General features: G+C 38.7%; 1 protein-coding gene across 2 annotated transcripts; it reads left to right on the forward strand.

Moving 5' to 3' along the window:
- The first annotated feature begins 534 nt into the window (after positions 1–534).
- Positions 535–46,125, forward strand: COLEC11 (collectin subfamily member 11). Of its 2 annotated transcripts, none has more exons than XM_059842833.1 (7): positions 535–1,680; positions 18,644–18,799; positions 31,044–31,115; positions 41,110–41,181; positions 41,890–41,943; positions 43,630–43,725; positions 43,882–46,125. In XM_059842833.1, exons 2-7 carry the CDS (start codon positions 18,670–18,672, stop codon positions 44,289–44,291), a joined length of 834 nt encoding a protein of 277 aa, XP_059698816.1. In that variant the 5' UTR covers positions 535–1,680; positions 18,644–18,669; the 3' UTR covers positions 44,292–46,125. The 2 variants fall into 2 exon arrangements, with proteins under 2 accessions (XP_059698816.1, XP_059698817.1); XM_059842834.1 differs by having other exon boundaries at positions 542–1,680; positions 43,900–46,125.
- The last annotated feature ends 98,054 nt before the right edge of the window (positions 46,126–144,179 follow it).

Below are 144,179 nucleotides of genomic sequence, written 5' to 3' on the forward strand. Positions count from 1 at the left end.
TGACCATTTGGTATGTGTGAAAATACAGGAGTTCATAGCAGTGGAGGAAGGTAGCTCAGTTCCAGTCCAACATGGAAACCTGTATGTAGGTAATCCACAGGGAGTCCTGAGTTTGAGGCATCACTACCTCTTTTTGTACCTGTTTTTGTCTTTGCCATTAAAGCTGGTCAGTGTGTGCTGTGGGCTAACAAAACAGGAGCTGGCCTGGGCAAGAAGGCTGCCCGCTCCAGGCTTAGGGAGAGGTTTGCTGGAGAGAGGATATGTAATGTCAAGAGCAAAGCAGGAAGAGAGTACATCAGTACCGTGTCATCAGCTTGTACTGCGAGCCCCACCACAGCACAAAATTCTCAGTGGAGTGGACCTACACCTCAAAAGAGATCTGAAAAGTGATAAAGAAGTGAACACAGAGGTGATTCTATTGCAGCTTTCTCTAGCCCCTCAGTCTAAAACCTTTTCTGTGTTCTGATACTTTCCTGATCTTGGGACTGTGGGAAATGAAAAGGAACTTCCTGCTACTGTCCTTAGCTCCTGTCCTGGTTTTCAAATAAGAGGTCACATATTGGGGGTTACCCAGGCTCCCAGCCCACTGGGTGCTTGCTTAGAGCATGACCCCTCAAATGTTACCTGGAAGAACTGGGAGGAGGGAACAGTGGCACAAGATGGATGGAGACAGATGATTCACAGGATTTTTTTTGTAGCTATCAGAACTACACTCTTACAAATACAGCAGCTTTTCATCAGAGGGTATTAATTGATATAGTCACAAGCAGTACTCTCCATTTGCCCTGGAAATGGAGAGTGAAGCCATTTGTATCTGTTGATGTATAAATGCTGTAGCTGAGGGGGTGTTCTCAAAATCCCACATTCCAGAATCAGCTGGCCCCAGTTTTTTGCTGCTTGAATGTATATGGAGTACTGTGATTTATCCAGGCTTCAAACTAGTCTAGCTGTTTAAGGTAAAAACCAGAGTTGTACAACTATTTAGAAGCTATAGTGAAATAGCACTAAAGTTGTATCAAAAGGTGTTTAAAAAACCCCACAAAATATTGTGAAGATGCCTGCCATGTGGATAATTTAGCATTTACATTGTTGTGGGGTGTTCAGACATGGCTCTGAAACAGTTGCCTGTTTTACTTAAGTCAAGAATGGTGCAGCCAATTGCAAGCATAGAGAGAATTTCAGCAAGGGGAGAGTGTGTTAATTATCCACACAAGATGATCACATTCAGTGCTGCATTTCATGTGTTTTCATATCCACTGAAGCAAAGCAAAGGAAGTGTTGTGCTGGGGCAATGTGCATGCATGGCTTAGAGCTGAATAGATGTAAATGGTTAAAAAGGGGTTCTCTGCTAGAGAGGAGGAGGGGAAAGTAAATGTGCATTCCCAAAAAAGTACATTCCCAAAATAAAAAGCTTACATCATGGACCTCTTCAGTTTTCCCACACTTCTTCCCTAATTATTGTCCTGCAGGACAGCTGATCTATTTCAAACAGGAAGCTGTTTACAGATAACACTTGCAACTGTTTTGTCTGATTTGTTGAACTGTCGAAAAGAAAAAGACAACCTCTTTTCAAATTAAAAACTGTCAGACTTCTGTAAACAGCAGCAATGAGGTTCATCTGTGCAGTGTCCCTGCAGGCACAGAGCGTTGTGCAGTTCCCATTCTCTCAGCAGCCATAAGGTAAGAGACTTTTATGTTTTCACTCTCTAAAAATATGTAGAAGAAAAAGTTTGGATATTTGTTACGCAGCTGCTTTGAATATGGCAAAATATGATTGACAATCCCCAAATAGAAGGGGTAGGTAAAGGAAAAAAGAGCTTGCTTGAGTCTATTGGATAACATTGGACTTTTCTATTGGGAAGCACCCATGTGGGTTAGATCACTGAATGCCAGTTTAGTTTAGGGGGGGATTGTGTTTAAAATGTACAAATGTCATTGGAAGAGCTCGCTTTCCTTTTAGCAGGAAAGGACAAAACAGTACATGAATTTTAACTTCTCCTACAATTGAAACTTGTTTTACTCCATTCTTGAGTTGTGATTCTTAGTAACAGAGACAGGCAGTTGCCTGTTTTCCACTTTGAAAAGTGATCTTTTAATACAACTGCAAAGCAGAGAATGAAGACTGGCATTGCAGAAGTGAAGGTCCAGTAAGGGCTGGAATTACATCGCTGGATAATTAAGAGCAATCTCAGTGAAAACCAAATCATGTAGGGAGTACCATGCAGAAATGCTTAGTGAGATATAAGGGTGTATAGTGACACAAAATCTTGGTCCTAGTGAGCAGGAATGAGTGAGAGTAAGTCATACTTGACTAAGCAGCCAGGCACGTGCCTGTTTTTCAGTCATGAGCTATGAAAACTAGGATTCATAATGGACTTGCAAGTTTCCATTCTGACCTCTGTGCATACATACATGTAAATTTTGGAGGAGAATTGTTTTCTAGCAAAATCAAATCACTGTGGAGAGTACCTAACTTTACTTGTCATACAGTGAAATGGAACAGCTGGACTGGAAATATTATGACTTTGTGGATTGGTGTAAAACACTTTGATTCTTGGGTATTGAAATATTTTTAAAATGTTACAAATGTAAAAACTGCTGCCTTAAGTTTTCCTATCTGTAGCTGAGATCTTTGTATTTAATATGTATGTGATTGTTTACATGGTCGTGAACATTTAAGGCATTATAGTAATCAGAAAATATAAAACAAACACTGATTTAAAGTTGATACAATGATACTATCCCTAAAATTTTAGTATGATACTGATGCAGCATAAATAAGGTGTGCCAGTGTTGTAGACAAGAAGTAAGACTTCCAAGTTGAGTACTCCTTTTAAAAATGTTTGGACTGTCTTTCATAAAATTCTTAGATGTATCTGTTAAAATGAAATTATTGTTTTAGTTATTACATGAAAGATAATATGTAAGTTAAATTCATAGTCAAAACAGCATTTTAAACATGACAGTCCTATAGTCAACAGAGAAGTGCTCTGTGGAAGCAGCAGAAATCCGTGCAATTTCTAATTGTATGCTATGTTCAAGGCTGTTTTTTTCTGATTATTTTGTGTGCTTTTACATGTTTCTAAAGCTCTTTTTAGTCTTCTCTAGGGCTGTCCAAAAATTCTTGAACCAGAATCCTTTTGAAGTAGGAAGACTTTTGGCAGAGTAGCTTTTTAAAGAAAAGTGTCAGTTTTCTGGGATAGTTCAGTTCTTTTGTCAAATTATTTTGGCTGAAAACCAGGAGAGTTTAGCCAAAAATATTCTCATGGTGTCTCTTGGGAAGTGTAGTTTGTGCTTTGCACTGCGTTTCACTACTGGCTGAACCTCACAGCTGAACCACACTTCCCGTAAGGCTGTGTGCTCAGGGTCTTGCTATTTTAATTTCCCTTGATGAAAGGATTGTTAGGGTGTATTTTGGAAAAGTTAGTCTCGTGAAAGAGGCACAGACTGGGCTCATAAGGCATCAGCTGGTTGATAACTAATTGGCAGCTTCTTAAAATTTGATTGTTTTTTCATTCTGCTTTGCATGAGCCACGGGCCATCCTGGTTTTCAGCCATGAGAGTAGGACCCTTCAAGACAGTGTCAGCAGAAGGTTTAAAGCCTTTTGTTGTTTTTGGCCATGCAAACACCTGTACAAGAGAGAAAATATTTAATAACATTTCTAGGGCTTTGTTAATGCTTCTGCCAACTTTTGTACTGAAAGTGTTCCATTTTATATGTTTGGAACTGAAAAATGCAAGGGAGTATGGCTGGATGTTCAGATTTTTTTAAGAACTCTGAAGAGGAAAACAACCTACTAGAAGCCTGAAGCTTTAGAAAGAGGTGGTTTTGAAAAGCCAGCAAGGGGTCATCTCACCCATGTAAGTGGCTCTTCAGAAAAATCTAGTCCTGGGTCATTTGCCTATAGTTGTATAAGATGTTTGTAGTCAAGAAAAGAACTGAAATTGATCTGCTTGGGCACTTTATCAGTGCACCAGTCTCCTAATTTTTCCATAGGATCCAAGGATCCTCTAGCTTCTAGGAATATTTGGATGCTGCCCCCTCAAAACTTTATCAGAAGATTGGTTAGGAGGTCCATAGGGTGTCCTGGAGGCCAGGACAGAGCAGTATGACAAATGGTGAGGGGTTATAGGGTTTACCTTGGTTTTCTTCTGCACTGAATCATAGAATGGTTTGGGTTGGAAGGGACTCTGGAAGATCTAGTCCAACAGCACGTGAAACATAGGCATGAATAAATAGTTTCACAGTGCTGCAGGCTGGATACCAGAGTCCAAACCAAGAACTGGCTGTGCCATATGGAGTGAGTGGAGGAGAGCTAAGGGCTGAAGAAAGTGACTCACCAGAGTCAGACAGGTGTGTGATGGCCACAGCAACCATCTGAAAATTGCTTCTGAGAGATGTTCCACAGTTCTCTCTGCTGGACGTGGATCAATTCACCATCTTTAGTGCCAAATGCTGCAGGAACTAGAGTTCTGGAAGGTGGAAGCTTACCTTGAATTTGTGTGCTGAGTTGTTCTTCAACATGGAGATTTTGAAAAATGGCTCTGAGAAAAGTGTTTTCTACAGTTCTCTTTGAGAGCTAGACTGCTGCCACCCAGCTGTCTCGTAATAACCTGCTGTGTGGGACCACTTACCCAGGAAGTAGGAGGTCTAAATGCAGCTCATTGCACTGCTCCAAACCTCCACCTCCCAAGGAAAGGTGCCCTTGTAACTAACCAGCATAGTAATTTGGTGTGCTTGGAGGAGACTGAATGATTTTGAATGTGTTTCCTTGATGGAAATGTGCTAGGTGGGAGAAGAGTGTCTTGTTATTCTTCTCAGGCAAGATGTTGACCATCTCTGGTCTGTGCAGTAAGAAAAGCTTCGATACACAAGTTTTCCAGTAAAGCCACATGAACCTCCTACCTCTCAAGGTGGTTGGATTGTTAGGAGATGGTTTTGGATGCTTTGTTTGAACCTGGGATGAGGCCACAGAGAGAGATTCAGAGGTAGTGTTGCCAGTGTTGAACTTGAGCAGCTCTCACTTGGAGGTTTAGGGGTGAAAAATGGGGGGAAAGGATGGAGAGTGGAAAGAGAAACTGCTTCAGCTTTGGCTGTTTTTTGAATAGGGACTTTAAAGAATGAAGCTGTATCCATAGATGTGCTTAAGTTCCTGGTGCCTGTCCTTGGTCTTAGGTATGGCTCTCTCTGTGATTATTTTCTTTTTGTCCTGTTTGCTAGTTGCAGAATAAGCATAAATAGTAACAACAACAACCTTCAGACAGTACTCTGAGATTTTCTGTTTGAGTGATTTTCAGGCTTAGTTGTGGACTACCCCAAAATCTCCTATGATGGTGCTGATGATTTTAGTAAATATTGAAACTTGCTGGCAGTAGGTATGCATTTATTCATCTTTAGTGGACTCTTTAAAATGGTCTATGGGCCTCCAAGAGACCACAGATGAGATGTTGAATGCCAGGATCAGTCTTCTCTTTGGAAGGACAAAATTATAAAACTGATTGTATAAGTTTTTATTTTACTTATATATATAGAACTTTTTATTATCATCAGAGAAAGTTTTGTAAGAGACCTAATTTTTGGGAAATAAAGAGCTTTAAAAAATTTTATATGAAAGAACCAGCATTGTTAGGTGGCACAGTAATATTAGCCAATGAATTAAAAACACCAGACAAGAATCTAATGAAGGCCTAGCACAGGAAACAGAAAAAAAAAGCCTTATTAAATAGGAAAAGAAAAATGTGTATCAATGAGCTTTGTCAGAATGGTGTTAATAAGAAAACAGGTCTCTAATGGGTCACTAGAATAGAGCTATGTTCAAGAAATGTTAAGGAAACAGATACTGAGAACATGTGAAAGAGCAAGAGAAGGACTGATGGTGCATGCTGAGGAGACTTCAGAGTGCTGGATCTGCCAGCAGCCCCTTCAGATGCACTTGCAGTGTTTCTCTGTAGCTGTGCAATGAACTTGCAGTTTAAAGCTAATGTAGAGATTAAATGAGATGATGTAGTGAGAGCCATGCTATGCTGAAAAAACTCTGTGCTGAAAAACCTCTTTATTGGAGGTTATCTTTCTTTGCAGTTTAGTATCTTCATGAACTGAGTTTGTTCAGCCAGAAGAGAAGGTTTTGGGGTGTCCTAATTGCAGCCTTCCAATACCTGAAGGGAACTTACAGGAAAGATGGGGAGGGACTTTTTTTAAAAAGACTTGAAGTGACAGGATGGGGGGAAAAGGGCTTCAAACTTTAATTAAATAGTAGAAAAATACTCTTTACTGTGAGGCACTGGTACTGGCTGCCCAGAGAAGTTGTGGATGCCCCATCCCTGGAACTGTTCAAGGCCAGGTTGGAGCTCAGAGCAATCTGGTCTAGTGGAGGGTCCCTGCCCATGGCAGGGAGTTTGGAACCAGATGACCTTTAAGCTCCCTTCCAACCCAGGCCATGATATGATATGTCAGAATTGCCTTTTATGTAATTGTGGAGTGTCAAAAACTCTCTATTGTCCTTCTCTACTTTTATGACTGTTATACAAAACCTAGAGAGGGGCTTGATGGGCAACTGACCTCCAGCCATGGCCAACCCACCACGTCTGACAGACTGTCTCCTAAGCAACTCCATATTTAAACATGCATTTGCCTAATTAAACTTAGTGTACAAGTGATTGCATTCACACTGTTCCTTGATTTTAGGGAAGATGACATTAAACGTTGCAGCTACAGGGACTGAGTACATGGACTTTCTGTTATGTATAGAACTGATGCCTCTGTATCTTTTTGGCAGCACTGAGTAACTGTGGCAAGTCTTGGTTTTGTTTTCATTTTTCTTTTCCTTGAGTCAACTGGTGGATGTTGGGATTTCAGGTCAGTTAACTCTTTAACACCACTGAAGCCTTTTATTATACTGGTAACTGCACAATCAGAACAGTAGCATTAGTTTTTGCTCCTGTAAGTGCCCTATAAATTCTGAGCAGACAAACGTGGAGGTTTAAGTGATCACTGCTTAGCTGTTCTGCAGCTTCTTAATTGGTGCACAGCTGCCCTCTGGTCATGTTCTAGCTGTGTGAAAGGTACGTCTGCTGCTATTGTTAGAGAATTTGCTGAGTACCAAAGCGGTGGAAATGCCAGTAGTTATCACTTACTTAACACAGCTTGTTATATAATTCCCTAGAAAAGTACCTTATTAAAATGCAGAAATCTCTCAGGGCAGTTGGTTAGATGGAAGGACTTAAATGAAAGAATTTCTAAGGGGGTTGTCCTCCTCAAGAATATTTTGGTAGCAGAAGCATCACGATATACATTTAAGGGAAGTAACACCTTCTTTATATGAATTCAGATATACACCCTTGCTTGCAAATTGTGTTCTTCACATTCTATCTGTTTACTTCTGAATTAATATTTCAGGTTTACAAAATGAGATTGTCAAAATCATCTCAAACTGCATGCAATCCCTTGTACTCCTTCTCAAATTTTAAAAATATTTGTCAACCAGTGCATTGTACATGATAAAGTATTTTGAGTGCATGTGTTGTGGCATGTCTAAGAGCTGCTCTGGGAGGTTTTGCCACTGAAAGATATTTCCACTGGGTTCCTTTTGGCAATAGCTTTTACATTGGATCATGGCTATTGCCAATGATATAGACTGATTAGTGAAAGTCTGCTGTGGCATACTAGTGTAAGAATACTTTGACTTCTGAGAACTTTGTTAATGTCTAGAATTGAGTGCCTTTTTGTGTGCTTCAACTAAGTCTCATCAGACACGTAGAAACCTGTTTATTTTTGCACTGCATTTTGCTTCTACAACCATTTCTGTCTACCAATCATATATTTTCCATTAATGTAGGCAGCTGTTTTGATAAGTTCCCCTTTCTTTTGCCTTCTTTCCCTAATCTGTATTTGGAAAGGTGTGCCAGAGCTCTAAGAATAAAAGGACACTGGGTAGTACTATTGCTATCAAGATCCCCTGTCATTTAGTGAAGATATAGAATCATAGAATGGCCTGGATTGGAAGGGACCTTTACAGTCATCTGGTTCCAACCCACCTGCCATGGACAGGGACATCTTCCACTAGATCAGGTTGCTCAAAGCCTCATCCAGTCTGGCCTCGAACACTTCCAGGGATGGGGCATCCACAACTTCCCTGGGCAGCGTTGTGAGTGCATCACCACTCTCACAGTAAAGAATATCTTCCCAGTATCTAATCTAAAGCTACTTTCAATTTGAACCCATTCACTGTAGTCCTGTCGCTATGTGCTCTTGTAAAAAGTCTTTCCACATCTTTCTTTTAGATTCCCTTTAGGTACTGGAAGGCTGCAATTGTTGACTTCAGGAATCACAAATATCTCAGCCTTTCCTTGTAGGAGAGGCGCTCCATCCCTCTGATCATCTTTGCAGCCTCCTCTGGACTCACTCCAACAGGTCCATGTCCTTCCTGTGCTGGTACCCCAGGGCTGGCTGCAGCCCTGCAGGTGGGGTCTCAGCAGAGCAGAGCAGAGGGGCAGAATCCCCTCCCCACGCTGCCTCTGATGCAGCCCAGGGCACTTTTGGCTCTCCAGGCTGCGAGGGCACATGGCTGGGTCATGTCCAGCCTCTCACCCCCTCACACCCCCAAATCCTTCTCAGCAGGGCTGCTCTGGATCTGCTCATCCCCAGCCTGTGTTGATACCGGGACTTGCCCCAACCCAGGTGCAGCACCTTGCCCTTGGTCTTGTTAAACCTCAAGAGATTCCCATGGGCCACTTCTCCAGCTTGTCCAGATCCCTCTGGATAGCATCCTGTCCTTCAGGAGTGTCACTGCACCACAGCTTGGTGTCATCTGCAAATCTGCTGAGGGTGCACTCAATCCCTTCAACCATGTTACTAATGATGATATTAATTATGTTGGTTCCCATACAGACCCCTGAGGGACACGACTTATCACTGATGTCCATCACGACACTGAGCTGTTGACCACCACCCTCAAGATGTGATTATCCAACCACTTTCTTGTCCATCTAACACTCCACCCATCAAATCCCTATCTCTCCAATTTAGAGAGAAGATGTTGTGGGGCACCATATCAGAAGCTTTACGGAAGACAAGATATATGACATGTGTAGCCCTTCCCTTGTCCCCTGATGTAGTCGTGTGTAGAATAACATAGGACCACATGTAAAGTGTTAGTTGGTCTCTCAGCCTGAAAGTAAAAATAACCTTTTGTTGAAATAGCATTGACACTGCCCCAGTTCAAATGCAAGATTTTGATCATCTTGCCACAGTGTTTTGTTATATTGAGGACATCACTACAAGAAATACACCCTTGTCATTTGAGGATAACGCTCTTGGATCCTTTCCATAACTCTTGGTGGCTTGCATGCTATTACAAAATGCCTGATGTTCTTGTGTTTCCTGTGTTCTGTATCTTTTACTGGTTATTATTTTCAGCCTAGTATTTTGCTAATCTTTCCTTCTTTTAAAATGTTCCCACTCTCATTATGTGCTGGGTTGGTTTTTGGTGTTTTTTTTTTGGTGGGTTTTCTTGTAGGTTTTTTGTTTGTTTTGTTATTGTTTGTCTGTGTGCGCGTGTATGTGTTTGTTTTTGTTTGTTGTTTTGATTTTGTGGTTTTGATGTTTGTTTATTTGTTTGTTTTTCTAGTAATTTAGTCCCTTGAATTCTTTCACTTATGTATCTTCCTGGTTTCTCTGTGCTGCTGGCATGCAATGGCACAGTTTTGTAACACACTGAAGGCCATCTCAGCTGCTGCCAAGGGCATTCCTTTCCTTGGCTGGCATAATTTTTCACAGGAATTATAGCCATTTTATCCTTGCCAGGAACCAAGGAATTAAATCAACTGAAAAACAACATTACAAGCAAAGGAATATCTTACTGCTGGAATAGCAGCCTGTGCTAACTGGGGTCAGCTGGCTGTTGGTGACAGTACAGAGGAGGTGAGGCTAATGTGTGACTCCAGCAGGAAGCCAGGCTGCTGTTAACCCTCCTGTAGACTGACTTAGCTAATTAGCAGTGATGGGACACCTCTCACCTAACTTTGCATACCTGCAAGGCTGAACTAGTGATACTCAGCAATGAACAGGTACCTCCAGGGTCAATTTTCTGTATTGGGATGAAATGAATCCCTGTGCCAAGGTGCCTTTCTCTGACTTGGCTACACAGTGTTCAGGATGATTTTCTCAGACTGACCACCTAAGCCAGAACACTTAAATCCCCTCTAAGGGTCTGTTTCAAACTTACCTCTGCTAGCTGGGGGTCTGGACCTAAGCAGAGTTGTTCTGATAAATAGGCATCTGCTAATGACAGCTGTGCTCTGTCTTGTGGTTCACTTTTTGAGGTGTCATACTTGAAGCATTGGGAAGAACTGGGAGGCAGTTCAAGTGGTGTCCCTTTATTCTTAGAACCTCCTTTAATTGTAGTTGTCACTTATCTAATGTGTGAGAAAAGGGGGTCAAGATCTGTTTCTGCTCTTTCTTGTTTTTTCTCCTCAGTGAGGAGTAGGTTATTGTGACAACCAAAAGAAAACCTTTTTCCTGTCCCCTTCCCCTCTGGGATGGTGCCATTGCTCCTCTGTCCTTTCTCTGCTGCTCTCCCCTGGTCAGACATCTAATTTTTCCCTGTTGCTGTATGTCTGCTAGTAGTGTATATCCTATGACTTATCTCTTGTTTTTATTCTTCCTTTAATATCATAAGCTGCTTTTCTTAGATTTTGTTTTCTCTCTGGATATTCCTGACCTGTCCCTGTGATTTATACATTATTCAATTGTGGGACATAAAACCAGAAATCAGAAAACTCATTTTACCCAGTTATAGTCTAATGTCCTACCAGTAGGCTGAGCTTGCTTCGTCATCAGGCTTCTTCTCTGCTTCCTTTCATCCTTTAATGTAGCATGCCTCGGTGTGGTCTGATTTCACTTGTTGTGTCCATCCAATGTGAGCGATTACTCTCTTGGGGAACTGGAGCTTTGTGTTTCAATCCTTCTAATTAAGGATCTTCCATAGTTGTTACTTCACACCTTTTGGATCAATACTTGAATGGCATTTCTGTTGTGCACAAGGCAGGTGCCACTGCTGGCATGGCTGGGATGATTGGATGGGGCCTTGGTAGACTTTTCTGTCTCTTCTCTACACCTCCCAGAATGGAACTGCAGGACTGGGACAACCCCCTCCCAGGGGGAGTTTGCCTTTTGTCCAGTGCCCTCAAGAAAACAATGGTCAGGCCCACCCAGGAAAACTTCCAAACACCTCCAGAGTGAGAACGTGTTGCAAAGTGTAAGTTAAGTGGAAATAATATTGCACAGATATCCCAACTTCTGCAGCTAGTCCTAAGCCTCTGTGGATGGGAAGGACTGAAAAGCAATGCCTTAAAGCTCCATAAATAAAATTACAAATGCATATGTTCATATTATGTATTTATTCATGTACAGAAATATTCCCTGCAGCATTCCCCCCATCATTCACTGATTCTTGGTGAATCCTTGATTTTTTATTTCTTACAGATAGCTGTGTGGGGATAGTATGAAGTTCTCATGCAACTGCTTTATAGGAGTGGGAATGACACGTATAGGAGTGACACATTTTAGACCTGTATTTTAGAAGAACTGATAGTTAAATTAGAACCCTGTACACTAGTTTGTTTGCTTGTTTGTTTGTGGTTGAGAAGACAAAAAAATTTGATCTGATATATAACAATGATGGCACTCAAAATCACAAACTATTTTTGTAAAATATAGCTGAAGGCAGAAGAGATCTTGTAATCTAGTAGAGACTTTGATTGAAACATTGCATGAGAAATTCTGTTTAGTATTTCTCCTTGTCTCTGACCACCAATTTACATAAAACCAAAAATGTACTTGAGTGTTATTGTCTACCAAAAAAAATCCATAGATTGTCTAAAAATCCATAGAGAACTCTTGTGAAAAATTTGGCACTCAGGTTCCATCTCCCTCTAGTTAAAAGTTTTGAAAACTTGCTCCTCTCTGGCACTAGTTCATCTCACTCTTGCTGAAGCTTTGTTTTTAGACTTTCAGTACAGATGACAGTAAGTTAATTTTAACAGGAACTCATTGACTTCAGCAGAACAATATCAGGACGAGATTTGTCCCAGTTTTAAAAAACATTCTTCTTGGTGAAAAATGAGACTATCTACATCTGATAAAGGCATCTATGTTGACAAACTAATGATACCTTACACCACACCAACACATTGTCTGAGGAAATGGTTCTATTGTGCCAGTATTAAGTGTACTTTGGGGAGTAACCAATCAGTTTGCTTTTTAAGTAATGCTGGCTTCCCATCAGCTTACACTCACTCTTTTGTCCTCTACAGCAAACCTCGCTGCTCTTCAGCGTCATCAGGAGCTGAAATGGGTTATGTCTCTGCTTTATGCTCCTCCATGCTCCATAGGTTTCACAGAGGCTTGGTAACCACGGCAGTTATCGTCCTCATTTTTGCAATTCTACAGTATTAATATTTAGGGATTTTTTTCAGTCTTTCAAGTCCATTGCTTTAACCTTTAAATCAACACGTAGGATTGAACTTGAGAGCATTGCAATGTTAGGATAATGATCACCCACTGTTTAAGCAGCTTTGTAATTGATTCTGATTTTTATAGTCCAGCTAAATGGCAAATGTTTGATTACCCAAGATAATGTGCAAGGGAACTGAGAGGACAAATGAGAAAACGCTTAGATAAAGTAAAAGCATAGCTACACAAAACATCTGTAGGTTAAGAAGATTAATAAGGCTGTAATGGAGAAAGATGAGGTCACTGACACAGGTTTCATCTCCAATGTGAAAGGCTTCTTCCTCAGGGAATGATCCACATCCCTTGGGCCAAGGGGTGAAACACAGCTTGTGTCAACAGTGCTGGAGGCTTGTCCCCTCTGCTCCTCCCTGCTTCCCCCAGAAACCTGTCCCTGGTCTGAGGTGAGCACTGGTGGTGGCCCTGGGACTTAATTTTTTTTTTGGTCTTTTATGGGTTCAAGATGTTTGAAATAGCATGGGGACTGTGTTACAGCCTGCTGTTTTGTGGGTATGTGTAGCATTTCATGGAATTCAGCTTAGGGTCTGCAGGTGGCTTGAAGATACATGAGCTGCCAGAGAATTCTGCCAGGGAGGTGTTGAGATGTGGATGACAAGGACTCAAAAAGTCAGGGAGTGAAAACTGTTGAAAGTTATTGCTGTGTCTGTAGTGCTGACTCAAACCAGCTTGGGAAAGTCACTCACCAAATGTGGCTGTGGTTCTGCAGATTTGTGTGTCTGTGCCAGAAGCATACTCAATTCAGAATATAGATAATTCAGTTCAGATACTTGAGAATGAAGTATAATTTTAAAAATAACCACCAAAAACAAAAAAATCAAATCATAGTGTGAAAACTACTCAGTGAAATAAAACCAGCTCAAAGATGAGTCCTATAGGATTATACAGAGGATTAGAGTTACTCTGTAGCTATTGGCTGGCTGAGCATTAATGCCAGCAAGCATCACTTGTCTCCTGCATTTTTCATCCATTAAGTTTCATCTTGGCAGATCATCTGCATTGTTTCTTCCAAGTCCAAAAATAATGGCACAGAATTAGCCACTGGCACTTTTGGAGCCACTGGTAGATACAGGGACTTCATGCATGAGGCATTAGCTGGCTCAAGTGCTCTCCAAGCTTTCCATCCCCCCAGAGTTGGAGGGAAGTGTGGGAACTCAGTGAGTGCCAGCTGGCCTGGCTGGTCCTGCAGTGGTTTCGAGTGAGCCTGTGGGGCCTTTGGGAATCTCCAATGACCTCTCAAGGACTTGTCATTTCAAGTTTGGCTTGAGAAACCTCTTCTCTTGTGGTGACTGAGGCAGATTTCCTAAAGCTGAGAGGTCTCAAAAGTTGTTTTGAAATGATTGTGCTGGTTGCATTGATATGTTTTCATTTCTGATGGAAAATGAGACACTTAATTAATTTTCATTTTTTTAAGTAAGTGCTGCCTTTTTCTTGTCCTAATTTTTTCCAATACTTTCAGCTTTCACTGATTTAATGGCCACTGCTAATAACCATAAATTTGATTTTTGACCCCTGCATAGGCAGTGAGAAAATATTCAAGCTTTTACAAGTGCTGAACATGTCTAGGTTTCTCTCTGGCATTGATTTTACCAATGCTGAAGATACTCCAAATTCCAGGGCCAAAACAGTGTTTGAAAAAACAGGCTGGTCCTCCTTTATCTGAGGACCAGTTTCAGTGAGATTTAGTTTTCTTAAATGACTTTATGCATCTAGGTCTGAAGGGCTTGAAAATAGGTCAGAAAGGCAAGAAATTTTCTAGGATTTGAAAGTGAAAGTGTCTGCTGTAGCACATACCTGGAGATCAAACTCACAGAAAGAAATTTTAGCTGCAGAAGGTTTCTTTTGAAAGAAGGGAGAGATGGAGAAAGTGATATACAAGGTGCTTTTGGCTTGATTTCTACTATTAATGTGTCTCTTGACTGCAACCACAGATTCTAGAGAGCTTTTAATATGCAACCTCCTCAGAGATTCCCTCTGATAGTGGCTCTTCTCAGACCAAGGTAATTTCCCCGAGTATTCTTATGAATCTGGGTGTTGCTACCTGAATGATACTAAAGAAGCTTCTTTTTCTAGAAAAGTCCATTTCCTCTGTGAGTTGAGTTAATATGTGGTAGGGTGGGGTTGTATCCCCTCTGTCTCTGAGACACATAAGCCCAGCAGCAGACAGCAGGCAATGTGCTGAAGCTTTGTTGGAGATTTTGTTTTCCCCAGAAAACCCTTCATATGTGGCTGCTGAGCAGAGCTAAGAAGCAGCCTTGACAGTTCTCTGCTGCTCTGTGTCTGTCTCATCTCTGAGCTGTGTAGGAGTTTGCAAAGGCAGATTAATATTTGACATACCTGGAGCCTTTGATCTTTCAGCTGGAGTCTGGGTACATCTAAATCCTCATAAAATGCAGACAGGGGGGATGATGTTGCCTTTTATTCACTAATGCAGAGACAGGAGCACCACTGTAATTTCAATTTCTTCCTCCATCTCAGGCCATTTCATTCCACTCTCCAATTTGTCCATCAAGAATCCTTATCACCAGTCTGCCAGGTGCTCATGCTGAAACTGCCTAATTTCCTGGCTTTCAGCTGGGTATCTGAACCACTTGGCTTGAAAGCCTCTTTGTCTGATCTTCTGAATCCTGGAGTGCTCCCACTACATAAAAAAGGTGGGATATCCTGCCTAGGATGTCCTGCAGGCTGGTGACCAGGTGCTCTCCTGGAAAAGGATTGTTTTGTCTAACTACCTTGTGAAGTGAACTGGCTAACACTTAATATGAAGTTCAGAGTTGCATACTTAGGCAACACAGAATCTGAAAAATATGAAAGCTAAAACTTAAGGCATCATGTAGGCTGAGCAGCCCCAACTCTCTCAGCCTTTTTTTGTAGGAGAGGTGGTCCAGCCCTCTGATCATCTTTGTGTCCCTCCTGTGGACACATTCTAACAGATCCATGCATGGCTTTATGGTGCACCTTCTCCTTAGCTCCTGTTCCTCATCCTTGAGTGGCAAAAGTCAATTTTGCCCAGTACTCTTGAGAAGCTGCAAGTGATTGCTGCAATTGTGACAAAACTTACCACGGCCTAAATATTTGAGCAGCAGTTGCACACTCTCTCCTAGGTATTCTTTCTGGTTGGCAAAGCTTGTCTGTGAAGTAGCATATGCCTGACCCATTATAGGACTGCATGGCAGGTTGTGGAAAACCCCAGGTAGTCCTTGTTCCTCCCTTGCTCCATGGGAAAATAACCAACATTACCCAGGATTACCTTTTCCCTAGGCCTACTGTAGCCCATCAGACTATGAGTGTATTGAGATCTCTTGACCCAACAGCTCTTCCCAGCTCTAAGCACAGATAACTGTCTTTTAAGGTGTGGTCCTCCAGGTGCAGGTCTCTCTCCTTTGGAAAGAAACCTGGGGAAAAGATTTGGGTTAACACGGGCACACAGCATATACAAGTCTTTGCACCAGACCTGGATGATCAGGAAGAGCTCAGGGGTGTATTGTGGCAACCCCCTGTCCCTCAATGTGGATGTAGCAACAGATGGTGCAGCAAGGGGGTTGTGAGGCACAGAAACCTGGCCTGTAACTCATGCATTCCCCTCCACTCATGAAGATGGAGACAAAGTCTGCTCCCATCAGATTCCCTTGCTATGGTCTCCTAGGGGATAATAGAAGCACAAACTGGACAGTAATTTGTGGGAGCTCAGCACATCACTCCTGATGTCCAGAGCTACCGAGAGAACCCTTGGGGGGCTCAGGAGTCCTGGAATGTTGCCAAAAGCACTTGGTGGCTTGATTTTGATCCATCTAGAGATGTGCCACCGATGTATGAGGAAATGGAACCTGCGAGAATCACTCGAGTGTAAATGGTGAAGGGAAGATATCATTATAGGGTGAATCACAAATTTTGGGGTTTTGGTACAGGGGGGTTGTAGAGACAAGATGGAGGAATCAGGGTGTGCCACCAGGCTCTTCCTTCTTCCTGTCTTCCATCTTCTGGAATGGTGTTGGCATTTGGGGATTGGTCTGGGAATGAGGGTGTAGTTAGTGACGAAGATGATAGGTATTGGGGACAAAAAGTAAATATGACATACGTAGTTTTTGTTATAAAAGATGCGGCCGCCTTGGGGGTGGGCAGAGTGCCTTTGGCTGCCGTGCTGGTCAGATCCTTTGGGCAGAGAAAGGACTTTATAGATAAGAAACAGTAAACAATTCTGAAGACTGAAAAAACCTGGTGTCCAGACTCATCTTTTGAAGCCCAGTGTGCAAGAGCCATCCTGAGCATGTGTGGGGGCAGAGACAGACAGCCGACCCCATAGTAATTCAGAGGGACAATTTATTCCCCCAACTCCAAAATCATCTGCTTGGCCTTGCTGCTAAGACATCTGTTATGCCAGTTAATTTCTTCAGGCCATCCCAAAAATAACAGTTCTGCTCTCCTAGCTCCCCAACATGTTGAGGCATACAGACCCACATACTGGTCCCACACCTGTGCCTGATCCTACCTGGCTTATTTTTGAAGGAATTTGGGGAGTGGAAATTAATATAGCCCAATCTTCTTGCTCCAGATGTAAAATGCATATGCCCTTATGGTGGCTATAAAAGATGATAAAAAACCTGTTACGACTTTCAGCTTATTTGTGTGTTACTGAGCTCTGGTTAATGACAGACTGGAAAAATATATCAGAAATACATAAATAACACTTTTATTTAAAAATCCTTGTCAAAGTATTTTTACAGGCCTCCTAAATACTGCTTTTTTTACTATCCTTTCACACAAACTCCATTTCTGTTTGGTTGTTTTCTGGGACATCTCTTCACAGCCTAATTTCAGGCAAGCCATTTCACTTGTCAGCTTTGACTAGGATGTGTTTCAAAGGTGATTCTCTTCAGGAGTTATTGAAGACTCTGATTCAACTTTATTGAGTGATACAGTGAAATATTACCTGCCTTCCACCCTCAATGACTGATATGAGGGCTATTGTATCAGACAATTTGCCTGGGCACAATTCCAGTGCTCAGGTAGATGGGAAGTGAATTTTCAGGCCTTTGAGTTGGTGCCATCTGTTACTGAATTGCCTCTCTAGAGCAGTATCCACTCTAAGTGGGAACTCAGTACTGACAACTTTCAGGGCAAGGCCAGGTGGCCAAGAAGGCCAGTGATGTCCTGCCCTTTATCAGAAATGGTGCGGACAGCAGGACTGGGGCAGTGATTTTCCCCTGTGCTTGGCACTGGTGAGTTTGCACCTCAAATCCTGTGCTCAGTTCTGGGCCCCTCACTGCAAGAAGGATGTGGAGGTGCTGGAGTATGCCCAGAGATGAGCAACAGAGCTGGTGAAGGGTCTGGAGCACAATTCCTTTGAGGCGTGGGGTTTAGCCTGGAGAAAAGGAGGTGCAGGGGGGACCTTATTGCTCTTTACAATTGCTTGAGAGGAGGTTGTAGCCAGGGTGGAGATGGTCTTTTTTCCCAGGTTACAAGAAATATGGACAAGAGGAAATGGCCTCAAGTTGTGCAAGAGGGCGTTTAGATTGTATATTAGGAAAAAATTACTTCATGGAAAGGGTTGTCAAGCACTGGGACAGGCTGCCCAGGGAAGTGGTTGAGTCACCATCCCTGGACATATTTCAAAGACATGTAGATGTGGCACTTGGGGACAGGGCTTAGTGGCAGACTTGGAATCCTGGGTTAATGGTTGGCTGATGATCTTAGAGGTCTTTCCCATCCTAAGCAATTCTGTGATTCTAAGCCTACATGCTGTATTATTTCTCCTTGCACCTTTCCAGATAGCTGCCTTCAATCATGCACAGAAATCCTCCAATCACCTCCAGAAATCATGGGCACAGAATTGCCTACTATTGGCATTGTTTAATCTCCTTCTTGTTTAATTAAATTTCTCCTGAGCTTTATCCCATCCAGTCTAACACCAAAAACCTTGCTAAATGTGCTGCTGCCTGTTTCATGTGTGTCTGAATAACATATAACCTGCTTGGAGGAGCTGCACAAGTGCCTCTCATGCTGTGTGGGTTATGGCACACAAATATATATTGTGTCTGTAGTGGGATGCTGCATGTGTTTAGAAACTGTTGAAAGCCTTTGGAATTCTTATAACTGTTTATTCATTCTTTTGTTTAGGAGTCAGTGACCTGTAAGTGCTCATTATGAAGAGAGATCTGGTTTTCTTGGTGACTCTAATTAGCCTTGCCTTCCTGTCACTGCTAAGATCTGGATATCCTCAACACATTGCAGAGGAGTCCTGCTCTGTTCAGATTCTTGTTCCAGGCCTCAAAGGTAATGTGAAAGCCTAATCATTATTCAAATATTAATATTTTTGTTCTAACAGGCTCAGTTGCATAACTGATAGTTTTAACAGAGACAAAGAAGGTTCCTCTCAATTGTCCTCTTATTTGTCCCTGTTTGTAGCCTCCTTAAAAATGGAGTTTGAAGGTCCATAAGGTGAAATTAAATGGTTCAGAGAATGCATGCCATATTCCCAGATTTGCTCATGATCACTAGTGCTCATTACTCATATTCATTGCCTGGTTGCTCTGTGTTTGTCCTGAGCAGTGGTACACATACCCAAAAACTGTAGCATCAGGTCCTACTTTATACCTGGAGAGGTTTTCATTTCCATTTTGCAATGTAATAGGAATTATTTTGTGTTTTCTTGTCTTATGTTTATCTTCTTTTGATTTTTTAAAAGCTCAAATACCTCTTAGAAGAAAGCAAACATTAGTTAGGCTTTTGGCATTTCTATAGGTTTTTTTTAAAAAGGCAATATTTTTACAGAATATGCCCCCAAACTCTTGCCCAAAGAAGGTGGCTTAATAAATTATTGATCTTTTCATAGGAAAAAATAAATCTTGCATGGGAAATCAGCCACTGGGAAGAATTAGCATTTTAAAGCAACAACATCCATTATGGTTGTTGAAATCCCAGCCCTGTTTAGTCAATACCAATAATTCCCCTTGTGAAAGCTATGACATTTCTGTTGAAATATAACACTTTTGAACACGGGGAAATACTTTTTAACTAATGTTCTGGATTGCAAGGCAGGATGTATTCTATTACTATCTGTATGGCAGTTGTCTAGGTGTTAAGTGGGCAATTTCTTCTTATCTCTCTCCCTGCGAGATCACAATCACTCCTCCCTCAGCAGGGGGCATCCCGTGATAAGAGGCTATTGAATGTCACTGCATGGCTGATAAGAACTGTAACATCCCATTGTGAGATGCTCCGCCCAGAGGGAGGAGCCGAGCATTGCTATCCAGATATAATCAGGAGATTCTGACACACCAGCACAGCTTCTCCACTGGATTCACCAGAGGAACAGCAGCTGCTTCTTCTTCCACGGATCTGCGGAGGAAGAATCACCCTTTTTCTACAGGACCCCCTGCTCCAACAGAACCACACCTGACACCTCAGGAGGACTGCAGCCACTTTTCCAACTGGACTGCTGCCAGCACCCTGACCAACAAGGTGTCAGGTTGAGTTCTGACTCTGTCATTTTAGTGTACTGCATTGTTTTTATTTTATCATTTTATGGTTTTTCCCCCCTTCCCTATTAAAGAACTGTTATTTCCTGCTCCCGTAATTTTTTTTGCCTGAGAGCCCCTTAATTTAAAATTCATAGCAATTTAGAGGGGTGGGGAGGGTTTGCATTCTCCATTTCAGGAGAAGCTCCTGCCTTCTTTAGCAGGCACCTGTCTTATCCAAACCAAGACAGATTTTTGGCGCCCAACGTGGGGCTCGAGGGCAAATAAACAAAAAGGGAATAACAGTTCTTGAGTAATCTAATTTTTGTGTGGCTATACAAACCTCATCAAGTGACACCATGTGGTCCAGTTTACCCTGGTTTGGGTGGCACGTGATCATGGCTGTATTTCTCCCATTTGTAGGCCCTTATCTTAACATGGGTCCTATAACCAAGGCTACTGTGGCTATTATCCGGTTTGTTTTATGGGTGAATAAGGTGAGGAATTCATGGATTTTTAACTTCCTCTGGAAGGCAGGCACATGGATTCACAGCTATCACACCTTAACTATGTGTTTTTGGGGTTACTTTAATAATGGCACCTGCTGTAAGGAAATTACACCAGGGGAAATTTTCTCCCAACCCTTTAATCACCTCTTTGGGTCCACCCCACCAGTTTTTGAAGGGTTCAGATCCAATCTAAACATTAATGATATCATACAGTGGCTGGTGTTGCTGATAGGCCTGTTCTATTTAGCATTTAGAGAGAGAGAGAGACTAACCTGGATAACTACCCTGACACCTGCATCAGAACCTAACACGCCACCAGAGTCCAGGGATGCTGTTGCCCCAGAGCCTACTCCTACCCCACAGCCCGTGCCAGATGTGAACTACCCAGATTGGGTGGGGGGTCTGGTGAAGGAGATGCGTGAGATAGGCCAGATCCTGAAGGAGTACACTTCCCCAGCTGGTGCAGAGCCCTCCCCCTGCTTTGAAGAGAGAGAATCTAATAGTGCAGCAGCAGAACCCACAGATGTTACAACTGTCCAGGTTCCAGCTGAACTGCAGAGGCAGTCACAGCCAGCAGCAGTTGCCCCTGTAGAAACAAGGAGATCTAAAACAAAAGCAGAGCACCCAGATAGGGGAGGGCCCTCACAACCCACAGGGGAGCCAGAGGTTGCAATCATCACCGAGTCCCTGACTTACGAAAGTCTCCGTAATCTACACAAAGACATTGTACGACGGGGACGTGAGGCTTATACAACCTGGCTACTTCGGGTCTGGGACCTTATGGGTACAGGTGTGCAACTGGATGGTGGTGAGGCAAGGAATCTGGGACCCTTAACTCAGGACTCCGGTATCAATCAGATTTTTGTAAGGGAGCCAGGGTCCCTTTCCCTCTGGGAGCGGCTTTTAACAAGTGTCAGAGAGAGATTTGTCCACAGAGAAAGAATGCAGGAGCAGCACCACAGAATGCGCTGGAAGACTCTTGAGGAAGGGATCCAACAGCTGAGGGAAGTGGCAGTATTGGAGGTACTCTTTGGGAGAGATGGACAGCATGATAATGACCCCGACCAAGTCAGGTGCACAGGGCAGATGCTGTGGAGTCTGGCAAATCTGGGGCCATCTCAATACACCACTTTCATTGCAACGATCAATGCTGATACCAACCGAGAGACAGTGGGTTCTGTGGCAAACAAACTTAGAAATTATGAAAGTATGATCAATGGCCCCATGCAAGCTCATGTCTCTGCCGTGGTCCAAGAACTCAGAGAGGAGATGAGGGAGATGAGAGAGGCGGTGAGAAGGAACAATTCCCATATTGCACCAGTGCGAGTCACAGGCCCCAGAGTTAGAGCCCAACATTTTTCACCTAGAGAGAGAGGGTACACCCCACGGGCTGACTTGTGGTTCTTTCTGAGGGACCATGGGGAAGACATGGGAAAGTGGGATGGAAAACCCACTTCAGTCCTGGCAGCAAGGGTGCGTCAACTCAAGGAGAGAAACACTAACCGAGAGAACTCCAGTAAAGTGAAAGTAGCCTCAACCTCCCATGACCGAGCTGCTGAGTATGATCCGTCAGATCCCCTTGAGGGTACCTCTACCATGTATGCCCAGGGAAGAAATAATAACCAGAGTTAGGGGGGCCCTGCCTCTAGCCAGGGAGAGGCACGGGAAAATCGGATTTTCTAGACGGTGTGGATCCGATGGCCTGGCACATCAGAACCACAAAGGTACGATGCTTTAGTGGATACTGGTGCACAGTGTACCCTGATACCATCGGGACATGTGGGGGCCGAACCTGTTTCCATTGCCGGGGTGACGGGGGGATCACAGCAATTGACCCTTTTGGAAGCTGAGATGAGCCTGACTGGGAAAGACTGAAAGAAACATCCTATTGTGACTGGCCCAGAGGCCCCATGTATTCTAAGCATAGACTTCCTCCGGAATAGCTATTACAAAGACCCAAAAGGACTCAGATGGGCTTTTGGCATAGCTGCTGTAGAGGCAGAGAACATTAAGCAGTTGAACACCTTGCCTGGACTGTCAGAAAACCCATCCGCAGTAGGACTCTTGAATGTGGAAGAACAACGAGTGCCAATCGCCACCTCGACGGTGCACCGCCGGCAGTATCAGACGAATCGAGACGCCATGATCCCCATCCACAAAATGATCCGTGAGCTAGAGAGCCAAGGGGTGGTCAGCAAGACTCACTCACCCTTTAACAGTCCCATCTGGCCTGTGCGCAAGTCTGACAAAGAATAGAGATTGACTGTGGACTATCGTGGCTTGAATGAAGTGACTCCACCACTGAGCGCTGCTGTGCCAGACATGCTGGAACTCCAGTACGAGCTAGAGTCCAAGGCAGCAAAGTGGTATGCCACCATTGACATTGCTAACGCGTTTTTCTCCATTCCTCTGGCAGCAGAGTGCAAGCCTCAGTTTGCTTTCACCTGGAGGGGCGTGCAGTACACCTGGAACCGACTGCCCCAGGGGTGGAAGCACAGCCCCACCATCTGCCATGGACTGATCCAGACTGCACTGGAAAAAAGTGAGGCCCCAGAACATCTGCAATACATCGATGACATCATTGTGTGGGGGAACACGGCAGTAGAAGTATTTGAGAAAAGAAAGAAAATCATCCAGATTCTGCTAGAAGCCGGTTGCGCCATCAAGAAGAACAAAGTCAAGAGACCTGCTCGAGAGATCCAGTTCCTGGGAGTAAAGTGGCAAGATGGACGGCGTCAGATTCCCATTGAGGTCATCAACAAGATCACAGCAATGTCTCCACCAACTAGCAAGAAAGAAACACAAGCTTTCCTGGGTGCCATAAGCTTTTAGAGGATGCACATTCCCGAGTACAGTCAGATCGTGAGCCCTCTTTACCTGGTCACCCGCAAGAAGAACGAGTTCCACTGGGGCCCTGAGCAGCAACAAACTTTTGCCCAGATTAAGCAAGAAATTGCTCATGCTGTTGCCCTTGGCCCAGTCAAGATGGGACCAGAGGTAAAGAACGTACTCTACTCTGCAGCCGGGAACCATGGTTTGTCCTAGAGCCTTTGGCAGAAGGTGCCTGGGGAGACTCGAGGCCGACCACTGAGATTCTAGAGTCGAAGCTTCAGAGGGTCCGAAGCCAATTACACTCCCACAGAAAAAGAAATCTTGGCTGCCTACGAAGGAGTTCAAGCTGCCTCAGAGGTGATTGGCACGAAAGCACAACTCCTCCTGGCACCCCGACTACCGGTGCTGGGGTAGATGTTCAAAGGAAAGGCTCCCACCACCCACCATGCCACTGATGCTACATGGAGTAAATGGATTGCCCTCATCACACAGCGCACCCGTATTAGAAACCTGAATCGCCCTGAGATTTTAGAGATAATTACAAACTGGCCGGAAAGTGAAGATTTTGGTCTTTCTGATGAAGAGGAACAAGAGCAAGTAACACGTGCCGAAGAAGCTCCACCATACAACCAACTCCCAGCAGAGGAAACACGCTACGCTCTTTTCACTGACGGTTCCTGTCGCATCGTAGGGTTGAACCGGAAGTGGAAAGCAGCCGTATGGAGTCCCACACGACAGGTTGCTCAAGCTATCGAAAGAGAAGGTGGATCAAGTCAACTTGCTGAACTCAAAGCTGTTCAGCTAGCCCTGGACATTGCTGAGAGAGAGAAATGGCCAAGGCTCTATCTTTATACTGATTCGTGGATGGTAGCCAATGCTCTGTGGGGCTGGCTGGAAAGGTGGAAAAAGGCCAACTGGCAGCGTAAGAGAAAACCAATCTGGGCTGCTGAGGAATGGAAAGAAATTGCCGCTCGGTTGGAGAACCTACCTGTGAAAGTCCGCCACGTAGATGCCCACATCCCCAAGAGCCGGGCTAATGAGGAACATCGAAACAACGAACAAGTAGATCAGGCAGCAAAAATAGAAGTATCGAAGATAGACTTAGATTAGCAACATAAGGGGGAGTTGTTCCTAGCTCGATGGGCCCACGATGCCTCAAGTCATCAAGGTAGAGATGCCACCTATAGGTGGGCACGAGACCGAGGAGTAGATTTAACCAAAGACAGTATTTCTCAGGTTATCCATGACTGTGAAACGTGTGCTGCCATCAAGCACGCCAAGAGAGTGAAGCCCCTGTGGTATGGTGGGCGGTGGTCCAAGTACAAGTATGGGGAGGCCTGGCAGATTGACTACATCACACTGCCCCAGACACGCCAAGGCAAGCGCTACGTGCTGACCATGGTGGAAGCCACCACGGGATGGTTGGAGACCCACCCTGTGCCTCACGCCACTGCCCAGAACACCATCCTGGGCCTGGAAAAGCAAGTACTGTGGAGACATGGAACCCCTGAGAGAATTGAGTCGGACAATGGGACCCATTTCAAGAACGGCCTTATCAACACCTGGGCCAGGGAACATGGTATTGAATGGATATACCATATCCCCTACCATGCACCAGCTGCCGGGAAAGTTGAACGGTGCAATGGACTACTCAAGACTACCCTGAAGGCACTTGGTGGGGGGACTTTTAGAAATTGGGAGATGAACTTAGCAAAGGCCACCTAGATAGTCAACACCAGAGGGTCTATCAATCGAGCTGGTCCTGCCCAGTCTGAACCCCTGCACACTGTAGATAGAAATAAAGTCCCTGTTGTACACATGAAAGGTATTTTAAGAAAGACTGTTTGGATTACTCCCACCTCAGGCAAAGACAAACCCATCCGTGGAATTGTTTTTGCTCAAGGACCTGGTTACACTTGGTGGGTAATGCAGAAAGATGGAGAAAGCCGTTGTGTACCACAAGGAAACCTAGTCTTAAGTGAGAACTGTGTGTAAAGATTCATTGTGATGCAGATAGAAATAGAATAAGGGGTGGATTATGTTCTGGATTGCAAGGCAGGATGTATTCTATTACCATCTGTATGGCAGTTGTCTAGGTGTTAAGTGGGCAATTTCCCCTTATCTCTCTCCCTGCGAGATCACAATCACTCCTCCCTCAGCAGGGGGCATCCCGTGATAAGAGGCTATTGAATGTCACTGCATGGCTGATAAGAACTGTAACATCCCATTGTGAGATGCTCCGCCCAGAGGGAGGAGCCGAGCATTGCTATCCAGATATAATCAGGAGATTCTGACACACCAGCACAGCTTCTCCACTGGATTCACCAGAGGAACAGCAGCTGCTTCTTCTTCCACGGATCTGCGGAGGAAGAATCACCCTTTTTCTACAGGACCCCCTGCTCCAACAGAACCACACCTGACACCTCAGGAGGACTGCAGCCACTTTTCCAACTGGACTGCTGCCAGCACCCTGACCAACAAGGTGTCAGGTTGAGTTCTGACTCTGTCATTTTAGTGTACTGCATTGTTTTTATTTTATCATTTTATGGTTTTTCCCCCCTTCCCTATTAAAGAACTGTTATTTCCTGCTCCCGTAATTTTTTTTGCCTGAGAGCCCCTTAATTTAAAATTCATAGCAATTTAGAGGGGTGGGGAGGGTTTGCATTCTCCATTTCAGGAGAAGCTCCTGCCTTCTTTAGCAGGCACCTGTCTTATCCAAACCAAGACAACTAAGGACAAAAACACCCCCATGAAAACCACCAGCTTATCATCAACAATAAAAAAAATGCATTGTGTACAAACCGCACAACAAAACTTTCAGTTTTTCTTGTAATTATGCCTTGTAGTGTCCAAAAACCCACCCAACCAGAATTGTGCCATGAATCTTATCTGTACCAGTCTGGGCTTTCCTGAGTTGCCTGAGGGCCACAGGATGGACTGCAGGCATTGCCTGTTCTGATTAACTGATTGGGAAGGGTGAGGCTCAGTTCTGTTCTGCAGCTAAATTGTGAGCCCAGCTTGGCCAGGGGTTTGGCTGGGGGGTAAACTGCCCTCTCCAGGAATTGCCCAGTTTGTGTGTGGCTGCCCTCTGCTTGGGGCAAGAGAGCTGGGCTACAGGGATGCTGGCTCTGCTTAGCCAATTTCCTTTAAGAATATGTTTATGTCTTAATATTTATTATTGTTTTGTCTATTATTATTATTATTATTATTATTATTATTATTAACAACAACAACAACAACAACAACAAATAATGCAGCTTTGGATGCCTGAACTCAGCCAAAACCTGTTCTTTACTATTTACTTCAATAAGTGGCTTTTGATCTTAATAATACATAGAACTTCTGCAGATGTTCTTGTTAGAGAGTAGAGCACTATATCCAGGCCTTCTGAGGTTTAACTAAGGCTTGAGAAAGGTGTTTAATTTATTTGAAATATTTACTGTGTAAAAGTGACTTACAGAGGAGAACACTACCAACAGCATGTATTTGGACAACATATATTTAAGTTAAATATATGTTGTCCAAATTTGCATGAAAGATCAGTCAAAGGGTCAGATTTCATAGCCCTAAGCTTTGAAAATATTTTTTGTATCAAAGAACTTGACAGGATGAGTTTTGTGACTTCTTTGCATCCATTTTCTTATTTTTGTAATCAGTCAAAATTAGCATCTATGATTACCATTGTAATGAAAGAATTATTATTATTAATAATATTTATTAATATTATCAATATTAATAAATATTATTAATAATAATATTAATATATTAATAATAATAATAATAATAATAATAATAATAATAATAATAATAATAATAATAATAATAATAATAATAATAATAATATGTGCAGCAGAGGTTTTTAAAGTGTGTAAACTGTGCAGGACCCTTTGGCAGATGACAATTCTGAGCCTGGAAACCAGAGAGAGGCCTGAAAACCAGAGTGTGTTAATGATTTCACTCCGTTCCATAAGATATAAGCCTTGCAAAATTGAGAGAGATTGAGGTACAAATTCAGTGAAGCACAAAATGACCTGATACAGACCTAGATAATGTGAGATCCCTAAAAAGCTTTCAATGCTCCACCTATGCTGTCAGGGGGACTGGCTCAGAGGGGTGGTGATGAGATGCTGCTGTCCCCCACTGGCACAGCTCCAACCCATTTCACTGGCCAAGGCTTCCTTTAAACTGAGCACACGTGTGGCCACGTGCCCAAATTTCAGCTGCCATGCAGCAGGATTTGCTCACTGCAACTTTTGGATCTGCACCATCTCCTCCTCCTTCCCTGGCAGCAACATCTCCAGTGGTGGAGAAATAGAATTCCACACTGCTGCTGGGCATGGCTCTGTCAGAATCTGGGAAAAACAGGTACAGGGAAAAATGCAAGAATTTAGGGAGACCATGGGATATGTGAATAGCAGAGGATAGCCACTTAAGAGGTGGTGCAAAAAGTGGAGCCCAAATGGGGTGATGAAGGAGAAAGTCATCAGGGAAAAGTACACAGAAGCAGGGGAGCATAAAGGAGGAATTTTAGAAGAACAGAAAGAGATAATAGGGGAAAAACAAAGGAAGAAGAGCTCAAGAATCAGACTGAGTGGAGAGACTGGAAACTAAATAAATGTAAAATGACACAAAATCAATTAAGATCCCATAGAGTAAAAGAGAAAATCAAAAGGGGCATGTGATGAGAATGGAGGTGGAAATGGATGAGAAAGAAACTTACTAAAGACACCAAGAATAGTAAAAGCACAAATGAGATTAAAGTCAGCAGTTTAGGTCTTAGGGACAGGTTTTGGTGGTTTGTGGTTGGGTGGTTTTTTTGTTTGGTTGGGTTTTTTGTTTGTGGGTTTGGTTTGGTTTTGGGATTTTGTATGTCTGGGGTATTTTTGTTTTGGTTTGATATTTTGGTGGATTTTTTTGCTTTGTTTTTTGTAGTCATTTTGGTGGGGTTTTTTTAGGGGACAGGTTTTGCTAGGTTGGTTATTTTTTTAACTTGAGTATAAAGGAGTAAGATGAAAAGTATAAGTGAAAAAACCATGGCTGTGAGAATGCAGACAGCAGACTGAACCATGTTTTAGAAAGCCAGCAATATTAATAATAAGAAAAGTGTGCTGTGTGTGAAAAAGCAATGGATGATGAAGCCTCATTACACAGCTCACTCATATTCTTCCTAAAGTCCAGTTTCTTTTGATAGGCTCATGAAATTGGAGTTACTACTATTGTGGAGAAAAAATAACAACACAGAACAGTCCTTCAAAGCTTAAATTCTCAGCTTGCCATCTTGTTTTGTTTCCTTTCTAGAGTCCAAATCAGGAGTTGTCTTAATAGTCTCAATGACACTCAATACATAAAAAAGTTAATGCTATGTTAAAAAACCCAATTTTTTAACACTCACCCTTGATGCACCGACTCACATGGAGAATATAAGTAATGGAAAGAAATTATCACCAGACAGGAATGCTTAATAGCTCACATAGTTTGGCAGGGCTAAGTTTCTTTTAGGAAGATGGGGCATCTCAGCACTGTGGAGCACTACTAACATCTCTCCCTGCCTCAGCTGCACAGACAATGCTGCATTGTGCTGACAGGGAAAGTACTCTTTCCTGCAGTGGGGCTGGAGCAAATATGCAGGAAGGGATGGAGAGGAGACTGAGCAAGGAGTGCAAGTGCTAAGGGACTGTGGCTGGTGGGAGAGGCCACAATGGACCAGTCAGTAGGGACCATAATGCACAGAACCCAGCCTCCTGCTCTGAAGGGACCTCCTTGTAGATCGGGGAACTGGAGACCAGAAAGGAGGCACAGGGGTGTCTTTCTTTATTTCACAAATCAAGAAGTTAAACATTATTGTTTATTGGTGAAAAATTAAATTGATTGTCTTGACAGAAAACTCTTTTGTTGCCCGTGACACCTGCACAGGCTTTACTTCCTCAGTTTGTACAACGCTCAGGGTGCAAACAGCAAGAATAGGGACTTACACAAGGCAGAGCTGTGCTGTGCCACTGATCAGTCCCTCTTGGCCAAGGTCCTGCTCCTTAAAACAGCTGGTAAGAAAAAAATGTCGACTGGTCCGTAGCTGGGCCTGTAATGGAGCAATCTCCTCCTGGAGAAAGTTTTTAAAACCCCACACTAAGGAATGCAGTGTCATCGAATTATAGGAATAAATGCAGGCAGGTGTAATGGCCTGAAGCAAGAGTGATCTATTTTATTGATCCCTAATGCACAGCTTTCACTCTGAAGAACGTGTAGAGCAATAGGCTGTAATAGCCTGCTCTCAGCCTCCAGAGAGCAAGGGAAAGTCATTGTCAGGATTTATCTTTGGGAAGCAAAGAACTCATAACCAGCCCTGAGGGGTGAAAGGCAATCATACAAAGCCTATTGGTTACTTGATAATAAAAATGTGACGTTCCCAAATGTGCCAAATTATAGCCTGTTTCATACTAACAATATTATTCACTGGGGGTTATGTGAAGTTTGTCCTCATTAAGGTCAGAGAATGGCCTATTTTTGCATGTCTGAAGGCAGGGAAGATGGTCTGGAGCAGCCTGAAGAATGAAAATATAACAGATGGAGGGCTGAGTTCAGCTCACAGCCACCTAGGTCTACAGTAAAGAGAGGGATTTGGAAAGAGAGCTGGAGGCTGCATATTTGAAATGTGCCATGGTGTGACATGATTTTACATGTCATCTCTGTGACTCCTCTCTGAACCACAGCTGCCAGCTATGCCAGAGAGCCTGGCTTGTGGGCTGCATGATACCACTGACAATCCTGCTGTGGTGCTCCCATCAGCTTCCTGGAGAGCAGCTAATGCTCACTCTCCTCTACAGAAAAACAGTGCTGGGATATCATATGTGCTGTGCTAACTCTGGGTCTTACATACTAGCACTTTATCTTCTGTGGAAGCCAAAGAACTTTCTTCTCCTTCCTCATATAAATCTTGTTTTGTCAAGGTGGCTGTATAAATCATTCTTTAACCTTCTGTTTGTCAGAGATTTTAATTTTATGTCAATGGCATACCACAGTCATAGCATGGCTGTAGTGGGCAAAATAAGCTAAGCATCCCTAAATCCTTAATAAAAGGCACCAGGAGGCAAACACTTTTTACAGAAAGTGATGTTTAAGTATGCTGAATATAATGATGCATCACAAGCTATGTGCATGTAAATACACTACATAGTGGTTCATACCTCAGAGATTAAAAAGCACAGTATATAACTGAGGGTAGGGAGTTAATGCTTTCATGCTTAAAAATGGTCCTCTAATGATGGATGTAGCAGTGCTTTCTTATAGGTCTCAAAAATGGCATTTTTTTATTTTAATGAGGTCACAGTTGAGCTGTTTTCACTTGAGACTTAAGGGTGTCCTTAGCAGAGGCTTGGAAAGAGTTTGGTGGACACAGAAGTTTATGTGCTAAGCTGGGGACTGATTCTGAAGCTTCTGCTTAAGTGAATTGTGCTGTTCGTTTTTTGAAGGTCAGTGATATAAGTAACATCCACAAAATTAGACCTGTTGTATGAGACTTCAGCAATGTATTGACAGGGTTTTCCAGTGTCTGCATCAATTGAAGAAAAATCTCTTTTCTGTCCATCAAGTAAAGCTGTTAAATCAGATCACATCCGCTTCTATTTTTTTCACTGGAGAGAATGGCATTCTTGTCGCAGCTGCTAACAGAAAATAATCCTGGTTTAATATGATTCTTCTTTTTGTTTACTTTTGTATCAACAGGGGAGGCTGGAGAAAAGGGGGAGAAAGGTGCTCCAGGTCGTCCAGGCAGAGTTGGACCTCCAGGAGAAAAAGGTAACTTTGATAAGGAAGATATTTTGGAAGTCATACCTGAGAAAATGCTGCTTTTTCTTGTGAGATGGTGAGGAGGGGGGTCCTTGCTCCTTTAACTGGGTGACCAATTCACCCTTGGCCATTTCTGTTTAGTGCTGTTGTGGTTTAACCCCAGCCAACAGCTCAGCCCCACATAACCACTCAGGCACATCCCCTGGTTTGGATGGGGGAGAGAATCAGAAGGGTAAAAGTGAGAAAACCCTTGGGTTGAGATAAAGACACTTGAATAGGGAAAGCAAAGGCCACATGCACACAAGCAAAGCATAACAAGGAATGAATCCAGTGCCTCCCCAGGGCAGGCAGGTGTTCAGCCATCCCCAGGGGAGCAAGGCCCCATCACACATAATGTGACTGGGGAAGACAAACACCATCACTCCAAATGTCCCCCTGTTTCTTCTTCTTCCCCCAGCTTTACATACTGAACACAATTCCATACATTAGGGAACTTTCTTTGGGTCAGCTGGGGTCTGCTGTCCTGGCTGTGTCACCTCTTAGCCTTGTCACTGCTGGGGTGGGGTCTCAAGCAGAAAATGCCTTAATCCTGTGCAAGCACTGTTCAGCAATAATGAATGTTTCTGTGTTATCAACATTACTTTGGTCTCATATCCCAAATATAGCACCCACAGAGTTACAATGATAAAAATTAATTTAATTTAGCCAAAACCAGTACAACTATATGCACTCATTTGTAGACTAAGTATTATCTTCTGGTTAAAAAGATATATTTTGGGAATAAAAAAAAAAATCTCAATTTTTTAAAAAGGTCTCTGTGAAGAAAGGCATCATAATGTCTCCTTCATAATTTGCCTTCTGCAAATGAAAACTTCATATTAGATCAGAAGGGAAAACTCCACAAGGCTCAATTTTTTTGTTTCTTTTTCTTTTTTTTTTTGTGAATTTGAACACTCACAACATCTTAATTAAAACCATTGAGGGAAGGCAGTAAGCCATAATAGGCAAAGATGAACACAACTGTTCCCACATTTTTTGGATATGGGAAATGATGATAAATTTGTTTGCATTGTCATTCAAAAATATTTTGAGCTCTTGAGAAGAATGGTGCTCAACAGTATTCAGTTATGGAGCTGAGAGAAACACAGCACTCTGTCTTGCAAAAAATTCTGGTTTTTCACATTTGTTTTCCTCCTGATGTAAGGAGGAAATTTGACTTTCATAAGTTTTCCAGGAGGTTTGTGTTCTGAAAGGTTCAAATTAGCAGGAGTCAAATCCTTTGATTTCAATATTGAAATTAAAAATTGACATTCCTGTCATTAGAAGGTTGGAGTTAGCTTTTACTGAACTGAGTTTACAATCTTTCTTTCAAAGCAACTGTAGAGGTAATTTATACTTCCTTGTGATGATGCATGATCTATTATGTTGTTCTTTTAGGCAGTTGCAGAAGTCTGATACTGATTACCCTGGGACCAAAATCTGTAGCTAGAGCTCTGCCTCCTACAATACACTGAAAAAATTATAACTTCCATGAGAGGTGTGTGTGTTCAGTCAGTCTATTTCCCTTATGTAGATGTACTTTCAAGGATGACTCCTAGAAAAAAAAATATTAGAAACTAAAATTTCAGCTCTTGTAAGGCAATGCAGCCTGAAGTGCAGATGACAAAATATTTTAGGTTAAATGGTTGTAAAGAGCTCATCTAGTCCAATCTCCTGCTTTAAACAGGGCAAACTTCAAAATCAGAGCAGATTTCTCAGGGCCTTGTCCAGTAGACTTTTGAAAATCTCCAAGGATGGAGATTCCACATAAATTTTAATCAGACTGTTTCACTGGTGTCATTGTGAAAGACCTGTTGTAGCTTGTAATCAAGGGCATCTTTCCCTTTCTCTGTGTCTCTCTGAGAAAAAAAGCCTACATCTTCTCTAGAAACTGCTTGTAAGTAGTGGAAGACTGCAATTAATTCCCCCCTTACCTTTCTGTATTCCAAGCTAAATAAAACCATCTTCCTCAGCTGGACTTTACTTCGCTTCTCATGAATGAAGGCCCAAAAGTCTCTGGGTCCTCTAAGGCAAAGGAGTTTTTTACCCAGCCATGGCCAGAGTTCATCAAAGTGCAGATGAGGAACTTAGGGTCTGGCTGAAGCCATGATATTCCTGTCACCACATTTCTACAGCTTGTCCAGCTCCTCCTGACTGGCAGGGCTGCCCTCCAATGCACCCACCATTCCTGCCAGCATGGAGCATCTTCTACTTCTTCCTCCCTTTCAGCAGTGAAGGACTCCTTAGCAGCTGCTGGCTAGACTTTGGAGCCTTGCAGCAGCACCAGCTAGCCCTCTCAGCACCCTTGAAAGCCATGGGCTCGTGTTGATTCAGGTGAAGTAGTCCCTCACTCAGTTGTCAGCTTGTCCTCTGCAGATCTTTGCTACCAGACATGCAGAACTGGGAGGGCAGAGAGCAGCCCTTGGCAGCAGAGACAAAGGCAAAGAAAGCCCTAAGTGCCTCAGCCTTCTCTGTCCTCTGGCATGAGGTTGTCTTGACAACTTCTTCAGAACCCCTCTCAGCACGCTGTCCTGCATGTTCCTATATCTTGGCATATTGTCATGTCACTTCAAAATGCTTTGTCCCTCTGAGATGTGGAAGTACTCTTTTTCAGTCAGAGCAATGCGTGATGTGGCATTTCATTTATTTATTTTCTACTATAAAATTGCTTTTGTTTGAAAAATAGCTTTCATAAGGTATGCTTGATTAATGCTAATAACAGTGGTAATTTTCTAGTTTTTCATACCTGCAAAAGTCCAAAATTCTGATGAGACTGAAAAAAGAAACACTGAAGTGGAAACACACTATGAGAAAACATCAATTTTCTTTAATCTCTTTTCTGTTTCATTTAATACTAATGCATGCTGTATGGGTATTTTTCCAGGTAGTACTTTCAACTAAACACAAGCAAAATTTCTTGCTACTTCTGTAGCAATATATTTTTCTGCTTTCCTTTTTACATACAAAAAAATTCTACAAACAAGCTCTTGTTTAAAATTAACTAGTCTTTTCATTAACGCTGTACTTTTTATAGATATTTGTCTTGATCAACTCCTTCCCACAAATGCTTTGTCAAAGAAAATAACACAGATACCTTAAAAACAGTTTGGATTATATGGCATCACTTTTCATCATGATAGTATATCCAGTACCCTTTGAATGACACAGTGTTGACTGGATAAGCAAACAGACTTCACAGATGTAACTTCTGGTCTATGGAAAGGACACAGAATAATATCCAGCTTTGACCTGGAAAAACCTTTCAGTCTCCTGACCTTTCAATCTCTGGTTAACCTCCACGGGTTGTGTATAATGTGCAGACCTGTAGCTGAGTTCATGCATAAATACTTTTCTAGACTCTCAAGCTGCATGAGACTGAGTACATTCTCTTCCAACAGACCAAGTATTTTCCTATTTCTAATCCAGAAGATGGAACATTCAGACAAAAATAAAATATAACAATATGTTTGGCAAAAATAATTGCTCCTTCATTTTGCATTTGCCCCTAAAACCACCCACAGACAGCAGCCCTGCTTCTATGCAGTAGTCTGTTGAATTTTAGTCAGTGTGTAAGCGTGTGTTCATCCCCTTGTATTTATCTTGAAGCCTGATAATTTTGTCTTGGTCTAATATTTGGCTCCTTCTGTTGATGCAAGCTGCTAAATTCCATTTTATTTTTCTCCTCTTTGAGTAAGTGATGGTTTACATGAAGGAGAAACTCTAATCCTTCTGCCACATTCGTAGAGTTTTCTACTTTTGGTCTTAATTTACATCATCAAAATCACACTAATCTTTTTTCTTTTATTTTTTTTCTTTCCCCTTTCTTTGTTTCATTTTTCTGGCAAGTTCATCTAAGAAAATGTTTTTAGTTTCTTTGAACTTCACAGATGCATAATAACCATACAATAGCTTACAAAAGAAACTATCTTCTTATGGAATATTTGACCTGAACAGCTCAAGATCAGAAAGTGCTGCAGATGTTTTTATTGTATCTTTCCTCACGATATTTTCAGATTTTGGTAACTCAGAAAAATTAAAAATTTGAACTTTCTGGTGCTTACCTAAAATGAATCCTGTTCTGACTGTCTTGATACTTCAGGGTGACATCAGAGATTCTGATGTCTTTGGGTGCTGATTAAGGTTAAATTCCACTTACTTTCCTCATTGCTTTTAATTAATTGTATAGGTCAATTATGATGCATAGCATGTCAGCAGAATAAAAAACTGTGTTGGCATTATGTAAAGCATGGAGCATGGGTTGAGTACAATGGCTGTTTCAGATTAAAGCAGTGTGTACTGCAGTGCAAGTTTTGGGCTGTGAAGTTCACAGAATTAACTTTCCCACCTGCACCGATGGCTGTACTGTGCTCTCCCATGTTGGGAGTAAACTCAGTAATTTAACTGAGTCCTGGTGCAGTCTGTGAGGCCATAACTTCTAGGTTTTCAAATTCCACACAGACTGTTCAGTAACAGTACCATCCTGTGAATATTCCCAGAGTGCTTTACAGCAATCAAAATAAGAAGGGCAAAATGGATTTACACTTGGAATGTAACATCAAAGGAACAGAACATTAAAATTATGTTCTTCAAGATACTTCAATTTTCTTAGAGCCATAACCATTTAAAATGTATATTTTAGTATTTTAATTTCAGCCTTTATACATTGTACTTAATTTATAGACAACTATAATGGTATGTGATACACATATGATGGTATGTTCTTGGAACTCAACTGTCTCTACCTTTGCAGTGTTAACACAGTGATTTTGGCTTTTTCCAGCTAACACTTTCCCAGACAATTCTTGGGTATATTTTGGGAGCTAACACAATGAGCAGCTTGCAAGATTATCTTGGCTTGAAGAGTAAGACAATTTAGTATCATGGAGTGTCCCATTCTTGACTACCTGGTTCCCACTGCCAGGGAATAGTCCCAGGCATTTAGTTTACTAATACAGGCACAGCCTCTTAAGTAGAAGAGAAGACTCATTAATTTAACTGGATTGGAGCCAGAGTGCTCAGTCATTTGTATAATCAAATTCTAAAAAGAGGTAATAATATCTTAATTTATATTTTATTATTACTGATTGCTCATTAATATGTAATCAATCAATCCTTTGCATTTCTGAGTCAATTTCTACATGAATTTATTGCTCGCTAAGGAGTGCTGCAGGCAGTATTCCATATAAAAGTCCTGACATTGACAGCTGTGAATTCACAAAGTGGCTATCTGTTTCAAAACTGTCTTTCAGTTCCACCTGAACTCAATAGGATTTTGAGAAAATACTGCTAAACTGAGTGGGCAAAAGGTGGCAGATGGGCTTCAATGTAAATAAATATATTGCCTAGGGAAATTAAGGATGCATGATTTAATCCATGCTTAAATGATGCCAAAACCCCAAACTGTCACTTAAAACTCAAGGACTGCTCTGAAGTCATTAGCAAGAGTCCCAAGGCCAACAGAACACTGCCCATCATCACAGAGGGATGACAAAAGGACAAAACAGGAAGCTTCTTTTTGCAGCTGATTTTGTTCTGTACAAAAGCCTGACATGCACTGTCTCAATGTTTTTCTGGCCTCTGTCTCTCAAGAAGGACTTGAGAGGTAAGAGATGGGCACCAAAGGTGTGAAAAAGAGGAGCTGCCTCATAAGGAGAAACGGGACAGACTGAGACTCTTGCATCTGTACAGAGTAGTCCGAGGAGGTTATAATCAGGATTACAGAATCACCAGATCCCATCGTACCTGAACTAGGAGGCACTCTCTGAAGCTGCTGGGGACAGATCCAGCAATTTCACCTGCAGATAGTGACTGTAGTATGGGATCTCCCTGGATTGCACCTTCTGCTGCCATCACAGGAAACAAAGTTTTGGCCTAGAGGGACCAGTGGTTTGAAGAAGCTTGGTAATATGTTGTTAACATAATTCTAGTGAGATAATGTTTCATGAGGGCAGTTATTTGTCTTTGCTTACCACCAAATAGAAACTTCTCCAGTCAGGAATGTACCGTACTATTTTCACTTTGGCTTTGAATGTACTTTTAAATCCTTTAAACATTGCTGCTGCCTCTATAGATTGGATTTTTTCTCACTAGCTTTAGTTTCCTTTGCAAATTTTTTAACTATTCAGATTATGATACCTGTCTAACATAAGTGGGATGGATCACTACTCAGAGGTGTTTATTTTTCCAACCATGGGAGTTTAGATAAATATCTTAGACTAAACCAACCCCCTAACTTTAAGAAGGCTAATGCTGGGTGAGATAGATTAGCCCTGGCTATAAAAATGCCTCCTGTGATTATGCACTGTTCATTCATATGTTATTCTATTTAACATTGTTGGTGGCACAGATGGTGGGCAGGTGTACCAACACCACCGAGCCGTGTGGCACAGTCAACACCCTGGAGGGAAGGAATGCCACCCAGAGGGACCTGGACAGGCTTGAGGTGGGCCCGTGGAGTTCAACAAGACCAAGTGCAAGGCCCTGCACCAGGGTTGGGGCAATCCCAAGCACAAATACAGACTGGGAAGAGAATGGATTGAGAGGAGCCTGGAGGCGAAGAATTTGGGGGTGTTGGTTTAAGAGAAGCTCAACATGAACTGGCCATGTGCCCTTGCAGCCCAGAAATCCAACCACATCCTGGGCTACATCAACAGCAGCATGGGCAGCAGGTTGAGGGAAGTAATTCTCCCACTCTACCCTGCTCTCATGAGATCCCTGGCTCTGGGGCACCCAACATAAAATGGATGTGGACCTCCTGGAGCAAGTCCAGAGGACAGCCACCTTGGGACACCTTGGAGACAGGCTGAGAGAATTTGGCTTCTTCAACATGCAGAAAAGAAGGCTCCAGGGAGATTTTTAGAGCATCTTCCAGTAGAGGGGACCTACAAGAAAGCTGGAAAGGGACTGTTTACAAGGGCTTGTAATAATAGGACAAGGAAGAATGCCTTTAAATGAAAGAGGGCAGGTTTAGATTAGATATAAGGAAAAAATGATTTACTGTGAGGATGGTGAGACCCTGGAACAAGTTTCCCAGAGAAGCTATGGATTCTCCATCCCTCAAAGAGTGTTCAAGGGCATGTTGGATGGGGCCGTGAGTAACCTGGTCTTGTGGAAGGTGCCCCTGCCCATGGAAGGGGTTGGTACTAGATGACTTTTAAGGTTGCTTCCAACTCAGCCCATTTCATGATTTTATGATAAGATGTAACTTCTTGTAGCTGCTTACGAAGAGTAAGTACCTCAGCAATTGGTGGCTCCCTCACCAATCACTGACCTTCATTAGTGTGGATAATTCGTATTTTTCAGTGTAAAGCAGCTCTGTAGCCTGTTGACATATTTGGAATTTTCTGATTTCCAGTTGCCAATAGTTTTTTAAAAATGAAGTGTTCTGAATGTAGATTACTAGTATAGCATCATTATATCCTTTAAAATATCATTCTCATTCAAGTCAGGCAATCTATTTGCATTGGGAATGCTGACTGCTGCAAGATTATTGAGGTGCACTGGGAGAAAGACTTTTTTATCTTCATCTATATATTATGTTCTCTTTCTAAGTGTCCTGTGCAGATTGTTGTTAAAGATGGCCCTAGATTCAAGAGACCTTTGGTGTGGTTTGGTACATTTCTACTTTCCTCGTTATGTAGGTGTTTGTGATGTCTTCTATGTCAAATCATGAATTTGATTTGATTTGTCTTAAAATCCCTAAGTTTGGGAAGAAAACTACTGCTCTTTTCTTTTAAACATGATTAGATTAAATTTGTCTGTGACATGGTGAATTTGCATTTCTGCTAGATTTGTCTTTTTGATGCCTTTTTCTTTTTCTAGGTAGTTTTATACCTTCTTGTCTGTTCCAAATAATCCTGATGAGATTGCCTATACTCTGTGACCCCCATTTATAGTATGGCACATAGTGGAACCCCTCATTTTTTCACTTGTTTTGCAGCCCACCATTCATCTCTGGAATTTTATTTCTTCACTTGTTTGTGGGCCTGAAAAAGCCACCAAGAAGATCATTTAGAATTTCCTTCTCTTCAGTTCCTTCCCAGTTCCTTTAAATCTTCTATAATTGGTTCCAATGTATGCCACCTTCATCTAAGAGATGACAGATTACTTTCTTCATTTCTTTATTCACTCCTTGTGTTTGATTTCCTATTTTTGGTCTATGGAGACTTAATTTCTTTTATTGTCCCCATTTCTTTCCAGCTATCACTTCCCAGTTTCGTTAAGACTCCTCAGACTGCATTTTTGACAACCATAGGGCCACTAAAAAGGGCTTTACAAAAGGTATTAAAACTTCTGAAACCCTCAAGGCAGATGGGTGTCTCTTGAAACTTTGTGATTTATTCTGCAGAGGAAGCAGAATAAGCAAGCCCCCGGAGTGGAAGCAGGGGTTAGTCACTGTGAGAGAAACCCAAATGAGAACAATGCTTTTAATGAGGAAAGGAGAGTTAATGCATGTCTTCATTGCTTGAGATAACACACTTTCCTTTTACTTCTGAGCTGAACACATGGGTTTTACTGGCTGTGACTGAGAAGAAGTTCATTTTCTAGGCAATTCCTACAAGAAAGAAAGTGAAGTAATTTTATATATTTTATTTTATTTACACATTAGATCAATGAGTTTATTAAATTTCAAGTGTAGCAGCCTGAAGAGAAAGAATTCAAACATCTGATAATCTTTAATGTGGTAATCCCAATTCAATAATATGCAAAGCAAGAGACATCATTTTCAGAGCAACTTGATAAACTGGTTACAAGCTGGTACTTGCAGTAGGAATAGATAAGAGAAATATATTTCTTTTCTGTGAAAGCCTGTGTCCAGTAGTGTCTGAATTTGATACTTGTTAGAAACAAAGGAAAATTATTGATTGCAGGACTAGCCAATAATTAATCAGACCAATGAACCACACACATTTAGCTTCTCTCAGTTCAGAGGAAATGGTTTCTTTCTGGCTCATGCCATCAAGAGACAAGGGTTACTTGAGAGTTCCTGGAGTAATAGATATAACATCTCTTAGCCTAGGAGTGATCAGGTTATATTCTGAAACTTCTTATTGATTTCACCTTTAAGTTAGTGGTAATGACAAAATGGGTAATAAAATTATCCAGTTTTCAAAAATTCGTGTGTCTGTCCAGATGCAGTAGCAACAGGGGGCAGCAGATCTTCAGTTGTCATAGATCCACAACTGAGGCTGAGCTATGACAGTTTGCATGAGTCCAGCTGCTGGATCCCTCTGGACAAGCTAGGATTTTCCTCCTAGCTTGTCTCAATTTTCCCTTGCACCTGTGTAGTCGACCAGAGCACAGCAGATGTTGCTTTCAGCAAAGAAGCAATCTTTTCAACAGCCATTGAAAACAACTTCATAAATATTTCCTAAAGCAGTTTTGGGCTTAGATTTCTGCAGGATGGGAGCCTCAGTAGGCATTCATCCCTGCAGTCCTTCCATACCTGCTCTCCTCTAATAGCGTGGTCCAGAGGGAAACCTATCTCATATGACAGTATTTATATTGTGTAAGTCCTTAAGCCCAAAGCCAGCCCTCAGTTGCAGTGGAATCACTGAGTTGAAATGTCAGTTGTGCTTGGATCCTTTAGATCTTCTCAACTCCATGATAGTTTTAATCTGCTGATTCATGTTTGAATGCAACAATCCTCTGGATTTTCAACATAATTCTGTCATGATCCACTGAACGAAGTTTGGGAAAGCTTTTCCAGTGGTTTTCAGACAAGAGCTGTTGACCATTACACCTTCCTGCCTTGTTAATGTCAATTGTTTAGCAAAGATAAAATCACTGTCTAGGTTGCTGTATGTAAGTTCTTCACAAGGATTGAGCTAGACCTCTGGAGTTCAATGAATATTTGAGATACAGCATTTGTTCATTTTAAAAACTGATATTGCATACATAGAAAAATCTGAATGAATTGGACTACATTGCTACCTTGTATCTTTCATTCTTCTGTTTTGTATAGGAGAAATGGGGGACAAAGGCCAGAAAGGCAGCATAGGACGTCATGGAAAAATTGGTCCTATTGGTTCAAAAGGTATGTTTAATTCAATTATTTCTCCATTTGTGTTTTAGGTGAAAAATGTGTGATCATTTATGTTTGAGAAAAGTTTAGGAGCTCGAAAAATGGCTAACACGTCTCACAGTTTACCTTAGCAAGAATTTTCTCTCACTGTGGTCAGCCAGGTCACTGAGATCTCTCAACCAGTTACCTTTGCTGAGACATCAGTTTATTTAGTCTTAAAGCACTGTGAGTATTCTGGTTTGAGGATAAATACAGAACTTTGCACTGTCACACAAGTGTGGATAGTTAAAGAACATGGGAAGATGTGCTGTACTTTGGCAGACTTTTAAGAGCCAGAAGATGTGTCTTCTTATGTTGACTACAGGCTTCCTGTGTGACTTTGGTTAAGTCATTTGGACCAGTGTTTACCTAATCATCTAGATCATGATTCAAAATTTAGGTATATCCAGCCCTTTTCCCTCTACACCATCTGAATTTACTAGTTCTGTAAAGTTCCTGAATGTCAAGAAGTGAATATTGGTGCAGATTATTTGGGTTTAAGTTTCATAGCTTTGGCTGGCTTCTATTGTGCAATGAGTAGGACTGAAAAGTCTTTATTTTTGTTTGGGCATATTTCTACTCACCATGTTTGAATTTTACTAGAGAAAAAATAGATAATTGCTAAATGAACTATTGACAGAAAAGGCAGCATTAACATTATGTTATTTTTCATGTCTTCAGGTGAAAAAGGAGATAATGGTGACATAGGACCACCAGGTCCTAATGGTGACCCAGGTAATTCATAACACACCTTGTTTATGTGAAAGACTTTTCATCACTAAAAATACAACTGTTTACATACTGGGGGAAATAATGAATTTTTTTTTCATTGGTACTGTAATATTTCACTGTGGTGTTTTCAAGTGGCTTAAAATCATTGAAGTTGCAGCAGTTGCTGGACTTGTAGTGTATATGCTAAAAGAGTATCTCATACTTTCTCTGAGGAGTAATCTCTCCAGAAGCCTAGAAACCCAGAAACTGAAGCCAGACTGTCTGAATCATTCATCACCAGGGGAAAGGGATGTCTCTGCATATCTCTCTTTGTCTTCCAGTCAACACAAAGGAGCAGGCTGGATGTTCCTGCCCATCCATGGATTATAGTTATAGGAGCAGGAGATTGTCAAGAACACAGGTCACAGAATGGGTCAGGTTGGGATGGACCACATTGGGTCAGCTGGTCAGACCTCTGCTCAAGCAGGGTAATCCCAGAGCACGTGGCTCAGGATTGTGTCCAGATGGTTCTTGAATATCCCCAGGGATGGACACTCCACAACCCCTCTGGGCAATCTGTTCCAGTGCTCAGTAACCCACACAGTAAAGCTCTTCCTCATGTTCAGCAGGAACTTCCTGTGCAATGTGCAGTTTCTGCCCATTGCCTCCTGTCCTATTGCTGGGCACCACCAAGCAGAGCCTGGCTCGGTCTTCTCTTCACCCTCTCTTCAGATTCTTATATGGAGGTACATGGATCTCCCAGAGGTGTAAAATGTTCTAGAGAAACAGCCTAGCATAAGTGCAAGTCTTGCAAGAGTGGCAGGTTTGGATTTAACTGAATACATCCCTTCCTGGCAGAGTGCATTGGAGGTGCACAGATTAGATTTCTCATGAGAACATAATTTGGCACTCTAATTCTTGAGCTAGCTTGCTGTGCACCTGGCCAGTGCGCACAGTTTTGCAGGGCAAGTACCCTGTGCTTAGGCTGACTTACACAACTGAGCAGAGTAATTGGGTAGTCCAATGCAGATTTTAATAATTACATACATAACTGCAAACTGTAATAAATGCAAACGGTAATTGATCCTCAGTATGAGATTTGTGGTCAGAGATGTAACAATTATTCTTTTAATATTCACATTCAGATTATCTTTGTCAAACCTATACCCTAATTTGGGTTAATAGATGATTTTCTAGTGTCTAATTTTATTGTCAGAAGTATTGTAAATTCTGTACTTTCAAAAACACAGCTCTGCATTTTGCAGGTAATTATGTGCAATATGTGGTTGGAATTTTGGATCTGCTGGGATACGTTCCTTGTGAAAAACTTGCAGACAATGTTTTTGCTGTGAAAGAAATCATTGAGAAAACTAAAGAAAATAATTTTACTGAAAATGGGAATTTTTGGAAAATGTTTTTGGTTAAAAAATATTGTGGGTGTTTTGCAGAGAATATCTATCTGTGTTTAGGGTAGTGCTAATTATTCAGGATTGAAGATTCGTATGAAGTGAAGTGATCTGTACTGCACAGACCCAGACCCCCCTGAGAATCATATAACGGTGCAGGGTAGTGAAGGCTCTCATTTTCTGTCTGTTACTTGCAAGACAGCTTTCTCCAGAGCTGCCACGCTGGGCCTTTTCACAAAGATGTTGAGATAACTGTTGAAATTAGGTAGCTTTTTGATTTGGGTGTATCTATATAATTTCACAGGCATCCCTTGTGAGTGCAGTCAGCTGAGGAAGGCTATCGGTGAAATGGATATTCAAGTAGCCCAGCTGACGACAGAACTAAAATTCATAAAAAATGGTAGGTTAATTTTATATAACTACTTTCCTTTCTTTTTGCCTCATTTTATCGGTGTAATCGCTCGTAAAGAGCGCCGCCGTTCCACATCTGATTTGTGAAGCTATTTTGGGGTGTGCAGTGACTTGGTTTATCGAAATGCGAGTGCTCACTTTTCAGCACTGCCCTCCCCCGCAGCTGTCGCCGGCGTGCGCGAGACAGACAATAAGATCTATCTGCTGGTGAAGGAGGAGAAGAGGTACAAGGAAGCCCAGCTGTACTGCCACGGACGAGGAGGGACGCTGAGCATGCCCAAGGATGAGACTGCCAACACCCTGATTGCCTCGTACATCAACCAAGCGGGGCTCACCAGAGTCTTCATTGGGATTAACGACCTGGAGAAGGAGGGGAACTTCGTCTACTCTGACCGCTCGCCCATGCAGACCTTCAACAAATGGCGCAGCGGGGAGCCCAACAACGCCTACGACGAGGAGGACTGTGTGGAGATGGTGGCCTCTGGGGGCTGGAATGATGTTGCCTGTCACATTACCATGTATTTTGTGTGCGAATTTGACAAAGAAAATGTCTAAGCTGCTCTGCTCTTTCTCTGTTTTAAGAAAAATGTTTAAGATGATGGTACAAGTGGCTCCATGGTTATAGAGTACAAGTGAAATTTTGCAAGTATGCGGTGTCCGAGTTGTACAGCTGTAAATACAGTTTAGGTATTTCAAATATCAGAATTTACCCTTCAGAAGGGAGGAGCAGTAATAAGGCATAGCTTGATTGGCTTTTTTATATGTAGGAAGATATATGTGTTTAGATAAAAATGTGCTTTGGGGCTAAATTTTGTCCTAACAACTGTTAACAACTGTGATTGCATGACTGTAAGGGGAGGCAGAATTTGGCCTCTAGTTGTTAGAATGGTAAGAATTAGATTCCTGATATTCTTTTATCTTAGTAAAATTTGTAGTTATAAAAGCTAATAACTTGTAGTACTACAAATAGGGATGTTTTGGCAACAAGACATATTTTTTATACTACAGTTAATAAGTACAAATATTACTGTCAGTTTTTTGAATGTTACAACATTTGTTTTTTCTTTTTTTTTTAAACTGGCCAAAGCAAACCAAAAGTCAAGATTCCTACCAATTTTGTAATGTTTCTTCATTAAACTGTTCACAGATGTATGACCAAAAAAGCATTTAAGTAAACAGAACTTTAGTGCTATGGGAGGAAAAAGTCTAGTGAAAAGTGTCCCTGCCCATGTCAGGGGGTTGAAACTAAGTAACCTTTCTCTTCCAACCCAAACTATTCTATGATTCCATGATTCTATGTTATGAAAATTCTTATAATTTAGTACTAAGAGGGTTTCCATCCAGATGGTGTTTTGGGGTTGGCTAAATGTAAAAGTAACAATTTGATTTTCTTCATTCCTCAGCTGAAAATGATTCAGTGCATGAAGTATTTCAGGCCCTAAATAATTTCCGCAAGTAAATGTTTCACATTTCTTTAAGATAATCTTGGTGCATCTTGTTACAAAACAAGCAAAAATACCAGCCCTCCACAATTTAAGGCAGACTTCATATATATGCAATTAAACTCGTGACAACACATTAGCAATCAGTTCCTTTTAGTAAGAAAACAGCTTATATGTTTACACAGATTGTTAAAATAATTCCCTGAAAAGCAGAAAAGTTTCCAAAATTTTCCTGTGTATATAGCAGTAATGAATAACTTTGCACACATAATTTATGTATCAAATTTACAATTGCCTGTGATGGAAAAAGGGATGTATATTAAAAAAAAAAAATAACCAGCATAATTTCACAAAATAAATGATGAATTACTTTAAATCTTCCCAGGAGCCAGTTGCATGCCACCTCATCTCACTGTTAGGCATAGGAAAAACAAAAAAAATTGTAAAATCTCTAACAGTACTTCTTTAGGGATACCTTGCACAGTGCTTTAAGATGATTTTTAAGGATAAATGATCCTGCATAACATTCTGGTCAAAATGCATATCTGGTCATTATGGCAAATTGGTGTATAGGATATCCACAGTGGATATGGCATGTGGTTCTAGAGATTTCCTTACAGCAAGGAAATCAACTCATAAACTCTGTTGCAGCATGTAAACAATCAATGGCCATACAATGCTGTTTATATCCACAGACATTATTTGATTTATATACCTAAGAGAACAAACTGTTTTGTTTGATATATTTACTCTGTAAATCTCATTCCTTTAGATATATATATATATATATATATATATATATATATGTTTGCTATTAATTTTGAAGATCACTAGCAGTACTATACTATCCTATAGTATTTGATTATCAGCCCAGCTCCAGAGAAATCACTCAAAATGAATGGGTCCTTTGATTGCTTCATTTTCTTTTAATAAAGATAGGTATGGTACCTGTGTGTTAGTCATTCTTCCAACTGCATATTGAAATCTATTAAATAATGTGAATCTCTTTCTACAGTAATATTCAAAGACTCTACAGAATTTGCAGGGAGCTAACAATTCCAGTAGAGCAATTTGTTTAGAGCAGTGCTTTGAATATCATGATTGTTTCCTGCCTGCCATAGAAATCCTCAGAAACCGTTTAAATCTCCAACATACTTTTGTCAAATCATTGTTGCTATATTAAAACAGTCCAAACCTGAGACACAGATATTTGAAGCTCCCTCATTATGTGTGCTGAAGTTGCTGTTTTTCACCTAGGTTTTGAAATTTTCTGTTGTATTGTTCAATTTCCTCAGAAAGATGAAAAGAGGCCTTTTAGGGAGATAGGAAGCTTTTTGAGATGCCAAATGCTCCTATTTTAGCTGAAGTCACACCAGGTTTTAAAGATTTCCTCAATACGTGTAGCATTTAAACAGTCTCCATTTCTACTAAAATCTAGGATAAAAAGTAAAAGCAATGGAAAAATATTTCTTTTTCCTAGTTTTCATGTTCTTCAGGATTTTTTTTGCAGGGCTTGATATGTGAGGTAGAAACTAAATTAGTTTCACTGTCAGATACCTGTACACTAGCTGCAGCAGCTCTTATTTCACCATTTGAGCAAAGGGAGCAAGGCTGGTGTGTAAGGTCTGTAGCTGTTCTGCAAGGGGCAACAACAGCACATCTGATATTTACCCCTTTGAGGAACCAGGTGGGAAGTGATGGAGGCATTGGAAATGAATGAGCCCTTCATAATTTCTTTCACCCTCTAGTTGCTGATGCCTGTAGGTAGACTCTTGCTGGAGGCAGAAATCAATGTTGCATGTAGTGCTCAGCCTGCATGAAGCCTGCTGACATGCTTGGTAAGGTTCCATTATTCTCCCTGGAATTTGGTACTATTGTTTTTTTAAAAAATGAAATGAGTGATAAGTTAATTTTACTTGGGGTGTTTTCCATATGCATTAAAACCTGCAATTGTAATATAATTACTCATTTTGTGTAGCTCTGCAGAAGCCTTTGGAACATGTCTGTATGGCAAGCACAGGTGTTTCTCTGACTATTCATATATGCTCTATTTTTGATGGATAATTTTTCCTCATAAATATAATTTATTTTATTCGTGAATAAAGGGCATTCTATGGCATTTTAAAAAGGCAACAATAGCAGTTTTTTTTTTTTTTTTTTTTTTTTAATGTAGTCACCCATTCAGGTTTTTGAATGACTTCTTCACTTAAGATGTGGATTTAATTCAATTGTTCTCTGCACCTTTAGCTGCCAGGGCTGCATGCTGCAGTATTGATGGCAGGGCAGACGTGCACTGCCCTTCTGGGAGGGGGCTTGGTGAAGATAAAGCATTTAACTGGCTGAGTCCAAGGGGACATCTTGGGAGAGCACTGGATCGTATCTGATCCTGATCACCATCCAAATCTGCCACTCCACAACCTCATTGCTTGGTGGAAAGTGTTGCTCCCACTTGCCTTGTTATTCTGTTCAGCTCCTGGCTCACCATCCCTCGTGAACCAGCTGCTCCTCACTGTGCTCTGACAGCTGACATGATTATCCCTGGAAATATGGGTTTGTTACAGGTTTGTTAGCAGCAGAACTTCTCCCTGACTGTGAGTTTTAAACACTTTTATATCACAGAGAAGAACTGTAAAAAAAATTAATATTCATATGTGGGATATAGAGCATCCTTATTCATGTAAGTAAAATGGAGTGCTTCATTTTTTTCAAGCTCAGGAAATGCCAGTTCAAATATGCTTTGCAAAATAGCAGTTCACTGGACCTTTTTTTTGTTACAGCTCTTGATGAAAAGCGAAAGAAATTATATTAAAATAATTTTAATTGTAAAATATGATGAAGGTTCATAACGGAGGAAGACTTTTGAAGCAGACATTTTTCAAGATGTTTACTTTTAGAATTTTTCAGAATTTAATTTCCAGTTCTAAAGCTTTATTTTGACCCATAAAAGGATTTGATTTTTGTAATATTGTTAATATATTTTACACCATGTCAGTAACAGTGATCTGTATATTGTTTGATATATTTTACTTTATTCTTTAGGTTCTTGATTTCCAATGGGAACAAGTTATTTTTTTGAGACTTCTCATGTTTGACATGCTGAAAGACTGTGGCACTGGAATTGTTTTTTCCCCCTGGGCCTGCTATGACACTATAAATGCCTTGAGTACAAAACAATAGATAGTTCAACCTACATTACATAGAAGACATTCTTTCTGAATATGAAAATTATTCATTTAAGTATTATGCCATATAATTAGTTGTTTATGCACTATTCCAGAGGTCCAAACCAATCATTAGATAAGATAAATGCAAGGCTTTTGAAACCTGCAAATCTTACAAATATACTTTCATCCTAAATTAAAACAAAAATTTGTCAAAGTAACCAAAGTAATGCAGAAATTCAGGATATCCTCTAGGTCTATATCCAGATCCAGTTTCTGTGGGAAACTCAGTGACTTGTGATGCTCATGGCTGAATCAAATCCTCAAGCAGAGAATTAGCCAACAAGGTAATGATGTGTGACTTTACCCTTTGCACTTTCTGAGCTGCATCCCCTTAGCCTTTATTAGTCTGAGGGCCAATGTCTTTTCACTGGAGATTCTGGTTTTCAATTTTTGGCTTGCCTTTGGTGCCAGCAGGTTCATCACTCTACATGTCTGCCACAGATTGCAGACCCAAAATCCCAGAAGAGATGGGATTTTTTCCACTGTGGGGAGCTGGAAGTGTTTGTAAAACTGACTGTGATGGGGAAGGTATTGTGCAAAATTGGAGCTGGCCTCTCACCCCTCCTTTTTGATGCATATTCCTGGCCAGGGAGAGTCAGTCCAGCCTACCAGGAGAAAAACTGGCCTTGTTATTGTGGGTAAAAAGAAACCAGAGTTTTAAGATTTACCTAGGGAAAAAATTGTGCAGTGAAGGGTTTTGACTATTTACTTTACAGAGTAGCTATGAGAAAGAGCAGTTTGGTTTTAATTTTGCTGTAATAGGAGAGCGCAAACTATGGGAGAGAAAGGGTTTGTGGAGAGGACACAGTTGTGTGCTCAAGGTGCTTTTCTGGGTGTGAGTCTCCTCCTAGCCCAGAGCTTTTCTATTGGATGAGGAGGGAATCCTCTCAAGAGGGAGAGCACAAAATGGAAATGGTGGAGGAAGCAGGGAGTGGATGTGCATAACTGGCAGTGAGTGGGATGCCCGTGAGGCGGAATGTAAATGTTACCTCCAGCCATTCTCCTGCTTCCTGCTAGGGAAATGTAATTATCTTGCCCTTTCCATCAAAATGTCTCACTATAGCTCTGGGTGGGTAATTCACAAAAATAGAGTGAGGTGACCAATTTAGCATTATATCTGTGCCTAAATAAAGCCCAGTTTGCGTTTATGGACAAATAATAGCATCCACCACACTCTGGGTATATTAATGCATGAAATCACAGGGGATATAATTAAGCACTGCTATTCAAAGGCTAGCTATGTAGTATTGATGAGCTTCTGGATATTCTTTACATATAAAAGTGTGAGTGCTGCCAGGAATTCAGCAACAGAAGGTCTGGTGTGCAGCTGAACAGTACAGGTGTTACCATACTATCATCTAGTGGCAGTAAGAGTAAAAATGATGGAGCTGAGTGGTGTTTTGCTTCTGCTTGCATCAGTTGCCATGTTGTAATCACTGATGTATTGAACAACTGACTTCTGAGCTCTGAAGTCTTTAAGTCTTTAGTCAGCTTTATTTCTTTTATTTTTTTTTTCCCCGCTTTGTGAAAGATTATTTTGAATTATTGCAAAGAGATGTGCACTGATTTTAAGTCCAGTTCTCAGGTGGGAGTTTTGACTGAGAAGTGAGAAGCGTGCCCAAATGAGCTCAATTATCATGCCTTGGAGTGAAGAAAAAGAAAACAAGTCAAGCTGTGCTCTGCAGGCCAGCATCTAAATTGCAGGTGCAGATCTTCACCTGGCATCAATCAACTCCAGTGAAGCCAAATTGATTTATACCTGCTGAGGATTTGAGACAGTATTGTCATCAATTCTAGATCTATGCTTATTTTGGAAAGAAAGAGATAGAAGTATTTTTATATTTATAATTCACTCTGAGCTCTTTAAATGTTATTCAGAGTCTGAGCCACTGTAATGGGTGCATCTCCCATCAAGATTTCTGGGCAATAATCAGTTTGGAGGCAAATATTGAATGCAAAATAATTGAGGTAGGTCTATGATGCAGAACTTTATCCTTGCAAGTACACAAGGGGTACAATGTAGGACACAAAAGAAGCAGTAAAATCATTCAACACAAAGAATAAGTCCTCTTTCATTTTATATTCTTCTGTGAAAATGAAACCTTTGCTTTTTGCCATGCTCAACGTTTATCCAGAGGAGAAGACAGGGTGCCATCTAGTGAAGAAAAGATTTGTTGCAAATCTAAAGAACCACAAATCCAACTTTGTTCCTGCTTTTTTCTTCAGTATGAAATGAATGATATGCTCATCCTGCAAGAGGGAAAGAGCACAATATGTTAAGTTCACTGTGTTTGTAAAAGAAAGAAATAAAAGAAGGTATAAAAATGCAAAATACTAATTTCCTTATTACAAAATGCCCTCTACATATACAAGTTAGCTTGTTTTACTTAGTCCAGCTCTCTGCTTCTCACCCAGCATTACAACCCTTCTGTTCTACATAAATAAATCTGATACATGACATATTAGGTAAGGTTCACTGCCTTTTCCAAATATCCCCAGCTGGGTTACTAGAAAACTTACAGTTGGCCTTCATTCTTGAAATTCCTTTTCTGTCCCGATTTTTGTCTACAGCTTCTGAAAATGGACGATAAAATCCTGTTTTCCTTAAACTTGCATTGCAAAAGTATAAATGCATTACAGCTGATGCATTGACCTCATGCTTAACACTCAGTGGTTATATGTCTCTTAAAAAAAGTTCTTTGAGACTACTGTCCTGGTTTACACAGTGCCCCTACTTTCCTTCTCAAAGCTTACCTTCCTTTTGCATCTGGTCAGACCCAAAGGGAAGTTAATTGTGTGTGTTGATGATATGTTCCATACTGTAGTTTCTTGGGAATTGATTTGCCTGTGCAGTTGTTTCAAATCATAAGCAACTTAAAAAGGATTCTTTGAAAATGTTTTAAATTGTTAACAAAGGCAAATTTCCTTTCAGTCTAGACATTTTTTGCTTTATAATAAATAGAATTTCCACAAATGTAACCCATGAGACAAATCTGCTTTATGGTTTAAGTTAAACCCACGTGGGCTGGTTTCTAGCAGATGAAAAGTCAGTGGCCACTGACCTTTAAGCTCAGGTAAAGCAGGGCCTGAGTTTGCTGCCCCCAGGCTGTAGTGTGACATGTCCCCTGTCAGCTGACACCTGAGACACCTGGTCTGAGGCTTTGTGGGCCAGTTTTGCACAGGCCCAAATCTCTGGGTTTAGTGCCACTTGTAGATCATTATCAAGAAGTGCCTGCCTCAGGTGCTGGCTGCTCCTTTGATCAGCTGGGTGAGCCTGCTGTTTGAGGAACAGAGCAAATGTGATTTTATGGTATATTTCCTTAAAACTGCTTTTGAACCTTTTAGCCATTGTCTGCCAGGTGTAACATAAAGTCTCTGGGGTTTGCAGTTTTTAAACACTTTATGTAAAAATGTGAATGGGTAGTAAACAAAGATTTTCCTCTACAGGTGATGGCTGCAGTGGGAACTCACCTGTTGTTAACCAGAGAGCCATCTTGGAAACAGAATATACAAAATCCTAACCACAGGAAAAGATTTGATGAGAAACTGTCCTTTCTAGGCACTGAAGACTTGAACAAATATTGATGGATATTATAGCAAACCAGCCTTTCTGCTGGATGCCCACCAAACAACTCACCTGCTCTGTGATGTCCAGTTGATGTTATGCTGGCTGCAGGGAAAAGGGACCATTAGATCACCTCTCACCCTATAAGAGAACATTTTCCATCCATGTCATTTTGAGTCAGCTTTGCTGTGATTTGAGTGTAAATGATATTTGATCGTATTTTTATTTAATCCCACTGATCCTATGCCTTTTCCCTCCATTGTTGAGATCACTAACCAGGGATAAACAAAGAATTTTCAAAACCAGTCAGTATTGTCCTGGCTCTCCTGGGAGCAAGAAAGGGAAAGACAGAGCTGGCCAGTACAGTCTTGTGCATCCCACTTTTTCTGCATGGGTTCTGCAAACTTTATTTTTGCATGTACACAATGTATAATGCCTTTTCCCACTGGCTGTATTTTGCTTCCCTTACTCTTTACTTTTTCATGTGGAGATGGGATATAGGAAATAAAAAAGGCCTTTTCTGCTGTTTAAAAAAGTAATGTATGACTGTAGACTACATATAAGTGCATTCACAGAAATCCATTTTTAGTAGTGAGCAGGCAGGGAAAAATCATTTGTCATAAGATTACAGAGGGGAATATTTAAACCTGTGATGAAATTTTTAAAGGTCTTAAGGAGTATGATAATGATTATGCAGACTAGGTTTATTGCTAGGTATGCAGTTAAAATGAGAAGAAATCAAAAAATCCCACAGTGGAAATCAATATTAACGAAGGTATTATGTGTGAAATTAGTCTTGAAAATAAGAAAGTAGTATTACATGTTAAAAAGGATTAAAGGGAAACAATCATGGAGCATAATTAACTGGGCTGCTCCTTACTGTTAAGGGCTTTGGAGAGTCTGTTTTACCTCTAATTGCCCTGAAGTGTTCTTTTTTTTTTAAGTGTCTGCAAACTAGGTACTATTTTTTGGCTCATTCTTACAGGTTGCTCTGCATGATCTCTATCCCTGCTTCATTACCAATCTTGTGATGGAGGATGCTCACCTGCTGTGACAGTGTGTAGGGTTTACTGTACTGGGAGCAGCACTGCAGTGGGCAGTCTGACCTGGTAGTTTGCTTAACCAAGGTCAAACTTTGCATCCCTTGGGGAGAGGCTGGTGGATAGATTTGCTGAGTGTCTTGGATGTCCTAGGGTGCCCAGGGCACTAGACACCTCTGTATGAGGCAGCTGAGCTGAGTCCATCATGATGATCAGTTCAGCCTTCTGGGTTTGCCAGAACCCTTGGCTGAGGTCTGGTGGCTGGGAGTTGTCTCCTGCAGTTTTAAACATCAGCACTGTCGATATTCATTTGAGCTAGTCACACTGTCTCTCTGGTCTATGGGGAGAAATAAGTGCATTCAGGATATGATTCATCTGTCTTATTTTAGATGTCTAAATTGGGATAGGAATGTTCCTTGTTCTGATTCCTCATTTTTTTCATTTGCCCTGAGGTGAGGTCAAGGTGACAAGCTAAAATGCAGACTTTTCTGACTGACCAGATGAGTCCTACCCATCAAATCTCAGCAGCCTCCATCACAAAATCCCCGTTATGTGGAGCTGCCATTCAAATGTTTCTTTTGCTGACCAGTGGTGCTTGTCATGTAAGGTTATGAGGAGAGGTTGTAAAAGGTTTTGAAGGAGGTGTGACATCCACTAGAAGAGCATGACCTGTGACAGGTGACTTTTTGTCACACAGTGGATCCGGATGCCTCTTCTATCACACAGCCCAGTGTGGTACAGACTCATGAGTCACACTCGGGAAAAAAATCAATGCTCTGCCTGCAGAAAATAACTCTCCTTTCTTCCTTTCTTTCTTTCTCTCTCAAAATGGCAATTATGATCACTGTGTGAGAGGCAAGCTGAATGTGTTCTTACTTCTCTTTCTCGCATGAGAGAGAGAGAGAGAGAGAATAGTGGTTGCCTCGCATTGTTTCTTTCTTCCCCGCAAACTGTGGTGTTTGCCTTTCCTTGTCTGTGCTGCAAAGCAATTAATAGCACCTCCAGGAGAGACAATGGACAGCAGAAAGAAGAAACCATAGGCACAGACAGGGCAGAGACCATTTCAGTGACTTCCATGCCCAGATGTTCTCACTTGACTCGTTTCAGTAGCAAAAACTCAACAGAGAAGGATGGTGTGTGTGCTCCATAACCCAGATGGGAACTTGCTGTATTGAATATTTTAAAAAGATTACTGATTTCCTGCTTGTAAATGTAAAGTTAAAGAATTGTTTCTGATCTGGGGAACAGTATTGGAATCTCCTACACCATACACTGTGTGGTATTTCTGCCTCTGTGTTGGTGTAAAATGCCATTGTGGAGGAGTGTGAGACACACTGTGGTCCTGTCAGTGCTGATCAGCAGAGAGGGGGCCAGGCCTGCAAATCCAGCAGCATCACTGGGGTGCTCAACTGTCCTGTAACTACTGAGAGGACAAATGTCTGGCTTTGCATAATGAGAATGCTTTGCTGAGGTGCTGGTATTATATGGACAATATATTTCTTTTTAATTTGACGGAATAAGTTTTGTATGCTGTGATGACATAGGAAAGGATGAAAGATTCACTCTCCCAAGGTTAATTGCAATCAGATCTTTGATGCAATTAATTTTAACAGGGGAAGAGAATCACAGGTCAGAAGAGAGAAAGGGCAGGTTAAAAAATATTTGGATGAATTAGAAATGTTCCAGTCAGCAGGGTCAGGTGAAATCTGGTTGAAGGTTGCCAAAGCAATTGCTTAACTATTTGTGATTGTCTTCAGATGCTTGTGGAGGACCAAAAGGTCTGACAGCCCTAGAGAAGCCTCCTCCTTTATTTAAAGAAAAAAAAATACAAAGTAACTCATCAGGCAAATAAACTGGGTTACCAGAGCAAAAGTCTAAAACATAAGTGAAAGCACCAAGTGGATCATAAAGTGGTGGAAATAATAATTGTGGATCTGTCAAGAACAAATCACATCAAATTCTCCTTTATCTGTTTGGCTTCTTTGCTGATCTGGTAGATGTAGAAAAACAGTAAGATGTTGTATTCTTGATGCATGCATGTCAAATGGGGTATAGCTTTGATTCATTGCTACAAAGTGAGTGCACTGCTTAAAAAAGTCCTGCTAAGAAACACTATCAGTGCTTTGGGGTAAAAATGAGAGGACATTTGAAGTTAGAGTTCTCTGAGGTTTATCCCAAACACAATTCTACTCAGTATTCATGTTGCTGTTTTCAATGACATAATGAAAGAGTAAGGAGAACTTCAAGAACTGTGGGAGACATTATAATGTTTAAAGTTGATTTTTACTGGCTGAAAAATTGCCAGGTATCAACGAATGAAATGCAATAACAGAAAGAGAAAAGTATTGTACATAAGAAAAAGTGACAAGACATCCCAGAATATGTGAAAGAAGAAAGGGACATGGAGGTTTAGCATTAATGTCAGTGCTAAATTGCAAAAGATTGAAAGATTCTTTTGTTTATCAAGATATTTCAGTCTGGGTTTTACCCATAAAGGACATGGAAGGGAGTAAACTTATTTTTCATTGTATAATTGGGATCTCAGCTGGAAGAATGGCCTCACTTGCGAGCAGTGGATACAGACAAAGTGTAGGGAATCCAGAGGTGAAACAATAAAACTGATGAACAATAAAACTATGACCTGTGAAATAAGCTCCATTTGATCTAGAGAAGACTTAAGGAAGTGTATGATGCAAGTGTGTGATGATGAAGAGTCTTTATAATGATGATAACTGATTATTTACAATGTCTGCTGACGATGTGGCATGAAAAAATAAGTTAATTGTGAAGCCAACAGGATTTGATTAAGATACCAGAAAAAATCTAACAAAAGGGACACTTAAGCTCTAAAACAGATTTTATAGTGAATCCGTGCTATCTTTGTATTATTGTTATTATTACTATCATATTTCTGTGTTCTTCATGAATATATTGCCCCATTATTTGCAAAAAATTCTTCTTGCCTTATTTTAAAGACAAGATAAGCTGAACTGATTCCTTCAGGGCCCATGTGTCCAGTGCCATGATGCTATGGCTTCTTTTACTGGCAGAGTTTAGTGTGACTATACTTGATGAGTGCAAAACAGAACTGTGCAAAAAAGGATTTTGTGCCTTCCCAGTCAGCTGCATGCTGATCTGGCTGCCTACCTGTGCCTGCCTAGCATCAAGGATGCACAATTGTGTTGACTTCCAGTAGCTGTGAGGAATTTGCTGAGTTTCCTATCTCAACCCCTTGCAGTTCTCATTTGGAGCTCAGGCTCCTTTGGGAGCTTAGCACCCAGGGCAAATCAAGCAACTAGAGGCTGAGCTCCTGTGGCTGATGTTGTGCTGTGCTCCTGGTGTGGTGCAACACAGGCCAAAGGCAGCCAGGAGAATGTGGCCCACATGGAATCCTGCTGTAAGCATGTTAGGCTAACTTCTGCAATGCTGAGATATAAATAGTCATATGGCTTTACACTGCTAAAAGAATTACACCCCCACACCTACAGTATAGCTCCAAAATAAGGAAATATAAACAGTTAAGTTTTGGCATTTTGGAGTCAAGTATAAGTCCAGGGATTGTTTGCTTCTCAGAGGTACAGCTTTGCTTTGGGATCTCCATAATATTTCTAGACTTTGATCTCCCAACAGACAGTCTCTAGCAGATACTAGAGTGGCAACAGGCATAAAGTAATTATTATTTAAAGGTTTCTAAGGAATATTTTTGAGAGGCTAAATTGCATTCCAGTAGAAATATAAGGGTAGTTCTATTGGAATTTGTTCAAATTAAATATTTCTTTTCTAAAGTAATGTAAAAGAACTCTTGTAAATGTTTCAAGTAGAGCTTCACAACATTTACTTTTGCTGAGGATGATTCCAACTAGCTTTATCCGATAGTTTTTAGTATTTGTATGGGAAGAACTCATGAAAAGTGGGTCCTTTCCATACTGTGGGTGCTTCCCCCAAATCCACAGACCTCTACTGTAACTCATCTCTCTTCCTGCTCTGTTCAGTTGCTTCCCTGTTCCAAGACTGGATGATCCTATCACTTCTTCTTCCTCTGCCACTGCCCTGCTCCTTTTCCCACACTGCCATATGTCCTCCTGCTAGGAGGCAAGTGATGGATGGCATCAACTGTCAGACTCAGCCAAAAGAAGTCACAGTTAATACAGAGTATGTTTTTCTTAGAAGGCTTCCATGGGCTTCCCAGTCTCCACATGGATTGCCCTGTGCTCATCACGTTAGTTTATGTTCTCCAAAACACTGATGATAAAAACATTGCAAGTAGATTACTAAGCCTCTGACTGAAAAAATATCAAAGCATTTCCCTAAATCTATTGCTTGCATCTCTGATGCAGACAATGTCCTGAACCAGCACAAAAACCTTTCCTAGAATAAACCTGGGCTATCCTAAAGTCTAAACTATGCAGGCAATGGATTGAGATCCCCTTTGCCCTGTTGTTCTAAAACAGTCCTTCCCATCTGGTCAAGTGGGTGTCTGGGAATCACCCTTACTAGCAAAAATTGTGATTGTGGTATGTATTTTTATAATATGGTTCTGCAATAAAAACATAATTATTTGTCAGCCTTACATGTTTGAAGGAAATATGATTTTTAAAACTTAAATTCTGCAATTCTTTGTCACCTATTACATGCCTCTCATGTTTTTCAGTAGCATGTACTGTAAAACATGTAGAGAGTAAAACAGTATCTTGAGTAGATATGTAAGTGCTTTTTGAAACTAACAACTAATTCTGCTCATATCAGTTTTCTTGGCTGCTGAAAGGGCAGAGAAAAAGTTGCAGACATGCAAAACAAGTGACCTTTTTTAGTCTGGCCTTCACAAAGCAGAAACACTCAGTATTTATCTGATTTCCTATATGTAAAAGAAGACACAGGCAAAAAGTAAACTTTTGTTTTGAGGTGAAGATCAAAAAGTGTTTTATAGACTGTAAAAATTAAGGTTCTCAACATCCCTGTGAATTAGGTAATGATCTAATTTTCCATGTGGGAGAAACTAAGGCACAAAGAAATAATCAGACTTATCAACCTTATCATTGCAATTGTGTGATAAAAATCAGAATAAAGTCTGAAAATCTTCAACATAGTCTTTGGCTTTAATTAAAACTGTTTCCTAAAATAAGGGGTTTTCAGCAATTTTAGCAGATGTAGGGTTGAAATTTTGCTAATATAACTAATTGAATTTTATACTGAATATTTTAAAGCTTGGAAATTAGGTTCTCGTCTTCTGAGGATGGTCACAAATAGCCTTCAGCAGAGCTCATAAAAAGAAAGTTAATTTTTGTTTGGCAAAACATTCTCCTTCCTGTACTTTACTATTAACTATAGGTCACTAGCATAATCCCCCCCTTTTCTATGTGCCTTTGAAGTAAATGGAATTATGTACTATAAGAGAGAGATTGTCAATGAAAAGATGAAAAAATATCTGGTTGAACTGCTTTGTATATGAAATCCCATGCTTATACCCATGAAAGAAGAGAGACTTTATTCTTTAAAATTATTTGTAATTAAAAGATTGGTTTTATGGTGCATTACTGAATCATTAAAAATCCAGAGGGGGAGAAATCAAACTAGCTGGTAGAGAAGTGGCAGGTGGCTGCTATTATTGGCAGATGTGTATCTCAGAGCTGAACTCTTTGCAAATGTCATGTGAAATAACTGAATTTATTAGAAGTAGGAATTGCACACACAGAAGCTGATGACCCTGAAAAATATGCAGGCAGCTGTGGGACTGCAGGCTAGAAACTACCCTTCCTATCTGCATTCAAAACCTGTGAAAACGCTGTAATAGATTTGGCTACAGCAATTTCAAAAGCTGTTTCTCCTGCCTGCCCTGTTTTTCCAGCAGAGCTTGCCTATACTGGGCAGAAGAGGCAATATGGGACAGGTTGTGCCCACTCCTGGCCACACCTTGCATATGGACACAGTTCCCTTTTCACAGAGGATGGGATTAAAACACTGAAATGGGGTGACTGAGGTGAAATACGAATCCAGTTCTTACTGCTAGGATAATGACAGCAGTTTCTGTCAGAAAGTGAGCAGGAGCTTGGCAAGTAATGTCCTTACCAGCAGGGGATGAGCAGAGCCCTGCTCCTGAAGTGGCCCCATTTCACAGCTACCTGCCAGGCTGCCTTGGCAGTGATAGGTGTGTCTGTGCTGCACTGCCCTGGACTGCAGGGGAGGTCAGAGTGACTTCTGGAGGTCACCTGGCCCAAGCTCCTGCTCAAAGCATGGCCAGCTTAACACGTGGCATGAGTGCTGGCACACATTAATATTTAATCTGTAAACTAATTTAATGGAGCTTTCCCTTTTCATGTGATCTTCAGGACTAGTTCACTTTTAAAGAGTAGGAACACAGGGCAGAAAAAGGTGATTATTTTTTTAAAGGGAGAAGTGAATGGTCGTAAATGAAAGCTGCTGTGTAGGTGTTTTTTGTTCGTTTGTTTTACTAACAAGTTTTCACAAAATATTAAATTTCTGTTTTTTCTTTTTTTTCTTGATAAACATTATTTACTTCAGGTGAGATTTTTGCTCCATTAAAAGAGCTATTAAAGGTACAGTAGACTGATGCTCAGTTTGCCCAAGAGTAGAGAGTTTGCATATTATTACAAAAAAAAAAAGCAGGGTGGGTGAGGCAATAAGTAATCAATATGTGCATAAGCATATATGTAGTTCACATGTCTAGTTTCATGTTGGTATTACACAGAAATTGTCATTTCTACAATCAATGCTAGGATTTTTTACTCACGTTCTTTTACCTCTCATATTTGTTATTCTTGGTTCTCAGCTTTTCAGGTGAGGCAGGTTGAACTTTGCATATTGCCTATAAGCAGAGGTGAGATAAGATACCAACCTCTCCTGAACATTATGGGTGGTCTTGGAGTTCCACTGCAAGCTTGAACCCTCTGGTTGTTATCCAATATGGCAAGAAACGAAAACTCCCCAAAGAAAATCCAGCTATTAAGGATGAATGATTCCAGAGGGTGAATCAATAAGATACAAAATTGATGACCAATGTGACAATCAAGATTTTGAAACTGTAGATGGAGTGAAAATTTATGAGCTTTAAACTTACATTCCTCAAGTTCACTTCAACTGTGAAATGAAGCAGAATGTGGTGAGCAAACCTCAGTAGAAGGTGTGTTAATTATCTGAACTATATTTGTGTTCTTGCTCCAACATCCCCTTTCATTTTTGATAATGACAATGTTTCAGCAGCATTCTTATTCTTTGGACAAGAAAACGAGGTAAGTATATTTTGGAATGTTACCAAACCTTTGAGAATTGCAAAGTGAAAATGAGAGAAACAGTGAAATTTCACAATTGCCAAGATCAAAAGTAACCTCCAGTTGGCCAGAGGACTGGCAGGCCCTTGCAAAACCCTTTTTTTTTTTTTTTCAGTTTAAGACCAAACCCAACAGAAGGACAAAATTTCATGAGCACAACAATTAGTATGAAGCATAATTTATAGAGGACAAAAAAGGGAAAATTAAAATGAATTGTTCAATTTCTTGTCCATCTTGTGAAAGAGCCTCTGTGAAGCAGTATTGCCAGTAAGATGAAGGGCTGAGAAAGGAACCTACTGGGAATGTCTGGACAGAGGAGTTATCGAGGAACTCGCTATCCACGCAGCTCGGGGAGCTTGGGAAGCTGCTGAGGTAGGATGTTTGGTGCTGCCTGTGGCATGTGGAGCCAGTTGGCTGCAGAGTAGGGCAGTAGCTCAGAGAGTTCTTTTTCTTGTATTATCTTGATTTTCAGCTGCCCAGGGAATTGCTAAACCTTATGAGCTCCTTTGTGAGCTTGGATGGTGGCTGAGAACTCTGCCAACCAGACTGCTTATAAAAACCCCACAGAGCTCCAGAGATTAGGCAGCCAGGAGCTGGCTGGAAAAAGGACTTAAGCAGCCAAGCACCCAGGAGATGGGCAGTGGGCAGAGAGACCACAAATGAGTAGATTTTCCTCAAGGGTTGCAACTGAATTGGCTTATCCCTTCAGAATGTTTTGATCCTGTCAAATCCATTATTTTTTGGTGACTGTGGGGAAATTTCTGAAAAAAAAAACCCAACTAATCTAAAAAACCAAATCTAAAAAAAAAAAAACAAGTAAAAATCTTCACATGTATGTTATTTTTCACATAATGCAATGATGAGAAGTATAGGCAGAATTTTTTTCTTTTGGTCCACTGAAAATAATCTATGTTGGGCTCTGAAGAGTTTTATGTATATTTGAGTACTGGTTGTGGTGACGCAACTCTATTCTAAAATGGTCCTTAGAGCCAGGAAATACAAATTCTTTCCTGCTTTGCCCTGAAATATATTAACTTTGAAAATTTTCCTGAGCTTGACAGTGGCCATATTGGTTATCTCAAAATGCAGGTGCATTCACACTGAAGGTCTGCAACTGAACAATTTAATTACCCAAATTTACATTTTGGTGTAAATGTTCAAAACAATAATTTTAATAAAATAAACTCTTCCAAAAGTCCAAATAAAACTAACCAAATCTTCAACTTCTTTCCTTAACACAGATCAGAATCCCCATGAAGACATTTCCCTTTTTTTTTTGTTTTTAATGCTTACTATGAATACTTGATCTGTTTTAAACCAACATATCCACATTTTAAGATATTCACATACATTTTTCACAAGAATTTTTCAATTAAACTTTTCCTTTAACATCTAAAGGTAAAGGAAGTTTGACCATTCCCCTTTTCCCTAGTCTAGTGGTTTTCTGGAATGCTATCCCTAACAATAAATAAATAAATCTAATATTAATATTTTCAGAAAATTTTGTTTGCATACAAATTCTCTGAAAGAAAGTTAGCATATATTATGGGGGCTTTGAATACTTTGCAGACATAATTTGATTTTTGTTTTACAACCTGTATTTCCAGGTATTTCTCAATGTTGCCACACTTTCGTGTGCTAAAAATATTACTTGCATTTAAGTTTAGAGACTGTGCATATCTCTTTATCTTAGTTACAAACAAAAGAAAACACATATTCTCTATCTTTTTCTATTAACAGGTATGATTAATCCATTACCCAGCTGGGAGCACCTGGCATTATCTGTTCTTTCTCTGCTGGAAACTGTGCTCCTCTTATACCAATTCAGCAGCATGTTTGAAGCAACAAAAAAGATTAGTTTTGAATCAAGGTAAAAGAGTAGCTTCTGAAACATTCCTAGACTTCATAGAGAAAGAGCTTTTGGATCATTGCATTGTATAGTTAAGGCCACAGTTTTGCTATTTTGGAGGAATTGGTGTAAGTAATTCCTTAAAATCTTATGTTTGGATAAAAATAGTGTTGCAATAGCTATGTCCTATCAAGGAAAAAATGGCAGTGGTAATGAAGAGGGAAGGAAGAGCAGCTGATTTAATTGCTTTTTAACACATATGTTGTGCAGCATTTGCCTTTAGTAGGTGTTTTGAAGATCACATCTTTTGGCTATAAGAAGCAAAATCCTTCATATAGGATACAAGGCCAGCAACCAGCAGCCATACAGAGAACCATTTTCCATAGAAGATTCCTGAGCTACATCCATAAGAACAAATGTACTACCCTCAGAAGAAAACTGTGGAATTAGTGCAGAGCAAATCTGCCTGTGTGCCTCTTTGTCTTCTGATGGCTGAGATGTAACACTTGAGTACAGCCTAGCCCCTACAGGTGTTGGGTTCCACTGTGGTTTTCCTTCAACACTTTTTTCCACAGCTCCCTCTGAGATCTTCATCTTTTCTGGCAGATCTACTCCAGCATCAGTGCCAAGGGATGTTTTGTGCCTATCTGTTGGTGATGGAGGGACGGGGATGGAACAGAAGCCATTTTCTTGAGATTACAAAGGGTTTATATAGGGTTTACTTGTATGACACTTATATATAGGATTCTATTTTTAGTAACAATTTCCCATTGGTTATACATACATTATGACAGCAGTTACTTGGTAAGCATTCCAAGTTTCACAACAGGTCTCTTGGTCACTTCCACACCAGGGATCAGTTATGTGTCTGTCTCTCCCATTGTGTCTGCTCAATCAGGCCCAAGATATCAGGCTGCTTTATCAGTTCCATGGTACTCCCTGTCTTATCTCCCATACCTGGCAAAAGGAAATTAATTGTTAAGAAAGTATAAAACCAAAGAACTCAGGTGCTCTGAGTTTGCTAAGATTTTTTTTCCATTGGAGGTAGTACCTCAGACAGACCTTCATACAAAATGTTACCATGTACTTTTCTGTTTTCTGTACTTTTCTGATACTGCACCTCATTCAGATAAGGTGCAGTATCACTTCTTTGGTTGTGTAATAACTATGGGATGCAAGTTCTTTATTGTGCTTACACTATTTTGAATCAACATCTCCTTAAAAAATGGTGCTCACTTATTTTGCTGTAAAATGCAATGTAACATAAGACATTGTGTTTTCCAAACTTGCATTTTAAATAGCACTAGGCTATTTAAATACCACTGAAGGTATATTGTGAATTGTTTATTATATGGAGATTAAAAAAATCACTGAAGAGTTAGCCATTTTATACATTTAAAAAAATTAATTCTGAATAATGCTGGTTTGTTATCTAGTTTGATTTGTTCAATGTGCATGTAGGTTGATTTGTTCAATGCATGCAGTGTGAATTCTGACACGAAGTATGATTCCTGTAGTTTGCTTTTTTACATGCATAAGAATATTTATATAAAAATACTAAATTCAGATTATGTAACCATGTAACAAAAATGATATAATATTAAAGTAGTAAAATGGCCCTCATGTATAACATATTTATGCTCAGAATACTTTGTGTGACAGGTAAATGCCAGACTATCTATTTCATCCAGAGAAATAAGACAGAAACAAGGTGATATAAAGACAGTAAACAGGAAGTCTGTAGAAAATACAATATTTAATTCCACATCTTCAGAGCCAGATTAGCATTAGGACTTTTATTCCTTCCCAATAATCACAGATAAGTAGTATCTCATGCCAGAAATGACCTGGCTTTCATAGCTGTTCTTCTGCTCCTTTCTGATTCACGCTACTGTTTGTGTCTGTGATGCAGTGAGTAATACTATCATTAAAAGTATTTCTTTTGGTTTATTTCATTTCTGTTTTCATTTCATTTTCATTTCTGTTTCTGTGTTTCTATTTAATTAAATTCTTCACTGATCATAAAATAAGAATAACATTTTTGTTTGTGTGAGGACAAACTTGTAAGTCACTGTTTGTTTTACTAATCCAGATGACACTTTTTAGATATTGTCTTTCATGTAAGGACTTTTGGTCCTTAGAACCCTTTTCTGTGCTGACTTGTGGGTGCCATGGGACAGGGAGAGAGAAACGGCAAGCGTTTCTCACAGCGGCTTGTGAGAAGTTTAGGGAGCTGAAAAGATGCGATAACCGTTGACTGTAAACAATTTGCAGGTGCTGTTTTTCTACTTAATTTTTCTGTTCCTCTCAAGGACAGTGCGTGAGGAAGATGTTTCTGTTTGTTAGCCAACAGAATAGAATCTATCCTACCTCTCTATAAAAACCGCGTGGTTCTTTTGAATAAAGCCTTCTTCGCCTTTGCTACGATCCTGCCTCTCGCCTGTTCCTGCCCCGACCCAACGCATGAGTGACACTGACTGTCCTATTGGAAAGGAGTAAAATTGTTGAGGAAATCGAGATAAAATAAGAAGCTCATCACAAGTGATGTTCTAAACTTGTGACGAAAGGGAAGGGAAAGGCATCTCCACACAATCCCCAGCCGAACTCCTCGGATCTTCACTGTCTCTGTTGCTCCAGGAAGCTGGCTGCCCTCCTCAGCACTCCATAGGCACTTCAGCATCTGCTAAAGAAAAAGCTGTGAGACAGAAACACAGAATAGGAGAAAGGAATGACTCATGCAGAGAAAAAAAACCCTCATGTTTCAGGGAGGTCTTATCAACTTAAAAAGCTTATTTTCTGTTCACTGCAAAGTGCTCTGTAACATCCACCCCAGAACCTGGTGCTATTCAGGACATTTGACATGTTCAACAATTAACTCCAGGAGGTTTTAGGATTCCCACCACCTCTGTGGGTCTGCCCCTGTGTGCAGAGCACACATGCAAACCACCCAACACATCCAGCTCCCTGGGGCAGAGCAGGAGGGATGGGCAGCTGGGCAGCAGGAGGCAGGAAGGCACTGCCTGGCTCCTGACTGCCTGAGCTGAACCTCGAGGGCTCTGGGGCTGTCTGGTCCCAAGCCTGGGCTTGCTGGGGTCATAAGGGGCCATCAGTGTTTGGGATGAGGGATGGGAGAAAACCTTCATGAAACCTGCCAGGGACTGCTCTTCCCAGGCCTTGGTCCTGGACCAGTTAAGCTGTCTCTGTGCATGGGCTGCCCTGGCCTGTGAGTTTATGAACTGCCTTGGTATTGCCAGGGTTTTGCCATTATGAATTGCTGTGGACCAACTGAAATCTGCTTGAAAATGCAAAAAGGAAAGGGAAGAGGAGGAGGAGGAATGGAAATACTCTTCCCTGCTATGTGTTACACTAGAAAGGCAAATTGCCTGCTTGAGAAGAAACCTCAGTTTCATTCAGCCAAGTTGCTCCTCGGGAAAATAGTGATGATCAAAGGAATTTTTTCTTTCTTTAATACAGTAATTAATTTGTCACCCTGCAAAGCTGTTCAGAGGTGATCTTAGAACTGTCTGCTCTCATGTGGGGTGCTGTAACAGAGTTCAGCTGTTCCTGCTCTGAGAAGGCAACAACAGGGCTGTCAGTAGCAGCAAGACAAAACTGTGATTTTTTTTCACCAGTGAGAATAATGGTGCTCACAGCAGGCAGTGAATTCTAGCAAGAGCTCTTAGGATTTTTATCCTGAAATTCTGTGCAAATAATGAATAATCTTCCCAAATGCACAAATGACTCTGTTAGGTCTCTGTTTTGTCAAGCAAGTCAAAACAGTAAGATTTATTCAGTTTTACTGTTGCTCTGAAGAACCTCAGAGTACAGCAGAAATATTCAAGAGCCTCATAATCTTCAGGCATGCTTTGCTGCTACTGCCTTAGGGAAACTGGAACAACAAACATCCAGTGGCCTTTTTCCTTTATTTTTTTTCTTTTAGCAGTGATAGACCTAATGGACTGCTGCAAAACAGAATTCAGTAATTTGATTCCAATTTCTGAACAGTCAATAAGCCACATTTGTGTGCAATCAATCACTTCCCTGTGAAATTAAGGAATTTTTTTTCATGAACAAGATTAGCTAGCTGGCAGATCTCAACTCGAATAAAATTAGTTTAACTAGTTTAGATTTTAGATATCCAGCATGAGCTACTCCTTAGCTCAATGGAAAATTGCACAGAAATTTTGGTCGGATTTCATTGAAAAAGAATACTGCAGAAATACAGTCTGGCATATATATATATAGTGGTGCTTGTCTTCTGTTATACACATAATATCTCCATGGATCACCCTCTTCAGACACCAAAACCTTTTTCAAAAACCATATTTTAATTGACCACTTACAGAAATCTCTTCCAGAACTGAATCAACCTGGCCATGAAACTCCCACTCTGTATACTTACATATACACACGAATGCAATGTGTCAGAGTAGGCATCAAGAAAATGACTGCAGACTAGAATTTAAACCTCCCAGACTTAGTACAAGTGTGTTAGTCATTATGCTGCTGTGTTGGAGTTGGTGGTGCTGTCAGCAGCTACAGCCATGAGGAGATGCACAGCAGTCTGCAGGGAGGGCTCAGGCTCAGGGCTGGCAGCTGGCAGAGGGCATTCTCCCTCCTGTCTCAGTAAATTAGTGTGTGCAGCTGTGTTTTGTACTGCTACACCTGGCTTGTATCCCTTGCTGGCTATCTGCAGGCAATTCGTGGCAGAGTGGGATTTCTGAGCAGCCCTTTGAAAGTGGCTTAAAGCCTCCAAATCTGTGGAGGCCTGTGCCTGATGGGATTTTAGACTCTGTGGTCACGACAATGTGTTACATTTAGTTTCCAGTTCTGGTAAGTTGAAGTGATGTTATCCATGTCCTTTTTTTTTCCTTTTTTCCCCCCTCAATCCTTAGATAAGGATTTCAAAGTGAGGCCAAAGTATTTTTAGATTGTCTATTTAATTTGAATACAAATGAACATACTTTATCTACCATGTCTTTTTTTTTCCTCTGCAGTTACACTGAAATAGGAATTAAAAAGCCTGAGGGGAAAAAGAAAGAAATTATAGTAAGTGTTTAATTATGAATACTGCCTGTTTAAATTACTATGAAAAAATACCCATTCATTACTTTATGCTTGTATAATTTATGTTTAACTGTTAATGAATGCTATTTCAGGGAAGAGTATGATATGATAATAATATAAATTTACCTGAGATTTGTTATGTAAAATTTTGGATACAAAGATAATGTTACCCTCTCCTAACTTTCCTTTGTCCTTATTGTGCAACTATTTAAACATTAGTTGACTGGCAATAAATATTTTCAGGAATTAAGAATAATTATTACTCTCTTACATTCTTTGCTGTAGAGTGTAAAAGCAGAAGTTCAGGCAGTGTAAACTATAGATAACATTCAGTGATTAATCACAGCATCATGACATTGTTGAGATTGGAGGCCACCTCAGGGGTCATCCAGTCCAAACCCCTACTGACCGAGGGGACAGCTAAAGCAGGTTGCTCAGTGCCCTGTCCATTTAGGTTCTAAATGTATCCAATGGATGGAGACTGCATCTGTCTGGGCAACCAGCCAATGTTTGACCACCCACACTGAAAAAAAAGAGTTGTTCTTTCTTATCTGATCTTGTATGGTTTTCATCCCAGCTGAAACTGATGCCAGATAAGTAAGATTTGCTCATTTTTTTGGCTTATATGGAGTCAGAGCCTGACCATATCACTTAGGTGTTAAGTTAGCTTATTTGAACTGCTGCAGAGGATAAGAAACATTCAAAATTAGAATGTAAGTACTATAAGTCATAAGCCTAAATCTATATTACTTCATCACACAGAATAATTGCCCATTTTTCTGTTTATTTTTCAAACAGTTAAGTGTTAGTTATGTGTAATTCATCTAGTATGGATTACAGGGAATTTTTTATGACAGTATTGATACAGATAATGCAATGTTAAACTCTATATCCTTTTGTAGTTATGTTTGGCAATTTGACCTAGCACATGTACACCTGCATTGTGACATCTCTGCTGTATTTGTCATTATAATAGCTTGTTACAGACAAGGACATAACAGACAATATGGAACACTGGTACTACTGAAGCTCCATTTATATCCTACAAATATAACCGAAGTGGTTCAAGTGGGAATTTAAGCAAACCAAATGATGGATTATTTTAGGACTGTGGAAAACCCTGAGTACTGTGTGCACATGCAGAGTCAATCTGTTTCGTACATCACGGAATTAACTAGGTTGGAAAAGACCTTTGAGATCTTCAAGGCCAGCCTATGTACAATGACTCTAATCTGTTTGTTTTTTCTTGTTTTCTCCCTCTAAAGAAAAGGCAGAGTCCAAATGACTGGATATGGATATTCCCATCTCACTGAATATATGATTTTGAGTGTTGCTGTATAGTGGAGCCTCACTCAGTGTGATATAGATTACACCACATACAGAGCTCCTTTGGGCAGGCTTAGCCAGTCAGAGGTTGCCATTGTCATTCTGATCTTCTCACTCCCCCATATGGCACTGAAGGCAAACAGGATTGAATTAATAACTGCTAAAAGGGAAAGTCCTTTGATAAATTTTTATATTTTGAATTTTAACTGGATTTTGATTCAATATAGAAACCTAAAGTAGTTATTTTCTTCCTCTGTCATTGCCTTGGTAAAAAAGATTTAGTGAAAAAGAACTGGGCTAGATTGCTGACTTTACTGAAACTGGGCCATTCTTACTGAGAATAAAGAAACAAACAAACAAACAAATAAATAATGTTAACCCTAAAGTTAATAAATGAAGTTAATCCCACCCAATTTCTTGTATAAATAAGAAATATAAATCTCGGAACTTATGTTATTGCTCTGATAACTACTTGGTATAAATTACTAAACTACACATTTGTAAAATGCCATGATATCTCATATTTAAATTAACATTTTTAATTACTGTGAATAAAAAAACCCCAACAGTAAGCTTATATTCTCACACCTGAATTATAAAAGCTATTTTAATGAAAGAAACATTTGGGTCTAATTTGAACAGTAGCATGTCTCTTTGTACAGCTGCTTGTGATGTACCTTATAAGACTGCTTTGTGAATAGGAAGGATTTACAAAATATCAGTTTGGAAGTATACCACAATATATTTTAGTATTTTCTCTCTATTGAGTTGTATTTAGAGCCAAATTCTGTTCATGGGAACAGACTGAAAGGCAGGAAGACCAGATCTAAGTGATTATGGAGTGGATGACTGAAGTACCTGAGAGCATGTCAGTTCTCAGGCTGAGGTGGTCACTCTTGTCTGTACATCATGATGCAGCCTCGGAGTTTATTATCTCCCCTCCTTGTACTTTCTCTTCCACTGAAATGGCACAGGAACATGGTCAGAAAGAGACCTCTAGGCAATAGCTATAATCCACAGTGCCACAGCCTGTTTATCTCTGGCTGCATTTTTATCAGTACATTAAACTGTCTCCTACAATGTGTTGGGATACCAGAACTCAATTCTCTGTACTGGGACATGCTTTTGGCTTGTACCAGCTCATACCCCAATTCCCAGCCTAGACATTAGGATGGACAAAACACCATTCTCAATAGGCATGAACTTCATTTTGAAGATGCACTGAACTAAATACTATGGATTAGAAGATGATGCTATGTGATTTTGGGACTGGGGAATAGGTATTGTCTTACACTGATTTACACTACTGTTTCATTCCGTAGTGTAAATGTAGCAAGTTGTGTGTTAATATTTTGAGGAACCAGGATTCTGTCATAAATTGTCTTGTAGTATTTTTCCACTTTAAGACCTTTGTTCTACTCCACAAATATATTTTAAAACTAGAAAAACTGTAGCTATAATGGAAATTAAATGAGTAAAATGTAAAACTAAATTGCATAATTGCCAACCAATTAACGTATACTTCATCTAGAACTGTAACAGCATCAGTGTGCAACTTCATACTTCATGGAACAGGGCCAAGGCATGGTCCTAAGGACTGTCAAGGGGTAGGATGAAATCTCCAATCTGCTAGTGCAGTCCCTGGCACACTTTGGGTGAATGCCCTTTGGAACCCTTTCAAACAAAGTCCTTGTTTTGAGATTCCCAGTTCCAGCGAGGACAATTGAGTATCCTCTGATGAGAGTTTAGGCGTGGATAGGCACACAGAGTAGTGTGCTTTGTGGCATCCTGCCCCTGGTTATTTGTATAGATACCCTAGTGAGGTTGACTCCAGGCTAAAGACAATGTGGATGTTGAAAGAGAGAACATAGATTTTTATGTCTAACAAATTCCTTGCCTTATACATTTGCTGATTGAATCCCACCAGTATAGAACTGTGTCTCATTTTTCATTATTCACATTTTTTCCCATGTAACACTCACAGCTTTTGCATCTAAGGACAGATTTTTTGCTGGAGAGAAGATTTATGCTTTCCTACCCTTGCCATTACACTAGCAGCCTATCTTTGTTTCTACTGGGCCCTCATAAATAAACACAAATTTATTTGAATGAACATATTGAAGTTGCATGGAGGTTTACAATCACTACAGTATCATTAATGATACCAGGATTTTATACAGCATAAATTAAAGCAAAATGGTGCCTGCAATGTCTTTTTAGTAGGTGAGGAAAGCAGGTTTTAGAGTTACTTGACTATCACTATAAATATTTAACAGCATTTTTTCCCTGGTTTGAACTCCTGTGTGGGAAATCCTTTTTAAATCCAAACCTCAATTTTTCACTTCTTGGCTTAGCAGATAGTGGAAAAGCTGTGGTGGCAGCTTATTTTCTCAGGGGAGAGAGTGTATCAGGCCACTTGACAGTGAGTTCTCTGGTTGATTAAATTGTGTCAGCCACTTCCAAACAGAAAAGTCTTTTGGACAAATGGTGAAAGAATATGACACAGGTTTTTGAGGACAGAAGACATGTAGCAGTGAAAGCCTTGGAATTCCTCAAGTATGACAGATTTTCCAAAATACTGACAAGTAACATATTGCATTGAACAAAGATAGTATTTGACAGTGGGACTAGTGTTTATATTTAAGGAATGCTTCTGAGAAGAAAATATTTTAAACATCTTGCATCAGCTAATGATGTATGATTTATTTTTCTGCAGATTAAATCAATAATTCACAGTACTTTCTCTGGGCCTTCCATATGGCAATTTATCTGTAATAAGTCACATAATATCAAGTAAATATGTTATAAATCTGACTGTTTTCTTGGTTTTAAGTTTTCTACTCTAACATATACAAACTTCCAAATGTCTAGGTCCAGTTACAGACTGAATGTTTGTAGTGAAACTCTGGTTAACCAGGTGGGATTTGGAATGGTCAATTCTTGATTCAGATACCATGAATTAAAGTTAATTTGGTATGGTATGACAGCAGGTTTAATTTTTCCGAAGTATTCTTAAGGAAGGAAATAAGTTGAGGGTGATGATATACTGCAATGCATAGTTATATTATGTTAGTGAAATTTAAAGAAAAACCATTATATAATATTCAGGAAACTTCCAGAATACAATGTTTAAGCATCATAGATAACATGAAAAGACCCTTAATCCAATGGTTATTTAGAAAAAAATCTCATAATCACAAAGCAACACAGAGCTTTCTAAAACAGCAGTGTTACAAATAGACAATTTGAGAAATTAATTCTGTGAACTGCTAATGAAACCTAACTTCCTATAATTTTCTGATATTATGCAATGTTTTTATATATTATAACATTATTCTAATAATAAAACAGAAAATATTTGTCTTCCACATGTCTTTTGTCACCTGCCTGGGTGTACAAAGGGACTTATTATGACTATGGCCCTTAACAGCAGGCCCCTTACTCAAGTAATGGGTATAAAATTCAAGCAAAGCCACCTTCTTTGCAGTTGTGATGCTTCCCATGCAGAATGACATTAACAGTTCAACTGTGCAAGAAGGGGGGAGTTTGAAAGAAGAAAAGATAATATATTGTTTTTCAATCTTTCATGTTAAGATTTGTTTAATGGAGAAACTATCACTTAAAGTGATGAGCATTTAAAATTATATAACCAGGGAGAGGACTATTAGTAGAAGTTTATAAAAGTTGCTTATCTAATATCTAATTTGCTTTCAGCTTGGCTCCTAAGAATTCAAGCCATTGTTGTCACAATTGTGTACATTTAGGTAGCTCTAGCAAGTTACAAATACAGAGAGATCAAAAATCTCTGCATATTTTGCAGTGTCATTCTATAACAAATGTGATTTTTATTACTTATTCTATTATCTCCACCTGAAAACTTGTCTATTATGTGAAGGAAGACCAAATATGTTCTCATCATTAACTGACAAACAATGGTCTTGGACTCTGAAAACTGTAGCATTAATTCTATCCTTGATGACAACACTGATGATGGATTGTATTGTCTCTGCATATGGGTACATGGATAACTCCCAAAATTTGTATGACCTTATCTGAAACTCTATTGATGAGATAGCTGAAATAATCATGATAAATTCTATGGAAAGGTTTGTGCACTAAAGCAAGTAATGTTTAAGTTGTATGCAGAAATAAATACAAAGCCCAGGTAATTCTCTGAATGCAGATATGATGTAGGAAACTTTGCCATAAGGCTAACGTTGAAAGGTTTAACATTTCTGTTATCTAGCAATCCACACATGATTCCAATGTTAAAATCAAGAGCCAGTTCAAAAAGTATAAGCTGAAGAATATGTCTGACATGTGATGTGAATTGCTTCTTCAAGGAAAGGAAGTGTATCATTATTAAACTGAATTATTCTTGACCATTGTATATCTACCAGTGGCAAATTAAGCAACAGAATTTGAAGATAAATGAAATAATTTAGGTCTTTTAGTTAATTCCTGCAGTTTAAACGATGCAGTACACTTTCCTGGTTACTCTGGATTTATGTATTTCTGGGGATGTTTTTTCTACATTAACTCTCAGACCATCCTGCAGGTTTGAACTTTTACGTTAATTGTAAGTTCTTTTTAAAGATAATTTTTTCTTAACTTTGAATAACAACAGTTATGTCAAGTTTCCTAATGTATTTGAGGCAAAATCTGCTAAAAATGAAGTCTCTCCCTTTTCTGCCAAACGGACTGCATTTCATGTCCATGATCCCCAGGTTTTGCCTGGCTTCAGTTCCACTAGATGGCTCCAAACATCTTCTGAACGCAGCTTTATTGCTTCAAGATGTTTTAATGTGGCATGCAGACATAAATATTTGCTCTTGGCTGGAACTTGACACACTGTAGAAGGAGTGCTAGGACATGCCCCAGGCAGCTTTATTTATTTATTGAATAAAAGAAAAAAAAAAAAAAAAAGAAAAAAAAGAGCACATGTTCCTGGAAAGTGTTTTTCTTGACATAGTATTTACCTACACAGAAAGTTTTATTTTGCCATTTGCATAATAAACAGATCATTAAATTACATCTTCTTGGTCTTAGAACAACAAAGTACATTATACTATTCCATATTAAAAAAAAAAAGAAAAGGAGGGAAGAGATCTTCTCAATATAAAGCATTTAGATCCCAATAGTATAGAAAATTGGTAAATTATTAATTACTTTTTATGGCATCTAAATAGATTACTTATGTTACACAGAAGATGCTTCAGCTTTATTTTTGATATACATAGGCAATTTATTAGAAGTTACTCTGTCATGGAAGAGGACAGAAGGTACTTTCTAAAGCAATTTAGAGCAGGTTTGCAGCACTGTCAGAGTGAAATGGCTGACTTAAGCCTAGACTACAATTTATAAGAGCTGTTTTCTGTTCAATCCCTTCTTCATATTACAAGACAAGGAAATCTGATTTCAAAATGCTGGACTCATAGTAGAAGATCAGTTACTTCTTACATACTTCTTACATCAGTTACTTCTTCTCAGTTGACCTTCAATACCAAAAAAGAGAAAAGATTTAATAAATAAAAATTAATGAAAAATAACTGAAAATTAGGTATTAAAATTAGTGTCATTAGTGATGTAGTAGAGGGAAGGAAATATTTTAATGTTTGAATGGGTTGTGAGTTATGGATAATCTTCAGAAGGTCCAAAAGAAACTTACACTTGTGGGGAGGAGTTTCAAAGAATAGGAAGTAATAGGCAAAAGGAAGTAATGGGAAGAGGAGTTTCAAGGAAAATGGATGTGTAATGCAAGGGGCTGAGGAAGGTGACTTATCATAATTATTTATTTTTTAATTAGGAAACATAGCCTTTGGAAAGAAGATTGCAGAATCTGACACAGAGTATGAAAAAATTCCAATTATTTTTCTATTGATTTAGTTTAATCTGTATTTGGGAGAACAGTGTGTGTTAAAAGGGCAAGAAAGAAGAGAAGAAATGAGTTCTGAGAATTTGTGATTGATACAAAATCACACAAAATCAGAACTGGTAAAAATGGAGGGCACTTATGGGGGTCATCCAAACTCCTGCTCACAGACAGGGCAACAAGAGCAGGTTGCTCAGCACCACACCCACTCATGTTCTGAATATCTCCAAGCATGGAGATGTTGCAATCCCTCTGGGCAATCCGTACCAGAGTTTGACCAACCTCATTGTAACAAAGGTTTTTTCTTATGCTTAAGTGAAATTTCCCATCTTTCAGTTTGTGCCCATTGTCCTGTGTCCAGACACTCCTGCAAAGAGTCTGTTCCTTTACTCACTGTGTCAGGAATTCATACACATTGGTAAGATCCCCCTGAGCCCTCCCATCCCCATATGCAGTATCCTGGCTTCTCCCCATAATCCAATGTATGCTCCAAGGCCCTCCTTGTCTTTGTGGCCTTGCTCCAGTAAGCCCAGACCTCTGCTGGACTGAGGAGCCCAGAACTGGACACAACATCTAATATGGACTGCAATGCACAAAACTATTGTCTTGCTAACTGTTTGCATGAACTTACCTTGCTTCTGTTTGGAATCATGATAACTTTGTTGAATAACACAAAAAAGAATGCAGCTGAAATATGGAGGACTATGTATTTCACTGTTGACTCATCTGTTATGTCAGACAGGCATTAAGGATATGACCCCACATTTTTTTAATGTTTTTTAGAATTTGATGAAACAGACTAGGATTTAAAATGAACTATTGAAATTTAAAATTATTTTTTAAGAGATAGATGATTTAAGTTCAGCCAGCTTTCTCCTTGAATCATTATTCCTTGTTATTGTTTGGTTTTGATCTTGTTCAGTTTGTAAATAAAAAGTAGAGGAGCCACTTGGTGAGCTTGTAGTGTATCAACAGAGAAATAAAGTAAAATGAAAGAGAAGGGTTCTACCCATTTAGATAAAGCTCTTAATTTCCCAGGATGTTAATGGAAATTTATTTATTTTGTGAAATCTTCATTTTAAGTCGGAGATAATAAAATATATTTTCCTTTATGTTTAGCATCCTTCCTCTAATCATTAAATTATCTGAATCTTTACACTTTAGAGAGTCTTTGGGAAAGCTTTTACAATACAAAAATCTTGAAGGGAGGACAAAAAATGTTATTCTCACTTATTCTAACTTCAGCATGACTTAATGATTCAATTTTTTCTAAGCAACTGTTTTGCTCAGACCTATACATATGTTTAAAGGGCTTGTGTGGCAGCAGCAATGTTCCTAAAAGCTACAAACAAAAAAATAACATTACCCTGAGATTTTTTGCATTGTTTTGCCATATATCTCTCAGGGCCTATATTTCTTGAGAAGTTATTAGGTTTTTTGCTTTCATATTGATAACAGTATTTCAAGAGTTCAGATTTGCAGACTGTAAACCAGTACACTACCACAGAAAATTTTACTTTCCCACTTGCAGAGACTCCTTTACAATTTCAGCATGTTTTATTCTTTAAATATGGTGCCCCCTCTCTCTTGCTTTCCACAGAACCTGCCATTGTAGGTCCTATAGACTTAGTAGACTTGCCTGTTAAATTAATTCTTTAGTTAGGAACCTGATTTTTACAACCCTGTTAACATATTCCTTTCATTTTTTGAACCACAGTTTTGTAAAACATTGAAAAAACCACCAATGCTTGTGCTACACTAACTTCTGTGTGTCTCAGACAGTTTATTTCTCTTTTGAAAGAAAGTACATAAGTGAGATTTTCAGAGCTTTTTCAGACATATTTCTTCTTCATCTCTTCCCTATGTTACACATGTAGTGTAAAAAAGAAGCATCCCATCATTTATTTTTAACATCACAGCTGGGTCACAGTGATATTTTCTGTGGTTCATGTTGAGTTTGTGGTCAAGCTAAGACATTTCCTCAAAGTGCCTTTTGTCAGCCATCCACCATTCCCTCTTAGATGGAAGCTGTTTTAGTACCTCCACTTTTCTTGTCATAATTTCCTTGTACACAGGCATTGGAAAATGATGTTCATAATTTCCTTGTACACAGGCGCTGGAGAATGATGTCCAAACAGTCCCAAAGCATTTTTCCAGTTCTTGGGGTTAGTACTACTATAAAAGAGTTTCCCTTTCAGTTCCCCTCAATCAGCTGGCTGAATCAAGCTGTTTTCCCCTGTTTATTGTCGTGTAAAACGTTCGTATTTATTTGTTCGCTACTGAGACATCTTTCCACATCTTGAATATTTTATCAGAACAGTTTGGTATTGCTGACAGTATAGACATCTGAGATGAGATTCATACAGACATCCCCTGCTGGTTGAAATCCTCTGGTTTATGCTACTTGACTTCCAGCTGCTGCTCCAGAAGTCATGCAGCCTACCAGTTCTGTGGCTCAGATTCCACAGGTACCTGAAAGTGCACTGGGCACAGTATTTAGGCAGTTGAAACCTGTGTTTGTGGGTGTAGGCAACTTCTGGAATTTCTTCAGGGATCTTCTGGGCCAGAACAACCTGTTACAAACATTGTACTCTTTCAAAATCCTCTTTGCCTCTTATTACGGTATTATTGTCTCCCATAGATGGACTCCAGACTTCTGCAAGTCCACCAAAGGAGTAGATCAAAAAGATCTTGTTCTGGAGGAAGTTCCTAGAATTGATTTTACAGGGAGCATGTTGTACAACAGTTACTTGCTGGATATGGAGAGATCAAACATGGGAGTCCCATTCGGTATTTTAAAAACCTGCATGATTTTCAAAACAATGCATCCTTAAGAGAAATTAGCTTACATATGTGGGCTTTCAAGAGGCTTATTCTCATCATGTTTCTGTCAGATGTTTCCTTTCAACTCTCTACACTGAAAGAGAACATGGGAGCTAAAGCAAGCACTGGGAATCCTACAAAGTATACTACAGCTCTTTAATCCCACGTTGCAGCCATTAGAATCAACAGAAACTTGTCCTACCTTTGAAGACAGTCATTTTTAGAAGTTTTATTATATGAACTGGTTTCAACACTCCATGAGCTGAAATCTCAGCTCTATTCATTCCGTGACTTGGATGTTTGATGGCTCTGAGAGCTGAAAGAAGATGGATCTTCTGTGATTAGATGCATTCTTACAAATGACAGCATTCCATCTAAAGAGTCAAGGCATTCATAGCATTTCTTATGACACAGTGATTAACTTGTCTGCCTGTCATGCTACATTAGTTTTTGAATGTGGACTTTCTAATTAGTCAGAATTAATCTGGTGGTTATTTTACTCTGCTTCCTCATTTTACAAGTTTTCTTGTGGTCTCTATCCTTGCTGTCATATTGCATACTCCCATTGGACATCTACACATACACTTGTGATGGGAGCTAAAACAGATTTGGAGACAGACTGAAAGATCCACTTTCACAAGCTGTGCATCAGATTGCCAATGGTGATAGATCCAGTTGGGAGTCCAAATGAAGAAAAATATGTGATACCAGTCAAACAGGAATTAATTTAATAAATATAATCTAGTATCTAGTTGTTTTTCAAAAACATTTAGTCTGGATATAATATTTACTATTGATGCAGTCTATTATAATAGTTTCTGAAAAGATTAAGAGTTACAATTATGGTGAACTCACACTGACTTACCAATGCCTTTCTGTTTGAAAGCTTTTTCCAGGCAGTATTTTTATTTTATGAACAGCAACATGCTTTTACCTTTTGCAATGTTATTTTTATTACCTGCATGAGGTGTCATTGCTTCTATAGTGTGATTTGGCACAATATTGTAACTGCTTTCACAGTTTCTGAGAGCAGATACCTTTGTGGGTTGGCATATGTTTTACCTTTATAGTTTGATTGCATTTTTAATTTGATGTGTTTGGCATTTTTACTCAGCCTACTAAACTTTCCATTTGTGAGTAATAACTCTTTTTAGCTCTCCTAATATTTTTTCCTTGGAAAATCAAGTTTGGTTTTTTTTTGTTTTATCGATATTGCAATTGGCCATATATTGCAAGTAGTGAATCACCTAACAAAAAAATTTCTAAATTTATGAAATGTTTGAATTCGTTGAAAAATGACAAACTGGGTGTTCACTTATCTATGAATCTTCCCAGTCTTTCTTAATGTACCTCCAATCAGCAATTCATGATCCTAACACAATATCACATGTTCTTCCTAGAACAGATTCCCAAAAATTAATTTCACAGAAAACATGAGAACTAAAAAAATTAAACACAGATACCTGTGGTATTAAAAATGGACTGCACAAATATAATTATCTATTTGTTAGTGCGTACTTGAATAAATAAAAAACCTCATGAATTACATTGTTTAGAGTTAGATTTAAAACAATTCATAAGATAATTTTATTCCTCTGCGTTTGAAACAAATGCATAAATAACTTGATTTTTATTATAACAGTATTCTATTTGACTGTGTTAAGTATCATTTGAGTGTATTTTAAAATTGATGTCTAGTTGATGAGTTTATGAAATGAATTCACATAATTATTGAATATTGGTAATTCAAAGCAGTTTGCTCTGAAGCACTTCAGCCTCTTACTTGGGAATGTAATTTTGGGCAAGACTTATGGTAGGCAGAAATTACTACCACCTGGAAGTCTTTCAGGGTTCTAAATCAAGTGACTTGATGGTTTCACACCATTTGCCAGCGTCTAAATACTTTAAGAAAATGTTTCACAGCAGTGTGTATGTACTTCAGAAGACACCCTGCTGATTTAATTGAAATTTTTATGATTTCGTCAAAATTTGTCAGTAAAAGGCAATAGTTTCTTTATGATGACATGTATTATATTGCCACTACTTGGGAAAAATTAACTGGTTGTTTTGTGGGAGAACCTTTACTTAAAAAAATTATGGTGTACGGAAAAAATGAGACAAAATGTGTACAGCTGCCTATAGAAACTGCATGAGCTTTACAATACTCAAGTATAATTCAGATTTAAATGAGAAGGATTTAGGGTTCTAATTGAAGGTCTATTTTTTAACTTTATAAACCAATCACTAAGAAGTTATTTGGTATATGCCATTTGCAGGGGGCAATAGCTCATATAGAAGGGAAACCATTAAAGTGCATGTAAAATTTAAGTTCCATGTTAATATAATATCTTATGATGCTATAAGTGCTTTCACCTGGTTGAATCTCTTCAGTAGGTGGAAGTGATGCCTTAAGTTTTAGCTTCCATATTTTCCAAATTCTGTACTGCATTAGTATATAACTCTGAACTTCATATAAAGTTAGCAAGTTCTCCTCACATTTTAGTTAGACAAAACAATCCTTTTCCAGTCCAAGAACCAAGGTCACCATTGCAGCTTCAGGCCCAAAAAGTGTAAACAACAGTGAATTGAGGAGAGCAAACTGGGAGGATGGGACTTCATAACCTGAAGCTGCAACTGGGCAATTAACGAACTATGTAAATGGACCAAAACTTATAAAAGTGTGAAAACTCGTGACCCGTCATCCATCTTGGGTGTAGCCTTGGCCAGGCTCTTGTACTGCCCAGGGTGTATCCTTTGAAGGCCTTTTTAATAATTACCCACTTTATTCCTGAAACACTGTCTAGCCTCTGTTCTAGGTAGCCTCTTCAGGCATCAGAAGGAAGACTTTATTAGCACTGTTACTTTTATTTAAAGTAAGAGAGAAAAGACCTTTAAAAAAGAGAATAGATCTTCATTGTAACACTTGGCATTCAAAATTATCAAATTAGAATCATTGAATCATCAAATGGTTTTGGTTAGAAGGGACACTAAAGATCCTCTGCTTCCAAGGCCCTGATGTGGGCAGGGACATCTCCCACTAGACCAGGTTGCTCAGAGTCCTCTCCAGTCTGACCTTCCACACTTTCAAGGATGGAGAGTCTACAGCCTCTCTTGGCAACCTTTTCCTCTGCCTCACTATCCTCACAGCAAAGAATTTATTCCTCATATCTAATTTAAATCTACCCTCCTTCACTTAAAGGCCATTCCCCTTTGTTCTATCACTACAGACCCTGTGAACAGTTCCTCTCCAACTCTCATGTAGTCTCTTTAGGTGTGGGAAGGTGATCTAAAGTTCCCCCCTGTAGCCTCTCTCTGCGGCCGCGGGAGCTGGACGTGTGCCCGCCTAGGAGCTCCTGGATCTGGCCGAAGCTGGCCACACGAAGTGCCACTCCTGGATTCCCTCCGGAACCCTGGGCAGTGGCTACCGTCTGCGGCGTGGGTGGCACAGGCGGGATCGTGGTTATGAAGTCCCGAGATAAAGGAAGGAGAAGTGGACACCCGTATAGGCACCAAGAAGCTTTAACTTTCCCGGCGGTGCTAGGGACGGGTGTCAGGGAGGAGGTCTCGGGGAGAACGCTGATAAAGGGAGTGGGTGTGATGGGAGGAGACACAAAGCTAACCAATAATGAGGACCCAGGGAGGAGCGTGGGTTACAGCTAAGCCACTGAGGATCACACAGGGGAGGGGAAAAACCCCAGGGGCAAATCAGACATCAAATTAAGGAATGACTGACACAGAGAATTCTCGAGATAAGGGGGATGGTTACCGTGACAGACTGGGAGGGGGCAGCTCCAAAAGTGAGGAAATAGGAGGGAGAAACCATTGTGAGGGAAGTACATGGGGGGAACCGAGGACCGAACCATTTTGTTAACTTACAAAGGGAATAACCAATTCTAAAAAGACACGATGCCACACCCCCAAGCCCTCTCCTCTCTAGGCTGAGCAGCCCCAATTCTCTCAGCCCATATTCTTGCAAGAGGTCCTCCAGCCCTGCTGTATCTCTTCTGGACTCACTCCAACAGGTCCGTGTCCTTCCTGTGGATGCAGGATGCAGCTGGATGCAGCCCTGCAGGTGGGGTCTCACCGGAGCAGAACGGAGGGGCAGAATCCCCTCCCTCATCTTGCTGCCCACGCTGCTCTGGATGCAGCCCAGGGTACAGCTGACTTTCGGGGCTACAGGGACACACTGCCAGGTCATGCTGAGTTTTTGTCCACAAACACTCCCAAATCTTTCCCCCCTGGGCTAGTCTTGATCCATTCTACAATTACTTAGAATTACTGAAAGTGGAGAGTGTTCCAGAAATTACTTATAATTTTAATTTTAATTATTTATAGTTTCCCTTTTAGGATTATTATATGCAGTTTCCAGAGGACCTAAGTTAAAAAAGGTGAGAGGTAGTTAAAAAATGAATTTTAAATATACATTTTAAAGATGTGGCTAGGGTGTTTCAGGTATTTTATAAAAAAAATACATTGTCAGAGCTATGGAATATTGCAAAAATAGCTGGCAACATAATGAATCTATTGAAATTTATGCTTGAATTCAGATTATTTGGATTTAATTATTTGCATTTTAAGTTAATAAAATGTAGACAGTTATGAAAATATATCTATATGCTTTAAACCTGAAAATAACTGTATTTTTCATATTATTTTTGCATTGATCCTCATCACCAAATTCTCATAGTGCTTGGTTTTCTCATGTTGAATTTATTATTTCTCTGACCTGCACTAGAAAACTAAGTGATTTAATATTCACGTTTAGAAGATGAAAAAAAAAATATTTCATTCATTGGGGATATTTCAGGCTAAAGGAAAAGACTATTCCACTTTTAAATTTCTTGTTAAGCTTGTAAGGAAGTCATGGGTAAAATACACTGATTACAAAGTTTCTAGATTCCTGGTCTCCTGATTTCCTACAGATATCATGAGATTTATAGAAAAGACCTCTGGCATAAACTCAGAGGTTTAGACACTAGGAGGAAAATCAAGAAATCAAATCTATTTGGGAGCCCACATATTGGATTTAAATGAAAAATTATTTATTGTAGTTTCTTTGCTTGTTTTGAAGAGTTGCACTTGAGATGCTGCATCTCAGTAGCGGATACGTTGTGTGCATTGATCAGCTGGGTGTACTCTAAACTGTGCCTGTTCAGCCCCCTTTCATAAGGCAACCAGGGCAAGGTGCACAGGTATTTTTCAGATTACATGTGTCTGGTGACATGGAGCTGGGACATGGCCAGTGAAGTCACCTGGACCTGGCTTAGAAGCTGTAACTCACACCTAGGCCAGAGCATTAGTCATTTTCTGTAGCATTGGCCCTGAAAAGGCTGCTCCCTCCAGCCTGCTCCTCTTGCTGGTTTGTGCTCCTGAACTAGCTACCTTCTTATCTCTACTGGCTGAGTCATCTTTCCATTCAGAGTAGGCTCAATTAAATGGATTAGACAGTTTTCATCACAGTTTTACTAGAATTGCCTTTTTTTTTGTAGTGTAGGACTATCTGCTGCAATCAGTGCAACTATTGCTGGAGAAGAACATGTAAGGAAATTTGTGGGCTTTCCATGCTGGGACTTACAGCAGCTGACATGGAATGTTGCATAAACCAGCTAGAGAATATACTAATAAAAGCAATATATTGGAAATATTGCCAATTTCTTAGAGTAAGGTGCTGGCATGAAACCTTGAAAGAGTCACTGTGGAGAAATAGATGTTCATGGTGTAATACTTTCTTCTGAGACTGTTCCCATTACCATTTGAGTACAGGCAGCTGGACAACTTTCCTCTTTTAGAAAGCACAAGGAAAAGGCTCAAAGAGAAGAGAGAAATATTTTCATAAACTATTTAGCTGTCTAAGGCCTTAACTGGAAAATGGGAGCCCTGACTTCCTAATCTTTTCTGAGCTTAATTGGTTTCAAACCTACAGCATGCACTTCAGTGAAGAGTGATGAGGCCACAGAGTACCTGAACCCGAGACCCATCCTTCTCTCTCCTGGGGAGAGCTGGGTGATCATGGAAGGAGCTCAGTACTACTTATAAAGGAATTTTTCCTTTAATGTTGTCAAAGTTTGATTTCTATGCTGGATTTATTGCATAAATTTTTACTGAATAAGTTAATGTAGCTGTGCATAAACGTAATTGTTCTCTAAATGTTACTGAGATATTAGGTTTTTAAACAGTAAGAACTACATGGAAAGTGTCTGTCTTATAATTAAAGTTATATTTATTTCCATCTATGCTGGAATTTTGTTGGTTATTCTGCTGTTCTTGAATTAAGATGAATGCCATCTGTGGTTCACTTAATATTTTATAGGTTTTTATTATAATCCTACTTTTACTTTTTGCATCATACCTAAATTCATAGCTACATTCTCTAAAATTTCTCTTCATGTGAAAGATCATATTATAAAAATAAAGACATATTTTCATGAAAAATTTTCATTTCATAATTTCATGAAAATTAGTTTACATTTTGCCTTCAATGGGATTTTTATATCAATCATTTCTATTATTACAAAATTGGCTTTTTCTCATTTTTTCCCTGCTCTTGTTTTCTGCTAGTATATATGGCAGTGCCATATGCATTAATCATAATATTAGAAATATCACTGCACTGATATTACACAGGTTTGGCTACTTGTAATCCATTGGGACATTAAATCTTGGCCTGATGCAATTCTTGCATTGCTAACAACTAACCAGTCTAAGTCTAGTCACAGCAAGCCTTGCAGCATCACAGAGGCACAGAATCAACCTTTGAGATCATCGAGTCCAACCCATGACCTACCAGCACCTTGGCAACCAGACCATGGCACTGAGTGCCACATCCAGGCTTTTTGAAGTAAAAGGAAGTTGTAAGGATTCTGGATTGTTTGCAATCCTTATGTATACTATTTAGTTCTGGTGTTTACTATTGTGTGAGGACTGAAATAGTTTCAGAAGTGGGAACTGGAACCCAGAAGGGGAATAACCCCTTGCTGGGGTTGGTGGTAAGTAGGGCCACATGGAGAATTTGGGAACATATTGGCTATGTAGTCCTTCCAGCTGAGTAGCATGTGAAAATACTATGTAGTCTATATGTTACCTGCATTTTGAAAGGAGCCATAACAAATTGTTAATGACTTCTTTGAAATTGAAAGAACAAATTGTAGTTTTGTATGAAATTATTTATTTTTTCTTAAATGTACCAAAAATGGTTTAACATTTCTTAATGGCATCTCTGCATGCTACCTGCATTTAGTCATTTTACACAGTTTCTGAAATATGAGAATATAGGCATAAGAGCTGCAGCTACTTTCTCACTTTTGCAAAGCCAAAATAACTTTGGAAATCAAACTAAAAAAGATTATGGTTGTGATAAATCAGAACATTTATACTGGTTACATGATATACAATTGGAAGAAAATTATTTTGGCATAATTATCAATATATCAAAACTGTTTAATCTCTATTTTGACATTTTCTGTCTATGTTTCATTAGTCAGCAAAGCCAAGTATCAGGAACCTTCCAGCAGACCTCAAGGAATATCCATTAAAATAGTAAAATACCACTTGAAAAATGTAAACCAGATTTTTATGGAAAAAGGTAACCCAAGATGACATATAGGTGATAATTTAAGGCAATATAAATAAATTCTGAGATTAATTGCTGTGGAATTAATACTATTCAGTTTTGTTCTTGTCAGAACTACTCTCTATCTCATACCAATACCCAACCATTTGGGATGACAGAATAAGGCAGAACTGTGTATTTTCTTTAGGATAATGTTAACTGCAGTTTAATGAACCTGTACAAGAAATACTGTTTAAATACAAGGGTAATCTCTTCTAATTCTAAGCTTTTAATGCAGAAATTTTTTTTCCTGCAGATGCTGCACAGCTGGATCTCTATAGATCTCAGAAATAATATATATAAGCTCTGTTCTGCAGATATACAAAAATTAAAAGAATATACCTAGTACCACTTAGTGCCACTGTACAGCACAACTTGACTTCAAATACCAGAAGTATCTGATACTGTTAGAAGGTAAAGAACATAAATTTTGTGTTTCATAAATACATTTAAAAATAATTTTGTCATTCTTAATTTTCCTAAAGTTCTATTTATCTTGAAGTTCTTGTTTTCTCCCTCCCAAGCTTTAATGTGTTTTTAGAATGTAAAGAAAAAACATTGTATTTGCAATATACTCTTTGCTATTACCTATAAAGATAGAAAGGTATGATGGATTGCTAAAATCTGCTGAAGCTGTTCCATGCTGGGGCATGGAAATGCTGGTATGCAAATTTAACAGAAGTCACTTGGCTGATTAACACTGGAGGATCAGCTAACTACACGCTGGTGGAGATGATAAGGTTCCCATTATCTACTTTGGAAAGTTGCTGGGAATGTTGCTGTGATTTTGCTCCTGTCTGGGGAAAAGTCAGACCAATTTCTTGGACTGTCTTTGCTCAAGCAGCCAGGTTGGGTGGTTGGATAATATGAGGGAATATGCTGAGTCTATACCAGAGGGATTTATGTTTCCACTACTCCTTTAAACTCTTAATAAAATAGTGGAATCAAACCAGGGCCACTCACCCATGAACTCATACAACTTTTTGTTTGATTGATTTGGTTTTCAAATGTTAATGTCATGGTAGAGAAAAAGGAGAATTGTATATAGCAGACTGATAATCAAAAATGAGCCTGAGAAAATGCTCAGGTTTTCTTTTGCTTCCTTTCTGGCAGAGTTGGAATGGGTTGTGTTGAATTTTTTTGTGTCATGCTGAATGGATGTATAGACAATTTTAATAGAACCTTGAGCCCTGTCAGTTAAAAAAGCTGAGTTGATTCTATCCTGGTTAATCAGAAATTATATTAGTGACCATTGAGAACAAATAATTTTCCTCAATAAAAACTTTAAGAAACAGGAACATGGATAGTTTAAAAAACCAACAGAGAAGAACACATATGAAATATGATTGTATCTACTGTTAGCTCATGATCATGATGTTGTCATTAAATCATTGATTCATTAAATTGATTTATTGCATTAATTTTTTCTTATATTTAGTTTAATTAATAGGGCTTTTATATGCATGGATATGCTAACATCTTTAGCATTTTTATAGTAGTTATGATAAAGAAACAGCTATTTTATAATTTTATAGCACTCTATCTGTGTTGTTTAAAACATAAAAAAATAGCTATTCTATTTTATATTAAAGATGTCCTTAGTGTTACTATATTAGAAAAGCTGCCCAAACATGGAAGTTAGAGTAGTAGATACTTTAAAAATAGGGGGGAAGAATGGAAAATGTACAAATCAGGATACAGTAGTATTTCATTTTATCTTTATTTATGTTTGCAAGGGACTGAGACAAAATATGACTTTCATGTTTCTTTTCTTTTTATAAAAGCATGTAATTAAATATGCTACTGTCTTTCAGTTTCAGCCCAGATGAGTGAGATTGCTGAAGGGCAATGAACTGTCTTCATCTCTGAAATCTCTCACTCTGTTCATCTGTCAGGTCAAACCTGTTTTGACAGTGAAATCTCTATTTTTGTTTTTTAAAGGGGACTCAAAGCTTGTGAAAGGTGCCAGACTGACAGAACAGAAAGGTGAAGTCCTCTGTTTGTTCACAGAAGAGATGCTGCTCATCAAGTAACATCAACAGTTAAGATTTTTCTAGAAAGTTCACACAAGCTTTAGCATTAAAGTACAGTTGCTTCACAACTGAATTTGCAGGTCAAAATTTTAAAAACCACAACAAAGTCTAGAAGATAGTTGCCCACTACAACTAAAAACAGCACCAGGTTTATCAGCATTTATAACTTAGTTTCCTACTTAATTCTTTTGTGAGTATGAAGCTGTTTTCAACCTGTTTACATTTGACTAACCATTGTGTAAGGTCAATTGAGATTATGTGCTGCCATTTTATATCCATACTCTTTCTTTTTGAGATGACCTTTACCACAGTAACCTATTGCCAGATAGCTGCAAATTGGACAGCAGTATATTACACTGGATGGTAAAGTAGGAAAAGATGGAACTCTAAAGGAGGGGAAGAATAAGAAAGAAGAAAAGTATAGCAAGCTTATAATTCAGTAAACATGGGATAGGCAGATGCAGAATATAGAAAATGGAAATAGAGCTGGAGAATTCAGAAATGGAAACAAAGACACTAGACAAAAAAAAATAGAAACACTTAAATAGTAAAGAATGTTAAGTATGAATATGAGGCCACAATAAATATTTATGTAAGAATGTGCTCAGTTTTGGAGTATACTTGTTATACACAATCATGATGCTCATTTTTCTTTATTACAGCCATGGGTCTACATCAATATTTTTCTTTGCTTGGAGATCCAATATATATAAGATCAATCTTTCAGAAAACTATTTTGCATTGATAGAATGTTATATCTTTATTTTTAATGATACTTTTCTTGGAATGTATAAATGTATTGAGTAGTTTCCAATATATATTTTATTAATTTAATTAATAAGATCCTCATACTTTTAAGTATTGCAGCATTCTTCTCAGACAAAGCCTTCTAGTTAATTTTTATTTCTTTGCCTCTTATAGTTTTTTATTCACTGTGTTTGATGAATGTTTGTGTGCAAACCCTTTTTATCAAAGGGTTTTATCAAATCAACACATTTGTATTTGACTTTGAAAAGTAAAACTTCTGTATATTCTTAGGCAGGGGTTTATTACTCTATTTGAAGCATTTGGACAGTGGATCAAAGACTGCTGCTTATGGTCCTCTGTTAGCCATAATGCAGTTGCAGTGTCTGCCTGTTAAAGGATATGAACTGATTGTGGCCCAGCATATTTAGCCTATGTGGCAGGTTCAGAGCAAGAAAGAACTACTGATTTTGTTAAAAGTCTAAAAAAATGCACAAAATGTGTTGTCTGTGTTTTCATTGGTGAAGATGCTTCTTTAAATTAATTTAAATTTTAAAAAAGATTGAAAATTACAATACTTTTCTTCTTTAAAATAAACATTTTCTCAATAATCTTATAAGATGAATGTTAGTCTTTAGTGGGATAAGGATATAATGGTTTTAGTATTGTAATTGTGATACTTTTGTTCCCCGTGCTTGTTCTAATTCACTTTCATACACCAACAGTAATTTTGATTTGGCTAAATTATTTATAAGAGCTGAATGTCTTTGTGAATATGAAATTAGCATAATTCATTATTTTACTACTTTAAGCCAGACCCTCAAGCTCTTATTTAAGTAAAAACCTTGCTGAAGTGTATACCAATGCCTGAAGCAGAGTTTTGACTTGAATAAGGCCTTCAGATCAGATCTTTTGTTTAATAATACATATGTAAATAATATTTTGTAGGTATTTTGATTCATAGGTAAAAGAATTAGTATTTAATTCTTTGTATATTAACACTGAATATAATTTAAAATTACAGAAAAAAACCTATGATTAATATAATAGTAAAAGTTAGAATGAAACAAGAGTGAGGAAAGTGTTAATGACTAGCATACAAAGTCTGCAAGGAAGAGCTAAATTGGTTTTTGTGTATGTAGGTTCCACCTGAGAATGTGCAAGTAGAAATTACAGCACATACCATCAGTACTGTGACAGATGTTAGATTTCCTTGTTTTTTAAACGTGTTTTCCTATTTTAAATGCAAGCTGGATTTTTCATGCAGAATGTGAAGCATTTTGCATTTGATTCTGAACATGAAACCATTTAATGTAGTTTTTGATTAAGGGGTGGAATGGTGAGGTTTTTTGCTTCGTTCTGATGTGGCTGAAATTTCAATGAACCGTTTGCTTAGGATATTGGTATGATTAAAGGATGATGGGAGTCCTGTAGGATTCAGTAATCAAATTTTTGTCATTATTACAGGAGTAACTCATGAAATGCCAACATCATTAAATCAGTTTCAACTGAAAATTTAAATCCATTTGACTTAACTAGTGTATACAACCAACACTCCTTTTTTCCTTTTGCAGCCAAGAAAGAAAATATAATACAACCACACGGATTTTCTTGTGAACATTTATGGAAGCATTTTAAATAAGTCTGTTTATGTATGCCTTTTTATCAGAATATATTTATTTTCTTTCTACCTCAAATAGTAACTTGTCTTTTACAAACTTGACCTAGAATTGACTCATTCTTTCACAGTGTTGGAAGAGAAAAGGCACCTCTTAGGGGTCATGCGATGAATTCCCTGGCAGAAAATTTGGCTTCACCAAAAATAGCGTGTGCTTAATAACTGACTTTAGCAAGTTGAATAAAATGGTACCACAAATGTTTTACGAGAAAAAGATGAATCTGAAAAGCATAGCTGCTATGTCAGAATTTCTCTGTCATTAATCATTTGTCTGTGTGTTACTTATGCTTGAAAGAATGCCTACACTGATTCTATGTACACTTAAGTCAATGAATTGAGAAAGAGAAGCAGGTCTAATTTTAAAGACAGCACTGTCACTGTTTTGACTGTGTGAACATGAATATACCCACGGAAAATTAATGTTGAGACTGAAACCTGGGAAGGGCTAGGCTACTTGATGCTGAAGCAATTTATTAGTTTACTCAAGGATTCGAAAAAATTAGTCAGGATTCACAAAGGAGATTTATGATCATAATTATAGCATGTACTTTTTAAGCACGGTGTTTTTAGTCACATTTTTAGTCTCAGCATGGTCACTTAAGCCTTCTGTACAATGCATGTGGAAAATAGGGACTGTGGAAAATAGGATCTCAGACTGTGATCCAAAAAAGCCTGAATTCCAGGTGTGCATCATCTGAACTGATAAGGGCAAGATGGGTGTTACAAGTCCTAGCCCTTAGTATGAATGGATTTAAACTCAGGCTTTATTGCATGATTTCTAAGACATTGAGTTGTGGGAGTTGGTCATGAGTCTTTTCCATTTGCTTTTAACTGAAATTATGTTCTCATTGTATGATTAACGAAATGCCCACTGTAGCAGGAAATTCAACATAATGGTCCCTCAGGCTGGGAACTGACTACTGGACACCAAGACAGTCTTCTGTTTGATATCTCTTTTGCTGCAGCCCACCTTGCCTACCACTATTGCTACAAGCTGAACTCAATGGGATTGCATTTTCTGTCATGAGAAAGGGCAAAGCCACTTATGCTATCTCCTAGTACTTAGGAGATTGATTCCAGCAAAACTCGAGCCTTGATCTCAAACTTGAATCCAAAGATAGAATTTGGCACTCTGTATTTGTGTGGTATAAGTGTGCATATTCTTGCACAAATGCAGATATAACCATACATATTTATAGCAAAAATTTCAGATATGATTCAGCATATCCAGACATACACTACTGGCACTTCAGCTGGTGTATTTCTGTAACTCTTAGAAAAAGTGGTAGGAATGGCATAGGAAGAATTAAAACCCTTTAAAAAATGTATGAGTTACTTGAAAGAGTTTGTGATTGCAGCAGTTGTATATGTGAAAGTAAATATTATTTATTCATGCATTTTCAATGGGTAAAATTCCAAGTGAAACCAATGTTGAAAATGCCGATAATGGGATTTCAATTAAATATTCAGTGGATTAACTGCTATATGCTTTTTGGCATAGGTTGAAGGGGATACTCTGTCTCTGAGGATATTCAGGAAAAGTTTTAATTAAAACCACAGTTGCTGCTTTCTGAACAAAAGAATTCTGGGTAGCAGGCTAAAAGAAGTACTGCAAATTTGGGGTAAGTAAATGCATATCTAAATGTAAGCGTAAGTTCATCTGGAAAAAAAGTAGTACAGAAAGTGCTATTACATATCCAGCCTAAATAAATCTGGACTATTGTTATGAGCATATACTTTGGAAGTAACACCTTTGGGATGAAGTTCTTTCTTACTTTGTAGGTTATGTGTGGGGATACTGACATATTTGGAATTTTAAATCTCCCAACCTGTGCATCTGTAAGAAAGCCTGCAAGCAATGCCTCTATAAAGGTTTTGAAAATTGCATAGGGTGATAAATACAACATCATACTCATGAACAGTAATATGAAGAGCAATAAGTAGGTTTAGTGGTAATGTTTTATGTGAAAAATGGAGAAAATGTATGAGAAAATGTAATGTGACTAAAAATCACAATTTTCTAGTGGAAAGTGTAAGTTTCAATCGACCATTTTTCTTTTTCAATCAGGAATTGAGTCATTCTGGATTCAAACTTATTTATACCCCTATGAATTTTCCCAATAATTTGATTTCCCTTTCTCAATCAGAACATGAATAAAATTAAAAATACTGAAATTAATATTGAGACGAAAATTCTTTTCCTATTTATATCTAGAAATCACAAGCAAAAATAATGATATGTGAAGGGAACTTACATATCATTATTTGTATTTTTAGAATGACTTTGAAAATATGGTGTCCTTTAATTCTGTTTTTACCATCACTGTCTGAACTCAGGAATGGATTTTCTCATTTTACCTTGTATGAAGCAGAATATGTGTGTGGGAGGAGGCCCTTAGTGAGAGCTTCCGATTTATGAAAAATAATCATATGTAGGCCATTTTTATAGTTGTAGTATCTCTGCATTACCAATTAACATGACATAGATTATTCTCACTTCTAGCAGGTAATAAGCAAACATGACCTGGTAAAATAGGGAACTCAGTTGGTGAAAACTATGGTAGGTCAGCTTTGCCAGTATATGTCGGACCCATTTCCAACAAGGCTTTCCCTGTTTTTTAGTGTAAGGTTCTACACCATTCCTTGTGGAACCTCCACTATCCGTGTCAGGGATTTGCCATCAGTGTTTTCCAGGTTCCTCCCATCCTGTTTGTGCTTCACAGTGCTGCTTCTCCAGCCATGTCAGGGTGGTTGAAAGCTCCCAAAGAACCAGAGCCTGGGACTGTGGGGCTCAGTTTGCTCACCATCCACCCCAAGACAGAACCTGATGCGTTCTAAGTGTTGTCTCACACAGGGGGAATTCCACCATTGTGCTTTTCCAGTCTGTCTTTCCCAAACAGCTTGCAGCTGTTCATGACAACATTCCAGTTATGTGAGCTGTCCCACAATGTCTCTGTAGCTGCAATCAGATCAAAGCCCTGTGACTGCTCACAGATCTCTAGTTCTTCCTGTTTGTTCCCCATACTGTGTGCATTTGTGTGCACAGGCTTTGTAGAAGTATTTGATTGTGTCAATATCCCAGTGAGGGTACAAAGTGATGTCCCACAGTCCATTCTTCTTGTTATGCCTCTGGGTACTTGTGCAGTGTCCCTTTAAGCATCATTTTGCTACTTTGGTGGTTGCAATAGTTCTCCCCTTCCCATACCTCATGTCTGTCAAGCCTGGCAATGTCCTTCTCCCCCTTCAAATCTAGTTAAAACTCTCTCAATGAGCCCTGCTACATCCAGACTAAGATCTTATTTCCCTTTGAGTCTCATGTACCCTGTGTGTTGCCATCAGGCTCAATGTCACACATACTGCCCCATAATCAAACCCCTCAAATTCTGCTAATAACACCAGTCTCAAAGCTGGGTATTGTTCTGCATGATTTTCCTGTTTCTTGCCCCATCATTCCCTGCAACTGGCAGGACAGAAGAGAACACAGCTTGTGCCCTAGATCCCAAGGTCCTGAGGTCCCTCTTTTTTGTCTGCAGCCTGCTTAGGATTTCATCAGTAGCCAGTGGGAAAATCAGTAGCAGGTTATAATGACAGGCTGGGATATTCCTTCATATTCGGGGCATGCAGGGCATGCCACACAAAGGAAGCTCATTGCACTCTGTGATCTTTTAGGAACAGGGAAAATGTTACCAAAGGAACATACACTGCTGACCAGATGCCAGGTTTGATTTTTCAGAACATTGAAACCCAGACTGTTTTTGTTGTGATCTTTAACTGAAGAGTGAGTGGTCAGCATCTGCTTATCATCCAGGGGCCAAAAGTTAACCTAAGCAGTTGGCATATAACACTTGCTCCGTTACCTCAAGTGATTTTCACTTTGTCTTCCAGGTCATACACTCAGGTTCTCAGCATCCTGCTGCATTAATACTGGGCATTGTCCTCCCTTATCTAATAAAATGTTATTAATTAAAAATTAATAATTTTTTGTTTATAAGAACAACAGAGATCTGAATATATGGGCCATTATCATGTATGCATTGATAGGGTTCCACTTGCTGGACTTCAGTCTTGCCTGGCTTGTGACCATAATGCTCTTGCACATCAGCCACCTGAATCAGAACAAATGGGGTCATTTTTGTTTATGATTCCCTGCTCCACCTCAAGGTTTTATAGTGGATCTGGCATCACATGCCAGGGAATTTGGAAGAAATAAGGAAGAGCTTTCCTGTACTTCATTATCACAGGGGTCACCTCCTGTATTTCTTTCCTATTCTTCAAGGAATATGATTAGTTTTCTAATCTGTACAATGCTCTGTAAGCATTGAAGCTCTCTTAAGGGTCCTTTCTACCTTTTTTCCTCATTACAAGAATAGTGAAAGATACAGCTTAGTATGGAGTGAACATGTGAAAAGCTGTACAAAATAAAACACTTGTGGCTAGTAAGAAAAACCACATAAATGTTCTGAAGAAACACTTTAAGCTCTATCTAAAGTAAAAAAATCTAAAATATTTTCAGTAAAACACTTCAGACATGTACTATCAAGAAGTTGGACTGTGTTTTTCTCTTTCCTTCAGTGAGGTAATTTGCTTCCTTTAATAACTTGCGCCTGTGCAAGCAGATTTTCATTCCTTACATGTAAAATATCACTTGGGCAGAAGTTGTCCCATGACCATGTTGCTCAACTATCAGAATACATTTTCAGACAAACCAAGCAAATGAAGTGCACCTGCTTGATGTTCTGACACTAATGAACAGACTGTAAACTGTAGCTGAGAAAGTCATGTTAACAAACCTCCACCTGCTAAAACATCACTGTAAGATAAACTACCTGAAATAATTCAGTTCTTATTAATTTCATCCACACAGGAGCACTCAGTCTAAATCAGTACACAAAGAACACTGTTTACACTTGGGGGAACACTGGCCCTTTCGATAACTAAATTGTTCTACTTTCTGGAGTGGCATCTAAAGTTTGGTCAACTTTATGTAAGCTGAACAATTGAGAAACATATTTTATGTATAATTCTTGAGCCACAAATTTTTAAAATAAAATATGTTCATAACATAACTAACATAACTATGAACAGCCCATAGTTTCTTGTATCCTCCTCGATGTCCTTTTGAAGTGTAGATGTAGCTCAAGACACTGGTTCAGCCTGTTACATATTAATGCAATTAGTCAAAGTTGTAGCACTGTAATTTTAATTATTTTCATATAAGGAAGTAACACAATGGGTGGTAAAACTTGCACAGACTGATTAAATGAGAGAAAGAAAGAGAAATGTTTTAGGTTCTACTTCTTCAGTTTATAGCTCCTTTCATTGAGAAAGGTGAAGCACCATATGTTTAAGTTCTGGTATAGAAGTAGTAGATTTTATTCAAATCCATTCAAAACGTAAACCAAAGAATACATTGAGAATTTCGTACATGGGTGCTCCTACCAATTTTTTTTGGTACACTAATAGTAAGTGCAGACAGGTCAACAGGGCCCTTTATTCCTCTTTCATTTGCAGATGAGTAGTTTTGACAATGTATCCAATATTCAGTTCTAAGATAACAGAATGCTGAATTAAGGGTGTTCAAATTATTTAGGGTTTTAAAATTACCAGCTTGAAACAAGTTTGTGTTGTCTGTTCTAGGAAGGGAGGGATACTATATTTCTTGGACCCAATATTTGTATTAGACACACCCCTAACTGTAGCAAGGCTTATACAAGCAGAAGTCTATGGTGCTTTTTTTGTCAGATTCAGCTCATACTGATTTCACAAATTAAGTAAGTTAATAGCAATGAAGGGTATTTCGCTGATTTAAATTAGTTACACTAACATGCTTTTCAGTATTAAAAAATAACTAAAAGTCACACTTTCATGTGATTTTTCAGACTCACAAAAATATCTTATTTAGAGCCCGGCAAAAAATGTGATTTGTTTTGGATGCCCTTTCAGGTTTAATATAGGTTATCTTCCTAATTGTTGATAATTATTTAAGTAAGTCAGATAGGTATTTGGATGCACCAGATATTGAAAAACAGCTAAGTGATCAGTGAAGCTCATGAAAGGTCTGATTACACTGACATTTCCGTGGACTTTTTTTCTATTTTGAAAGTTTGAGTTAGCTCTGATGTTATTTAAATACTGTCTAATTTTACAGCCACTTCTGTGGTGCAGAAAAAAACCCTACTTAAGTCAAATAAATGGTATTATTCCTTTTTTTTTTTCTTTCTTCTTGTTACATGAAGAAATGTACTGCACTTTCATTGCCACTTCTTTCTGGATAGTGTAAGTCAGTTTAATAACAGGAACATACATTTGCTACGGTGCAATGTAGCTATGAAATGTTCTGGGTGCAAAATAAATGGTTCTAGTCTTTTCTAAGAGGTTTTGTTGTGCAGAGAAATCAACAGAAGCCTGGGATAAGAAGACTGATTAATAATTCCAAATCTATATTAAGGAATTGGTAACTTTTTATAGGACAGAATTAATGAAGAATTAATTCTACTATGAATATGAATTCTATCTAAAGGAGTTATTAATGACATCAGAATCAGACACAGTGTTGCTTTTCCCACTGTCAAAGTCCTTTATATGAGGTATATTTTTTTTTTCAAACACAAAAATCACTAGTGAAAGGTTTAATGTCATCCAGAAAGTTTATTTTTTTGCATAGTGTATCTATATTTTCATAGCAGAAGCTGTATTTCTGTTGTGAACACCTTAGTAAAAGACAGAAGGAGATAAATCTCTCTTGGGATGGATTGAATCTGGCAAACTTCCATGTGTCTCCTTTGTTTATAAGAGGAGCTAGGCCAAATAGCTTAGTCTAACTTTCACAAGGCCCAGCTTAGGCAGCAGTGTTGCTTCACTTCTAGTGGGTGAAATTGGAAAGAATTTGAGTATGGAGCATTAGTTCTTTCATAACTGGGAATGACACACATTTCCTATATAATGTGGAACAGTAGAACAGATCCATATTTCCATTTTAAGATACAGGTTGGGGTAGCTACATACAGAATCACTTCCTATTTTGGATAGCTGCAGCAGATGATATGAATTATCTTTCATAATACTAAATGTGGCAGAACTTCATGTTTTTATTTAGTAATTTGTGAGTTCTACATGCCTTTTACTTATTGAAAGATTTTGGATGACTTTTTTTACAGTGCTTAAAAAACATTTTGAATCTATAGATTCTGAAGCTATTGTGTTTTTATCCACAGGATGTGGCTTAATCTTCTCCATACTTCCATTGGGTCTGATCCAGTTCTATCACACTAACCAGTACTAGCAATATTGATATTTAAGACCCTTGTTTAACAGTGAAAAACTTGTGCTTGACTTTGTTGTGCTGGACTTGAAATAAATATATTTGAAGTAACTTTCTGAATCATAACCTAAAAAAAAATTTATATAGGTTTCCAAGTACCTACAGCCACACCACATGACGTTTATATCAGTCTTTTAATATTTTGCACATATGTGTAATTCATACTGTAGCAGTGGATGCTGCTAGTTATTTTTTTACATGTGCAAATTTTTAATAAATTATTACCTTTTATTGGTAAAAATGCTAATTAAGCATGAAATGAAGTACAAAAATAAGGATTGATACAGAAAATGTTACTAATTATATTTCATTTTTGTAAATATAATGCAAATGTAATTTCCAGTGAAAATATATCTTGTTATTTGAAATGCTTAATTCAATCTCAAATGTATTTACACCATGTGTAAATACACAGATGCTGTATGCAAGTGTTTTGTGCAGGTAGACCTATAAAAAGAAACCTTTTTTTTTTGTTTTGAAACTGTTCTGTAACTTTTAATGATAGACAAATCTAGACTTATTTTATGTCATGTATTTTTACACTGGAAGCTATAACTTGTAACATTTACTGATTTTTATAACATTTATATATCTATTTACAAAGTCAAAAGCTTATAATTTCCTTTTAAATTAAATATATTTTATTTCTTTTGAGAGATAACTTGCTGACTTTTTAATTTAGCTAATCTCTTCTGTATGATTTTTCCAACATAGGCTTTAACTTCATTATCTAATCAGTGTGATGCTCTTATACTGCTTTTCTCCTTTACTCTTTCTTGGGAATTACTATTTTTATTACTTTCAGGGCTTTTAAGAACTTTGCCAAGGAAGACTTAAGCTAATACCTATTTATGAGGAAATGGAGACATAAGATACATATGTTAACATGTATTTACTACACAGGGGCTAATGGAGAGATCTCATGGAAATAGGTTATACATATGAGTAAAATATATATAAGATACATGTTTGCTGCTGTTGATAAAAATCTTACCCCTTCTCCAGCATGTGCTTTCAGGCTCATTTCACATTGTTCCTCATGAAGTTCTGCTTTTCTTGGTCTCCAGAGTTCAAGGAAAATATATCTTTGTATCTTTGCAAAAAAGCCATTACTACTTCTGAGCTGGTACTTCTATCATTTTTCTGTTCTTCTCAATAGTATTTTTAGCTACTTGACAGAGCTCCTTTGTACATCTCATTTGTTTTTGAGTGTTGGCAACCTGTGATGGGGAGTTCTGTTGCCACTGCACTGCCCCTTTGCCATCATCTCCTCCAGAGTCTGAACAGGCCCTCAGTTCAACAGCACATATACATCCTTGATTTCCATCAGTGCTAGTGACCACTTGCAAGATTTTAGTGTAACCTTGTGTCATGAGTTGTTTCTGAGTTCATTATTGTCCTGACTCCTGTGCTGTATCTGCCAGTTGTGTGACTTCATCTGGAACAACAGAATCAGGGCTGTGATGGACCTCAAGGTGCCTGAAGACATCTCAGTTTACATAGGTTGAAATTAAAATTGTTCTGAAAGACAAACTTCTAGGAATCTGACATTTTAGTTTGCAATCTAAATGAACTCTTTAGTGTCTTGTAGGTGGCTTTTTGTTTGCTCTCTCTTACAGGGACTTTGAATATACTGATGGGCTTTTCTAATTTATAAACTGTTTGCTGTGAGTGAAATTTCTGCCTCTAAGTGACATAATGACTGGAGACCCTGAACTTGAGGCCTGACTCCTGCAAAGGTTTTTGAGCCTGTTTTTGAGTAGCCTTACAGGAACTAATAGATGTGTACATATGTGCATGTACTTACAGGATTGGGCTACAACTGTCTAAAGAATTGTTTGGGAGTTTGTTTTTCTATGAGACTGTCACATGGGATGTAAGAATAGTAATTCTTATTTTATTATTATATTTTAATTTTTCCATTTCAGGATTTTAGTGCTGCAGATTGAGGCCCAATTGGCAATAAAATACATATTTATACTACGAGGGGTGTCTTCTACAAAATCTATTAAAACAGGGCTTTGTAAAGAAACAAGCAATAAATTATGCATCTGTCTTGCTCAATTCAAAATGGAAACCCCTAATGGGTGGTTATATGATCTTTATTCTTTACTGGCACATGTATACATGTCTGCTATAAAGCTTTGGTGGATTTGGAAAGAAGGGATTTAATTATTTATTGGCTGCTGAATACCGTATTTTTACTTTACATGTTGGTGATGATTAATTCTTTTTGTAATTTTCTGATGAATTATTTCTGTTTCTGCCTAATCAGCAGGCATACTGTGAAATATAATTGCACTCGAAAGAAAATTACAGTCTCATGAGATGAATAAGTTTGATGATTAAATTACGTAGAATAAAGCAATAACGTTCGCATACCCAACCAAGATTACATACTCATCTTTTGTTGTGCTTTGATGACCTTCATAAAAGCAGAGAGTATTTTTAGAAAAAATTCAATATATTTCAAGTCAGACTATATGAAATGAAATTTGAAAAGTCCTAAATAAGATATAGGCTTACAGTAAATACAAAATTTTCACCTTTTAAAATAAAAAATATTAGTCCTGGTCTAGGTTCAACATAATAGAAATTGCAGAGGTTGGAAAAAGCTCCTAAAATTGTTCAAACCCCATATTTACTACTAAAATTAATTACTGCGCTTGATCACAAATAGGTTTACAGACTGCTGTTCATATCAGCAGGAGGCAGACTTGGTTGGAAGGAATCTTAAAGAGTTCTAACTGCCCCCTCACCACAGGCAGGCATGCTGTAATACTTACAAAATCCCCACATTTTTAAGACAATTAAGACTTTGCTTTATACCTAATAGATTTTTCAGTATAAGTAAAGCAAACATCTGTCTAGGTACGTATTATGAAATACCATTATTAAAAGATGCAAAATTAAGTTTTGCGGGATTTTGTGGAGCTCATTTTAAAAGGTAAACTTCAGCTTTCATGAGAATGAAACCTCAAATTGATTTTGCAGGTTTTCCAATGAATCTGAGCTCTTCAGGGTGCTAATTCTGAGTTACAGCTTCTATTTGACAACTTGCACTATAGACTGAGTGCAAAATCATGCAAATTGAGCCACAAATCACAAAAAAAAAAAAAAAAGAAAATTAGCCTTTGGCATGCATGCCTGATATTTCATGAGACATTTCTCAAAAAATGCTTATAGTACAGATTGTCACCAAGATTGAAGTACATGGCAGCAAATCCCTCTGGTCCAAACAGTCATTTTTACCTCAGTGCAGTGATTGCTAGAATCTTGGTAGAAGAATTTCAGAGAAAAAACTTGTCTTTCTAAAATAAATAATCTGTTAGAACAACCCCCTGTAATTTTCAAAATGGAATTTGGAGTTGGAACTTCCTATGGCTGGTGATCTTTGATGCTGAGTCTCAGAAGAGGTTTTGTATGATATTTCTGAGGAATGCTGGGGTATGTGAAGGATGAAAAAGGCCTCAATAAATGAACAGAATTAATATGCTGAGTACAGTGCTGCTTTTCTTTAAAAAAATGATTCAGTAATCATATTTTAATACAGAATCAAATGAGGATAGCCAGAGGTTAAGCCAATGTAAGTCACTGAAGGCAGTAGGATGTTGTCAGGATGTTGTCAGGAGATGCCACGTGGTACATGGAATATAGATGCCTTGTTGTTAATTTACATACTACTTGGTTACTTCTCCAGAAAGAAATAATTAGAACTTCTGCTACAAGGTGCCAAAGAACTGTAAATTGATTTTTCTAAAAGATTGGAATGTTTCAGAAATTCTTTAATTCCAAACACTTTACTCTGATTTTTCTCTTTTGATTTGTTTTGTTTTATGTTTGTTTCCTTTTCTTCCTGGGCTTTCTCTTGCTAATGCAAGAGGATTGTCCTGCTAACTATTTCATGTTTACTGAATGAAAGAAGATTATGGGAAAAAAAACACAGCTGGACAGCGGTGCTGAGGGAAATGGCATGTAGGATTTGAAAAATACACTTTATACTATAATGAATATGCAAAAAAGACCTTTGAGAGTGCCTTGACCATAGTAAAAAACATGAACTATTGAATGCAGAAAAAGTCTTAAAAGGAAAGGCAGCAGAAATGCATAAGGAGCTTTCTGTGAGTTCAGAACATGAACACAATTAAAGTCATATATCTTCAAAGAACTTTCTTAATAGAAGAAGAGTCATAATTTTGCAAGACTTGTATCTGTTTCTATTCATACCTATGAATATGAACATAAACAAAAACCAAATTTAGTGTCTGCCTGGGGTTATCAGTATTTAAAAGCTCTCTTTTGATGTCCACAGGGACGAAATGGGATTTCCCTCAAGCAGAAATCCTAGTGGTGGCTTGTGGCTTGTAGTGGCTTGTTTTGTTAGTGATAAAGGAGAAATATTTGCAACAGGGATTCTGATTTTGGTAGGCTACGGGAGAGTGAGCACTTTGGTGACAGCTGGGTTGGAATTCCTCTCATCTCGTACTAAACCTCTCCATCTAAGGCAGTAGAAATAAAGTCATGGTCAATAAAACAAAACCACTTCATCTGTGAGCACCTATCTCTTCATGTAACTAAATATGAAGACTGCATGGAGCCAAAACAGCAAAGAGTGATAACATTATTTGTTGATTATTCAACTACCATCTCATTGGTAGTTGATTAAGTCACCTAGCAAGGTATTGTGATTAAGATACTGTTGCTTGGGAAGACAGTAAGATAGACTCATGCCACTAAGATCAACGACTGCTAAAGATATTGCAAGGCAAGGTATTATGTTCTTTTTTGAAGCATATACTTCCATGATTTAAAAAAAAAAAATAGTGCTCTTTTAATAGCTAAAATTTTTCTTATTTTCATAAATTCTAGCAGTTTTATGGACAGCATTATTCATCACCTTGGAGGTGGCATTTATTTTCCTCAGTTTTTTAATTTGCTGATTTTTTTTCTATAGATTTTTAATTAAGAAAAGCTCTGGTCTGGCCCTTGTTGCTATGATTGATCAGCTGGCAGGAAGATAAGAGAAGAGTATTTCTAAGAATAGAGTTAGACTGACTTGTCCGTGTGATGCCCTGAATCTTGTTACTCTTGGTAATTAAAAGGCATTTTAGATTTTGTCTTATTAGACTTCACAAATTTGTATTTTTACCCACAGTGTGTTGAAGTCTAACTTTAGCATTAATTTTGAAGTGAATAGATGTCGAACTCATTACTTTCTCTGGATTCTTCTTGTAAGATAAATTTAGTTCAAGACCAGAAATCTCAGCCCTATCATCACAACTTAATTCAAAGATCAAATCAATAGGTAATTACTTTGCATTTTGCATTCAGTATCAGAGGAAATTATTCCTTGAGCATGTATTCAATTAGAGAAAGATAGTGACCTTGACTGTAGTGGGCATTCTTCATTCCCAGAACTACTTGTTTTCTGTATTTCAGTGTTGCAACTACGAGATCTTTTTTTCAGAGGTAAATATTAGCAAAAATCCTGGTTTTGTATTTTGGGAATATGAGTGCTTCTGAGGGTCCTTACTGCTATGCTTTCTTAATGTTTCCAGTTTCAAATCTGAATCTTTGGACTGTAACTAAGGCAGTGGGTTTTAATGTAGCCTCATCTTCCCTCATTATATTAATTCTATTTGAAATGCTGTCATGTGTTGATTATTGAAGTTAAGAATGGGTTAGAACTGAACCAGAAGTTTCACTTTGAGGGTCCAGTGCGTTGTAGAGACTAAGAATGAAAGAGGTGTGTCTGGTTGACTGAAAGCATTAATAGGAAACTATCAGTCCTCAGGACTGGAGATATTTTGAAGCAGACACCTGACAGAAAAGATTTGAGGTAATTGTTTTCTTTATTCTCGCAAAATTCAGTGAGAAAGTTTCTCATTTAACAGCTTGCCAATGACACAAAACATATTGGACAGCAATTTCGTATGAACTTGGAGACCTATTAACAAAAGTAGGGATAGAAAGCTGGAACATTTTTCACATTACAAGTGATATATGGATGTATTCCTCAGAGCCTCAAGAAGGTCACATTTTAATAAGATTAAATTAGTGAAGGGAGACAATAAGCATATAAGTAACCAATTGCCTAGTTAAAGGGAAGCTATTTGTATACAGAAAAAATAGGGAAACCAGAGATATTTTCATTTATTACACTAAATTCAATAAATAGTCAAATAATCTCAAGAATGGTACAACCAGTAAAGTGTAACAGAAAAGAAGTCTTGCTCAGTGATGTGTATTTTGTTTTAACTGAGTTCAAATATGGCCTACTTTGTGACTGATAACCCTGTCAGTTTGAGATTAGGGACAGATATATCATTGCACAGTTATAACAAGATGTCTTGCTCAGTCATAGGCAGAACAAACAGTATAGATTAGGGCTGACCAAAATGCTGCTGAAGAAAAAAAAAGACAAACCCACAACAACTGCCAAACCTGTCAGAGTCTTGAACATTTTTTTTGTTATTCTGCTAAATCATAAAGTGCGAGAGTAACCAATTTACTGCCAATTTTTACTTGAACCTCTGAGAAAAGGCTTTTTGCCTGACCTGTGCTCCAGTGAATGTATACAGTAGTATCAATCCTTCTGCCTTGCTCATCTCTATAAGGGTAAAATCAGACTTCAGGGTCATCAATCCCAAGTATTTTTCAAAGAATATGAGATATTAGCACTTTGATAGAAAGTGAAATTTCATAGAGAAGATTAGAAATATTAGAAATATTAAAAATATTAGAAATTTGATTGAGGAAATCAGTGCTGAAATACCACAAATGGACAGCTTTCTGTCACAGAAAAGGCAGTAATAAGAAAACATTTCTGAGTATAAGAATGTTTGGCTAAATTACTTTAACACCTGGTCTACCATTCCTCACTACTTAGTACAAACAAAAAACCCCTTTTCTTGAAGCTCTTTCACATCATTCTCTTAGCAAGAGTGCAGAAGAGAATTTTCTGTGTTTGATTCTGTTGCTTGCTACTGTGGCTAGATGAAGATATATCTTCATTGAACTTTTAGGGCACCATTATCACTATGAGTAGTTATACGTTCAAATTTAGGTTTCACCATTTGCATTTGAAAGATGTGTATGATTTCAGGAAAAGAGAACTCTTTATCCTTTATATTAATGGCATTGATATTTATAATTTATGTTAATCTACTCTCAAAAGTAATGACCTTTTAGATAATCTACATGACTGTTTGCTTTCCCTTTAATTATGGTAACTTTTGGAAATCAGCAGTTCTTCCAGCTTGAAAGAAGCATAAGCTTTTTTATTAGACTGCTCTTCTCATTTTTAGTCTTATTTTGTGTCATGAAATGAATGGAGACTTTTAACCAGGCTGCCAAGACAGATGCCATGTGGGGAACTGAAAAGTAATCTCAGTTTATACCTGTCTTGTAATTTTTTAATGTTCTTGCCTTGTAAGGTTTACTGTTCTATTAGATCTGTGAGTTAGTCTTTGTTAGGAGGCTTTTGTAAGATTTCCTAAATCAATGTCTGGTGGAAAAATTCATCATATAAAACAATGCAACTCAGAAATTCATGGTTATAATTTAGTTTACAAGGGCAGGGAAACATGAAACATATTTCTTATTTCTAAATTCAAATTAATAGACATGCCTTCCTAAGTTATATTTTTCAATTTCAAAAGCAAAATCAATATACTTAAAATTATATGAAATATATTTTATCCCTTGCAGAGTAGCTCAGGCTTTTACTCTTCCCTTTTAAACATCCTGTCAGTAAATCATGCTGGGCAGATTGAGAGTGATTTACATTAAACAGTAATGATGGAAATATATACACCAGGAAAATGCAATTATCTGCACAAAACAACCCAAACCAATTTCATAACAATTATGATTGTTAGTCTCATTATCTATGGAAACAAAGTGTATGGGATTGTATTGTCTCCACATCTGTCCCTTTGCCTCTTTTTCCTTACTCAATGGGTAATTTCTAGCAAATGGGATGTATGTTTCAGAGACAATAAATTCCTACAAATTCTGGTGGTCGAAGAGAAAACCTCTCTGTGAGACCCTAATACTGGCTAAAAGAATGCAGCAAGGTCATGGACTTATTTGACATAACAGAGAAATACTGCAAATCCCATACTGGGAAACCTTCAGTAAGACTTTATTCTCTCACTATGTGTCAACACATTATTGCCCCAATTAAATTTTTGTCTTTGACATAGATTCTTTCTTATATAATAAGTTCAAGCCTTGGATTTTGTGTACTTCCACTGAACAGCCAGTTAATTATGAGCAGAACTCATTGCAGAACAGGACTTGGGAGGTTTAGTGCTTGCAGGAAATTTTTTTATCTCATGCAAAGCTGTGGTATAACACAGTACAGCCCCACTGTGGTAGTTACTTTATGGATAGACCTTCAACCTGCAGTGAAGGTCCAGCCTTTGTAGGTTCTTGTTGACAGTCATAGTGATTGTCCTCCTTTTGTACTCCCATGAGAGTGATCACAGAGCTGGAACACCCCTTGTATGAGGAAAAGCTGAGAGTAGGGATTATTCAGTCTGGATAAGAGGAGGCTCTGGGGAACCTTCATAGCACCCTTCTAGTACCTGAAGGAGACCTATAAGAAAAAAGGGGATGGAGTTTTTTGCAGGGTCTGTTGTGACAGGAAAAGGGGTAATAGTTTAAATTGGAGGATGGTAAATTTGGATTAGGATTTTTACTTGAAGGTTTACGTGAAAATTTTTACATAATGAGACACTGGCACAGTGGGCCCAGAGAGGTGGAAGATGCCCCATATCTGGAAGCATTAAAGATGAGGTTGGACAGGAGACTCTAAGCCAACAGATTTAGTTGAAGATGTCCCTGCCAATTGCAGGCACCTTGGACTAAATGGCCTTTAAAGGCATCTTCCAACCCAAGCCAATTCTAGGATTCTATGGTTTGTGCTTTTCAACTCACTAGTGTATTTCATGCCAAGATACAGGGGCTTCTAGCTCTAATCCTGGGCTTTCTATGCACTGCAGTAGTCTGGCAGGAGCATTAATTGAACCAGAGCTTTTGAACTGTGCTGAACAAGCCTTGGTGGTTCCAACAAAAGTAGTCACCACAGCCAATAGCAGAGTCACAAGCTTCAGCTTTCAGCTGAATCCTAAGTCTCTGAAGAATACTTAGGCATTAACTACCTTCTATATGCCCTAGTTTGTTTACTAATTGAAGGGGCCATCCTAACCTCCTTCCTCTTGTGATATATGCTTATGCTGCATTTATGTATTTGATATTGTTCAAACAATAAAGACTTTATTTTTACCACCAGAAGCACTAGGATCCTGGGCACTGATCATACAAAAAAACCTGTTGTTATACTTTGTTTAGGCAAAGAACAGAGCTCATTTCAGCTGTGTACTCATAAAACAAAAGACATTGCCATCATAATTTAATTGTGATGTTATTTACATTTTGGGACTGCCTGGAAGCCTCCATCAGTGTCAGTGTGCCTTTATGCTGTGTGAAGAACAAAGCAAAGGCAGAGTCCTTATTCCAGAGAGCTAATGATTTGCAAAACTGCAGAATACCAGGACATTTTTACATGTGCTTATGTCTGAATTAATATTATCTAACCCCTAATGTTGCTTTTTCAACTTTATGGGTTGTATCATCCATTTCTATTTTAGCAGGGTGTAGAACATTGTCATGATACATTTGCCACTGTAGAGATAAAGACTGAAATTATTGGAAATGCTTTTGAAATCAATAATTTTATTTTGTCAAAACTTGACAGGCAATGCTCCTTCTCTTCCTTTTCTCTCTGATGACTGGATATGATGACTAAAGCTATTATAATCCAAAGGTAAACAGAGGGCAGGAAATTATAAAAATAGTGTATTTTGTGACTGGAGAGCTTATAAACAGTAGCCATTAATTCACTTTACAAGAAAAGCATGCATGTGTCATCCTGTTAGGAAAGATACTTTTATTGCTCTCGCTGAAGTAATAAATCATTGTAAAAAACTGTTATGAAAATACAGCCCTGCACAGGGGAAAAAGAAAGTAATTGCCATGTCTGATGACTAAAGAGAAAAAAATATAGTGGCGTCATCCAGAATTCTTCTTGGATGCTGAGGAAAAACTGGAAGAAGTGGGAACTCAGCCCATGTGTAAGATATGTTCTTGGGGTTCCTTCCTGGCTTACCTTGCTCAGGCTGTACTCTTTTCTCATCTCTAGATCAGCTGGCAGTGCACTCTTGAGCAGTTCCTGTTGAAAATGTTTTTGTTCTGGCAGAGAGTCTCAGCTTCTGCCTCTTGTCAGTTCATTGTCTTTTGACAGGAGCTGGAGAGGAAAAAAAGGGATGTAGAAGGGCAGGACATAAAAAACAGAGAACTTGGAAAATTCTCATTGTATGTGAGATCTGTGGTGGCTCAGTGATTAGCCTTGCACATTACAGAAGTGGGCAGGGAATAAGTCAATAATACCAGGGCAGAAGGCTGAAGAAAAACTTATTTCAATTTTCAACTGGGCATAATAAGAAAACTTATTATGCCTGGTTGAAAATTGAATCACTGAGACCACTGACTAAGTGATACCTGTGCTCCTCTCTGGCCATATCAGCACCAGCAGCTTCAACAGTGTAAGGGAATGTACTTGAGCAGTTGAGTTTGATCAGCTGGCAAGGAGCTGCTGACCATGCTTTCAGGTGGTGCCAACTGGGACCTGTTCCTGCATGTAGAGTGGGAATTGCACAGATGCAGAACTGTTCCCATTTGACAGTTTGCATTGAAGGAGAAATTCAAATTGTAACTGCTCAGCAATGTTAACTGGTGACCAAGAAATTATCTGGTTTTAGAAGCTGTAAATTCAGTAATGATAACTGGGTCAGGCCATGATTGACCCAGGCCAAGGCATGATCCCAGATGTGCTTAATTTTCAAGTGTAAATATAATTTGTGTGTCCAGCTTTGTAACTCTAGTTCTTATCTGCTAACCTCAGAAAGGAGCAGTTTTATACTTACAGCTCTAGAGGCTCATGACTTCCAGAGACCTCTAAGTGTGATCTAAATTATTCATCAAGCTAAAAGTCTTTGAAAATATCAAGTAAGAGATTGTTATATCTGTGATTCAGACTCTTGGTCTGGCAAAGACTTTCTGCCCCATAAGCTCACATTTCTTCCACTGAACTTTTAACCAGAAAAGTGTTTATGTTAATGCTTCCACTCTAAATTCCCAAGCCATCCTGTGGCTGTCATCATGCTAATGAACAAAGATCATGTCTCTCTTTTTCTCTTCCTCACTGACCAAAGGTGGCCACAGTGTCTCTGTGCATAAACAAATGCCTGCCAAGACTTAGTTTCCTATGTTTTATCTCTGGTATTCACATACAAATATTTTTAAAGCCAGTATATTTTCCTTAAGCAAATCTTTAATTCTATAGACCTGAGTAAAGTAAGACTAGCAAAAAGAGAAGAAATATGTGTGACTAACAAAAGAATTAGTATTATCTAGTAAATATATGTTGTATAGTCTCTTTCAGTGAAAAGATGTAGCTTCAGCTCTAGTTTCTGCTCCCTTTCTGTTGTGCAATTCAAATTCCCACAGTAATACTTACCAAGCAGCTTGGGTAGCTACATGAGAAGTAACACAATGTCCGTCTGACACTGAGAATGCCAAAGTCACAGCTGCTTAGGAGAATCCTGCTCTTAGGCTTTCTGCCTCCTTGTAAGACATAATAATGGCAAAGTGGTCGCTTACACGTGTCTTTCAGGTGTGAATTGCTAACAGTTCAAGGTTTGAGGCTAGTAATTTCTGATTGATCCATCAAGAGCTTGCTTGAGCCTGCTGAGGTTGTCTCTCTGATAACAGCAGAAGGAAAACACACCTTTTCCTGCTGGCAAATGGACCACGAAGAGGGAGGTTTTATATTTCTGTTCCTTGCTATCTGACCAGTGTGGTTAGCTGGAGCCATGATGGAATAAAGTCCCAAAAAAGGAGGAAGATGAGAATGTATTCTTTGTGCAGGTGATTATAGTCTGTACTTGGATGGTTCCTGGTGATGCTGCTCACCCTTGACAGTTAACAGATGACTCTCCCAAATGGTTTTCCCCATTTTTTAATAGAAGTTGCTGTTGCTATTGTTGTGGCTGAGGACTAAGCAACATGTGCCTCCCAGCACAGCAGTCCCCAGATGCCATCCTTTCATTTGTGCTCTGAACAGGCAGCTACAAGCTTTTGGTAACAATCTTTTTCATTTAGCTGTAGGGCTGGGTAGTAAGTGAAAGAGTGAGTTTTGACTTCTAACTGAAGTTAACCTGCCAGCCACTATGGGTTGGCATCCTCAGTTTGTTCCCTGGCCTCTGCTTGGAGTGAAGCAATTTTTTATTTCCTGTCCATCAGGAAAGATCCCCAATCTGAATTTAGTTCCTACCATCACAGAAATTCATAGGAAGTCTGCATCAGAAAATGTTAACTTAGAGAGAAGGACAGAAAGTAAAAACTTTACAAAATTTTTACTTTAAACTGACATTTAAAAATGAAACGACAATTTGAATCCTGTCTAGATAAAACAATCTTTTTCAAATCTTTCATTCAACGAACCTGGGTGATATTAATTGCAAAACTGTTGATTTTTGTGTTAATTTAAATAAAATCCTACTGTTGGAACCCAGGGCACAGGGGATATTTCTCTGTCTGTTCTGAGAAGTCCTGATCCCCAGGAAAACACTGCTTTTAACCTTTGTCTGCAGAGAAAGCTTCCCAGACTTTGGGATGAATTGGTATCCATGAGTGTGTGAAATGAATAGTAGTATAGCTTATCACAGGGTGAAAAACTTAGAGTTTTGGGTTTTTAGTATGGAGGTAGATAGGAGACAAGATGGAAGATTTTGGGTGTTGTCGATCTCCTTCTTGTTCTTCATCTACTCCATTTCCTCTAGTGTTGGGAGAACTGGGCGATTGGTGAGAAAGAACTGCAATGCAGATGTTGGGTGGACAGAAAAATTAGTTATTGGTAGAAAGGTAGAACTAAAGTACATTCTAAGAGTTAATTGGACAAAATAGCTTTAAAAGACCTCGAATCAGTGTGCCTTGTGACTTTTTGGTGCCTTCTTTTGTACACTAAGTCTGAGATGTAGATGGCGTGCAGAACTGTGGATAAGAGAAAAATAAACAATAACCCAGCGATCAAAAAACCAAAAGTCCCGTCCGTCTCTCATTCCTGGCACAGAACTTTTTAGGGGTCTCCCCATCAGGGAGACACACAAGCGAGGTTTTAACACCCTACAAATTCTTTAGATTTTGAAAAAATTGCTTCTAAGTACTTAAAAGAATACTTATCAAATTCTGGCTTGGAGTAGAATTTTTCTCGTGGCAGAAAGCTCTATTTCTTCACAAACAGAAATTATACCCAAATCATTTTGTGGTGATCTGAATGACCACTGATGAATTTATGTGGTGTAACTGGAGCATTTTTCACAACATCAGTACCATATACTATCACGGTCTGATTTCAAGGCATTATTTTTAGACATTTTTAGCAGTAGCACACAGTCAAATTATCAAGTTAATTAGGTACCCCTTGTGCTTCATCACGATCATTTTGTACAAACATCGTATCTCAAAATCCCATAACTATGTCTTTTTACATTTTTTTCAATTAGTGTTCCTTTTTTATCTCAAATCTCCAAATTTGTGTACTGAGAGGCATTGATACTATGTGAAAAGAAACAATCTATTTTTTTGCACATCAATATATACAATATTTACGTTATACAGTGATAATCTCCCTCCCACTGTGTGTGAAATAACATTTCTCAGGCATGGTGCTAAGGGTGTAAATCAAAACAGAGTCAGCCTAAAAAGTGTACTTTTCATCCTCAAGTACATAAAATATGCATATTAAATTAAAAAGCTTTGGAATTCATGAATTACTGTAGCCTGGGGTTAGTAATAATTTATATCTTATGAAATTACTTTGGTAGTTATTCATGGAAGTAACTCAAAAGCAAAGCATACATACCACTGTGCCACTGCAATACATCCCAGATTACTGAAAAAGGAAAAACCTTTTTTTACCTGATGTAAATCAGTCTTGATGTCTTGATTCCCCTCCAGTAAAGATCAAACCGAGGTTTTCAGTCAGTGTCTAAGTCACATTTGGAATACAATAACTAATACCAAATGCTAAATATGTAGGGGAAGCTTGGTGGGCTCTTTGATTCCTTACAAATATAAGGATTCAAATCAGTCACTTATTTGCACTATTTTCTCCTTTCAGCTTCTTAAGACATACTGCATTTTTTATCCAGGAGGGAAAATTTAGGCAGGAGAGTAAAAGTGAGGGTACTATGGAAGATTTTATTTTCCCTCCAATAATGTAACTACATAAATCATTAAGAAAATTGCACTGTTGACTGCAGTTGAAACAGGTTTACAGGGAAAGCTTGGCTGGGGCTATAGAGAAGAGGGTAAATATGATTCTGCAGTCACAGTCTGGGATGGTCTGCAGTTGAAGCAGTAGCAATCATACTCATAGAGTTACTGTCATGGCACAGAGATAATCTTTGGAGGATGCTGTAGGAGTACTGCACTGAGTGTTGCTCACTAACAGAAAGATGCATCAAACCCTGGTGAACGTGAAATGTCTGGAAAATGAGAAAACATTTGTGGAACTGTGAAGGAAGTATGTATTTTTCTAGAGGACATTTTAAATTAATAGTAATTGTCTTATCCCTTTTTTGGAAATCTTTATGCCTGTTAAATTGTCAGCATTAAGACTTGTAAAAGTAACAACTTAGAGTAGCCTGCCACTATCTAAATTAGGCCATAAGAGGTCTGGAGAGGGACTTTTCACAAGGGTGTAGAGGGATAGGACAAGGTGGAATGGCTTTCAAAGGAGAGTGATTTAGATTAGATATTTAGATTTAGATTTAGATTAGATATTAGGTAGAAATTCTTTACTGTGACTGTGGCAAGGCACTGGGGCAGGATGTCCAGAGAAGTGGTAAATGCCCCATACATGCAGTTATTCAAGACCAGGCTGGATGGAGCTCTGAGCAACCTGGTCTAGTGGAAGGTGTCCTGGACAATGGCAGGGGAGGGTGGAACTAGGTGGTTTCTTCCGTCTCAAGCCTTTTTATGATTCTATGAATTTGGAGCCAAAATTCAGGGAAGGACACATAGTCCTTATCAGGTGAAATCACATAATGCTACATTCTTAGGTAACTCAGTAAAAGAAGGGGCAGAAGTGCTATGACTGTGGAGAGACAAAGAACAAGTTAGACCTTAAGTCATTTAAACAATTCTCTGAAAGTCTTAATTTTAATTTTAAAGATTGTAAATAGACCTTCAATAGCTGGCTTATCATGTTATGCTTCTCATTTGTTTGCCTGATATTCGGAGAGAGTATCCACATCAAAGAGTGACTTTTGTTCACTCTTCAGAAACTACAGTGGAGCAGTTTTACATCATAACCTGTCATCTTATATTTTTGACTGGAATTATTGTATTAGTTTCTGGGTTTTAGATGTATGTTAGGACTGTAGGAAGAGTACAGAAGCATTATAGTACAAGAGTAAGGATAATATTGTAGTATTTAAACATAGCTTTTCAAAATAATTTTATAAGTTTGAAGTATTTTATACAATTTATTTTTCATTTGACTGTTTGGAAGGAAGTATATTGAATATGATATTTTGAGATTAGCTTGTAGAAACCTGTCTTTCAGGCTGCCTACTTTGCCAGGGCCAATTTTGAAGGGCCAACTGTTCTGGATGTGTTTCAAGGTGCTGAAAGTCCCATTGAAGGGAGTGTGTCCCTTTGGCTAGACTGGCTTGATTCCACCACTCCTGTTCTGTCAATACACTCAAGATGTAGAATTATAGAATTTTAAGGTTCCTTCTCTACTCTTCAGTAGCTGGAATAAAATGCAATGGGTTGATTCATTTTACCAAGCTTTGCCTTTTTGAGAGACAGGAGCCAAATTATTTCTTTGAGCAGGGGTTGGAGCAGAAGGCCTTCTGAACTTTCATTATAACCCAAATAATTGCATAACTTTCTGCTTTGTGAAATGGATTTCAAAAAATAGTGTGTTTTTAATCTGTGAGTATGGTCATTTCTCATGGTCATGTCAGCATGCTAACTTAATCTGTGCTGCCAATCAATGCACATGGCTGATACAGTCCCCTCATAGACTGTGCAACATTGTAGGCTGGAATCATTTACACCAGCACTGAAAGAGGGAATTGCTAATGTTAGTAAGTAGTTATGAACTGCCACAGTCAGAGCATATACACAAGAAGACATGACAGGGTCATTACTGTACTCCAAATGTTCAGCAACCGTTTTAAATTTTGATAGAAGATGATTCAGTGGTCTAGAAAATGAACTAAAATACAAATGATCTCACAAGTTAGGGTATTTTTAAATGGCTTGAAAACTGGTTTGTGAAGTTGTTTATATGACACATGGATAATATGTTATATGGTCTTTATGCAGTTATTAAAACCTTACCACACTCTTTTGGAGCACCTTATCTAAGAGGTGATGTCTTGATCATCATAATTCCTATGGCATTAGGAATTGTGCCTAGCTGACAATCTTGGTTTTTAAAAAAGAGTGCCACAGAGAAAAAATGGGTTTGGTTTTTGGTACATTCTAAGAGTTTTTACAGAAAATGATCAAACTTCTTCAAAGTTGTTCTTAAAAATTAAATACAGTATTAATTTTGAATTGGTATTTTAGAATTAAATAAAATCTTTCTTACTTTCAAAATTATTTTCTTTGGTTTCTTAAAACTCAGGTTGTTTATGAATGAAAATTATTGTTACAGAATTTGTAATGACAAATATTTTTCAAGGATTGATATTATTCCAACTTCTTTTTTTCTGTGAAAATATCTTGGTTTTAAAACTTCACAAACAAAAGAATTATGTATCTTAATGAAGGTTAAGGGAGTTTCATTTTTATTTCATTATTACTGATATCACTTGTTACAGATGTCTTTCATCCGAGTCCATTACTCTGATTTATTGCCCCCAAATTTTCTAGACATGTATTTGAGCCTAACCTGAGAAAAATATCTGTGGCCCAGGACTGATGTATGAAAAACACCCAAATGCAACCCAAATATCTTTGATTCAGAACGTTTCCAAATCTTTTTAGACTTTGGATAAAGACCTGAGAGCCCTTTTCCCCTTGTGGAAGTCATTTAGCATCTTGCAACACTGAGATTTTAGTCAGGATTTTCACAGTGTTTGACTAAATATTCCATGCTAGGATATTCTCCTAGTAATGTAAGTTGAACCTCAAATTAAATAAATAACAAGGGAAGAACAAATCCATGAAGAAATGCTCAGAAGAGGATAAGGATCAATTATTCCCATTAGCAAATGAAAGTTGAAGAAGAATTGTTTTAAAATTACAGAGGAAATATGTAGGATAAATATTATCCTAGACATTGATAGAAATTAACTCTAACAAGCAATTTAATGAGGATGGAGGAGATGGGCAAGGTTAAGAATCTTCTTTTTGGAATGGTTAGTTTAATTATCACTGACAATATGGAGGAAATTCACATATTAATGATCAACCAAAGGTTTATTATATTCCAAATTATTCTAGAAATTTTCTTGTGGTTATACCAAGTGTGTATAAACCTCTCTGTCTTGAGATCAAAATAAAGTCAGTGTTGAGTAATCTTTTCATTTCTCAAGAAGCTTTTAGGGGCAGGAAAGTTATGAGCCAGAGGTTGTGTGGTTTTTTTCACCAAGACTTAACCTGGATGAACAGCCTGGGTCTCCAAAGAGCAGCAGTCTGCCTGCTAGTCCTCAAAACTAATATAAATAATGTATGAATGGCACGCCATTTGATCTTTTCCATGCTCTGTGACTATACATTAGCCTTACAAATTTCACATACTGTCATAGATCCAGACCTGCATTTTGTGTGGCTTTTGATAGATAGCCACTCATATTTTCTTCCACAAAGTGTGCTGAATGTGCTTCCTACATAATTTCCATGACAGACTTTGCTGCACATGCAACTGCCCCTGTTTAACCATGGAACTGACTAATGGTGTCTAAAAATAACTGGATTACTACTTCCATTAATTTACAATACATACCTTAGAAAGCATCTGTTAGAAAGTAGAAGACAAACAAAAGTCTAAGCTGAACTTATCTTTATGTATATTTGTTTAATGAGAAAATACCACTTCTTGCTGGAGCTAAGGCTTAGATTATGCAATGGAAAGAGAGACTGGGCCATTCTGCATTTTTTTTGCATAGCCACACAGTTTGAAGAATATGAAAAAAAATACATGGGACAACATCTGTCTGAATCAGAGCCTCAAAACTGCATTTTTCATGCAGATTATGTTCAGGATTCTACTGTGTCTCACTGTGTGAATTTATTCATATCTCACTGCCATTTATTACACTAGAGTTTGCAAATGCATAATCTGCTACTTTTTCTTTTGCTGAGCAAGGAAACAAGGAAATGATTAGCTGAAGGAATGTAGGCAAAAGTATCCCAATGATCCCTATCCAAAGCCTCAGTTGCCACTCTTGGCAAAGTTGGTTCCTAACTTCCATAATTATGAAGCAAGTGTTCAAAGTGATAGCTGAGCATGATTATGAAATCACACATTTGGCTTTGTGTATGCATCTTAGGACATGATAAGTACTATTTTGGATAATGAAGGTGGCTCTAAAATCAGTCCATATTGTGTGCAAAAACCTCAGGTGAGTCATTTAGCCTTTGAGGAGAGGGGTATTGTCTGAATCACGACAAGTCTGGTTTTTGTCAGTATGAAGAAAAATCTAGGTTCTGTGTTAAACCTGTGAGATCTGAGCACATATTGTGCTTGGTGTTGCAAGGAATATTTTGGGAATAAGCTCCTGATTTAGTCATTAAATATAAGTGACTAATCAAAGTGAGTTCTGCAGCTTATCTTCCATGGATATTCACAAATTATGTTTGCCCACATATGAATATATATGGCTACAGCAGATAATAGGCAGAAAAGCCTATCATAACACTGTCTTCTGTATTACTTGGCAATTCTCTTTTTCGTCACTGATCCCATATCCAAACCCAGCTATATTACCAGGGCTGATCCATTATGGCACCTTATTATCCACCTCTATATACATCTGAACAGTTTTAGATGTATATAGAGGTGGATAATTTTATTTGGCTGATCTCTTAGAAATAGGTCATCTAATGCATTTTTCAGTGGGAGGTCTTGTAAACTGTCTCTTAGTCACTTGCTAATTTTCTTACAATATTATAATAATAAAAATAATAATTATTTAGTACACAGTGCATTTCATTTCCAAAGTGCTTTTGCAGTACTAATTAATCCTCACTGTGAGGTTTAATGGTGCATACCAGAGAATTATATCCTGGCTTAATGCCAATTGCCAATCAACTGACAAGATTCTAATTTCAGAAGATCTCCTAAGAGGAAAAAGGCATAATTTAAATCAGCCTGGACAGTAGTGGCAGTTTTTATGGAGAGAATTCATAGGTCTTTGGAGTGCTGTGAATGTCGAGATGCTTGGTTGGAGGGTGAAATTACAAAATTCCAAAGAGATAACAACTTCAATTTTAAAAACAATTATACTAAGAACAGCTAACTCTACTTTAAAAAACATCTTAAAAATATGTGTTTAGAATGGTTTCTTGATTATTTAGGGATCATTAAAACCCAGACCCATCATTAGCTGTAAATCATAGAATCATAGAATACTAGGTTGGAAGGCACCTCAAGGATCTTGTGGATCTCCAACCTTTCCTGGTAAAAACACAGTCTAGACAAGATGGCCCAGGACCATGTCCAGGTAAATCTTGAGAGTGTTCTGTCTTGGGGAATCCACCACTTTTCTGGGAAGAGTATTTCAACAGATGATTTTTCTCATTGTGAGAAATTTTCTTCTTGTGTTCAAATGGAATCTCGCCAGGATTAATTTATACCCGTTACCCCTTATCTTTTCCATGTGATCCCTTGTGACAAAGGAAGTCTCTGACTTCTTTGTAGCTACTCTTTTAACACTGGATAATTTACTGTATGTCACTTGTAGGAGACCATGGGTACAAGGTTAAATTATATGGTCTAAACTACTCTTGTAGTAGGGAAATTTGTTCCACATAATATTTTCTTTTCTGGCATAACTAGCAGAAATATTTTCTACCCCCTGCTAGTGCCTGCATAGAAGACTGAATCATTATAATAACCTGGGTCTGTGAAAACACCACCACAAATTATCTTTCCTTTCCCTCCTTAATGTTTATAACTGTGAAAGAAATTAAAAATGTTAAGTTTTGTCTGCTGTCCTACTAAACTACCAGCTGAGAGTGAATAATGAGGATGGTGAGGATATTGTGAATAACTTTCCTGCTTGAGAAAAGAACATGGATGCATATCCTAAATATAAGTTTATAGACTGAAGATATGAGAATTTCTGACTTCTGGGCCTGTGTTGAATGCTCTGTTATTTTCAAGAGATAGAGTGTACTGGGCTTGCTTAAGTATTCCTTGTTGGTGCAGATTGCTGGTATTTTGTCAGTGAAAAGGGGAGATTGACTCAAACCCTTAGTGTTTGGTTTGTCTGTCATTGTCCCAGGAAAGCTGAGACCCTTGTGCCTGACCTGTATCTTGGTGTCCCTTTGGGGCACTCTGTACCTTCAGTAAGCAGTCCTGCTGGATCAGAGGGTAGTTTCACTGACTTATTTGGGGTCACGTGCCAAAAAGAGAAACCCCCTCCTGGGTCTCACACCTTAACCCACTGCCAGGGATTGACAGTCCCTTTGAAGGACTCACATTAATAGTTTACAGAATACTCCTCTCCATTAATAAACTAGAGACAGGTTAAGGTTTGAAGATTGCCAGTGATAGTATCTGACTGTAAAAATATATTCAAAGCAGTATACTAATTCAAAGCACTATACAGACAAGCTCCATTCCCCACTGAAAACTAGCTTGGAATAATCATCCATCACACAGAGAACACAGTTCTTACCAAATGTTCCTATGATGGAGACTGGTTCAGCTGCTCCCAGAAGCTATGATGGAGCCTTCTGCCAACTTCTCCCCATTCTTAACTAACTTTTATTAACATTTTTTTATGTTTTAGGAGGAGCTTGAGTAGCTTTACTCCTCCATCTAATTCAGTGAGGGTGCTTGTACCCTGGGGGCAGATCTCTCAATACAGTACCTGAGATAACCTTGGGATGGGGACATGTGCCAGTCCAAGGAGAGTGATTTTGTCATGGTTGTTGGTTGAACAGCAGGACATCTTCCTTTATCTCCCATGGATTTCAACCGCTGTGTGGCTTATCAGCTGGAAAGTGCTGAGTTCCCTCTTCTGAAGGGATTTGACAGAACCTGGCTGGGATGACTCCATTCTGCTCCACCCTCCATTTATTTAGCATTTTAGATTGTATTGTGTGGGAGAGGTTGGATACCAACAGTGTTCTACCCAGAGAGTAGCAACTGTATTTTTCCCTCTAAGTTCTGTACTATTATCTTTTTGCTCCCAATCACATTCTGACGCATGTCAAAGCCGTTCATTTCATGTCACATTCTCACAAAAGAGGATTTTTGGTGTTTGGCTCTTGTAAGGAGTGTAAGAATGTTGTAGGGAGAGGGCTGAGCACATACCTGCCCCCTATGATTTTTTTTTCCTACACTATTTAATTTTATTCAGCTCAGTTCAGTGCAGAAAGATATCAGACTTTGCAAGTTGTGAGAGTGGTGGTTCTCTAGGCAGCCCTAATACTTTATATTGAGAAATACCTGCAGAAATCTTCCTCAAGAGGCTGAAAAAACTTGTTTAATTTCCACTGACATTTTTACAAGTGTTTACATAATGTACAGTAGTTTCATTTGTTTAATGCAGCCAAGAAGCTGGAGAGGCAATTTTTCTCGCGTGATGTAATCAGGACTGCCACTGTTTTTTCCTTAGGGAAAAAGAAATCCTACCAAATGTATGTACCATATTAGAGACTTCAGAAACATGAATTACTTGACAGATTGTTAGTCTCTAGCCTGTAAACAGATTTAGAGTGTTTTTAAAAGACATATTAGCTACCTGATAGAATCTAATAACTCCAAAGGGTTTTACTTCAGTGTATCGTATGGATACAGCCAGGGTCCTTAAAATACAACAGAAAATAATATATCCTTTAGCCAAAGGGAAAGCAGCAGTTGCCTTGCAGGCACTGCAGTTTGTTTTATTCATCCTTGTAAATCAATGTTTGTCTTCTTTAGAGCTGCAACCAGGAATGTGTCAACTGCAAAATTTTCACTGCAACAGTTTAAAACATCTCTTTGGGAGCAGACATAGGATTTATTTGAGTAAATGGTGTAATGGTATTCTTCCCTGTGAGGGTGGTGAGGCTCTGGAACAGATTTCCTGAAGAAGTGGATGCCTCATTCCTGGAAGTGTTTAAGGCCAGGTTGAATGGAGTCCTGGGCAACCGGGTCCAGTAGAAGGAGTCCCTACCCATTGCAGATGTGCTGGTACTAGATGATTTTTAAACTCCCTTCCAGCACAAACTGTCCTGTGACTCTATAATCTGTAACTCGGTTGTCTTCATTAGAGATAGTTGTCTACATTCCCCTTATAGTCTACTGTGGAAAAGATGTGGTTCTTCTAATCTTATGTCTGTGGCAGATTAAGATGTGTCATGTCCTAGAATGTCTGTTTCTCTCTGCTGATGGTAACCAGGACTGCTATTACAAATAGCTCCAAAAATATACACAAATGTTGAGTTATGGTGAAGTGCATACCAGGTAACCTCATGTCTCATGCACCCTTTCCAGTGCCTGCAGAATGTAACTGGAATAGCAAGTGTGTAAGGCTACATGAATGGGAGGCAGAATGGCTAATTGCCTGGAAACAAAAGCTTGCCCTGAAAGAATTAGTGTAACATTAATGTTTCTCAAATCATGCTTTAATTTGAATTGGATTTTTACCTTCACAGAATGTGCTGAGTTGTAAAGGACCTACAAGGATCATTGAAGTGCAAATCATGGCCCTTCACAGCACCATCCCCAAGAGTCACACTGTGGGCCTGAGAGCATTGAAACACTTGGGCTCTGTCAGGCTGGTGCTGTGACCGCTTCCCTGGGGAGCCTGTTCCAGTGCCCAAACACTCTCTGGGTGAAGAACATTTTCCTAATATCCAACCATCCTCATTCTCATGGAGGATTGTCTTGAACACGAGAGTGAAGAAGTGCAGTTGCTTACTGCTTAAATTTGGAAGTTTGCTGATGACAGTCTTCAATTATAGGTTTAAAAATCATCAGAGGTGGTTTAACTGAAAATTTTTGACTAATTGGGGATGAAATGGAACTCACACATTTATCAGGAAACAATTTTAGACTTCTAATTAGACTTCCAAACTTCATGCAGTATCATCTTTAATTATAACACTCTTTATAATGGCTTGTTATTCATTTATGTACATAGAATTGCTTCCTTATTGCCTGATTGAGAAACTTCAGTTGGTAATTATTCTCAATTATTCGATGTGTGACTCAAGTTGGAATTAATTGACCAAATATAGATAAGTAGTGACATTTAATATGCATGGTCTCAAGCTTCCAAAATGCTGTCCTATCTACCCTCCAACTGTTGTCCCAGGAAGATATGTGTCATATCTGACATGTGGATATCTCAAAAATAATAAGCTGTTTCAAATGGCACTAGATGCCCATTTTTGACACCCAATCATGGTCCTTACAATATACAGGGATACTTTCAGATAAATGCAATTACAACTACAAATATTTTAATTAGGGGTTATTTTTCTGCCAAGGCTTGCATATTGGACTTTGTCATAAAAGAGCCATACAAAATAAAAAGCTGCATGATGTTGTACATGATCTTCTTAATACTATTTCCTTTTATATTCAAAGTAAACTTCCATCATATTTCCTCTCCACATCTACTTCACATTTACTCTGTGTTTTCTACACTGTAATAGCCTTATTTTTTTATTAACACCAAGTTATGACAAGTTAATACTGTTTATTTTAAAAATGTTACTCTTTGATGCCTCCTTTGATAATATCTTTTCAACTGATTATATTCAATTCTATTTGAAGAGAGGAAAGAAAAAATTAAATTCAGAAAGAGTGGAGTGTAATGATGCTTACTACATTGCAGTTAGTAAGTGCTGGTTTTAAATACTTTTAGAATTCAGACCATGCTTCATGGAGTCAGAGCCTGCTTCAGTCAGAATGCTCAATTCCTTAGCCCTCTGAGTTGCTAAGGTCACTGCACAAATGATTTGGAGGGACTGAAACTTCCTGATAGTAAGAATGTGATTCTCTGCTAAATTCTCTGAGGGCAGACACCTGAATGCTTTTGATTAAATATGGAAAAGCTACATCTAAGCTTGGAATTGAAATTTAAAAGGATTTTAGAAGACATTTTTATACAATTTTCTTGTCCTTCCAGTGCTTTAATGTCTTGGGGTTTAAAATTGGTCTTTAAACTAGGAAAAAAAATCTGTTGTCCAGGGAACATGGAAAAAATTTCCAAAAGTTGTTAAATGAACACTAGAAAAAAGGAAACGTGGCATTGGTCTGTTCTCCTGGTTATGAGAACACACAAAATAATCTGTTTTGGAAATCACATGGTACCTGTAATGGAGCTGTTGTGCATACATAGTTATAACAAACTTTTGACATATTTGTGGGGGCTTTGGAGAAATTATTTCAGAATTTAGTTAAAGTATTTATGTTCAGCTTTAACTTCCAGGCTTAAATTTCTACAAGTAGATTTTAAGATATCTGAGAAGAACATATCTATCCATCTTTATGTTATTTCTCTCTCTGCATTTGTCATCTGCTTTTTTAGTGGAAAATCTTGTACCTTCACATAAAATCTGCATTTAAAACAATGAAAAAAACAATGAATGCTTAATTTTACCCCACTCTGATGTTTACTTAATCTTATCAAAATGCTTCAAAAAGAACAACACGAGTCAAAAATGGGTTTGCCAGTTTTGATAAAGTTTTCCCACTTTAGAGGTAGGAAAACTGAACTGATAAAAATGCAAAAAAAAGCGTCTCAGGAAGTTCAAAACTATACTGAGGACTTCTCTTTTATATTTATTAAACATATAAAAATGTTTATTGCTTTGATAGTTACAAAACAATTTTTTTTATTTTTTGTTTCTTATTTTTTATATATAACCTAAAGATGCTTTGAAGAAGCATCTTTATATAATGAAGTTATCCTTCATGATTTTATTTTTCATTTCAGTCTTCAACAGTAAGCACTTTGGGTCAGAAGTTGCCTTGCAATTCTTCAATTGTACAATACTTGGTATAATGGTCAATTGTAAGATTTGTAGGTACATCAGGGTACCAACAGAAAGGAAGGATCTCTTAAAGCAATATTGAAATAACGATTAACACAAAGACAGTTTCTTGCCCACACTCTGTTTATATTCATAGTAAGAAATACTGTTACATGAGCCAGCTTTCCTACAAGGAGAGAATGCAGAATAGATCCACTGCATTACTTTGCCAGCTGAATAACTAACAACCCCCCAAAAAGTGTATGGATGTAGTACTAGCCTGGATGACTCTTTCCCTGAGTCATGGTGGGGATTGTAACACAACCAGTCTCATTCTATCTAGTTCAGATACAGTCTGTAGACTATAAGATTTCATTCACATTTGAAATCATTTAAGTTTAACAAAAAATGGAAAGAGTTTTGTGCTCAATATGAGCTTTTGGGGTTTGTCTTTCAAGCATTTCTGCTTTGAGAACACAGGTATTGACATGACAGGTGACCTCAATCTTCTTTGTGTAATCTATTTTCATCTATTTATTCATGGTTTTAATTTCTAGTGGCTTGAATTAACGGGCTAGATTGTACAGGCAACTTTTAAATTCTGTATGCATCATGAAATATATAGGTAGTATAAATAGTTTCTGAAAATAATTTCAAACCCTACATGGAATTTTATAGAAAAAATGATATGAGTTTTTTTTAATTTGGGGCTGCATTGATAAACAATTTCACACAATTCTGTAGTTGTGCCTACACTGGCCATTGGAGCTGCATGTGTTCTTCCAAGACAATAGAAGCACTGCTGTCTTGTAGAATTTTACTTTGAGCTTACACATAGCTCAGCTTTAAATACAGCTGCCAAACTCTACTGCCTAATATAGACTTTATCCTTGTAAGCCCAGCAGGAGCGTTAGTTAGATCCAATTTGCACAGACTAAACAGGAATTTTAGGAATGTAGGATCTGCTATACTGTGCCAAACCTGAGATTTGGTGTCCTGTTTCAGCAGTGTCTGGTGCCAGGGAGTCAGCTGAAAGTGCCAGAATTCTCTGAAGAGTGGCTCATGGGGAAGTGTCTTCCCCCAGTCTGACTAAGGTGCATATGCACTGTTTGAGGTTGTAGCCCTTGGAATAATATTATTTCAGCTGAAACAATCCCTTTACCCTTGTTTTACATTTTGATGTCACCAATTGCCCTTTAATGTTTTGTGATGAGAAATGAGCCCTAGAGAAGTGGTCATTATTCTACATTCCTTAACCTATATCAGATCCTCTCTAATAACTTATGTTTGTAGTTTGTGTTGTACGAGTTTCAACTGTGCCAAGCAGGTTTTAGAGTACTATTACCTGTTGTGATGGAATTTAACCTTTAGCTTTAGCATGGATCTGTGGAATAATTTACTGTTTTATAAGATGGATTTCTTGGAATATCACAACTTCTACAAAGACGTCTGTTAAATTCTGCTGTATCCAATGGAATTAGATGATTAGAACTGAAAGCATTTTCCCAGATGATGAAGGATAATCACTTCATATAACAGCATTAAAATATTTAATTTCCTTCTCTGTTTATGAGGGATTGTAAAAAGCTCCTTCAGTGAATTCTGCTGTTAGTGTGATTGCTAAGCATGAAAAATATTGTAAAAGACTTTTTCTACATTATATAAAGCACAGTTTTGTAGGAATCCAGGCATTTTCTGTGTGACTTTCCATATTATGATGCAGAATCCATCAGAAGATAAAACTGGATTGTGATCAAATCAGTGTAGTTTCCAGTCTGGGGTAGATTTAAAATTGTGAAGACTGTTCTCAGGCAAGAATGCTTGCACTGTTGTGTTTCATGAGAATTCATATATTATAATGCTATGCCTCAATATGATGTTATTTTATGACAATTTTCTGTCATTCCTGAATGTTTTGAAAAATCCCTCATTCCAGCTGTCTCAGTCTGACAGCCTGGCAAGCTTGCTTCTTTCAAAAAATGTAATTTGTCAAAGAGGACTTCAGCTTCCATGAGCAAGTTCTGAGACCTCACTGAGCAGAGCAGCTGGGTAGCAGAAAAACTGAGCAGGGATAAAGCAGCAATTTTTTTCTAAGAAAAACTAGCAGGAGATGAAGAATACTTACCCTTCGTCCTGGGAGTGGTGCACTGTAGTAGGCTGTGCAACCAAGCCCTATGAAAACAAAGATATTAAAATTACTGGGTAAGCAGTACTATTTCCAGATCTTTTGTATGTGCACACATAATTGATTTCCTTTGCCTTCTTCTGCTGGATCCAGGTTTAAATTTCCAGGCTTCCACGTGTTTTCGAATAAAAGACACCAAATTCACACAGCACTTTTGAGCCTAATGTGAAACTTTCTCAGAGCTCTGAATGGAAAATTAAAACGAAGTATTTCTACAAAGGGGTGGTTTAAAGGTAAATATTTTTGTTTTGTTTTGTTTTCGGGAGCTGTTAAATGATGCCAGCAGCAGTTTTTGGGGATGCCCGCAGGACGCGGTGGTTCAGTGCGGCCGCTCGGGGCCGCTGCTCCTCCGCACAGGCTCTGGCAGAGCGGGGCGGAGCGCCCGGCCCCGACAGCAAAGGGCTGCCAGCTCCTGGAGAAAAGGCTAAGCATGCTAACTTATCACCTTCAGAAACGGCAACACTGACTGCTTTTCCCCCTGGTTTTGTTGTTGTGTTCTTTTTTTTTCCTTTTTTTTTCCCTCTCTTTTTTAAAAATTTAGTTAAAGCTAGGTTTTGGTCTCTGCCTGAACACCCAATTATAATTGAAGTCTGAAATAGGAGCACTTTATTTCCTTGACCTGTAAAGCATCTCAGAATGAATGAACATTGCTGCTGTTTTGCTTACTATAATGCAAAGTCAACTTTGGTGTCGTCTTTGCAAATGGTTGTTTACTTTAAACATTTTTAATCTGAAAAAAAAGTGAGATGCTCTTTACAGCAAAAAGTGTGAGAGATCTTAATTTTAAAAAATTGTACCAAATTTGAGGTGCCAGTCAAAGGTAAACTTATATTGCTTATAATAGTCCAGTGCAGAACTAGTTATAAACTCACTGAAGAAATTTATTCTGACAAGACAAACACCTTAAAGACTTCTCCCAGTTGGTTCTGAACATTCTGTGGTAAATGAGAAAAACATTATTACAGTGGAAAGTTCAAGATGAGGAAAAGCACTCCTTCTTACATGATTTCCCAGAAGGTTGTTTGCTTCTTCTCAAAGTTCAGTTAATACCACAAATGTGCATCACCTGGCAAAGCAAGCACATCAACCCTAAGAGAGGCACTCCATAGCCCTCAGTATGTATTTATGTTGGCACCATAGGATTGTGCAGCTGCCTGCAAAGTCACACCTGTGCTGAAGAACAGGAGGGTGGGGGCAGAGGGCAAAGGCAGGGGAGCTTCAGCAGAAGACAGCAGAGTCCATCTGCGTCAGCCCCACAACCTGCATGTTCTGAACAGAGGAGACTGGAGGTCTGGGTTCAAGGCATGTACTGTAGAAATGTGAGGACTAGGGGGGCAAGGTTAAACTGTTTTTCACATGATTTTTGAAAAACAAAATTATGGGTTCCTATTAGCAGGCAGAATGTCTAGTAGGTGCCCTGTCATTATCAATGACATCCTTTGCCCTGTTCAGCCGAGTCCAACAAATAAGCACTGGAAAACACTGTTCACAAATCAGCATAATGGGGCCTAGAAATACCAATAAGTCATCAGGAGCAGCCTAAGGAAACATGGACAAGGTTACCAAATCTAAGAATACCAATGTGGAGGTGGACAGAGTACAGGTAGCAGCTGCCTGAGTACAATAAAATGCAGTTGGAAGTGGGTCTTTGAAGTATCAAGTCTTACATTAGAGTCAAGGTCTTGTATTAATTATGTGCTCCCAGAATGTTCAACAGAGTACGTTACTGATCAGTTTGTAAATGCTTAAAAATAAATGTTTGGAGACGAAAGACATAAAAAAAATCAGACATAAAATTACAAACAAGTGTCAAAACCTCACAGAAGCATTGCAGTCAACACTAACTACAGGAAGAAGAAAACGTTTTAAAACAAAGGATTTTAAAGGATTCTAAATCTCCTGATAAGCTATTATAGTATAGCAGAAGCATTTACCCCTTCCATTTGTTTATGGCTGTGGAAGGGATACCTCTCACTGCCCTTCACTCCATCCTTATTTTCATGGGGGAGATTTCCCTTCCATACATTTTAGAAATATAGTTTTAATTTGTTTGTGTTCCTGCTATTTTATATTTAAGGAACAATATCTGTATGTATTTTTTTCACTTTGAAAGTGATATTGCACTGTTTTTTCCTAGTTTTCTTCAGGTAACACTGATCTTCTATCATGAGTACATTACTTTAAAAGTCATGAAGGTAAGCGTATATATGTGTTAGTTCTCTGCTCAATATCAGATTGTCTATTGCATAAACCCAATTGTATATTTTTAAAGAAACAAGTGTTAAGGAATTTCAGACCCTGAATTTTGTTAACTCATTTAGCTCTGGATTTTTCTAGAAAACTGCTTTTTCTCCAAATACTTCCTCTGCTATACTTGCAAGACCCAGCCTTTCATTATATCACTATTTAGTGTACAAAAAAAATCACAGAGCTACAGAACCATAGAATGGCTGAGATGGAATGGACCTCTGGAGGTCAGTTTATACAGCTTCCCCAGCTCAATCAGGGCCAAGGATCTCCAGGGATGGAGACTTCACAACTTTTCTGGTCAGCCTGTGCCAGTGCTAGGCCACCCTCACAGTGACAAAGTGTTCCCTGCTGTTCAGAGAGAGGCTCCTCCATTACAGTTTGCCCATTTCTTCTGATCCTGGAACTGAGCACCACTGGCAAGATCTGCACCTTCCCTTTGGGTGTGCATACATATATATATTTATATATACACACACACAGATTCACGTCATATATATGTAGCATATATATTATATACTATATGTATATATATGAGGGTTCTGCAAGCAATCTCAAACTTGTTGAAAGGTGTTGATGTGTGCGGGTATGGGATGACTTTGCTAGCTAAGTGATTAGAGGACTTACAAGATTCCTACTTCCAGGATAACTGGCTTTTAAAGAGATTTGTGTGAGATTTTTCTTGGCATGTTTTGTATTAGTGAAAAATACTATGAATCAAATTTATTCTCCAGTTACTTGGGGAGAGAAGGAGGAAATCACTAGATCTGGGGTAATTGTGTGGTTTGCACGAAGAAATGCATCTCCTGGTCTTTTAGTCTGAGAGTTTTCTGCTCCAAGGTCACAGACATAGAATGCCTAAATCAGAAGTGAAATAGATGATGGTGTAGGAGATATATGGATGATTCAAAAGGAATGTGGATGTGGCACTTGAGAGTACACTTTAGTGGTGAACACAGTGCTCCTGGGTTAGTGGTTGGACTCAGTCATCTTATATGTCTTTTCCAACCTTAGTGACTCCATGATTTTTGTGAGACAGAAAGATTTGATGTCTTGCTTTGTTGCTCTGCTTTTCACTCATTGGTCTAATCTCTGTGGTATAACCTCTGTTTTAGTCTGAAAACTATGCCATCCTATACTTCCCCTTCAGTCTGCAAGCTTTTTTTCCTGGTGCATTTAGGTTTTGCTCATAGCATCATTTGTCTCATTCTTGTACTCTGACTGGCCATCCATTCTTTCTCTCTGTGCTTTTCCAGTGGTGTAAACACATACCAAAAACATCCAAGTGGCTGCATGCCTGCAGTCAGAAGGCTCACTGTTCCAATGAACACCAAAAATACACATCTGCTCCTTTTATTTTGTAGTACACTCATAACCCATACTTTCTGTGTGCTGTATTGAGCGTTTACCCTGGAGTATTTGCATGCCTATTTGGTAAGCCATTATTTGCAAAGGAAACCTTATTTAGCTTCAAGTTATCAAAATAAGTATTAAATATATGTCCCATGCCACAGCTGCAGTTTTCTTTTAGAAAAGAGGCCTCCAGTCCTTCAGTGCTCTCTTCCTTCCTGATACTGTATTGAATTATTTAGTCACATCTCAACAACGTCCTTGGAAAGACTGATTAATAAAGAAATCAAGTTGTTTCTTTTTGGTGGAAAAAACATATGCTTATATGCCTATAAATCAACCTGTGCTTAAAAGCTATGCTTGAAATCTAAGCTGTATTTTAAAAGTAATGATATGTCAAAGTAATTCAGAAGTAGCTGTGCATTTTGCTGGATGTTGCAGCAAGAGTTAGAGAGGGATGATGGCAGCATAAGGGATGCCCTGATATATGGGTCTTGGGAATCCAGCATATTCTGTGCCTTCAGGGCCTCTCTTTTTAAGTCAGGAAACCACTGGAATGGAAGGATGGGGACTAATTTGAGCAAAGCAACTGCTGCTTCATTAGTTCTCATATTACTAGTGCTGCAAAGCAGCCTGCATGATTACGAGTGCAAATCAACCAAACCTGTCGCCAGCAAAATTAGTGACGGAGGCTGGTCAGTAGTTTGTGACTTAGTTTGTGACCCTCCTGGGGTTAGGGGCACTGGCCTGACTGCTGCTGAAGGAACAGAAAAGCTTGTGATGCCTTTCAAGTGCTTCTTGACTTGTCAGATGCAAGGGACAGCTTATTCCTTGCTGCTTCTGCCCAGTTCTGAGACATGCAACGACCTGCCACCCTTTGTGTGCAGTACTGCTTCCTGAGCCAGGCTGGACCTTAAGGTCTGTCTCTCCCATATCATCTTAGTGCAAGTAAAAATGAAAATGTGCACTTTGAGATAGAGCTTATTAATTTCTTAGTCTGTTTTTAATAGGCCAAATCCTGGGAAATCAGTGGATTGTGTTGTGAAAGGATGTTGGCATTTGGGGCTCCCAATTGCTGCATCATATTTAAAGTGATACTGAGCAGAATTCATACCACAAATTGTCACTGACATTAGTACAAATGACACGGTGAGTTATGGGCTTCTCTGTAAAACTTAGCTTTTCTCTAGATTAGTCCCAGGAATAGTTTTTCCCAATCAAGTCTTGAGCAAAAGCTGAATTACAAATTCTGAATCAAAAACTCATGGGTATATCTGCTTCTCTTCCCTACAGTGTTTCAAGTTTAGAGATTCAAGCAGTTTCAGAGAATTGTTTTACAAAAACTAACTCAGGGCAGTCAGTAGTTTCTAGCACTCATCCCTCCTTGTGGTTTGTTTTTTGTTTTTTTGGTTTTTTTTTTTAATAACAAATGACATTCAAAAGTATCTAATGGTATAAACACCATAATCAGAAGGGATTTTTCCATGAAGCATGTTCTTAATTACTGAAATACCACATGCAGGATCTTGATAGTTCCTAAAAGGCAAAGTAACAGAAGTGTTAGAGCTAATGCAAAGATGTGATACCAATGTGCACACTTTCTGTCCTGTCCACAGTGATTTAGTGTTTCACTGCTGTAATACAAGTCTGAGCTAGTATTAAAAGTAAGCTTTGAGTACCAATACTTGTCCATTAATTCATCTGATTGTCAGCATACACTGTTTCCTATTATTCAGTCTGTCAAAACTATTCTTGTTAGAAGATTGCTGATAAAGAGCAGGAAATATAAATCTGGAAGACTGCCAAGAAAAGCAAAAGTATCAAGGATAAAGGGAATAAAGAGATTTTGACTTTTTAAAAATTGCTTTTATTTTTTAATATTACTTTTTATTATTGATTGATTTAGTATAAGTGCAAGATGTTGAAAAAATCAATTTCTGGTCGTGAGGAGAAAGGATCCTTCTGTCTTAGAACCAGCATGATGGTCCTGACTTTTCTGACCTGTGTTTACTCAAGCACATGAGGGAATTATTATGTACTAATCAAAAGCATCAAAGGCAGGACTCAACATTAAATTCATTAAAATATGATTTTATAGAGAAGTATAAACTCTTGTATCCTAGCTTTTCTATTTTAATGTAATTTTAGTTTCTGCTTTAGTTGCCCTTTTCTTTGAAGCATTGGGGCTGATACTCTAAGAAACAATGGTGTTCCTCCTTTGTGCTGATTGAGTCACCATGACAAACATCTGAAGCTACAAATATGAGAAACCAAGTGTTTATACAGCAGATGCCTAGAGGGCAAGGTGCTCAGGCCAGTTGTGGGCATAAGGGTTAAACCTCACTGCAATAGCACTGTGCACTGTCATGGTTGGGTATTCTTAAATGTGGGCTGTTGAATCCAGTACCTGTTCTTCATTACTTAGTCTGTCCTGCTGAAGCACAGCCTGGGGAAGGTCTTTACTGCAACACACTGTTGGTGAAGGCTACTCTCAAATGAAAGGAAGGTGGAAAAACATCTGAAAAAATAGCTCTCTGTCAGGTAGCATACCAGGCTAGCTGGAGGCAGCTGAAAAAGGCACCCAGCTGCAGCTCCTTGTATCAGCTGAGGAGTGGCACAGCAAAGCCGAGGAGTGCGTTAAAGAGTGATTTCCTGAAGTAAATGCAGAGAAAGTGAGTGATGTCATCTTCTATATAAGAACTGTATAGTTTAAGTGGAGCTGAATCACTGATGTTTTCTGCTGGAGAAGGAAAGAATAACCTGGACACAGATGAGACCTTTGACTGCAATCACAATAAGTACTCGTGGTTTCTGGCCCTGGGGCTACAACAACTGCATCTGGTGTCTGACAATGATGCTTGAGAGCACTTATCCAGTTGCCCTCCATGCAATGCTCAATCTAATGGCCACTCACATAGGGGAACATTACAAGTGTCTGTATGCCTCCACATTCAAAAAATGGGCAGGAAACATTCATTTTATGTTTGTTGTTAAGTTTAATGATTTGTGAAATCAACAGACACAAAAATCATCCCCTTTTGCCAGGTATCAAGTTGAAATTATTTCTTTTCATATCCATTGCTTGCCCTTTTATCTGCTCCATTTGAGACTTTTCAGAAATGCACTTGGGTGTAATACCCTAAAACTCTTAAATGAAATTGCTTTATCCACTGCTTAAGGCAGGGCTGGAGAGCTGTTTTTGATCTACAAATACTATAAAGTGACAAAATGAAGACTTAGCAGGAAATGCAATGAAGCTTTACAGAGATCATGTTGGCAGCTGTTCAGCTTTAAGTTAATGCATATTAGAGGAGGGGCTGCTGTTGGACAGCTGAGTCCTTTTTTGAATGTAAATACAGACCAGCAAAGATCAGAACTGGTCAAACTGGTCTATAGTTTTCCTCAAGGTTTTGGAGTATTGAGAGCTTTGGTGTTGATTTATTGTAAAGTAAGCATAATAGAAACTCATTGCAAGAGTATTTTGACCTAGCCTTAAGTTAACATTGCATGTTTTGCTATAGTAATATTTTACTATATAACAACACATATTTGCTATATAATTGCACACATTTTCATACATAGATTTCAGGTTGTTAAGGACTCAAATCCTCTTTCAGCAATGGGTCAGTGAAACAAGATTAAAGATTTTGTCTAAGGTTAGTTAGTCAGCCAGTGGCAGAACTAGACAGAACTGCCATTCCCGCTGTTAAGCTGGGATATCCAGAGGGTCCTGTGGACCACTTTGTGAGCTATGTTAATGTGTGACTAGCTCAAAGTGCTGTTTTGTCAGTGGAGTTACTGAGGTAGTCTTATGTGTAAATCCAGAGGCAAATTTTGTGGCCAGGTAGTGTTAAAATGACTCATTAGAGTCTGTTTTTACAGTACCTGTAAGTCAACCAGTCTTCTTTGCCTGCATCCCTCCTGAAGCTCCTGGTATTATGACAGTATTTCCTATACAAAATTAACTGAATATAATGGTTAAAATCCCCTTCCTCTACTAAATTAACTTCCTCACTAAAGCACAAGCTGAATAAAATCCGGTCTTCTCAGAAAGCATTACACAGAATTAAACATCAGCATAAGTGAATGAAATGTCAGCTGACTTCTGAGGGATGTGCCACACATTTTTAGTAAATTTTAAGTTTTCTATTAAAAAAAAAAAAAAGCAATGTTCTTTTTTCTTTGCTTTTGAGTATTTTTTTCATTTATTACTCCTTAGCAAAACAGAAAAGTCTCATGGATTTCAAACCATTTGCAATGTATTTAAACAAAAAGGCATGGATTTACTTTTATGCCCTACTGCTCTGCATTCTAGTAAATAAAATGAACAACATTTTGGCTCTCAGGGTAACTGGCTGGCACAACTTGTATCCTGATACCTAAACTTTATTCCCACACAAAGCACGATGTCTGAAGCTCTCGATGGCCTATTCTGTGTTCAAACCTATGCCTGGGTGTTGTCTGGGAGCGTGAAAGCTCCTTAAGGGCTCCTATAAGGGAACCAGTTGCAGCTGAGCTTGTGCTCTGACACTGTTTATTGGGCTGTTTCAGCTCTAGCATATGTGTACTTAAACACAACAGGTGTTAGGTTCACACTTTCTCAACCTGTCAGAAGATTTGTTGAACTACGTTCAGTTGGAGGAGTAAGGAATGTCGTACTGGCCGTTCTCCTGAGGAGAGTTATTATCTCTTAGCAGATGCTAAGACTTGCAGAACATTGATCCTTCTATTATTAGCTTAGGACTATTGTACACAGTAAAGTATCAAACATTTTGATTATTTCTGTTTCAGTTGAGTCTTGGGATGGAATTTTCTAATTCTTTTTGTCATCTGGACAAAAAGAATTAGAAAATCTGATTGGAAAAATATTTTATATTTGATTTGACTCCAGATACATATTTTCTTTTTTCTAACTGTATTCCTTTAGTCCTTATCATATTTTCTTTGTCCTGTTGTGGTGGGTTGACCTGAGATGAATTCCAGGCGCTCACCAAAGGCACTCTGTAATTCCCCTCCTCAGCTGGGCAAGGGAAAGAAAATGTAATGAAAGGGTTGAAACAGGAGCAGGGAGAGATCACTCCACAATTGCCATCATGGGCAAAACAGTCTCCACTTGGGGAAATTAACTTAATTTATTGCCAATCAAATCAGAGTAGGATAATGAGAAATAATACTTAATCTTAAAAATACCTTCCCCTTACCCTTCCCTCTTTTCCCATCTCAGCTTTATTCTTGCTTTTACCTACCTCTTCTCCCTCAGCACTGCAGGGGAATGGGGACTGCTGTCAGTTCATCACATGCTGTCAGTGCCCCATGGGGTCACAAGTTCTGCCAGCAAACTGCTCCAGCATGGGCTTCTGTCTCCACAGGGTCACAGGTTCTGCCAGGAGTGGGCTTCCCATGGGGTTGTAACCTCTGGGCACCCACCTGCCCTGACATGGGTTCCTACTTGGGCTGCACATGGATCTCTGCTCCACCATGGACCTCCATGGGCTGCAGGGGCGCAGCTGCCTCACCATGGGCTGCACTGCAGACTGCAGGGCAATCTCTGCTCTGATGCCTGAAGCACCTCCTGCTCCTTCTTCTTCTTCCCTTGCAGACCTTGGTGTCTGCAGAGCTGATCCCTTCACACATTGTCACTTTTTTCCCTGAATGCTGTTGCACTTTTTTTTTTTCCTTCTTCTTAACTGTATTACCCCAGAGGTACTACCTGCTGCTGGTGGGCTCAGCTTTGTCCAGTGGAGGGTCCACCCTGGAGCTGGCTGCCATTGGCTCTGTAGGACATGGGGAAGGTTTCTGGGAGGTTCCCATAGAAGCCACCCTTGTAGCCATCCTGCTACCAAAGCCTGGACACCAATACACCTATCTTAAATTTGAAAATTTTCTGCTCTTTATTCTTCAAATGCTTCAATGCAATTAACTTTCATGTCGAAATGAATGTAATATTTCACTGTGGTATTGCCTGTTAAAATAAAGGCTTCATGAAAATAATTAATCAGAGGTTTTGTCTTCTAGAAACCATACCCTAATGTAAACTAGCTTATTTTTCTTTATTCTTTTGCCTGACCATATAATTTCCATTAATTATTAGTATCATAAATGTAATGTCAACACTACTTAGATCATGTTCATGCTTTATACAAATTTTTGTAATTTAAAAACACTATTAGTAAATGACTCTTAAAAGTAACTCATGCAGAACATAATTCAGGCATATTTGTTTCAGAAAGAATACTGACATTTCTCCTCACAGTATGTAATTTGACCTTGTCCAAATTAATTTTTGAGAGATTTAAAGCAAACAGAGATCACTTTCAAATTTTTGCCATATTTTTATGCTAGTCATATAATTAGTGCAGGGAAATGAAAAAATGCCTTTCAAATAGTAAAAAAAGCTTTTTTTCAGTGATGAAAAAACCCCTTTTTTCTCAGAGAAAAAGGAATCTTGTGTTTTGCATTAGGATTACAATCCAGGATTAAAGAAAAATATTACATATATCTAAAGTAATCAAGAGCTAGAATAGGTGTAGGCCATAACTGGGACATTCAGTGCTTGAGATCTATCTTTCCAAGAGTTCACAGTCTTTTCTTACTGTAACCACAGTAACTGAGAGATGGAAATTGTCACTGGTCCTGAAGTGTCAGCCTCAAAAATTCCCCAGACAAAGCCAGGTAGTATATTTATTTGGGCTTAACAACCAAACCACTAATGTGATTTCAGTAGATACTTTAGTAGGATGAGCTGTCCAGTTGTCATTTCCTACATGTCTTTTTGATGTAATAAATACTTTGGTATGCAACACATAAATTCAGGGCAGATTCAGGTAGTGAATTCTTTCATAGAATCATAGTAACATGAAGGTTGGAAAAGACCTCTGAGGTCATTGGGTACAATCATTAACCTAACACTGCCAGGCCCAGCACTAAGCCATGTCCCTAAACACCACATCTACTTCAATGATAGAAGGAAGTTAGAGTCTCTTACAGCAGATCCTGTTCACCATCACTAGCAGCTCAGAATTTAATTTCAAACCATACCAGCAAATCCCAAAATTTTGTTGTGCATCTCCAGTCCTCCGTGATTCTGACTCTTCATTTTTGTGTGGTTAGCAACCACAAAATTCCTGAAAAAAACATACTGCTTTTTTCTTCAAATGGTGGAGATAGGTAAACCCTTGTTTGGGAACACACAGCAGAGCACTTCATCGTGTTGATAATCATGTTGACTTCCATGGGACATCCAGTACTACTGAACATAATTGGAATGTGAAATATTTAGAAGATATAACAAGTGGAACTGTTAATAGGGCTCAATCTCATTGCACTGTTCATGAAGCAGCAGCAGGGTTTGATAGCAGAGTGCCCTGTTGGGAGAGGGAAAAAAATGAATAGACCTACCAGGAGAAAAGGGAAGCAAAGTGGGAGAGCTGTGTGGAAGGGAACAGTGCTGGGATCACAGCTGAAGACCCTCACACTGGGGCATGTGAAGGGATGGAAAGTCCTGCACCAGGGCAGAGGAGCAGTAAGAGCCAAGGAGCAGTGGAAGGAAAACAGCAGGAAGCAAAGGGAAGATGACATTGGCTCTGACCTGGAGCTCCTGTGTCACCCAACACCTCACTAAAGGGTTTGGCAAAACATAGGAAAGTGGGACTGGGATGGTGGGAAGAGAGATATTGGGCTTGAGTCTGAAGAAGAGAGAGGCAAAGTGTTGACTTAATTGTTTGCTTTCTACTTTTTTCAATACCAGCATCAGTAATTAGAACTTAATGTTAAAAATTGTCAGTTACTTAAGTGAAATTCCCTGAACCAGGAGTCTTCTGCCTGCAACACACAGTTATATGTGCTATATCATGCTATGTAGTAGCTCATTACGCTTTCTAATGGAATATATGTATTATTTATTTGGAGGAAGAATGAACTGGAGAAATTCTATTCTACAAGAGATAGAGCCATATTATGAATGAGTGCACACTGCTAGAAACAGTGGGCAAAAATGGCTGGAAGTGGTGCCTCCAAGACCTAATAACAAATTTTTAAGTCCAGAGGGCTTGTGCCAGTTGCTTATTGTGGTTCTGCTTATATTATATTCTACTGCTGGCCAATATCAACATTTCTTATTTTAAGTCATCTGCTGTTGTATTTTATTCTAGGTCTCTCTTGAACATTAGATTGCCATCCTGTGGAAGAACTAACTGTATTGTTGAGCTGTAGCATTGACTAATGTTACATATAGAATATTAGCTACAAGTACTGCTGTTGCAGTAAGGTGGTTGCAGGAGGTTTGAATCCCTTCTGGATGTTACATTGTCCAGCTGACCTCCTTGTGTTTGATATCTTGCTTCAGAAAATGTTCTTGGGTGTACTACAGTCACAGCCAGAGTCCTGTCCTTATTCTGCAACCTCTCCTTACCCTGGATACATCCGGACAGTGGGTCACATTGCCCTGCTAAATCCACTGCCTGGGAGAGAGGGCTGTGGGGCAAAAAAAGATTGTTTTCACATTTGTATGGGAGAGAGACACTGGAACCACATGCACATGGAAGTCAGTTCCAGCTGGGTTGTAGGAGACATTATTTGTTTTATTATCATGTTCACTGCCTGAGACTTGGCTGTGTCAATCCAGATGACTGTGAGACAAATGAGAGAATAAAGTATATGAGAGCTAGTGAGTTTACAGGAATGTGACCACACAGGTCTGTCTTCTTGAAAGACAGCATTTTTAATGATGAATCTCATGATATTTGTAAAAACAAATCCCAATAAACTGCAAATAATTTTTTCTGTACTTTAATTATTTCCTCCATCCTTCTCTTCTTCCTTTTCCCACTAATTTAAAGGGAAATGGTATGCAAAGGTAAGTACTGTTACATAAGACATTACTAATAAATATCTTTTTTATAGAACCATTTTTACTCAGAGTTATTATATGTTCATTTATCACAGACAGAATAGTTGGAACTTTATGTGTTTGTGTACAGTTACTAAGGTTTTAGAAAATAAGGGAAAATCCCCAAGAAGTCTCCATCCTGACTAAAGCAACTTTAGTTGACTCTGGGGGCTCTTTCTTGTGAAAACTGCACCTGTACCATATTCTCAGGAATATATTCTCAGCTTTCTCAAGGAAGGAGGAAGGGGAACCTTGAGTGCTGGCAGGTTTCCCAGTGTACTTGCAGAGGTAGTCTGGGAGGGAGAATGGCAATCTGCTCAGCAGGGGTGTAGGAGGTGTTTATAATCAAAAGCAACATTTTCAGACTCTAGTGGCAGAGGAATATATTTAGGGAGGAGAAATTCAAAAGGAAGCTGTTCCATGGATTGCAAATGTCTCAGTTTTGTGGCTGTGCAGCTCATGCCTGAAGGTGTTACTGCCTAGGGGAGAATGGGGAAAGAGAGGTGGCCTGTGCAAATAGCTTTGCATATTACAGCTCTGCAGAGTTGATCCCTGCATTTGGGTGTCCTGCTGACTTGAGATGGGGATAGTTCATTGACTTCTTATTTTACCTAGGTCTTGTAAGGCAGGCTTTGGAATCCCCTGCTACTTTTCATCCAGTAACTTCCCCAGTAATTTATGTTCAGTCTTCAAAGGAAAGATAGATTAGATAGATAGATAGATAGATAGATAGATAGATAGATAGATAGATAGATATGTAATTTCCCAAGAATCTGTCCATTAACCTCTGGGGACAGACACAATGTCTGTGGGAGCTAGAATCTGATTCTCTCTTTTACCTTACTCAGAGCCTAAGCAGCTGTGGGACGCTTGTGTCTTATTTCAATTATTTAAGAGAATAATGACAATTCAACTTTTCTGTGAGCACTCATGCCCTTTAGACAGGTGGCACCAGGAGCCCTATAAAAATTATCTGAGGATGACACAGAATTGCTGCTAAGGCAGATGTCAGCGGCAGGGCCCTGCAGCCCATTTCCAAGTGGATCATGTCAGAATGAGACCAAAGACTAGAAAAACTGGCTTGAGAGCTTTACTCTGTGTACACTACAGATCTATTTGGTTTCCCTTCTGTACAGTGGAGGTGGTGCTCCTTCCCTGAGGCACAGGGAGATGAGGATAAATGCATTAAATTCAGAGCTGCTCAGATAGAACAGTAATAGGGTAGAAATGGCATTCTGGAATGATACATTTTTATTGCATTATGCTGTTCAGGGCAAGGGCTGTCTTCATGTCTCCAAAAATGCCTAGCATATTTTGAGCAGCAGAGATAATAAGTAATAAAAAGAATTAAAACTTAAGGAAATATAAGAGGAGTGTAGAATAGAACATGAGAGATGGTAGAAAATGAAGAGTCTGCTTACTGTCAGCTTTGATATATTCCAATTTAAATATGGTACATTTCCCTGGGCTTTCCTTTGGCTTTAAAATATAGGTTAGTCTCCAGCTGCTTTATACAGAAATTGAAATCCACTCAGCAAATGAATACCTCTCCCTACTCTCCCAAACCAAGAAGAAAAGCTTCAAACATCTACATGGGTGCAGAGAAAAATGGAAATGGGAATGTTTAACTCACAAGGGTATTATGGACAAAAAATCATTCATTTATTTAAGTGAGAAAGTATCACAGAAGAACACAAATAAATGTAGCAAGCATGAGGTTTTCTTCTTGTTAGCATTTCTTGTACAGTTTGTAGAAAGTAGCATCTCAAACCTTTAAGAACTCTGACTATAAAAATGGAACATTTCTGTGAAAGAGTTTCCCAAAGAACATGGGTATTCTATGTCTGAAGGACAAATTGACATTTACTGTCTTAATCAGGTTAGCACACAAGTGGTAAAGCAAACAGCAGCATAAAATTGTAATACTGATATTTCTGGTCTCCAGTCTCCTATAAAAGCACAGGAAATATGTTGCTGTGTTAATGGTTTTGAAGTGCCAGCAGATATTCACATGGAGACAGAAAGGGAAAACTCTGCTGTCATTTTTATTGCAGGTGGAAACAATATCTCCATACAGGAAAAAAATCAGGATCCAAATATGTAATTAAAGTTACAGTTATAACAGAGAGGTAACCTGATTTTAGTAGTCTCAGCAGGATTTGCTATTCACTACCCAAATGAAATTAAATCCAGCTTGCAAGAAAAAAGTGTTCACACAGAAGCACTTAAATTTTTCTATTGTTTTTGCTAGTTAGAACTTATGTGTGTAATACCTGTGCAGCATATACAGAAGGCATATATTTTGGTTTATACTGTTATTGTATACACATTACTAGAGCTTTAGCTTGGTTCAGTGCCAGAAAGTGTGAGTTTTAGTGTTCAAGTCAGGACTAAGTGCTCATGTTAAGTATTCCTGAGTCGTGTTAAAAGGTATCCTCTCATATTACTGACAGTGTGGATCAGGAAGTGCTCTAAGTACCGAGTTAAAGTTGTACAGGGAACACCTGGGGCAATAAATAAAAGTGCCACCCATTTAGTATGATCGTCATATAACAGATGTCATGGTCAATTCACAATGTGTGCTCAGGGTACCTTTCTATTTGGATACTGCCTATGCTCTGTTTTCTGCATCTAGAAAAATGCTTAGGTCCCAGCTGAAAAAATACAAAGTTATGTAAACTTATCTCTGATGTAAATTAGATATTTTGATTTACGCAGATGTTTTGAGATGGAAATGTCTTCTTGTGACAGAGATTAAAGTGTGCTCTTAACAGAACATCATTCCAAAACAAATAGTCTTGCTTGGGGATATTTCCTGATCAAATAGCTTAGAAATGACTTAATATTTTTCATGTTGAATAGTTTTTTGCTGTTAAGATTGAAAGAAAAGCATCAGATCATGGAAATGGTAGTATTTTAATGAAAAATGTTTTAGTCTGAAAGTTGCAGAAGAGTTTGTCATCATTACTATCAATGAAGCAGAAACATTAATGTGCTTTCTTTTGGAAATAAATGTCACATACAACATTACTGTTTAGAATATACACTTCTCGAAAGTCCATATTTATCAATTTCCCTAAAAATTTTGCAGTTTTCAAAAAAGCACTGTGGGTATTCAAAAAATCCCTACTGATACCGCATTAACTTCTGTCTGGATACTGCATCTTATTGCAAAAGCCTGAGTTTACATAATTTCTTCCTTCTGATGATGCAACTTAAGAAATAAGTTGTTATCCAGAACACTCATCCCATTTTATAGCACAAGGGTCTCACTGGTTACTGATTGAGTGCTCATCTGATGGGTGCTAATAGACACATTTGGTTGTTTCACTTGTGAATGCCAGCAAAGGGAGCAGTTGACTGGTGAAACTGAGGGCGGTGTGTAGCTATATATCACAGGGCTGCCTCAGCAGTGCCTAAGAACTGTTGTCATTGCCCTTTCATATATTTTAAGAGGTGACCAAGGGGTTAGAACAATAAACTCTTACCACCAGAGACAAGATGAAGTAGTTGCTCAAAGCACAAGTTCTTTGTGTCTCTGTCTCTCTCACCCGCTCCCCTCCCATTTCTCCATTCCCTGTGGCCATGTCATATTACATACAAACATGGCAATTAGCAAGCTATCTTCAGAGTGAGAAGAAACAACAGAAGTGAGAGGGGAATGGACAGGTGGTGTGTGAAAGAATGTGTGCTCAAGCCATTCATTATCTCAAATGCTGTATTAATTCGTAAATGTTAAATAACAGCCCAATCCTGCAGTATTTCCACAGACTGCTGGTATTGTCAAATGCTGATCAGCATTTAAAAGAACTCCCTGCCATCAGAGACTCCAAAAGTTGCATGTGTCTCTTAAGTTCTTAGAGTCTCTTTACTTTACTCTTCTGTCTCACAAATGTCCTAAAAGGAAAGTGTTGGTCCTGTGTTCCCAGCCTCTAGGCTCCCAGGCTCTACCACTACATGACTAAAAGGGATGGAAAGAACTTTCTTATGCTGGGCTTCATTTTGATGGGATCAGCTCCTCCAAGCAGCTGACTTGATTATTTTAATAAGAGGAAGTGTTTGATAGTGTGTCTGTGATCAAGGGGGAAAGCAGTGCTGCAGCATTTTTGATCTGGGGGGATTTAAGCTGGACTGTACCTGTGGATGTACAATATCAGAGCTGAAGGTTTTACCCCAGCTGGCAGCTCAGCCCCATGCAGCCACTTGCTCACTTGTCTGTTCCCAGTGGGGTGGGGAGGAGAATCAGAAGGATAAAAGTGAGACAACTTCTGGGTTGAGATTAAAAAAATAAAAATAATAGGGAAAGCAAAAACTGCTCACACAAGCATTGCAAAGCAAGGAATTAATTCACCACTTTCCATGGGCAGGCAAGTTCAGCCATTCCCAGTAAAACGGGGTTCCATTACATGTACTGGTGACTCAGAAAGAAAGAACACCACAACCTGGAAAGTGTCCACCCTTCCTTCTTCTCCACCCTGCCTTTGTATCCTGGCCATGACAACACATAGAATGGGATCCCTCGGGGTCAGTTGTCCTGGCTGTACCCTCACTAAACAAGGCAGATAGTCAAGAGGCAAATTTTGTTTGTATGTTGTTATGCCACTTTAAAAACAAGCAAGGAAATAATTTTTCATCTTTCACCTTGTTTTGTGAACACTGAATTCTGCTTATGAGGGTTTCAGGTCTTGCTTAGAAGCTCAGGTGGTATATTTATACAGTAACTCTAACTCACTGAATCATCCCTAGGAACAGATTTTTAATTCAATTTTCAGACTTTCTTTCAAAGGTGCTCAACAGGAAGCATGTAAAACAGAATGACCTGCTAGGTCATTCTGTTGACACTTGGCTCAGCTCAGGGGTGAAAACCAGGCCAGAGCAGCCCCAAGAACTCAGGCTGTATGAACTTTCTGTATAAACAGGAGCAGCTAAATCCTCCAGCATTATCTTATCTCTTTGGGAGCAGTGTGATTGCTTTCCAGGGCACAGTCCATGTGGTCCCAGGCATCCATATAATGCCTAATTGAATGAAAGATGTATTATTTTCCACCACAGTATTCAGAGCATGATTGGCTTTGTTGTGAACCAACTACAGGGTAAAATACACAGTGCAGTTAACTTTTACATACCCTACCAGTTTTCATAAGCAGTGCTTTACTTCTGATTTTTTTTTTTTTTTTGGTAATTCCACAAGCTTCATATCAGGTGAAGAAACAACAGAATTGTTCCTTTCACTTGATATGTTTCTTTCACCTGTACAATAGAAAAGTTGTAATAAAGGCCAGTGATAGATTTTAGAGCATTACAATGCAGGATTTATGAGCAGGTGATTTATATGGCTTTATCACATTTGAGGTAGTAATTATGTTTGCCAATACATTTCTCAGGCTAAAACTAATTTTTTATTTTATATTTCATTTTATAACAAATGTTATCATAAGTGGCAAAAAATAAAAAGAGAAAGACTTATCATGATAATCTAATCTAACACAAAATGCAAACCTACCCTATGAGAATATTGCTGATAATCTGACACACAAAGTCATTTTATCATTTGACAAGGTTGACAGATATAAAAAGTTAGTCTTTCTTTAGATGTCAACAGCAAAATGTCTTTGTTATTGTGTTTCTAGGATTTTCAAGGAAACTATTAAAGCAAGATAAATATTTCTTCCTCATGTCCTTTTTCATAAGGATTTGTCTGTCAGGAAATGGAAAAAAAATGAAGAGAAAATTTGGCAACCATATATTTCCTTTCTGGATCCCATTTTTATAGCTATTCTGCCAACATAATCTCAATCATGAAAAGTGTTTAAATTTACATTTAAAGGTTTGTGGATGTGTAACATTTATATGTGTCTGATATTAAGATGTGCAGCCACACAAAGAATGAAGAAGCATCAGACCAGCCAAGTTTGATCTAGCGCAAGGCAGATAATCTTTTAAACCTGATGTACACACTTGTTACAGAGGGATCTTTGGTTTTAGACAGGCCTTCAGGTCTGACATTGGAGAGTTGCTGAGGTTGAAATATTCAGAAAGGAAGAAGAACATTTTGAGAAACCCAAGTGTAGTGTGCTATTATCTGAGAACTCTTCAATGAGGGAAAATTATGTTACTTTAAAACTTGTTTTGAAATAAAATTACTTTTTAAAAGAAAGGTGCATAATGGAAGCTTTGTAAAAGCTGCATCTAAAGTTGTTTTGCTCAGAACAAAATTTCAAAGCCTACAAATCTCAAGCTTCAAGGCATATGGCCAGTTGGGATTTCACTACCGTGTAGGTGTTGAATTTGCTGCTCTGTCACGAGAAGCTCTATTGCCTCAGGAAAGATTGCAACTGACAGATGCTGTGAGGTCCAAATTACCAACCTAATTACCTGTGCAACATCTCCTCCAGAGAGACCACCCAGCTGGGAGGGAGTGAAGAGCACCTCTGTAACTCTGGCAGCTCTGCACTCAGTATGTTATGGGTTTCCCATGTCTTGGGGTTGGAGATCTAGAAATTAGGACAGCAAGTAAAGGCTCCCCCAGCCTCCTACTTCCATTGATCCTTTTATCTCTTAATAGCCACCCACTTCAAGGTGTTTCAGATTCTTCTTTTTATTTCCTATGGAGAAATAATGTCTACCTTTCTATCACTTCAAATACTCTTCAGATATTATACTTCAGATACTGATGGTAGAAATTAACATACAGCATTCAGTCAGTTCTCACATCAGTATTTTGGCCATGAAAACTTTACCAAACTTTTATATTTATGCTGTTCTTTCCCCTTCCCTTCCTTCTTCTAGTGAAATTAAAAGGTAACCACAGCTTCCCAGAGAAGAAAGTAAAAAGACATCAGAACTGATATATTATAACAAAAGGCTTTTTAAATAAACATGAAGTAACATTCTGAACTGACAGGTAAAAATTACTTTCTGTTTTGAATTTTCAGAGTGGGAATATTACCAAAGTGTGTGTTTGGGAAGTTCAAATTTAGCTAGTCAAAATCTTTAGTCAAGATTATTCTTCTGAAGAAAAGAAAAATTCTAATCACTAGTGCTCATTTTACTTGTAAAATTCTTGCTGCTGTACTTGCCAGCTCCATTAGGAGCTCAGGGTTGGTCTGGGGTGCTTGTATGTTACCAACAGCAATGAAGTTGCCCCAGATACAGTGGAATCCATCTCACCCTTCTGTATCTTTGGGGGTTTAAAATGCTTACAGGAATTGAATCTAAATTTAACAAGTAAACAGCTGTGAGAAATCTCACCTTTTGTGATACACCATTGAGAATGCAGTAGAAGGTGTCCCTGGGGATCTATAGCAAGTCTCGGGGGGCAGCTGTGGGCTTTCTCGGGGGCAGGGTAGAAGGAGGTGGTGGGGAGGTTCCAAACCTTGGGAAGATCAAAAAGATACTTTAGGAGGTTCCTGAGGGCATTATCCTTTTTTTTTGTGTATTTCTGAGAGAAGTTGATACCGGGTTTCGCAGCAAGGCTGGAATTAGTTATTTAATTTATTACTCTGTTAGCTCATTGGCTCCATGTTTTACCACCACAATAAATTCTAAAGTTGATACGTGGTTTGTATATAAGAGTTACATTTACAGTTTTTCTCCAGATTATTAAAA

The sequence above is a fragment of the Haemorhous mexicanus genome, chromosome 3 (assembly GCF_027477595.1).
Source record: "Haemorhous mexicanus isolate bHaeMex1 chromosome 3, bHaeMex1.pri, whole genome shotgun sequence".
NCBI lineage: Eukaryota > Metazoa > Chordata > Aves > Passeriformes > Fringillidae > Haemorhous > Haemorhous mexicanus.

What these genes read in the sequence shown, in the direction of transcription:
- COLEC11 (XM_059842833.1), top strand. Translation starts at nt 18,670, where the DNA reads ATGAAGAGAGATCTGGTTTTCTTGGTGACTCTAATTAGCCTTGCCTTC. An exon ending in TGGACCTCCAGGAGAAAAAG is followed by an intron (nt 31,116 to 41,109) that starts GTAACTTTGATA and finishes TGTTTTGTATAG; the next exon opens with GAGAAATGGGGGACAAAGGC. An exon ending in ACTAAAATTCATAAAAAATG is followed by an intron (nt 43,726 to 43,881) that starts GTAGGTTAATTT and finishes CTCACTTTTCAG; the next exon opens with CACTGCCCTCCCCCGCAGCT.